The sequence below is a fragment of the Anomaloglossus baeobatrachus genome, chromosome 7 (assembly GCF_048569485.1).
Source record: "Anomaloglossus baeobatrachus isolate aAnoBae1 chromosome 7, aAnoBae1.hap1, whole genome shotgun sequence".
NCBI classification, from domain to species: domain Eukaryota; kingdom Metazoa; phylum Chordata; class Amphibia; order Anura; family Aromobatidae; genus Anomaloglossus; species Anomaloglossus baeobatrachus.
Genome location: NC_134359.1, coordinates 279156091 through 279300269, shown reverse-complemented (window position 1 = coordinate 279300269; position 144179 = coordinate 279156091). Strand labels below are relative to the sequence as shown.

Here is a 144179-nt window from a genome sequence, read left to right as displayed (position 1 = left end):
CAAAGGATTAATTCCTTGTTGGTTTTTTATCAGTTATTACTTACAAATATTAAACTTATGTCTAAAAACATTCATGTTTTTTATTTTTTCTCATTTATTATTATTTTATTTGTCTAATATTTGAAAAACCGTGCAGCCTCTTTTTATTACTCTCCCTCGTCCATGATTCTATTCTTATTTTATATACTGTATATAAGACAATTGTTTGGCATCTTTTTGGGACAGAGGCCACTGGGGCACAGAAAAAAACAGATTTTAAAAGAGTGGAATAATTATTTTCCGTAATTTATCATAAGTCGTAACAGTATTAATATTTCGTTATTATTCATATATATTCATATATCTACTGTTGCTGTAAACTGTGCTAATGTCTCATAATTTATAGCCTCGCTATCAAAAATGTGTCACATAACACCATCTGAGACCCAAAATGTCAAAGAAGTCTGTTATCTATATTTGAACTATAGGGAGGGAAGGAGAAACATCTTTTTCAGAAGAAAGGATAAATCAGAATCAGAAAGTCAAAAGGAAGAAATAACTTCTTATAATCAGGTGCGTCTTATAAAGCGAAAAATACGGTATATACATGCATACACATATACACACACATACATATATACACACACACACACACTCATATATACAGTATATACACATACACACATTAGGGGAGTTCTTAAGTATATACTGTATATATAAGTATATATATATATATATATAGAGTATTATATATATATATATAAATATATATAAAAACATACACATATACTAGAGGAGTTCTTACCTTCCCCGGCTGGTCTCCGGTCCGGCCTGCAGGCTCCATTGATGATCCTCTCCAGCGGGAAGCAGGAATCCAGGGGCACACCGTGACATCACACAATACGGACCCTCGGTGGTGGCCACCCAACTTTCCCAGAGTCCTGAGTAGCAATATGGGATTGTAACTGCTGTTTTGAAGCTCTGGAGCTTTGCTGTGACCTCCTAATCCCAGCCGGTTTAAGGGTTTACAAGCTAGACAGCAGGGGTGGTCGGCCTCCAAGGCAACAAGCTGTAAATAAAAGAAAATAGTTAATATCAGAAGAACGGTTGCAAATTTTAATAAACCGTAAAAGTGCTTGATTTAACCAGAATTATTTAATAAAAACATGAAGATGGGAATAACCCCTCACCACCTGTTTTTCGTTGTTTCTTCCGTTTCTTCCAAAAACCACAACATTTTTATGTTTCCGTCAATATAGCCATATAAGAACTTAACATAGGAGTTAACAGATGGCTTGAAGTCCCGGTCTGTTCTGGGATCTGCACCCCGTGCGTGCAAGGTACTGTGAACCCTGGATGTCCACCCCACAGGATCCCGCTGTACTTGGAGCTTGCTCTCTTGCTCTCCAGCTACTTTCTTCCCTGAGTGGCTGTTGTTTCTACCCAGGTTCTTGTGGTGTCTTTGTACCGCCCTGAGACGGGTCCGGCCGCTTCCTCCGCTTGCTCGGGCCGAGCCGCTCGAGGTCCGGGCTCAGGTTGTCAGTGGCACGAGCACCTCCGGACTAGGGGCCATGTCGCTCTGTTAGAGGGGAGAGGTAGCGGGGTGGTGGTGGTGTGGGATGAGGCGTGCAGCTGGGGAGGGCCGCGCTGTCGTCCAATGGGTCGTGACGCCAGCCACGGGTCGGGGTGACGGGATGCACCACCGCTGTGGCTGGAGTGAAGGCGGGCTCGTCCGGGATCGGTGTTGTGGCCGTAGCCTAGATGTTAGCCCCTCCGTGGATAGGGGTGGAGTGTCCCGGGGCCCCCGGTTGGGTGGAGGGGACTGAGCGCTGATGTTGTTGTCGAAGTGCAGGGTGCCGTGCCGCGGTGCAGTGTCGTGCCCGGATGGCACTGGTGTACTCACGATTGATTCACACTCAGAGTCACTGGTAAACCAAAGTTCGGATGTGGTCAGTTCCCGCGGCCGGCTGCTGATGCCCCCCTGTGGGGTTGATGGTGGCCCCTTTTCCCGTGCACCTCTGGATGTTGTGTTTTGGCTCCCCTGCCTGAGCAGTGGTAGCCCGCTCCCCGGTGTTGAGCTGCCGGAGGAACCCTCGGTTGCCCGCAGGCGCTGGCCCGTCGGGTGTTTGGCCCTTGGCGGTGGCGCTCACCCTGGGGAGATAAGGTATGCACACCAGTGACTATGGAAGGGGAATACATGTAATAGCAGAAACTGCTGTGTGAATACTGACATGAAAAATTCAATAGCTATATGTATAGAATGAAATGTGAAAAATGGAACCTGCATTACTGCCATGAATATATGAATAAAGAGAAATTTAGCTACTGAATTGATCAATGCAATAGAGCCCCAACACTACGCCAAAGTATTTCTCTACGTTGGGGTCCCTAGCTTGTGTGTGTCCTCTCATGCAGTTAAAAAACTTACCGTGTATGGGAAGCTGAGACCCAGGCTATATATACGATGTGGATTGGCAATAGGTGTGTATGGGGAGGGTTCACAAACGAAAAACTACTAACATTAAGGAATAACGTTTGGAACTCGGTGGGCTTTTGCCTTCTTTCGGGACTTTGGGTGTGGATGAACCCTTGAGGTCCAGCCAGCAATCAGTCAATTTGCCTATACTCAGTGGCTTCTAAGCTAGGATGGGGTCTGAGTACCCGGTTTCTGGTGCTCCGGTACACGGTTGACTCCCCGGTTCGGGACCGGCGGGCTCCAACCCAGGCCCGGTCCGTACGGTTGCGCCGGTCGCTGTACCGGTACTCCTGCAGACGGCCACCACCGTCTGCCTGCCTGACATTTACAAGGGGCCCAGGCTCCTACCCGGGTCCCTGACAGCTGCTCCACTACCACTCACTGTCAACTCAAAACTCATCTTTCGTCTGTTTGTACTTCCTGCCTCAGGACAGTAGTCTCCTCGGTGGGCGTGCCTTTCTGCCTGACTCCGCCCACCTGGTGTGCTCTACTCGCCCTGAGGGAGGCATCAGGTCTCCCTTTCGGGTGACATGTGTGTGACCTCACAGGGGATGGGGGGGTGTGTGTATACGGCTGATGTAACTACCTGTGACCCCTGGGGTCCAGGGCATCACATCTTTCTACTCCTCTTTCTCTGTGTCTCAAGATTCCTTTGTATGTCTTGACACCTTTCTTACAACTCTTTCCTTCTTACTTCACTCCTCAACTCCACTCCTCCATCGTCCTTCTTCCTTCACTTAACTCTCTGCTCCGCTGTCTACCCATACCTCCCAGGCCACTCGCTCCTCCCCCAGGTCTGATCTCTCCCTCCCCAGTTGGCTACCTGTTAGCTCCCAGTGCCCAGCCCTGTCACCTGGTTCTATGGGAGTCTCTCACCCTGGTTTTGGGGTGTATGTGTCCTGGTGTGCTGGTGTGTGTATTCACTGGCACAATTATGTAGGACCCGAGCTGTTGCTGTGGTGTTACCTTGTTTAGTGACACCTGGTTACCGCAGGGGCGTCACATGACCCTTAAACCTTTAATTATTTTTTTTTCATTAAAATTTGTATTTTTTATTATTTTTTTTAATTATTTACTTTTTTTATTTATCTTTTTATTTACATTTTTAGAAAAGAAGAATGGAAAGTATACAAATAACAGTCACATCACCGCACAGTATACAGTGTACGATAATGTAAGTATGGTACTGGACATTTATCAGGATAGGAGCCCTGGTCCAACCTAAAATGAAGATCACTGAGTCTCACGGATTGAAAAGAGACACATAGAATGATAAATTGAAAAAATCTGCACACTGCAGCAGAATATTAGGGTTTGAGTTTATATTGTGTTTATTCCGCACATTTTTAAGGGTAAAAAAGGCTGCGGTTTACAGCACCAGAAAATGAATGAGATTTCTTAAATAATTTTTTAAGATGAAAATGAGTAAAAAATGCACATTTTTTTACACACCCTTTTTCCTAACAACACTGGATTTTTAGTGTTGAAAAATTTGCTGCAAATAAGTCAACATTTATCAGCCAGAGAAGACTCACATCACCTCAGGTGCTGCCAGGAAAGCTTCCTCATAATACATTACAGTTATCACATCACGTGGTTTTGGCACAGCCTGTATAAAAGCCCAAGGCAGGGAATGCAGCAGCTATTTTTGTAGAGAATCTGGATAATGAGATGACATCAGCTCACAGCTTAGCTAAAGAGATTAGGAAAGACATAAAGCACTGAATACATAATACATAATACAAAATGTGTGTAACAGCACAGCAGCGACATTGTGTTTGAGGAAAAGAGAATAGTTTTATACACATTTTTTCCTGGGCAACTGGAATGTGATGCTAGTCACTACTAATGGGTAGTACAAACGATAGAGTAGTCAGGAAAGCCGGGGTCTGGTAACAGGAGGACACGTATGGACACAGGAAGCACACAGAGGAGTAGTCAGGTCCTGATCCGAGGGTCAGAATTCTGGGAAAGTACGTAATGGATTTAGGGAGAAAACTGAGATGTGGTCAGGTAACGGTCTGAGGTCAAAAGCCAGGAGGTCAAGAAAGGAACAGGGAGTGCCTGAGAGGAGTCAAACAGCAGTCCCCGGAGTCAGGAAACAAAGATCAGAAGACAGGCAGGAACACAGGCCAACAGTACAACAACAGAACCAGAAAGTACGACTGGCAAAGTTCTGGGAGAGCATGCTCACTAAAGAAGCAGATCAATTACCCAGAAGATGGAACACCTGAGCAATCAGCTAAGTTTTGGGAAAAATTTGGCAAAGCTGGCAAATGTGAATGTTAAAAGATTGATTTATGGTTTGATAGCAAAAGTGATAATGTGCCTAACTGTATGAAACCCTCTATCAACTCTGGAAAATTGGAATTCCTTCAGAGGTCCGATACAGTGAAACAAGAGGATAGTGACCGGTGTTTATTAAGATACGCTGACGACACTCAGATCTACCTCTCTGGACCGGATGTCACATCTCTGCTGTCCAGAATCCCGGAGTATCTATCTGCCATATCCTCCTTTTTCACCTCTCGCTTCCTAAAGCTCAATGTGGCCAAAACTGAACTGATCATCTTTCCTCCATCTAACCTATACTCTCTACCTGATTTATCTATTACAATAAATAACATCACGCTCTTCCCAGCACCCAAAGTTCGGTGCCTCGGAGTGACCTTCGACTCTGCCTTGTCCTTCATACCACACATCCAATCCCTCACCACCTCCTGCCGTCTTCAACTCAAAAATATTCCCAGAATCCATCCTTTCTTCAATTCTTAATCTACAAAAATGCTAGTGCATGCCCTCATAATCTCCCACCTGGATTACTGCAACATCCTCCTCTGTGGCCTCCCTGCTAACACGCTCGCCCCTCTCCAGTCCATCTTTAATTCTGCTGCCCGAATGATCCACCTCTCCTCAATACCACCCCGCTTCTCCTCTCTGCAAATCCCTCCATTGGCTCCTACTCTTCCACCGTATCCAATTCAAACTACTAGCACTGACCTACAAAGCCGTCCATAATCTGTCTCCTCCATATATCTCTGAACTAATCTCCCACTACACTCCAACACGTCACCTCCGGTCCTCCCAAGATCTCCTTCTCTCCTCCTCTCTCATTCGCTCCTCATGCAACCGCCTCCAAGACTTCTCCCACTTCTCCCGAGCATCCCCAGTCTCCTGGAACTCGCTGCCTCAACACGTCAGACTATCCGCTACACTTGCAAGCTTCAAACGGAACTTGAAAACTCATCTGTTCAGGAGTGCCTATAATCTTCAATGACCCCACTGGTTCACCACCGTGTGGAGCCGCCGCCGTCGCCTCACCACCGTGCGGAGCCGCCGCCCGACCACCGTGCGGAGCTCCAACCCAACCTACACCCCACCTACTGTCTCCTCCCCAAAATCCTATAGAATGTAAGCCCTCAAGGGTAAGGTCCTCTTCCCTCTGTACTAGTCTGTCTACTGTAACTTGTATATGTATTCTGTATGTGTCGCGGGCGGGGAGGAGGCTGCCGCCGCTGCGCTCTCGCTAACGCTCTGGTCCGGCGCTGCTGCTGCCTGCTGCTGGCTGCTCGGTGGCTCGAGCGGTGGGCCGGATCCGGGGACTCGAGCGGCGCTCCTCGCCCGTGAGTGAAAGAGGTGGTTTTGGGTTTGGGGAGTTGGTCCGTTACGCCACCCACGGTTTGTGGTGAGGTTGGGGCACCACCGCTGCTCTGGACGGGGATCCCGGGAGCGATGACAGGGAGCAGCCGAGATGTTTCTTTCCCTCCGTGGGTAGGGGGATTTGGTGGTCCCGGGGTCCGGGGAGGGAGACTGGGGAGGCAGGGTTGGCGAGGTTCAGGGTCGCGGGGGCAGCGCGGTGCCGGACGGCACGGAGGTACTCACTCAGCCAATAATGTATACGGAGTCTCCGGTAAAACAAACGGCTGGATGGACGGATCCCGCAGCTGGCTGCTGTGGTTACTTCCGGAAGGTTGGTGGTGGCTGCCTTTCCCTGCACCTGTTGTGTATCTTCGGTCCCGATGGCTTCCCACCGGTAACCCGCTCCCCAGCTTAGATATGGGCTGGAGGAGCCCCTTTTGCCCGCAGGCTCTGGCCCTGGGAATTTTAGCCTTGGCGGTAGCTGTATTTCCCTTCTCGGTTTGGACGGTTGCCTTCTATCGGGTCTTTGCTGCTAGGAAACCCCGGAGGTTCCCGTCGCTAAGGGATTTGACTGGTTTAACGGCGACTCCAAGCCTGGTCAGGGTCCGTAGGTCCTGCCGGTTTGTGCTGGCTTCTCTTCGCTCCCCGGTTCAGTACCGGCGGGCCACCGCCCGTCCCCGGTCCTACGGTTCCGCGTCGATCGGCCTCTCCTGCAGACGGCCACCACCGTCTGCCAACCTTGCTGTATGTGCCCGGGCCACGTACCCGGACACGGTCAGTTTGCTCCTCACTTGCCACTTCACTCCTCCACTTTTCACTCTCCCTAACCGACTGCTTTCTTTTCCTGCCTCCAGGACTGTGAACTCCTCAGTGGGTGGGGCCAACCGCCTGGCTCCACCCCACCTGGTGTGGACATCAGCCCCTGGAGGAAGGCAACAAGGATTTGTGTGTGACTGATGTGCCTATCTCGGGGTGTGGGGTGTGTTGTTGCAGTACCTGTGACGACCTGGCTTGTCCAGGGCGCCACAACTAGTATGGCTAACTGGGTGAGTTTGCTCTCAGGGTTCACGCTTGGGATTTTCTGGACAGTGTAGTGGGAAAGTCCTATCCCCCTCGTTGTGCTAGTACCCCGATTTTGGAGCGGATGGAGAACGGATCTTGAAGGCTCCGTCCTCGTCGGGTAAATTGTCAGGACGCCTGAAGCTCCTTCCTGACCTAGGGTCCACGTACCCCGTCGTGCTCTGGCCCCTGCCCGGTGATGGCACAAGGCCGCCGGCTGTCCTCCTCAACAGTCCGTACCCCTTGTCACGATCCCCTGCGCTGCGGTCCAGCTCCTACCAGGCCCAGACCAACATCTGCCACCTAGTAGTCTCAAGGAGCCCAGCTCCTGACTTCTCCTCTCGAGAGTCACCACTCAACTCCACTCAACTGACTCCTGACACTCTTGACCGTCCCTTAACAAACCCTCCAAGTGGCTAACCCTATTCCCTTCAGGCTAGCCACTGGTGTGTCTGGTGGTTGTGGTGCAGAGTGTTCCTAGGATTTTGATTAGCTTGTTCTTGGCAACACCAAAGGTCAGGGACCCGTAACCAAGGAGTAGGTGGATATTGTACAGAAGGGCAGATTGCACAATACCCTGTGACGACCTGATAGGCCAGTACAACACATCCAAACCCAGCGGGATTTGTCGGTATTAATGTCCTTAAATTTTACTTAGAAGGTAGGGATTGAACAGAAAACTAATTTTTCACCATCTTGGAGCTCTTCTTAAACATTTAGCCCTGCTGTGATGCAACAAATCCCCAAATATCTCATAGAATCTGACCCCATAGAAATCCTACCTTCTATGCACTATATATATATATATATATATATATATATATATATATATATATATATATATATATTAATCCATCACATTCCTGAATCCATCACCAATATTGATTTCTCTGCTGTTGACATTGCGTGGAATTTCCATGACGTCACATTTTCTGAAATTATTACCTAGAAAGTGAGTGTCTCCCCAGTGCGGTGACATGCCGGTGACAAGAGGGAGCTCCGGTCTCCGGTCCATAAACAGCGTCCTGATGGGTGAGAACTATAGGACCTTATTTATGCCATGTCTCAATGTCTTATAGCACTAGCACATTATAGCTCTGTGTTCTTTTAATTGGTAGGGGGTGTAGGGTCCCCTTGGAGTAGGGTAAATAGCCAACAGGGACCACTATATGACCAGCAGAAAGTATCCACGAGGTTTTGCAAAGCAGCATGGTCTACTAGGGAAAGATAGGGGGTATAGGATCAGGGTGTAGGGATGCTAGTAGGGGGTATAGGATCACCTTGGAGTAGGGGCCTAACAGCCATGAGAGACTTCTGTAAGACCAGCACAGAGTATCCAAGAGGTTTTGCATGGTCCTGATTTTGGGTACATAACTAAATACATCTAATAGGGGAAAGTAATGATGCTAGTAGGGGGTACGAGTGAAGGTAATGGGTCTGGTAGTGACTACTCAAGAGAGACATGAAAATGGAGGTAACACACAGGTTACAACTCAGTTTTACTCTCTCAGAGGCACAAAGAGGTTTTCCACTACTTTGACATAGTGTCATTCGGTGTTCAGGTCCAAAGTGACTCTCAGGTGGTGCGTCATTGCCTTCAGTATCTGACGCACTGGTGGCGTTATGGTCCTGAGGAGATAACTTAGGTGCCAGCATCAGATAACTATGCAGATCGCCTGGTCAAGGCCTTCCATCGCAGACATCTGGAGAGACCCAGGTCTGTGGGTCTTGACGGTCCAGAGGCCCTTCGTAGAGGGAGAGGTACTGTCATGCGGTGTTCAGGTCCAGACTTATTAGGTGTTACGGCGGCATCAGGCTGTGTTCACACTGCGGAGTTTGACAGGCAACCTGATGTGTCCTAGTTGTTCAGGCAGAGCTGGACGTCGGCTGTTTCATGGACTCTGTTCCTCAGTCCTGCAGGAGTTAACTCCTGCTGACCTAGGGAACTCTGCTAGGAGATCAGGTTGCTAAATACCAATCACAGTAATCTCCTCCCTATATAAGATTCTGGACCTTGCTACACAGCGCCGATTATTGCTTCAGCTTAGCGCCAGCAATTCCGGTCCTTTGCTGTGCTCCAGTTCATGGTGATCTGTAGTTCTGATTTTGAGTGGTGTCTACGTTCCCCTGTTGTGTGTTCACTCCCTTCCTTTTTCTTTATTCCCCTGTACACGTATAGTCTCTCCTTTGTGTTTTGAGTGCGGTGTGTACGAGTTTTCATTCTTCGTTGTCGTTTCTGTGGGGTTTTGTTACTGTATTTCCAGCCTGTCCAAGGGTGGGGGAGAGGGGGAATAAGATCAGGGCTCGAATAGGAGTTAGGGTCGCGCTGGGGGCTCAAACCTGGCTACCATCAAACCTACCTCTGAGTTAAGGGAAAGTGGAGGGATTCCAGTCTGAGAGCCAGCCTAGAGGCCCCTGTTCTGTCATTTCATACCTCGTGACACATAGAAAGCTTTTCCTAAAGTGGCTTTACTGGTGGCTTAACCATCGCTTATTGCTTCAACTATGCCACCGACATTTATTTTTTCTGTATTTTCTACTATAGTGGCGAGCAAGCAGAAGATGCCCGAAGAATGAGCTCAGTACTTTCTTTAACCGTTTCACAGTTTTTAAAACCTGAAGCCATTAAAAGAAGTAACAGAAAGTTGAACATGTGCACAATAATGTCGTTTTTGACATTGCTGTGCACTGTGTTTATTTTCTTGCGGTGCTTTTTATGTGGTTTTTCAGGCAGATGCCAGACAAAATCCGCCTGAAAAAAATGTCATTCTTTTCACTTCAGTAGTCCATCGCTATAGCACTGTTAACTTGGTGGTCTCTGCCAGGACAGGAAGAGATTATTTTACATCGATACAACCACCTGACCGTTAAGGCCACTGATTGGCTGCAAGGTAGCCAAAAGTGATGACGTTCCATCTATCAGTCACCTTTAGAGATTAGCGGATCCATGGAAGTTCGGGTTCGCCCAACTTTACTTAATAGTTCGTTTCGGAATCCAGACTTGGCTTGAACTAGTTCCCGGACCCCATATAAGTCAATGGGGACCCGAACGTCAAGTGTCAAGTCGAGTACTGAGTATAATGGAAGTCAATGATGGGGCAGTTCGGCTCTCCACCCACATACAGTCAGCCACAAACAGAGTTAATCAACAGGAAGTACACTGATTGCTCATTTGGTCCAAAGGTGGGGAGAGGGAAGTCGGCAGGGATTGGACAGAGGGCTCACATGACGTCAGGTGAGCCCTGGACCAAGATTAATGACAGCGCTGGATCGGCACCAGGCTACAGGGTCTGTTATTTTAACTGGGGGAAACAAGTGAAATCAAAAAGGGATGTTTTAGTAGTGGACAACCAGGGGAGTAACGATAGCGGTTGCAAAGATCGTGACTCCGGCACGGCCTGGCAGGGTTAGTGGCCCAGTGCCCACCCTGCAGAAAAGCAACCGGCTTCTCTCTGTGAGATATGAAGGACTATGTGGGCTGCATTCTAATATATGAAAGGTTATGTGGGGCTATTATACTATATGGTAGGCTATGTGGGGGCCATTAGGAGAGCTATATACAAGGGGGGACAAAGATAAAAGCATGGGATGGGAAAGTTTTGTGCTGAGGGAAAGAGGCTCTATTCCTCACCACCCAGCTTTCCCATGCTCTGCTATAAATATTTCCTTCTGCATTAAGCTTTCCCATGTTCTCATTTCATGGGAAAGCTGGGTGCTGGGGGAAAGATGTATATCAGAGCATGTGAAAGCTGCGTGCTAAGGGAAAGATGGATATCAGAGCATGGGAAAGCTGCGTGCTAAGGGAAAGATGTATATCAGAGCATGGGAAAGCTGCGTGCTAAGGGAAAGATGGATATCAGAACATAGGAAAGCTGGGTGCTGAGAGAAAGATGTATATCAGAGCATGGGAAAGCTGCGTGCTAAGGGAAAGATGGATATCAGAACATAGGAAAGCTGGGTGCTGAGGGAAAGATGGATATCAGAGCATGGGAAAGCTACGTGCTAAGGGAAAGATGGATAACAGAACATAGGAAAGCTGGGTGCTGAGGGAAAGATGGATATCAGAGCATGGGAAAGCTACGTGCTAAGGGAAAGATGGATATCAGAACATAGGAAAGCTGGGTGCTGAGGGAAAGATGGATATCAGAGCATGGGAAAGCTACGTGCTAAGGGAAAGATGGATATCAGAACATAGGAAAGCTGGGTGCTGAGGGAAAGATGGATATCAGAGCATGGGAAAGCTACGTGCTAAGGGAAAGATGGATATCAGAACATAGGAAAGCTGGGTGCTGAGGGAAAGATGGATATCAGAGCATGGGAAAGCTACGTGCTAAGGGAAAGATGGATATCAGAACATAGGAAAGCTGGGTGCTGATAGAAAGAGGGATTTCAGATCATGGGAAATATGAGGGCTGAGGAAAAGAGCCAAGTGACACCTGTACCCTGAGTGTTGGCATCATTATCCCGTACCCCGAGTGCCGGTATACAGTTGCGTGGGGGGCGCGGGGTAGGTCCAAACTTTGCACCGGGGCCCTTCAAACTCTAGTTACACCACTGTGGACAACCCCTACAAGACTAAATGTATAAAACTATAAAAACCCATTTTTGTTCATGTTTGTATGGACTGGATACTCCAATGTCCTCTCACTCTCCAAAAATAGTCAAATAAGACGTCCGACCTTTAATGAAATGGCCCTAATGGGCACCTTTTATGGCAATATCATTGTGAGGCTCAGTGGTGACTCAAACAGTAAAATTAAGTATTTATATGAACAGAATGGGGATTGTAAGATTGAGGGATTGAATATTATCGCCCTTGTCCTTTAATAATCCCAAGTGGTGTCATAACATTGGTTGTCACTGAATCTCCGGGCGTATTGAGCGGCGGTGGGACGATGCTGCCCGGATTCCAGCCATTATTAGGGCGGCAGTACTTGTCCTACTAGTAATATCTGTCAGCGAGCGCATTGTCCTACACAGGTGTGCCCCATACCACGGAGCTGCCTGGAGGGGGTGTACGGGGATAACGACACCAATCAACCGTGATTAATGGCCGAGGACTTTTGTTATGATGTGCCGGTGATTACCTAATCCTGTCAGGTGTATATATGACTGCGGCTCACAGGAATGATAAGTGCCAGGAAGTGTAACTGAGCGTCATGCTCACACGTAGAAGAATAACAGCAGCTTTCTAGGGTTTGTGTACATAGAGATCTCACTGCACGCTTGATAACCGTGATGAACACTTCTGCCATGTGATTAACCCTTTTATAACTGCAAACACGTTAGCCATTGCGATCTATTATACATAAAAGCAAATTATTATTATTATTATTAATTATTATAGCGCCATTTATTCCATGGCGCTTTACAAATAAAATAAAACAACCCCATCACAAAAAAGCCAATTGATTGTTAAAAGGGATTTTTCTCATCATCATAAATGTGTAAGATTACAAAGTGCATTAGATAGAAGTAACATTCTAATTTACCTGCTAATAAAAAGTCACTGTGTTCTAAAGGGATTCTTAATTTGAATAGTTTGCTGTTTGTTGCCTAGGATACGGCCACCTCTGCAATCTATCAGTGGTGGCTGAGTGCTTACAAGCTGTTCACTGTTCGGTCTTCCCGGGCTCCTCTGATGCTTTAGTGTTCGCTGGTAGTTAGAAGCAAAATAAGATTTTTATTTTCATGCTTTTGGTGTGTTTTAGGGGTCTTTATATTTCTTTTACCAAATGCAGTATGGTCTAGGTATTCTATGTGTCACTCATAGGATAAAACATTCATAAAATATGAAGCCCCAATCCGCACTTTGGCATTGGGACATCAGTGGGTTATACTGGTAAAGCAAATAAGGAATAGAAAATCCATCTCGGCTGCGGGTTCTCTCTTGAGCTTTCACACTTCCACCTCCTCCCTTTCCTTACGCTTCTGTTGATGTCATCCGGTGACATAAAAAGGTTTATGTGTCCTTCTGCTTTTATACACTCATATATTTTACGAGTTTCTACACTGTATAATTATCTCTTCAGTAGTGATGAGCGGGCACTACCATGCTCGGGTGCTCAGTACTCGTAACTAGTGATGAGCGGGCACTACCATGCTCGGGTGCTCAGTACTAGTAACTAGTGATGAGCGGGCACTACCATGCTCGGGTGCTCAGTACTCGTAACTAGTGATGAGTGAGCACTACCATGCTCGGGTGCTCAGTACTGGTAACTAGTGATGAGTGGGCACTACCATGCTCGGGTGCTCAGTACTGGTAACTAGTGATGAGCGGGCACTACCATGCTCGGGTGCTCAGTACTAGTAACTAGTGATGAGCGGGCACTACCATGCTCGGGTGCTCAGTACTCGTAACTAGTGATGAGCGGGCACTACCATGCTCGGGTGCTCAGTACTCGTAACTAGTGATGAGCGGGCACTACCATGCTCGGGTGCTCAGTACTCGTAACTAGTGATGAGCGGGCACTACCATGCTCGGGTGCTCAGTACTCGTAACTAGTGATGAGTGGGCACTACCATGCTCGGGTGCTCAGTACTCGTAACTAGTGATGAACAGGCTCTACCATGCTCGGGTGCTCAGTACTCGTAACTAGTGATGAACAGGCTCTACCATGCTCGGGTGCTCAGTACTCGTAACTAGTGATGAGCGGGCACTACCATGCTCGGGTGCTCAGTACTCGTAACTAGTGATCAGTGGGCACTACCATGCTCGGGTGCTCAGTACTCGTAACTAGTGATGAACAGGCTCTACCATGCTCGGGTGCTCAGTACTCGTAACTAGTGATGAGCGGGCACTACCATGCTCGGGTGCTCAGTACTCGTAACTAGTGATGAGTGGGCACTACCATGCTCGGGTGCTCAGTACTCGTAACTAGTGATGAACGGGCTCTACCATGCTCGGGTGCTCAGTACTCGTAACTAGTGATGAACAGGCTCTACCATGCTCGGGTGCTCAGTACTCGTAACTAGTGATGAGTGGGCACTACCATGCTCGGGTGCTCAGTACTCGTAACTAGTGATGAACGGGCTCTACCTTGCTCGGGTGCTCAGTACTCGTAACTAGTGATGAGTGAGCACTACCATGCTCGGGTGCTCAGTACTCGTAACTAGTGATGAGCGGGCACTACCATGCTCGGGTGCTCTGTAATGGTAATTAGTGATGAGCGGGCACTACCATGCTCAGGTGCTCGGTACTCGTAACTACTGATGAGCGGGCACTACCATGCTCAGGTGCTCGGTACTCGTAACTAGTGATGAGTGGGCACTACCATGCTCGGGTGCTCAGTACTCGTAACTAGTGATGAGTGAGCACTACCATGCTCAGGTGCTCAGTACTCGTAACTAGTGATGAGTGGGCACTACCATGCTCGGGTGCTCTGTACTGGTAACTAATGAGCGAGCACTACAATGCACAATGCTCGGACGCTCGGTGATTGAAATGGTAGTGCTTGCTCATCACTAGTTATGAGAACAGAGCACCCGAGCATGGTAGTGCCCGCTCATCACTAGTTACGAGTACTGAGCACCCGAGCCTAGTATTGCCCGCTCATCACTAGTTACGTGTACTGAGCACCCGAGCATGGTGTTGCCCGTTCATCACTAGTTACGAGTACTGAGCACCCGAGCATGGTAGTGCTCGCTCATCACTAGTTACCAGTACAGAGCACCCGAGCATGGTAGTGCCCGCTCATCACTAGTTAGGAGTACTGAGCACCCGAGCATGGTAGTGCCCGCTCATCACTAGTTACGAGTACTGAACACCTGAGCATGGTAGTGCCCGCTCATCACTAGTTACGAGTACTGAGCACCCGAGCATGGTAGTGCTCGCTCATCACTAGTTACGAGTACTGAGCACCCGAGCATGGTAGTGCCCGCTCATCACTAGTTATGAGTACCGAGCACCCGAGCATGGTAGTGCCCGCTCATCACTAGTTACGAGTACTGAGCACCGGAGCATGGTAGTGCCCGCTCATCACTAGTTACGAGTACTGAGCACCTGAGCATGGTAGTGCCCACTCATCACTAGTTACGAGTACTGAGCACCGGAGCATGGTAGTGCCCGCTCATCACTAGTTACGAGTACTGAGCACCGGAGCATGGTAGTGCCCGCTCATCACTAGTTACGAGTACTGAGCACCGGAGCATGGTAGTGCCCGCTCATCACTAGTTACGAGTACTGAGCACCCGAGCATGGTAGTGCCCGCTCATCACTAGTTACAAGTACAGAGCACCTGAGCATGGTAGTGCCCGCTCATCACTAGTTACGAGTACTGAGCACCCGAGCATGGTAGTGCCCGCTCATCACTAGTTACGAGTACAGAGCACCTGAGCATGGTAGTGCCCGCTCATCACTACACATCATCATTTATTTCCCAATGATCCTTATATCAGGCGAAGAATAAGACCAGCAAAACGATGGCCTGACACAATCAACATTATAGTGGAAAAGACCCTGGTGGAAATATCTAGGCTGCACAACATCGACCATTCTACAGAGCGTTCGTCCATCAAGTCACCATGGCTGAAGACCGACAAAAGAAAGAAGACCCTTATATCTTGATATTTAACAATTATTTAAAGGGTCTTTTTTAATAAAAAAAAAAAAAAAAAAAGATAATTAAAAGTGTCATAGTGATATGTTATAAGTTTTAATCAGGGACCCTCATTAATCACCGTCCAACTTTTGAATGGAGGGGTGACTCAGTATGCGCTTTGCGATGCCATTCATCTCTCCGGTACAGCGCTTATCATTCTGATAGTCCTATACTGCGGCGGTGTGCATCCCTGAATTCCAGAAATTGGTGTCTCAGCAGTTGGACTGCCACCAATCAGGTAGTTACCCCCTATCCTGAGGATAGCAGGTATCTCTTTACCAGAATTCCCAATTATGCACCATTTCCTTCTACATCCCCAATAATCCAGCTGAAAATTTGCTACATGTTTGCAGTCTTTGCAATTCTCTGTAGCATGAAAGGTTTGGTCCCTGGATTTGTAGCGGTGATGTATCCACTTGTGATACTTTGTAGCAAACTCTCCACCCTGAGTTGCACTAAGTGTGTAATATTGTCGGCCTCTGGATCGTTACCTGTAGAACTGCTAACAGCAAGCAGGAAGATGGTGACAGTAAAATATAATGGAAAGTTGCTGAACCTTTCATTATACAATGATTAAACCTATTTATATCAATGAGAAAAAAAAAACGGTCAGCAGGTTTTTACATATAGAAGTAGTGGAGCGGCTGTGCAGGTGCTTGATGCCAAGAAAAAAATGATACCTTTATTGTAAAAATCCAATGTACCAATTATGAGAAATAAAAAAAATATGCAAATCAGGCTGGAAGTGCACTGGGGTGTGTCAATGCACTTGTACTGCTTTCCAGTGCACAGACACACCCCCAGTGCACAGACACCCCCCCAGTGCACAGACACACCCCCAGTGCACAGACACCCCCCCAGTGCACAGACACACCCCCAGTGCACAGACACCCCCCCAGTGCACAGACACACCCCCAGTGCACAGACACCCCCCCAGTGCACAGACACACCCCCAGTGCACAGACACACCCCCAGTGCACAGACACCCCCCCAGTGCACTTTCAGTCTGATTTGCATATGGTTTCTGCACTGGATTTCTGATGCCTGCCTCATCGGATCTCTACAAAAAAGGTATAATATTTTTTGCGGTACAAGTGCCTGTACAGCCGTACCACTAAAATATGCTGACATGGCTGAAAAGCATCTAAATAATTATATTTAATCAACACCAAGAAAATAAAATAACCTTCAATGTATTATTAGTTATTAGATTTGCGTTTTTCTATCAATTCCAAAACTTCAAACATCAGAACATCCCCTTCCATACCAGCATCAGCTATGACTTTATGTGTCCATGCAGCTGTACTTTACCCAATATGTTACCAACTGGATCCCAATAAACTGTTCTGTCATTTGAGGTGACAGTCCAGAAAATGCTGTGGGTACATTAGGGATTCCTAGTCTTCTGTCTCTATGTAACATTTGCTCAGAAGCAACAGAATGGAGGACATTGCATAGCAGGACTGAGCAGTGTAGCTGTGAATCCAGCAGCATGGAGGACATTATACAGCAGTACTGAGCAGTGTAGCTGTGAATCCAGCAGCATGGAGGACATTATACAGCAGTACTGAGCAGTGTAGCTGTGAATCCAGCAGCATGGAGGACATTATACAGCAGTACTGAGCAGTGTAACTGTGAATCCAGCCTTGGTGAGAAATAAAAGAAGCAGCCGAATGGAAGATATTGTATGGCAGTACTGAGCAGAGTAGCTGTGAATCCAGCTCTTGTGTAAAATAAAACACTTACATCTGTGTGTTTCTGTGTCTGCTTTCCCTCTCCATAAACCTTAATAAGCAGCTTTAATCTGATACCTCAGTGAGAAGCAGCAGAATAGAGGACATTGTACAGCAGTACGGAGCAGTGTAGCTTTGAATCCATCTCTGGCATAAAATAAAACACTTACTAGAAACCACAGATCTGTGTTTCTCTCTGATCCTTTGCTTTCCCTCTCCATAGACCTTAATAGGCAACTTTAATCTGGTCCCTTGGTAAGAAGCAGCCAAATGGAAGATATTGTATGGCAGTACTGAGCAGTATAGCTGTGAATCCAGCTCTCGTGTAAAATAAAACACTCAGATCTGTGTTTCTCTCTGTCTGCTTTCCTTCTCCATAGACCTTAATATTCAACTTTAATCTGATCCCTCAGTCAGAAGCAGCAGAATGGGGGACATTGTACAGCAGTACTGAGCAGTGTAGCTGTGAATCCATCTGTGGCATAAAATAAAACACTTACTAGAAAGCATCGATCTGTGTTTCTCTCTGATCCTTTGCTTTCCCTTTCCATAGACCTTAATAGACAACTTTAATCTGATCCCTTGGTCAGAAGCAGCAGAATGAAAGATATTGTATAGCAGTACTGAGCAGTATAGCTGTGAATCCAGCTCTTGTGTAAAATAAAACACTTAGATCTGTGTGTCTCTCTGTCTGTTTTCTCTCTCCATAGACCTTAACAGACAGCTTTAATCTGATACCTCAATAAGAAGCAGCAGAATGGAGGACATTGTACAGCAGTACTGAGCAACATAGCTGTGAATCCAGCTCTGGCGTAAAATAAAACACTTATTAGAAAGTTCAGATCTGTGTTTCTCTCTGTCTGCTTTCCTTCTCCATAGACCTTAATAATCAGCTTTAATCTGATCCCTCAGTCAGAAGCAGCAGAATGGAGAACATTAACAGCAGCACTGAGCAATGTAACTGTGAAACCAGCTCTGGTGTAAAATAAAATACTTACTAGAAAGCACAGATTTGTGTGTCTCTGATCCTCTTCTTTCCTTCTCAACATACTTTAATAGGCAGCTTTATTCTGATCCCTTTGTCAGAAACAGCAGAATGGAGGACATTGTACAGCAATACTGAGCATTGTAACTGTGAATCCAGCTCTGGTGTAAAATAAAACAACTTACTAGAAAGCACAGATCTCTCTGTCTCTCTGATCGTCTGTTTTCCCTCTCCATAGACCTTAATAGGCAGCTTTAATCTGATCCCTCAGTCAGAAGCAGCAGAATAAAGGACATTGTACGGCAATACTGAGCAGTGTAGCTGTGAATCCAGCTATGGTGTAAAATAAAACAAGTTACTAGAAAATACAGATATGTGTGTCTCTCATCTGCTTTTCCTCTCCATAGACCTTAATAGGCAGCTTTAATCTGATCCCTGGCAGTCTTGATTTTTTGTTTTGAGCAAGACAAACTTTAGCGGTTTTTCAGAACAAATTATGAGTTCACGAAGCAGGGAAAGAAGTGGCTCATAAGTGGAGAAAGACGCAAATTTCTCCAATAAGATATATTACAAAGTTTCTTACATTTGTTTGTACTATTGATATATGCAAAGTTTGCAGGAGCGGCAGGTTTTGTATTATCAAGTAAGTTTGTTTCTATATTTTATGTCTGATATGTCAGTAACGGCTATTTCTTATGAAACAGTCTGCAGTGTATCAGCCAATATTTCTTATCAATCGATGACCAGTATTATACATGCTGGTGGTAATAAATCTTATTAGTACATGTATAAATGATGTCTCCGGGCACAACATGATCTTATCTCTGTGGACCTTGAGTTTACACAGTTCTCGAATGGGCAGGTGTGATACTCACTGCCTTTACTATCATCACAAACGAATTTTGGGAGGAGTTGCACGGCTTGCTGGGTCACCTGTCTGTGTGGGAGGATATATATACACTATATAACCTGCTGCTTAATAACTCCAATAATAAATCTCTGAGAAAACCTATCATCAGCTGCCAGGATCAGTAAGATACACCAAGACAGAAGAAGCACACGGTTCAGTGAGTATCCCATTCTAATGTGATCCTTTGATCACTCTTATCCTTCAATATCTCTATCTTTAAAAATATTACTATTACTCCAGTTTTTAAAGACAAACTTTACAATAACTGATATAGTTCATACTCAGGCTCGGACTGGCCCACTGGAGGGCAGGGGAATCCTCTGGTGGGCCCCCTTTGTAGTAGTATGTCATTTATCCCCAAACGTTGTCAGTAGTTGGTACACTTTTATCATTCAATATCTCTATCTTGAAAAATGTTACTATTACTCCAGTTCTTACAGACAAACTTTACAATGACTGATATAGTTCATATTCAGGCTCGGACCAGCCCACCGGAGAGCAGGGGAATCCTCCGGTGGGCCCCCTTTGTAGTAGTATGCCAGCCAATTACTATTACTATTTACTATTACTATTACTCCAGTTCTTAAAGATAAACTTTACAATGACTGATATAGTTCATACTCAGGCTCGAACTGGCCCACCGGAGAGCAGGAGAATCCTCCGGTGGGCCCCCTTGTCAGTAGTATGCCATTTATCCCCAAACGTGTTCTGTAGTTGGTCCACGCTTATCCTTCAATATTTCTATCTTGAAAAATCTTACTATTACTCCTTAAAGAAAAACTTTACAATAACTAATATAGTTCATACTCAGGCTCGGACTGGCCCACCGGAGAGCAGGGGAATCCTCTGGTGGGCCCACTTTGTAGTAGTAAGTCATTTATCCCCAAACGTTATCAATAGTTGGTACACTTTTATCCTTCAATATCTCTATCTTGAAAAATGGTACTATTACTCCAGTTCTTAAAGACGAACTCTACAATGGCTTATATAGTTCATACTCAGGCTCGGACTGGCCCACCGGAGAGCAGGAGAATCCTCCGGTGGGCCCCCTTTGCAGTAGTATGTCATTTATCCCCAAATGTTATCAGTAGTTGGTACACTTTTATCCTTTAATATCTCTATCTTGAAAAATGTTACTATTACTCCAGTTCTTACAGACAAACTTTACAATGACTGATATAGTTGATACTCAGGCTCGGACTGGCCCACCGGAGAGCAGGAGAATCCTCTGGTGGGCCCCTTTTGCAGTAGTATGTCATTTATCCCCAAATGTTATCAGTAGTTGGTACACTCTTATCCTTCAATATCTCTATCTTGAAAAATATTTCTATTACTCCAGTTCTTAAAGACGAACTCTACAATGACTGATATAGTTCATACTCAGGCGCCTACTGGCCCACAGGAGAATCCTCCGGTGGGCCCCCTTTGCAGTAGTATGCCAGCCATTTACCCCCAAATGTGATCAGTGGTTAGTACACTCTTATCCTTCAAAATTTCTATCTTAACAAATGTTACTGTTACTCCAGTTCTTAAAGATAAACTCTACAATGGCTTATATAGTTCATATTCAGGCTCGGACCGGCCCACTGGAGAGCAGGAGAATCCTCCGGTGGGCCCTCTTTGCAGTAATATACCATTTACCAGCCAAACGTGATCAATAGTTGATACAATACACTTGTGTCACTATGTACAGACAAAGGAAGCGTCTCATAATTCATTTTACAAGCTACCAGGTATATTAGTATATAGAAGCATAGCTAAATTTATGACTAATATTTGCATGTAGTTGATTTCTGGGCCCTGAAAGTCAGTTACTACTCGACCCCTGCTGACACTGTTCATACCCTTATCATATGACATCTCTACTTTTTCCATTAACCTCACAGAACAAGTAGGGTTTTGTCTTCTTTAGCTCTGTACTTCTTTCTAAACTCAACAAGGGTCTCGAATTCTTACACCAAACCTTAATCACCCTCCTTTTCTTCATCTCAGAGAGGGTCTACCTCTAATTTTTAACTACCTTCTGATTAGATATTTTTTTTTACCAAACTTTCCATTTATAGATTGAAATTAGGACAAAAATAAACTTAAGTAATCATCTCAATTTTTATTTCACAAATCAATACTACACATGAAAATAAGAAACTTTGTAATATGTCTTATCAGAGAAGTCTTCTTCTATCTCCGCAAGAACTGATCAGTCTCTTCTGCATAGAATCTTATCAGTAATGACGGCTGTCTCCTATCTCAGTGATGGGAAAGTCTTCACTGATCTCAGTAATGTAAAAATCTATCTTTGATAAACACAAATTTTACCCCTGAGAATTAACTGAGAAATTTGAAAAGCAAAAGATCAGTCCAGGAGGAGAAAAAGCAGAGTTCTCTGATAAGATATATTACAGTTTCTTATTTTCATGTGTACTATTGATTTATGTAATAAAACTTAAAATAGCACTTACTCTTTAATTTAACAATCCCTCAGAACTTGGCTGACTTTCTCTTCTTGTTAGTTCTTCTTGAACTTTCTTAGTATGATTGTCATGCTTACCTCTTTACCATCGCTACCTCCTTATCATCCTTAACTGCTTACCATCCTTATCATCCTTACCATCTTTACCTCCTTATCATCCTTACCTCCTTACCATCCTTACCTCCTTACCATCTTTACCTCCTTACCATCCTTACCTCCTTATCATCCTTACCTCCTTACCATCCTTACCTCCTTATCATCCTTACCTCCTTATCATCCTTACCTCCTTATCATCCTCACCTCCTTACCTCCTTACCATCCTTACCTCTTTACCATCCTTACCGCCTTACCATCCTTACCTCCTTACCATCCTTACCTCCTTACCTCTTTACCATCCTTACCTCCTTACCATCCTTACCTCCTTATCATCCTTACCTCCTTATCATCCTTACCTCCTTATCTCTTTACCATTCTTACCTCCTTACCATCCTTACCTCCTTACCATCCTTACCTCCTTATCATCCTTACCTCCTTACCATCCTTACTTCCTTATCATCCTTACCTCCTTATCATCCTTACCTCCTTATCATCCTTACCTCTTTACCATTCTTACCTCCTTACCATCCTTACCTCCTTATCATCCTTACCTCCTTATCATCCTTACCTCCTTACCTCTTTACCATTCTTACCTCCTTACCATCCTTACCTCCTTACCATCCTTACCTCCTTATCATCCTTACCTCCTTACCATCCTTACCTCCTTATCATCCTTACCTCCTTATCATCCTTACCTCCTTATCATCCTTACCTCTTTACCATTCTTACCTCCTTACCATCCTTACCGCCTTACCATCCTTACCTCCTTATCATCCTTACCTCCTTACCATCCTTACCTCCTTATCATCCTTACCTCCTTATCATCCTTACCTCCTTATCATCCTTACCTCCTTACCATCCTTACCTCCTTATCATCCTTACCTCCTTATCATCCTTACCTCCTTACCTCTTTACCATCCTTACCTCCTTACCATCCTTACCTCCTTATCATCTTTACCTCCTTACCATCCTTACCTCCTTATCATCCTTACCTCCTTATCATCCTTACCTCCTTACCATCCTTACCTCCTTATCATCCTACCTCCTGATCATCCTTACCTCCTTATCATCCTTACCTCCTTATCATTCTTACCTCCTTATCTCTTTACCATCCTTACCTCCTTACCATCCTTACCTCCTTATCATCCTTACCTCCTTATCATCCTTACCTCCCTACCATCCTTACCTCCCTACCATCCTTACCTCCTTATCATCCTTACCTCCTTACCATCCTTACCTCCTTACCATCCTTACCTCCTTATCATCCTTACCTCCCTACCATCCTTACCTCCCTACCATCCTTACCTCCTTATCATCCTTACCTCCTTACCATCCTTACCTCCTTATCATCCTTACCTCCCTACCATCCTTACCTCCTTACCATCCTTACCTCCTTATCATCCTTACCTCCTTATCATCCTTACCTCCTTACCATCCTTACCTCCTTATCATCCTTACCTCCTTATCATCCTTACCTCCTTACCATCCTTACCTCCTTATCATCCTTACCTCCTTATCATCCTTACCTCCTTACCATCCTTACCTCCTTATCATCCTTACCTCCTTACCATCCTTACCTCCTTATCATCCTTACCTCCTTATCATCCTTACCTCCTTATCATCCTCACCTCCTTACCTCCTTACCATCCTTACCTCTTTACCATCCTTACCGCCTTACCATCCTTACCTCCTTACCTCCTTATCATCCTTACCTCCTTATCATCCTTACCTCCTTACCATCCTTACCTCCTTACCACCCTTACCTCCTTACCATCCTTACCTCCTTATCATCCTTACCATCCTTACCTCTTTACCATCCTTACCATCCTTATCTTCATCCTTACCATACATTTTGCCCATTTTCCATGAATTTCAGAACGTTATTATCTTATTTGACAGTATTTAAGCTGGGTTTACACACTGCAACATCGCAAAGGACATCGCTGTAACGTCACCGGTTTTGTGACGTAATAGCGACCTCCCTAAGTCTCTGCTAAGTCTCTGGTGAGCAGTCAAACAGGCAAACCTGGCCAACAACGCAACAGCGATCCGGACCTGCAGAGCGACCTAGCAGGTTGTTGGGGACGTTGATAAGCAGCTTTTTGAAAGGGAAGTTGCTAACAAAGTCTCTGCAAAGTCTTTAACACACTGAAACTTTCCAGCGATGCATGCTGCACAGCGGGAAACAAAGGACCTAGGAATGGTCCTGAACGATTTGTAACGATTACAACTTCACAGCAGGGGCCGGGTCGCTGATAGGTTTCACACACTGCAACATCGCAAACAACATCGCTATTGCGTCACAAAACCGGTGACGTTACAGCGATGTCGTTTGAGATGTTGCAGTGTGTAAACCCAGCTTTAGTGACACACATATGTAAGCCCATTAATTATCTCATCTTGAGACAATTAAAAATACTAGATATGACAACTTAATATTATCTAAAAATGTCTTTAAAACTATAAATAGATCTTCATTAGAAAACAGCTCCCTAATACTTTATGCTTCTGGTGTTCTCCCACTTTATTTGATATCAGTGGTGCCCTACACTAGTAAATAATTGTGTATTATTACTATCAGCACTATTATTACTATTACTACCACTTCTACTACTACCGACTTTTCCCGATAATAAGACACTGTCTTATATTATTTTCTGCCCCAATAAATGTGATAGGGTTTATTTCCGGGGAAACAGGGGTTGGAAGTAAGTTTAAGCCTTACTCCAAAAAGGCCAAAAATTCCTGCAAGGGCTTATTTTCAGGGAAACATGGTACTTATATTACTTGAAATTCCCCTAATTAACTCTAGTGCTCCTTCTATAATATGGAAACATAAGAAAAAAGGTATATAAAGTGGGAGTAACAATTAATATAATTAGTACAAATAATCCATGTGCTAAAAAATGCTTTAAACAAAAAATAGCATAAAAAATATGCATTAAAAACCAGATCTACCAAAACACCATGAGTATCGGGGTCAAAAATGCCCCCCTATTACATTATATAAAAATTCAACCTACTAATATAGAAAATACAGCACATGACATACTGGAATAAAATGGCAAGTGCAAAGAAACCCTGTGCAATGTATAAAGGTCCAATATAATAAACCAAATAAAGTATATCAATTAATAATAATAAATCTATAAAGAATGATAAATATTATCAAAATAAATACTAGAAAAAAACACACCAAGGAGGCGAATAAAGGGGTATAAAGTAAGTATCCCTAATGTATAGGTCACGTCTCTACTATTGTTTTTTCTTTTTGTGTATACTCATTTGCAATGTTATCTTATATCATCAGAACCCTGTCTATAAATGGTTAATTAGATGATATCATATGCATGCACGTTTTATACTATGTACTGCTATGCAGATCCAGATTGCAGTCTTATCTTGCTGCTCAGCATTGCTGCAGTCCTATCTGCTGAGTTGGTATGATAATTGCAGCCCGCAGGGTGTCATTATGTAAATTCCCATGTGAATCTGTTATGAATCAGTGACATTATCTCCTGTATTCACATGTCTATATAGGAAGGAAGTCAGATATCACGTTATTTCAATTAGTATTGATCAATAAAATAATATTTTAGGAAGTCTAGTATGTTATTTATTTAAATGTATTGATAACTCGTCACCAAATGTTCAAATTCCAAACAGCGCCCCCGCAGGCAAAATAAAGTATTACACTTATCCTACTAATTTCCATGTCGGGTCCTCCAGTGTCACAGATGCTGTCTGCAAAGCTTCCCATACAGAGCAAGTTTTTTAACTGGAGGTGAGGTTACACATAGGTTAGGGACCCCCAAAAATAGAGATTACCTTGGCGTTTGGTTTTGGGGCTCCTTTGCATTGATCAATACAATGGCGAAACATCTCTCATTCCTATTATTCATAGCAGTTATGCACATTCCATTTTCATGTTTTTCACTTTTTTCAGATAGTCCATTGTATTTTTCAGTCTAGTATTCCCATAGCAGTTCTGCTTTTAATTATTCCCCTCTACATTGTGACTTGTGTGCAACTCTTTATCCTATTATTTAGTTATATATTTTTGAGTCTTGCACCTTGTTCACACCATGGTGTTCCAGACGTCCATTCTTTATTAGGGATCCTGTGCTGTCCTTTATCCCAGAGGTAGGCTTGATGGTAGCCAGGTCTGGACCACCAGTGTGAATGGAATTATATAGCAGTCACATGTTAACGTAAATTGTTAAAAAGTTGTCCTGTCATGGGAGCGTAGTGGTAACTGGAGCAGAAATCTGTAAATAGGCCCTCAGACTAGGGACCCTGTGCTGTCCTTTATCCCAGAGATAGGCTTGATGGTAGCCAGATCTGGACCACCAGCATGACCCTAACTTCTGTCCAAACCCTGATCTTACACCCCTCTCCCCCACCCCAAGAAAGGGTCGGGACCGGAGAAGAAAACCCAGCAAATATTACAGACAGGGGAAAAACCAAAACACAAACCCATTGCAATCAGACACAGGGGAGAGACAATAAGTGCCCAGGAGGAAATAAAGTATCAACAGGTATATTTCCACACCACACAGTTAAGCACTCAACAGATCACTAGGCTCTGGATCACTACAATGGGACCGGTATTTGCTGCAGCAATGCTGAACTCCTCATGACATGTCCGAAAAATTTTAAAAAATTGTTAAAAAGCTATTTCTGGCCAGCAGGTAAATCCCCCGATGCTCCAATGTAACCAGTCCTGTGGTCCCGTTGGGCCTTCTTAGTTGTCTTGCCGTGGTGCAGCAAAAACAGTGCAGCAAATCACTGGTCATTCATGGTATTATGGTCGGCACGTGACCACTAACAATTAACCAAAGTGGTATTCGAAGTGTTATCAAAGACCAAAGTCGAAAACAGTGGAAAGGTGAAACTAAGCGTTGGAGCGGCGGACAAGTCTTAGCTGTTTTCACATTTTAAGGCATTCTCTGATTTTTGAACCTTTTGCAAAATTCTTGGAAACCCCTTTAATTTAATAGAAAAAAATATTCTTCCTATCAGCATTATCCTTAACACTGGCGCTTTACCACATCCCATCGTCCACTTTGGCTGGCCGAAGCTGGCATGAAAACATTAAAAGTCACTTTTTGGTAAATTTGAAAATGTTTTATGACACATCTTGATGAATCGGGATTTTAGTACCTATACACTTCCTACATGTACATACTTAGGTGCCCTAGAGGTAGCAATCGGTATAAAATGCATCTTGAAAGTCCAAAAGAAAGTGTATGAAGCAGTGGCACTCACCGGTAGTGATAACTAAGTCTTTTATTCCTTCACATTGTGTAACGCTCGCCGCCGGGGGATGGTGAATCGACGAGCTGAAGTGAACCCACTGGACCACAGGGAGACCACGGGCCTACCCTGACATGGGGTAGAGGACCAGAACTGTGGCGGCTGACCCCCAGGACAGGGGCGGACACAAGAGCAGACAGGACTGAGTCTCATTTGTAGACAGGGACGATCAGGGTGGCTCAAGGCAGGTAGCACAGGCAGGACAGACAGGCAGCGTCTCTAGCACCAACAGGGCAGGATGGGCAGGCAGGGTCACTTGCAAGGCAGATGGCACGGCCAGGATGGACAGGCAGAGTCTCTAGCACCAATAGGGCAGGACGAGCAGGCAAGGTCACTAGCACCAACAAGGCAGGACGAACTGGTAGCAGGAACGGACAGGACAGACTGGACCGGAGTGCCAACAGGTAGGACGGGCTGGGGCTAGGTACAGGCAGGAACAGGACAGGTACAAGCAGGACAGGATGGGACCGGAAAGGGTGACCTGACAACTAACTAGACAGAACACAACTGACTAAACTAATGATGTTGAACAGGCACCTGCCCTAGTGGGAATGTGCCTTAAATACTCTGTGCCTCTCAGCGATACAGTGCTGATCCCTCTTGCACCTGATGAGATGCAACCTATCTACATACACTCTGCCCCAATGCTACCTACCCACCCTAATCATAGGACTTGTCATGTCCAGCTTTAGGCTTGTCCTTAAGAGCAGCAGAGAAGGACAGGTAATTGAATTGTGCAACACTGGTTTATCCTGGTGTTATTTAGTCAACTTTCTTCATAGGACGTTGATTCAAAACATTTTGGGGTTTTTTTTATGCTGATCATTGAACATTGTCTTGTACGTGTATGATTTTATTGGTTTACTTCTTGATATAATGTTTAATGTTGTGTATTTCGTTTTCATCAGAGATGCTGCGTTTGGTGATTGCTCTCATGGTCGCATCGTGCACCGTTTCGGCATTTAAAATTGGTGCATTTAACATTCAGGCTTTTGGGGACTCCAAAATGAATAAACCCGAGGTCTGCGCAATTATAATGAAGGTAAAGTGTTCTTTAACTATTTAAACAAAATCTTTAGGTTCTATTTATACTGGACCAGGGGCGGACATATCATTGGTGCAACCAGAGGCCCAAGACTTAAAGGGGCCCATTTCCACCTCCAAAGCAGGAGGAATTGGGCATTATGATGAGCTATTGGCCTGTAAAGGGCCCATATATTGTTCTTGCATTGGGGCCTCTTCTGTCTGTGTCCGCCAGTGCCCCGGACGATAGCGTGATCTAAGCAATCGCATGTTTAGATAGGTGGATAATTGAAAAACGAGCAACCCTACATACGGCTGGTCCTGATTTCTGGTTAGTATTAATGGACCCTTACTAATTAACCTAATTTAAAGGGGTTTTCCACTCTCAACACTTATATACCGTATAGGTGATAGTTGATTGTTAAGGGTCAATTAATCATGAAATCAAACATCCTGTGTCCCCATATTAGAGGAGAATCAGTCACGTATGTGGGTTGCTGTTCTCTGCAAAGTCTATGGGACTGATGAAAGAAGTCGAGTACTGTCCTCAATTGTTTCCTTCAGTCCCATAGACATTTAATTGATTTGCAGCTTGCTTCGGTGCCTTGTGTTTTATGGAGCCATAGCTGGATATACAGAGGTTCATGGTGCCTTAATGTACATTTGTATACCTTCATCATTCAAATAAATGGTGGCATGCTCCATTAAGGGGTACCTAATGTGCCAATTCATGGAAGTATCTGTCATATGGTGCCATAAAATAGGCCTAAAATAAAGACACAAGGTCATCTGATGTGGCTAAGTTCCAGAAACCTTTAAAGGGACGCTGTCAGAACAGACTGACTGTTCAAACCAAGCGCACGTGCTCGGTGCATCATGGCGAGGCTAATAATTTAAATACAACTTCTCACCTGCCTGTTTTCCCTCTATCTCTGCCCTTCTGTAGCTCTATGACGCCAGTCGATCAAAGACGAGGGGAGGGTGGAGATAAATGGAAAACAAGTAGGTCGGAAGGTGCACCTGAATGTTTGGCCCCGCCATGGTGCACCAATCACCTGTGCTTGGTTTGAGCAGTCATTCTGTGATAACAGAGGCCCTTTAAAAGAGCTTCCTGACATTCGGGATGGGTAACCTGTATCGGATCAGTGACGTCTGACACCTGACAACCCCAATGATCAGTTGATTAAAGGGGCTGCAGTGCATTGGAACTGGCACAGTTCTGTACATTGTGTCATGGCCCTAAATGGGAATGCAGCTCTCTCCCATTCACTAGGAAAATACAGTAGCACACAGGACTACTACAAAACATGGTCCTTCTTGTGACCACTGCAATACATAAAGCTACTGGTACTAGGCACACTGAGAAAGAAAGTCTATCAGCATAAAATCACTGTCCAAAATAAATGCAAGAACAATCGTGCCCTAGTAATTCAGTGCACCTTCCCATCTACTTCTCTTCCATCTTTCTTAGCCCCCTCCTCCTTGATTGACAGCTCTGAATTTGCAACAGAACTGATAAATGGTAAATAAGTACCATAGGTGGAAACATGCACTGAACTGTTTGGCCAGGGGTGCACCAAGCACCTCTGCTTGGTTTGAACAGTTAGCTTCTGCTGACAGATTCCCTTTAAGTTGTTTTCTTGGCAACATAAAATCAGTCTCAGTAGAATATACTGAAAAATTGCTTCAAAAAGTGAAATAAACTATTAAACTGTGTTCAGGGAGAAAGACTTTAATGTAAAAACAGGTTTCCATCCTTCAGTAGATCAAGAATTTGCCTAAAAGTGTTTGGTCCTGTGCCTATGCTTGGACCTGTGCCTATGCTTGGTCCTGTGCCTATGCTTGATCCTGTGCCTGTGCTTTGTCCTGTGCCTATGCTTGGTCATGTGCCTATGCTTGGTCCTGTGCCTATAATTGGTCCTCTACCTATGCTTGGTCCTGTGCCCATGCTTGGTCCTGTACCTTTATTGGTCCTGTACCTATACTTGGTCCTCTATCTATGCTTGGTCCTGTACCTATGCTTGGTCCTGTGCCTATGTTTGGTCCTCTACCTATTCTTGGTCCTGTGCCCATGCTTAGTCCTGTGGCCATGCTTGGTCCTGTGCCTATGCTTGGTAATGATTTCCAGTAACTTATAATTATGATTGCAGATATTGCTGCGTTACGATATCGTCCTGATCCAGGAAGTCCGGGATGCCGACCTCAGTGCAGTTGAAACAATGATGACAGAACTGAACAGGTTGGACATTTTTTACCACTTCTTACTCCTATTTATTGCACCACTAGTCCCCCATATGAGCCTGGCTACGAGACTCCTATGTCACTTATCTAATTCGTTCATTAAAGGGGAATAAATTCCTAATGTTAAAAGGAGCTTTATTGAATAATACTGGTGCGAGTGCAATCCGATTTTTTATATCATTGCACTTGTATTTATACGCAGATGTGAGCGAACCACTAGGCTGTGTGCACACGTTTCATTTTTGCCCCATTTTTTCGGAACAGATTTGTCAGAAAACCTGAAGGTTTTCATGATGCCAGCAAGGTGAATGTCAATCCTGAAGTCAGAGTATTTTCATCCTGCAGATATAAATTTGCAGCATGTCAATTCTTGCTGCGTTTTTTTTTGCTGCAGATTTTACCCTTTCTAATGAATAGAAAAAATCTGCACCAAAGATGTGTAGTTTTGCTGCTGAATTTTTACTGCCAGATTAGTGTCTACTAAAGTCAATGGTGTTCATGTCCTACTGAATGTGTGGACACCTTGGAAGCCAGAGGTGGATATATCATTGGTGCTGCCTGTGTAGTCCCACAGGGGCCCAAGAGGTTGGGGGTCCAGTTCTACTTCCACAGCAGGTGAAAATGAGCTTTTAGGCTGCAAATATATATATACTGTTCCTGCACAGGGGCCCTTTTCTGTCTGTGTCCGCCAGTGTAGGAAGCACAGTGGATGCTGTAGTAGGGCCTGTAAATTACAAATAGGACAAACGGTAATATAAAAACCGCTTTATATAGGACGATAATTGTACGAACTCTTTTACCCATTAATCCGTATAAACATGGCATTGACCACCATTCAGATTGTTCATTCTTGGTCTAAAATCCATCACTCCATATACCTAACTGTATGTCTCTGGAGTGTGGAAGGAAACCAGGGGAAATCCACGCACACACATACAAACTCCTTTCAGATGTTGACCTTGCTGGGATTTGAACCTAGGACGCCAGCGCTGCAAGACTGTAGTGCTAACCCCTGAGCCACCACAAGACTGCAGAGCTACCCCCTGAGCCACCATAAGACTGCAGTGCTAACCACTGAGCCACCACAAGACTGTAGTGCTAACCACTGAGCCACCACAAGACTGCAGAGCTACCCCCTGAGCCACCATAAGACTGCAGTGCTAACCACTGAGCCACCACAAGACTGCAGAGCCACCATAAGACTGCAGAGCTACCCCCTGAGCCACCACAAGACTGCAGAGCAACCATAAGACTGCAGAGCTACCCCTGAGCCACCACAAGACTGCAGAGCCACCATAAGACTGCAGAGCTACCCCCTGAGCCACAACAAGACTGCAGAGCAACCACAAGACTGCAGAGCTACCCCCTGAGCCACCACAAGACTGCAGAGCTACCACAAGACTGCAGAGCTACCCCCTGAGCCACCACAAGACTGCAGAGCTACCACAAGACTGCAGTGCTACCCCCTGAGCCACCACAAGACTGCAGAGCTACCCCCTGAGCCACCACAAGACTGCAGAGCTACCCCCTGAGCCACCACAAGACTGCAGAGCTACCACAAGACTGCAGTGCTACCCCCTGAGCCACCACAAGACTGCAGAGCTACCCCCTGAGCCACCACAAGACTGCAGAGCTACCCCCTGAGCCACCACAAGACTGCAGAGCTACCACAAGACTGCAGTGCTACCCCCTGAGCCACCACAAGACTGCAGAGCTACCCCCTGAGCCACCACAAGACTGCAGAGCTACCCCCTGAGCCACCACAAGACTGCAGAGCAACCATAAGACTGCAGAGCTACCCCTGAGCCACCACAAGACTGCAGAGCCACCATAAGACTGCAGAGCTACCCCCTGAGCCACAACAAGACTGCAGAGCAACCACAAGACTGCAGAGCTACCCCCTGAGCCACCACAAGACTGCAGAGCTACCACAAGACTGCAGTGCTACCCCCTGAGCCACCACAAGACTGCAGAGCTACCCCCTGAGCCACCACAAGACTGCAGAGCTACCCCCTGAGCCACCACAAGACTGCAGAGCTACCACAAGACTGCAGTGCTACCCCCTGAGCCACCACAAGACTGCAGTGCTACCCCCTGAGCCACCACAAGACTGCAGAGCTACCCCCTGAGCCACCACAAGACTGCAGAGCTACCACAAGACTGCAGTGCTACCCCCTGAGCCACCACAAGACTGCAGAGCTACCCCCTGAGCCACCACAAGACTGCAGAGCTACCACAAGACTGCAGTGCTACCCCCTGAGCCACCACAAGACTGCAGAGCTACCACAAGACTGCAGTGCTACCCCCTGAGCCACCACAAGACTGCAGAGCTACCACAAGACTGCAGAGCCACCACAAGACTGCAGAGCTACCACAAGACTGCAGTGCTACCCCCTGAGCCACCATAAGACTGCAGAGCTACCACAAGACTGCAGAGCCACCACAAGACTGCAGGGCTACCCCCTGAGCCACCATAAGACTGCAGAGCTACCACAAGACTGCAGAGCCACCACAAGACTGCAGGGCTACCCCCTGAGCCACCATAAGACTGCAGAGCTACCACAAGACTGCAGAGCCACCACAAGACTGCAGGGCTACCCCCTGAGCCACCATAAGACTGCAGAGCTACCACAAGACTGCAGAGCCACCACAAGACTGCAGGGCTACCCCCTGAGCCACCATAAGACTGCAGAGCCACCATAAGACTGCAGAGATACCCCCTGAGCCACCACAAGGCTGCAGAGCTACCCCCTGAGCCACCACAAGACTGCAGAGCTACCACAAGACTGCAGTGCTACCCCCTGAGCCACCACAAGACTGCAGAGCTACCCCCTGAGCCACCATAAGACTGCAGAGCTACCACAAGACTGCAGAGCCACCACAAGACTGCAGGGCTACCCCCTGAGCCACCATAAGACTGCAGAGCTACCACAAGACTGCAGAGCCACCACAAGACTGCAGGGCTACCCCCTGAGCCACCATAAGACTGCAGAGCTACCACAAGACTGCAGAGCCACCACAAGACTGCAGGGCTACCCCCTGAGCCACCATAAGACTGCAGAGCCACCATAAGACTGCAGAGATACCCCCTGAGCCACCACAAGGCTGCAGAGCTACCCCCTGAGCCACCACAAGACTGCAGAGCTACCACAAGACTGCAGAGCTAACCCTAAGCCACCACAAGACTGCAGAGCTACCACAAGACTGCAGAGCTACCACAAGACTGCAGAGCTAACCCTGAGCCACCACAAGACTGCAGAGCTACCACAAGACTGCAGAGCTAACCCTGAGCCACCACAAGACCGCAGAGCTACCACAGGACTGCAGAGCTATCCCCTGAGCCACCACAAGACTGCAGTGCTAACCCTGAGCCACCACAAGACTGCAGTGCTAACCCTGAGCCACCACAAGACTGCAGTGCTAACCCTGAGCCACCACAAGACTGCAGTGCTAACCACTGAGCCACCACAAGACTGCAGTGCTAACCCCTGAGCCACTGTGCCACCCATAGTACTAAGCAAAAACGAGCAAAACTAATTCATGATGTTGCAAGGATGTGCCCAGGGTGGCAGGTCAATGATGACAGCAATAGAAGTGAAGACTGAACTGGTTCGGCCGCCACAAAGACTGAATTGGTTGCGGAATTAGGACACCACAAATCTTTTTGCTCAACTCTATTTATTTTATAATATCTGATATTGTCCCTTTAGAATTGTAAAGTGTTGTGATTTATGTCGGCGCTATAGAAACAAAAAATCTCACTATCAATACTTACAAAACCTTTTCATTACTTTGCAGCCAGTTATCAGAACCGCTCTATTCCTATGTGGTCAGCGACACTCTCGGAAGAGACACTTATAAGGAGCGTTATCTGTTTGTCTATAGGTAAGATTCCTCAACTATAAATGACTTTATATGTAGCACAAATTCGGTCCTTCTATTCCCTGGACAGCCATTCATCAGAAGCACAGATAATACAACATTTTACCTGTGATATTTCAGTTTTTCTTGTTTAAAAAATTAGCAAAAATTTCTACATTTCAGGGTTTTTTTCTTACAAGATGGGGGATGAGGTGCAGAGTGTACATTAATGAGAAAAAAATGAACTTTTTTGAATTTACCAAATGACTGCAATGAAACAAAGAATGAAACATTTAAAGGGGTCTGAATACTTTCCGTACTCACTGTATTTTTCGAAAAACAATATCTTTTTGAAACTGGATGTCATTATCATTTTTACACCATTTGGCTTTTACAGGCGCTTTGTTTCATTGCACTTTGCAGAATGAGTCGATTGAGTTGTCAGTGAGTTCATTTTAATGGAGAGTTTGTCATTCTTTTTTTTTCTGATCTCCTCCCAGCTGATTTATGACCTCATCAAAGTTGAGCTTGACTTTGATGTGGTCCATGGTCATAAATGAGCAAAGGTGCTAGGAAAAAGACAGGTAAAAGAATTACAAAATCTTTATACCTTTTTGCTGTTGTCAATGGTCACCAATAATCTCAGAAAACAGATAAAGTGTTACAATGTCTCCATCAGAACTATCTCACTGACGGATTATCAGTTAAAGGGGTTGTCCACTACTCGGACAACCCCTTCTCCATCCCTATGTTTCCCCCTTTCTATGTTTCCCCTTAACAAAATAACAACACCTATACTCACCTCTAGTGCCAGTGCCATTCCAGCGGTGTCTGCACTGCTTCTCCCAGGGATTGCGTGACATTGTTATGTCATATGATCCCTGTGACTGAGCAGAGTTGGTTTCGCTCTCCTCTCCAATGGACATAATCAGACATTTGGAGGTAATAAGAGGACAGTCGCAACTCTTAGGGGTACTTTACACGTTGCGACATTGCATCCGAAATATCGTCGGGGTCACGTCGATAGGGATGCACATCCGGCGCTGGTAACGACATTGCAACGTGTAAATCCTAGATGCACCGATAAACGATCGCAAAAGCGTCGAAAATTGGTGATCTGTGTAGCGTCGGTCATTTTCATAATGTCGGGTCGACCGAAGGTACGATGTTGTTTGTCACTCCTGCAGCTCCACACATCGCTGTGTGTAAATCCGCAGGAACGACAAACATCTCCTTACCTGTGTCCCGACGGCAATGCGGAAGGGAGAAGGTGGGCGGGATGTTATGTCCCACTCATCTCCGCCCCTCCGCTCCTATTGGCCGGCCGATTAGTGACGTCGCGGTGACGTCACTGTGACGCCGAACGCACCTCCCCCTTGAAGGAGAGATAGTTCGGCAGTCACAGCGACGTCGCCGAGCAGGTATGTGCGTGTGACGCTGCCGTATAGATAATGTTCACTACGGCAGCAATCACCACATATCGCATGTGCAGCCGGGGCGGGTACTATCACGCTCGGCATCGCTAGCCGATGCTAGTGATGTCGCAACGTGCAAAGTACCCCTTACTTCCTCCAGATGTCTTGATTTCATGGAGAGCAGCAAGGATCACTTGACATAACAATGTCATGCAATCCCCAGGAGAGGCAGTGCCGAAACGGCACCGACACTGGAGATGATTATAGGCGCTGTTATTATGTTGAAGGGAAACATAGGGATGGAGAAGGTGTTGCCCGAGTAGTGGACAACCCCTTTAACTCATCCTGCAACTAGCAATGTGCATGAAAACAAGGATCCTGTGAAAGTCAAACCATGCAAAAGTATATTTATGGAAACCCAATTGCATAAATTAGCCTAAAATGTATGCATTTAATTAAAAAAAAAACCTTTAATAATAAGTTTTAACTTGGCACAGTAAAACAATGTCTGTACAGTGTTCTCTGGTGGCTGGTACTTTATAAGCAGAAGTAACGCGATCATCATCCATGTCATTGCTTTGGATCCCATCACTTGAAACCATTTGACACATTTGCAAAACGTTTATGACTCTCTAAATGCTGTTAGTGTAGAAACAATCTCCCTGCTGTAACTTTCCGAGTGTCGTTTTATTTTTATGACTGTGACACATTGAATTTCTGGTTTATATATTTGTATTAACTTTGTAACATTATTTATGTTATTGTTACAGTTCTATAAAACCTATCACAGTGTATGAGCTGGCACACAGCCCAGCCAGAGCACAATAGGATGGCACAGTCTGCCGAGCCTGGCACAGTGCCCATGGTACTGTATTTATCTGTACGTCTTTGGTAGGACGCATGACATGTAGCCATAAATATGTGTTCATACGGGTTTCTCTATGAAGTGAGACAGGGATATTGATAGGGATTGTCCTCTGTGAAAATTCCCTAAGTATTAGGAGGGTCACCTTTTGATAAACTAATTAAAGAATATCCAATTTGGACCCCCAGAAGTCAACTGTAGTCTATGAAGAAATTTTGCTCGAAATGTTCAGTTTCGTAAAGAAATTAAGCACTGCACATTGCCCATTGGAAACAATAGTCTACCTATTTGTTGCATAAACATGCCGAATCCCGCAAAGCAAGGGAGACTGTTTGTAATCTCTGTCTAAGGCTACTTTCACACTTGCGTTGAACGGTATCCGTTGCATTGCGTTGTGTAACGGATGCAACGGATGTGTTGCATATAGTGACACAACGGATGCAACGGATGCTGCAAAACAACGCAATTCGTTTTGATTTTTTTTTTTTTTTTCCCGGTTTTACCAGCGGCAGACTATAGTGAACGATCAGCTGATCGTTCCCTGCAGCCGGCCGCTGGGTGATCAGCTGATTGCTCCCAGTAGCCGGCCGCCGGGTGATCAGCTGATCGCTCCCGCCCGCCGGGTGATCAGCTGATCGCTCCCGCCCGCCGGGTGATCAGCTGATCGCTCCCGCCCGCCGGGTGATCAGCTGATCGCTCCCGGCTGCCGGGTGATCAGCTGATCGCTCCCTGCAGCCGGCTGCCGGGTGATCAGCTGATCGCTCCCGGCCGCCGGGTGATCAGCTGATCGCTCCCTGCAGCCGGCCGCCGGGTGATCAGCTGAGCGCTGTGACTTGCCGGCGGCCGGGCATGCTGGTGGCCGGTCATTCAGCTGAGCGCTGTCGCTTGCCGACGGCCGGGCGCTCAGCTGAACGTTCGGCCACCGCGAGCCAAAATAAAGTTTGATTTAAAAAAAAAAAAAAAAAAAAAAAAAAAAAAAAAGAGCATGCGCAGTGAAATCCAGAGGATTCCGCTGCTCAAAATAACGTTACATGCTGCGTTCCTCCCGCTGGGCGGAAGCAACGGAGCGTCGCCCAGCGGAAGCAACGCAGCTCCTTTTGGTACAATCCGTCAACCATACAAGTCTATGGGAAACAGCGGAATCCGTTAACGGATTCCGCTGTTTCCCAAAAGGGCGGATTGTAACGGAAGGAAAATAACGCAAGTGTGAAAGTACCCTAAAGTGTCTCTGTCACCAGATTTCACAATACAAACTGCACACAATATTAAATAGATCTCTTAGACCTAATGGGGCTGGTGTAGTTATTTTGAAAATCCATGTCAGAATGTGTCACAATGTGATTACAGGATAGTGAGAGACAGGGGGTTATACTGTCCTTCACACTAGGGGACCCTAGGCTATACTAACCTCCAGATTATCCCTGATGGCGGAGATGCCAGAGTCATGTGCCTTACTAACCCTAGGCTATCCCTAACCTCCAGATTACCCATGATAGTGGAGATCCTGAAGTCCTGTGCCTTACTAACCCTAGGCTATCCCTAACCTCCAGATTACCCCTGATGGTGGAGATACCGGAATCCTGTGCCTTACTAACCCTAGGCTATCCCTAACCTCCAGATTACCCCTGATGGTGGAGATGCCAGAATCCTGTGCCTTACTAACCCTAGACTATCCCTAACCTCCAGATTACCCCTGATGGTGGAGATACTGGAATCCTGTGCCTTACTAACCCTAGGCTATCCTTATCCTCCAGATTACCCCTGATAGTGGAGATGCTGGAGTCCTGTGCCTTACTAACCCTAGGCTATCCCTAACCTCCAGATTACCCCTGATGGTGGAGATGCCAGAATCCTGTGCCTTACTAACCCTAGACTATCCCTAACCTCCAGATTACCCCTGATGGTGGAGATACTGGAATCCTGTGCCTTACTAACCCTAGGCTATCCTTATCCTCCAGATTACCCCTGATAGTGGAGATCCTGGAGTCCTGTGCCTTACTAACCCTAGGCTATCCCTATCCTCCAGATTACCCCTGATAGTGGAGATCCTGGAGTCCTGTGCCTTACTAACCCTAGGCTATCCCTAATCTCCAGATTACCCCTGATAGTGGAGATGCTGGAGTCCCGTGCCTTACTAACCCTAGGCTATCCCTAATCTCCAGATTACCCCAGATGGTGGTGATGCCGGAGTCCTGTGCCTTACTAACACTTGGCTATCCCTAACCTCCAGATTACCCCTGATGGTGGTGATGCGGGAGTCCTTATCCTTACTAACCGTAGGCTATCCCTAATCTCCAGATTACCCCTGATAGTGGAGATCCTGGAGTCCTGTGACTTACTATTCTCCTGACCAAAACTAAACTATGCTCCCACCCCAGGGAAGGAAGGGACAGGAGTGTGATGGTAACACAGATTAAGTCAGAGAAGGAAAAACAAAACCAGGTACACTGTTAAGTCACAGAAACAAACAATAAGAAACTAAGGGGAAAAATAAGGAGATCTTATTTATATGTATAAATACATGTGTGGTCAATATAAAGGACTGGCACATGACTTATTTCTTCCAAAGACAAAACTAAGGACCAGGGGGCACTCACTGCGAGTGGAAGAAAAGCGATTCCGGCAGCTAAACAGAAAAGGGTTCTTTACAGTTAGAGCAGTCAGACTGTGGAATGCCGACCACAAGAGGTAGTAATGGCAGATAACTATAACTAATTTTAAAAAAGGCTGGATGATTTCCTCAGTGCACAAAACATTGTTAGTTATATATGACTTAGGGACAAAATATAGAACTGGTTGAGGAAGGGTGAACTAGATGGACCTAGGGCTTTTTTTCAACCTATGTAACTATGTAACTATGAAGGCAGCAACAAAAGGAGAACAAAGGTTAGCACCACAACCGCTCACAGCAATAAGGTGCTACATCCACCAGTAAGTCTGGATCATAACACCTCACCAGACCGGTATAGAGAAGCTATAGCTGGCATTAAAGGAAATGTCCAGCCAGCGTATATAGGAGGGGAGGGAATGTGATCAAAGGAGACTAACAAGAAGCCCAGCAGAGATTAACTCTTGCTAGTCTGCTTATGAACTACAAGTCTGTGTGTCAATGCCAGAATCTGCCTACACTGATCACAGACATCAGAGAAACTAGCAGGCAGAGTCCCAGAATCTGTAGACTCCACAGATCCTGATGCCGCCATGACAGTCAACGATGTCTGTAAAAACCTCTTTGTGACAGAATGGATATATAATCCTGATATTAATATGAGAACTTTATTAAACCAGCGAAAGCGTAAGACAGCCCATGAGTCCAAACATATTCTATGCCCATCCAGTCTGATTGAGAGCTGCAGCTTGTACTGATCAGTGTGAGATCTCAGCAGCAACAGGGAGGAGGGACACTGAGCTGTCCATTAGGCTAAGTGGGGGAGAGCATGCAAAATTTTCATAAAGGATTATACAGTCATTCGGATGTGGATTTTTACAGTATTTACACCAATTTCATCAGGTCTACGAAATCTATATAATGTATACAGTTTGTATTGTGAAATCTGGTGAAATGGATGTAAACTAAGTGCTACTTAACTTTTGACTTGAAGTGCAACTTATCTGTGTTTCTCCAAACTGAACCCCCACAGGAATGACAAAGTGAGTGTGCACGACAGCTACCATTACCATGATCACAACATGTACACTGGAGAAGACGCCTTCAGCAGGGAACCATTTGTGGTCACCTTCCATGCTCCCGAGACAGGTCAGAACAATATCATTATATTAATATTTTATACCAAATTTGTACCATGATTTCAACATCTAGATACAGATTAGGTGATCGCCAGGGGAGGTTCAACAACTGGAATTAGGACAAATTACAAGAACAGGGGTCCTGAGTCCCATGAATTCATAATGCTATTCTAATCAAAGTCCATGGCACTAATAGAGGTAGCTGAGCACTCTACTAAGGAGCGGCAATGCACGTGTCCAATCGCCTCCCCGCACCCCTGTTCTTGAGATCGGTGCAGGTCCCAGTAATGGGAATCCCAGCAATCAGCAACGTATCATTTATCTTGTGAATAGGTTGCAATCTTGATACACCCCCTGTGATGGTGGAATATGGGGGGTTGTGTATAATTTTGTGTAGGTTCGTATTTTAGGCGTGGTGCTCTGTCCATTTTGTGTACATTGTCTTCTTAAGGTAGGTTAATCACCCCTGCCAGGCTTTTGTACCTAAGTCTGGGGGAGGGGGGCCTGGGATTCACCTAAACTCACTGCTTACCTGGGGGATAATTCAGTCTGAGAACTACAAGAGAAAAGCAGGAAGATTCATCCTCTGGGGGAGAAGCTGCGGCTACTGGCAGCACCCCAGAGAGCCATTGAGAAACCCTGATTTGCCTGGAAAAGGACTGCTGTAGGATTGTGACTGATTGTGACATTTATTCCATTACTGGACTACTTTACCCTCCATGTGCTGGATTATTTTTATGGATCTTATGTTTGGCTTGGAAGAAATGTTCTTTGGATTGTTCAATCATCTCTTGCTCTGTTGATTGTGTGATATGGGAGAAGGACCCCGTGACACCCCCTTTAAGGAATAAGGTTAAGGTTAGTAGATTATGGTGGCATATTCTATAGTATAACACTGATGATTTATTTTCCAGTCATCAAGGATTTTGTTCTGGTTCCTCTGCACGCTGCACCTAAAGCTGCGGTTCAGGAGATAGATGCGTTATACGATGTCTATGTGGACGCTTGTCAGAAATGCCAAAGTGATGTAAGTATTGCGTGGTAGATGAGGGGCATGGTTAATATACAGTGCAAGTTTATATAACTGGAGATTTTACATGATATTTTCTTCATCTCACTCCTAAAAGTGCAACACAATTCCATAATACTACAGTGCGAATACAAAGATTTAGAGCAGAATAAACACTGAACAAAAGTATAAACACAACACTTTTTTGTTTTTGTTCCTATTTTTTCATGACGGAACTCAATGATCCAAGAGTTTTTCTACCGTGTTTCCCCGAAAGTAAGACAGTGTCTTACATTCTTTTTACCCCCGAAAGTGCCACTATGTCTTACTTTCGGGGTATGTCTTATATTGGAAAAAAATCCCACAGCAATCGCAGCAAGTCTCCATGCAATGTACCGTATGGGGACTTGCCGCGATTGCGCCGTAAGTGTACCGCAAGTTAAGGAAACTTAACCACCAGCGGCTGCACATGAGGGCACTGAGGCTGCGTGTTTTTGTATGTTGTCCATGGTCCTGATGGACCACGGACAACATTACTGCAACATTTCTCGGTGGCCGAACGCTCAGCTGAGCGCCCGACCGCCGGCATGTGACAGCTCTCAGCTGAGCGCTCGGCCGCTGGCATGTCAGGGCACTCAGCTGAGCTCTCGGCCGCCGGCATGTCAGGGCACTCAGCTGAGCGCTCGGCCGCCGGCATGTCAGGGCACTCAGCTGAGCGCTCGGTCGCCGGCATGTCAGGGCACTCAGCTGAGCGCTCGGCCGCCGGCATGTCAGGGCACTCAGCTGAGCGCTCGGCCGCCGGCATGTCAGGGCACTCAGCTGATCGCCCGGCCGCCGGCATGTTATAGTGCTCAGCTGAGTGCTCGGCTGACGGCATGTGAGAGCGCTCAGCCGCCGGCTATTAAGAGCGATCAGCTGATCGTTCACAATAGTCGGCTGCCGGTACTGTAAAGAAGAAAAAAAAAAAATAAAATTTTTTTTCCAACATACAGTTTACTATGGCTTACTTTCGGGGTACGTCTTACGTTAGTCGACCCCCCCAAAACCCCCACTACGTCTTACTATCGGGGGTGTCTTACTATCGGGGAAACACGGTATGTACACAAAAGTCCTTTTTCTCTGAAATATTGTTCACAGATTTGTCTAAATCTGTGAAAGTGAGCACTTCTCCTTTGCTCTAAAAGGGCGATTTGCACGCTGCGACATCGCTAGCGATCGCATCCGCCCCCGTCGTTTGTGCATCTCGTGCAAATCGCTGCCCGTGGCGCACAATATCGCTTGGACGCGTCACACTTACCTTCCTAGCGACGTCGCTGTGGGTGGCGAACAACCTCTTTTTTAAAGGGGGAAGTTCGTGCGGCGTCACAGCGACGTCACACAGCGGCCCGCCAATAGAAGCAGAGGGGCGGAGAGCAGCCGCATTAACGACACGCCCACGCAGGAGCGCTGTTGTTCGTCGTTCCTGGGGTGTCACACATAGCGATGTGTGCTGCCTCAGGAATGATGAACAACCTGCGTCCAGCACCAGCAACGATATTTGGAAAATGAGCGACGTGTCAACGATTGGGTATTTTTGATCGTTATCGGTCGCTCGTAGGTGTCACACGCAACGACGTCGCTAACGAGGCCGGATGTGTGTCACGAACTCCATGACCCCATTGATATCTCATTAGCGATGTCGTTGCGTGTAAAGCGGCCTTAACTGTAAAGAACCCTTTTATAAATATGAAAGGGTTCTTTACAGTTAGAGCAGTCAGACTGTGGAATGCCCTACCACAAGAGGTAGTAATGGCAGATACTATAACAGCTTTTATACAAGGGCTGGATGACTTCCTCAGTACGCATAACATTTTCGGTTATAAATGACTTAATGACAAAATGTATAATTGGTGGAGGAAGGGTGAATTAGATGAACCTAGGTCTTTTTTTTCAACCTATGTAACTATGTAACTAAGATAATCCATTCATCTCATACTTGTGGCATATCAAGATGCTGATTAGACACATGATTATTGCACAGGTGTGCCTTATTATTGCACAGGTGTGCCTTATTATTGCACAGGTGTGCCTTAGGCTGGCCATAATAAAAGGCCACTCTAAAATGTGCAATTTTATCACACAGCACAATGCCACAAATTTTGAGGTAACGTACAATTGTCATGCTGACTGCAGGAATATCACCAGAGCTGTTGCCCATGAATGTTCATTTCTCCATTGTAAGTTGTCTCCAAAGACATTTCAGAGAATTTGGAAAAACATCCAACCGGCCACACAACCGTAGTTGACATAACTGATGGGCAAAATGGTGCTTTTTCTGGGGGAAAAAAAAAATCTCTTTTTCTAATCTCAGAAGTTCTTTCAAACCCTTCCAGATCGAGCAATTTTTCATTTTTGCGCAACACTTTTTTTAGGGTTTTTTCGTCCACATAACTATACGAGGGCTTGCTTTTTTTGCGTGGTTTTTTGTAGTTTTGAATAACACTATTTATTTTTTCCAACACAATTTGCTGGAAAATAGGGAAAAAAAATACAAAAGCAGTAAAATGGTGAAGAAAAAAGAGAAACCGCGATCATTTTTGAGTTTTGCTTATACCTTGTTTATTGTGCAGTGATAATCGCCTGGCAATATAATTCTCTAGGTCAATATACAGATATATAAAATGTCAAAACCAAAGAATGAAAAAACTAAATTGAGCATATATATATACCCTATAGTAAGTAAATAAGTAAACAGTAAAAGTACGTGTAAATAATATAGGGTACTTGGTTTACGGCCATCTGCCGCGACAAGGTGTACCAAGTCGGGACCGTCGTAGTCTGTCACTAATATTAAACCTCAATGTCAACAAGGGCCGTGCAGGAATGTTCAGCCACCTGTCCATGGAAAGATATATAAATGCCAACCTCAAAAAGGTACCGTATGTACAAAGTACAAGAAATACATAAATATTAGAGAAAGGCTAGGACCATCCCGACTGGATACACCTCGTCGCGGTGGGATGGCTTTTATGCTTTTTTGATCAAAATAGTGTTAACCAAGTACCTTATATTATGGTATATACATACACTATTACTGTTTACTTACTATAGGGTAAATGTTCAATTAGTTATTTTTTATCTTTGGATTTGTCTGTGAAATGGCCACAGTCTGAATGTGTTCTTATGCACTACAAGTATACCAACTTATGCTCCGGCTACATTATTTGGTTTAGCCATATTAAATCTGTATATTTATTTATTTAAGAGGTGGGAAAAAAAATGAAGTATGTAAAAAAATAAAATACAAAATACAAATTTGATTTGTATCATCGTTAACAAAAAAGTGTGAAACAACTGAAAATATGTCTTATATTCTAGGTTCTTCAAAGTAGCCGCCTTTTGCTTTGATTACTGCTTTGCACACTCTTGGCATTCTCTTGATGAGCTTCAAGAGCGAGTCACCGGAAATGGTTTTCCAACAGTCTTGAAGGAGTTCCCAGAGATGCTTAGCACTTGTTGGCCCTTTTGCCTTCACTCTGCGGTCCAGCTCACCCCAAACCATCTCGATTGGGTTCAGGTCTGGTGACTGTGGAGGCCAGGTCATCTGGTGTAGCACTCCATCACTCTCCTTCTTAGTCAAATAGCCCTTACACAGCCTGGAGGTGTGTTTGGGGTCATTGTTCTGTTGAAAAATAAATTATGGTCCAACTAAACGAAAACCGGATGGAATAGCACGCCGCTGCAAGATGCTGTGGTAGCCATGCTGGTTCAGTATGCCTTCAATTTTGAATAAATCCCCAACAATGTCACCAGCAAAGCACCCCCACACCATCACACCTCCTCCTCCATGCTTCACGGTGGGAACCAGCCATGTAGAGTCCATCCGTTCACCTTTTCTGCATCGCACAAAGACACGGTGGTTGGATCCAAAGATCTAAAATTTGGACCAGAGCACAGATTTCCACTGGTCTAATGTCTATTCCTTGTGTTCTTTAGCCCAAAAAGTCTCTTCTGCTTGCTGCCTGTCCTTAGTAGTGGTTTCCTAGCAGCTATTTTACCATGAAAGCCTGCTGCACAATGTCTCCTCTTAACAGTTGTTCTAGAGATGTGTCTGCTGCTAGAACTCTGTGTGGCATTGACCTGGTCTCTAATCTGAGCTGCTGTTAACCTGCGATTTCTGAGGCTGGTGACTCAGCTAAACTTATCCTCCGCAGCAGAAGTGACTCTTGGTCTATCTTTCCTGGAGCGGTCCTGATGTGAACCAGTTTCTTTGTAGAGTTTGATGGTTTTTGCAACTGCACTTGGGGACACTCAAAGTTTTCTCAATTTTTCGGACTGACTGACCTTCATTTCTTAAAGTAATGATGGCCACTCGTTTTTCTTTACTTAGAATTTGTATTATGGCAAGAAAAAAACAGCTAACAGTCTATTCAGTAGGACTATCAGCTGTATATCCCCCAGACTTCTGCACTACACAACTGATGGTCCCAACCCCATTTATAAGGCAAGAAATACCACTTATTAAACCTGACAGGGCCACACCTGTGAAGTGAAAACCATTTCCGGTGACTACCTCTTGAAGCTCAACAAGAGAATGCCAAGAGTGTGCAAAGCAGTAATCAAAGCAAAAGGTGGCTACTCTGAAGAACCCAGAATATAAGACATATTTTCAGTTGTTTCACACTTTTTGTTAAGTATTTCATTGCACGTGTGTTAATTCATAGTTTTGATGCCTTCAATGTGAATCTACAATTTTCAGGGTCATGAAAATAAAGAAAACTCTTTGAATGGGAAGTGTGTCCAAACTTTTGGTCTGTGCTGTGTATGTGTATATGTATATATATATATATATATATATATATATATATACACATATATATACATATATATATACACACATACCGTATATATATATATATATATATATATATATATATATATATTTATTTTTTTTTACTTTCTTTTTTCAGTCAATAGTGCACTATGAGGGTTTGTTTTCTTGCAGGGCCAGCTGACTTTTTTTATTTATATAGTTTTGGTGTACATACAACATTTCAAGCACTTTTTGCTGCATATATTTAGGATAGCGCAGCCACTAAAAAAAAATAATAACAAAAAAACCCCCTGGCATTTAGCTTATTCCTTCTCTTTACATTTACCGCACGCATTAATTAACTATAGATTTTGATACATTGAATTTTTAAATCCATGTTGATACCTCGTATGCATTTTTTTAATTTCATTATTGAATTGTTAAAGGGATGATTCAAATTTTGTTTTTGTTTTTTTTACCTTCTTTCCATATTTTTAAAAACAATTATTTACCTTTTCATTTATTTAATACCTTTAGAGGACTTGAACCTCCTTCCATTACGGTAGAGAAAATAATGTTCTCCTATAAAGATAATAATAATAATAATAATAATCTAATATATAAAGCTGAATGTGTGTATGTATGTATGTGTGTGTATGTACAGTGCCTACAAGTAGTATTCAACCCCCTGCAGATTTAGCAGGTTTGATAAGATGCAAATAAGTTAGAGGCTGCAAACGTCAAACAAGAGCAGGATTTATTAACAGATGCATTAATCTTACAAACCAACAAGTTATGTTGCTCAGTTAAATTTTAATAAATTTTCAACATAAAAGTGTGGGTCACTTATTATTCAACCCCTAGGTTTAATATTTTGTGGATTATCCCTTGTTTGCAATTACAGCTAATAATCGTCTTTTATAAGACCTGATCAGGCCGGCACAGGTCTCTGGAGTTATCTTGGCCCACTCCTCCATGTGGATCTTCTCCACGTTATCTAGGTTCTTTGGGTGTCTCATGTGGACTTTAATCTTGAGCTCCTTCCACAAGTTTTCAATTGGGTTAAGGTCAGGAGACTGACTAGGCCACTGCAACACCTTGATTTTTTCCCTCTTGAACCAGGCCTTGGTTTTCTTGGCTATGTGCTTTGGGTCGTTGTCTTGTTGGAAGATGAAATGACGACCCATCTTAAGATCCTTGATAGAGGAGCGGAGGTTCTTGGCCAAAATCTCCAGGTAGGCCGTGCTATCCATCTTCCCATGGATGCGGACCAGATGGCCAGGCCCCTTGGCTGAGAAACAGCCCCACAGCATGATGCTGCCACCACCATGCTTGACTGTAGGGATGGTATTCTTGGGGTCGTATGCAGTGCCATCCAGTCTCCAAACGTCACGTGTGTGGTTGGCACCAAAGATCTCGATCTTGGTCTCATCAGACCAGAGAACCTTGAACCAGTCTGTCTCAGAGCCCTCCAAGTGATCATGAGCAAACTGTAGACGAGCCTTGACATGACGCTTTGAAAGTAAAGGTACCTTACGGGCTCGTCTGGAATGGAGACCATTGCGGTGGAGTACGTTACTTATAGTATTAACTGAAACCAATGTCCCCACTGCCATGAGATCTTCCCGGAGCTCCTTCCTTGTCGTCCTTGGGTTAGCCTTGACTCTTCGGACAAGCCTGGCCTCGGCACGGGTGGAAACTTTCAAAGGCTGTCCAGGCCGTGGAAGGCTAACAGTAGTTCCATAAGCCTTCCACTTCTGGATGATGCTCCCAACAGTGGAGACAGGTAGGCCCAACTCCTTGGAAAGGGTTTTGTACCCCTTGCCAGCCTTGTGACCCTCCACGATCTTGTCTCTGATGGCCTCGGAATGCTCCTTTGTCTTTCCCATGTTGACCAATTATGAGTGCTGTTCACAAGTTTGGGGAGGGTCTTAATTAGTCAGAAAAGGCTGGAAAAAGTAATAATTAATCCAAACATGTGAAGCTCATTGTTCTTTGTGCCTGAAATACTTCTTAATACTTTAGGGGAACCAAACAGAATTCTTGTGGTTTGAGGGGTTGAATAATAAATGACCCTCTGAATAAACTTTTCACAATTTAAAAAAAAAAGAAATAACATTCTTTTTTGCTGCATTTCACACTTCCAGGCTGATCTACAGTCCAAATGTCACAATGCCAAGTTATTCCGAATGTGTAAACCTGCTAAATCTGCAGGGGGTTGAATACTACTTGTAGGCACTGTATGTGTGTGTGTATGTCCGGGATTAGTATCTGCACCATCGCAGCTACAGCCACAAAATTTTGCACACTCACACGTCTGGACCCCGAGAGCGTCATAGGCTATATTGTGAGGCGAAATTTTAACCCCGCGCGTTCTAATTTAACAATCAATTTTGCCCCTATCTACATAATGGGGAAAAAGTGAAACGAAAAGTGAATCCGCACCGTCGCATTTACAATCACGACATTTTGCACAGACACTCCATGTGACCCAGGGAACGTCGTAGACTATGTTTTGACAGGAAAATGTAACCCCGCACTTTACTGTTACTTTCCAAAAACCATGCCTCCATTAAAGCAAATGGCGCCTGGAACTACAGGTTATTAGTAGGAGCTGTGATTGGTTGCTATAGGAACAAAAGACATTCATAGTATAAGAAGCTTATATGTGAGGTAATAAGATGTTGGTGGGGAGACGGAGAGAGAGAGATAGACAGAGACAGACATAGAGATAGAGACAGACAGGGTAAGCGACAGACAGAGACAAACGGTGAAAGAGACAGACAGAGACAGACGGTGAAAGAGAAAGACCTGGAAAGAGACAGACCTGGAAAGAGACAGACGAGGAAAGAGACAGACGAGGAAAGAGACAGACGAGGAAAGAGACAGACGGGGAAAGAGACAGACGGGGAAAGAGACAGACGGGGAAAGAGACAGACAGACATGCAGACAGGGACAGAGACAGGCAGACAGGGAAGGAGGAGACAGCCAGAGAGACAGACAAAGATAGATGGGGAAAGACATAGACCTTGATAGAGACAGACGGGGAAAGAGACAGAGAAATAGAGACAGACAAGGAAAGAGACAGACAGACAGGCAGACAGGGAAAGAGACAGACAGGAAAAGACATAGACAAAGAGACGGGGAGACAGACCTGGGAAAAAGACAGACCTAGAAAGAGACAGACCTAGAAAGAGACAGATAAGGAAAGAAACAGAGAGATAGAGACAGACAAAAAAAGAGACAGACAGAGACAGGCAGACGGGCAAAGAGACAGACCTGGAAGGAGACAGACGGAGCACATTACTTGGCCAATTTAGTTAAATCTGTGTGGAATATCTGTGATGTTTAAATATATGCTGTGAAATGCTTCTATTAGCTTAGTTTTTGCCTTTTAATAATTACATTTGTTTTGTGGTTTTTGTGTGCACAATACATTTTTGTTAATACATTCTATTTTGTTAACAACAGTTAGTAACCCGGGCGAAGCCGGGTAGTACAGCTAGTAATAATAATAATAAAAATATCCACTTACCGTATATAGCGCTATTAATTCCATAGCGCTTTACATACAATAGCAACACTGTCCCCATTGGGGCTCACAATCTAAATTCCCTATCACTATGTCTTTGGAGTGTGGGAGGAAACCCACGCAAACACGGGGAGAACATACATACTCCTTGCAGATGTTGTCCTTGGTGGAATTTGAACCCAGGACCCCAGCGCTGCAAGACTGAGTAATATTTGTTCTTCACGGGGGGACAAAAATTGTAGGCCCAAAACTGCATTGACATGGGCTGGTAATGGGAGCCAGTGCATGCATGCCCTAATGATTGCACTATTTAAAAGCCACTTTCAGCTATTGCCAGCAGCAATTAAATAGATAAACAGCAGCGATTAGATCTTGCTCCGGTCGCTGCTGTTACAAGAAGATGCCAGCTATGTAATACAGCCAGCATCTCCTGCACAAACACCATACACAGGGACCCATCATGAGCCATACCATTATGTCTTGTCAAGAAGCAATTAAACGGCTCATCGGACCATTTAATATATTTTTGCATAGATCATAACAAAATTTCAATGTTTGCCATTAACTTGCTATTAAAAAAGGATCAATTGAAGAGTTAAAGACATTTACTAAAAGGTATAGAGAAGGGTGTTACAGTGGCCATGTGCATCCAATGAGCTAAGCGCTGGTAAGTGCCTCTCCTCATAGCTAGGTCTCGGCACATTTATCCTCTGCAGGGCAGTCAATGGAAATACTATCCAGTACCGCTCCTCAGGACAGGAGCATTGTCTTTGCAGTACATGGCAGAAGTCTCCTCATGCAAGGGAAGAAGGGGCTATACTATTGGCTGCCAGAGAGGGAAGGAGACTCTTTCTGCACAAAAGCCACAAGAAGGGGTAGGGAGACACAAGGAGGCAAAAAAAAAAAAAAAGAGAAGCACTGCAGATAACTATTAATCAGCTATTCATGGCCTCTGAGTTTTGGACTGAAAATGATTTCCCTTTAATTCTTTATATTTTTATAGAATATAATCTTCTTGGGAGATTTCAATGCCGGCTGCAGCTATGTCTCACAATCCGACTGGGACAGCATCCGCATGTACACCAGCCAGGACTTCACATGGCTCATAGCGGATGATGTGGACACCACTGTGGGAAAATCAGACTGTGCGTATGACAGGTAAGTGCAAGGAGACGGTGGATAAATAAACCTGCATAATTAATGAAAAATGAAGGGGGCAATAAAGCTCCATTATATAGAATTACCGCAGATCAGTTGTTTGCTGCTATAGCACCTAATGAATTTAGTTGGCGCCCATTAGCTGTGCTCTTGCCCTACTCTTCTCCTGATTTGGCCTCATTGCATAGTATCGCATCTGGGGTAAGTTGTCCCTTCTCAAACCTTTACCAGTAGTTCAATACAAAGGACTGGCACATGACTTATTCCTTCCAAAGACAATACTAAGAGCCCAGGGGGCACTCACTGCAAGTGTAAAAGTGTAAGAAAGGCAATTCCAGCAGCTAAGTAGGAAAGGGTTCTTTACAGTTAGAGCAGTCAGACTGTGGAATGCCGCCCACAAGAGGTAGTAATGGCAGATACTATAACAGCTTTTATAATAGGGCTGGATGATTTCCTCAGTACACAGATTGTTGGTTATGATTCAATTGTAACGGGGTGCCAGGGGCGCCTCTGGGCTTGTAGTCGTGGCCCCTTCTGTCAGGCTTACCCCTGGCTCCGCCATCACTATCGGGACGGGAGATGTCTTGGTGGGGCAGAGTGTGGTGGTGCAGATGTCGTCCGACGTATAAACACTCTCCAGGCATGGTTCAATGCAAATAAAAGACATTCTTTATTTCACAACTCTTTCCAAAAACCGGCAGTTACAGATGACTTCATGTTCTTTTCTTAGCTGGGGAAAGCCTGCCCTGACGTCTCCTCCAGTGGGGATGTGCCCGGCTACTCTACTTCACCTGGCTCCCACTTATGGCTACCCACAGCCCGGACCCACACCGGGACTGCTTCACACTATGAGGTTCCGCCCGCTCCTTTTCTCTCCGGCTTCCCTGTTCTTCCAGCTCCCTTCTTTCTTTCTTTCTTTCTGCCCACTCAGCTCCACACTCTGCCCCTGGCTGTTTCTTCTCTCCCGTCCCGGGTCCCGGACACAACTCCCTTCAGCACACACTTCCTTTCCCCCTAAGCTGCCGGCTCCTCCTCCCTCCTGTACAGTTTCTATGGGGACAGCATTAACCACTTCAGAGAAAACCTGTGCTTCCTTGTAAGGGGTCTGCCCACCCCTTACATACCTCCCCTCTTTAAGCCTAAGCCTCCCGGCAAGGCACAAATCTAAAATCACATTTTAAAACTAAACAAAGTCATTTTAATGAAACTGCGAACATGTTCACCTGAGGGCACCCGCAAGGGCACACCAGTCCAGCGCCCGGAGTTCCTCCTGGAAGCTCCCGGTCTTAGTCGTGCCCGGAGGCCGTCGGCAGGCACTCCCGGTCTTAGTGGAGTTTCTGCCCGGAGGCTTTTGCAGCACTCCCGGTCTTAGACGTTAGCTGGCAGGAACACAACTCGGCAAAAATCTTCTTAACGACGCGGAGGGAGCCCCTGGCTCAGTCCAGCATCAGGCTCTCTTCCGGGCTCAGCAACTTGAACGGTTACAAACAACAGGCCCGCCATCTTCCGGTCTTGAGAAGTCACTCCGGATGATATGCACGTTGCCATTCGGCTCGTTGGGCCTGCACGTACTCCGACAGGGACTGTCTGGGCAACCGGCGCAGCCTCCGGAAGGGCTCGTAGTTGGCGGGTTGCTCCAACGTCTCGGGTGGGAGAGTTCAGCTAGCACCGGTCTTTGCTGCGACCGCCGCCGGTATTGGCATTCCTCCCACTCGATTTCCTGTTGCCACTGTGCGGCCTCTTGTGTAGTGGGCCGCTCCGGTCCTCCTGGCACAGCCGGTAGGTTAAGGGTGGGTCCTTCCGCAGCCGCAGTCTGCTTCGGGCGTCCTCTGCCCAGGCTAGTCGCTACTAGTGTGGCTACCGCAGCTTGCTGTCTTCCTGGAGTCTCCATCTTGCTCGGAGTCAGCGTTTCTGGTAATGGTGTCGGGGTCAGTGGAGATGCTGGAGGAAGTGGAGGCGGGCTTACTTTTCCCGCTCTTGGGTAAACTCCACCCCCAGTCTCACACATCAGGTCGACCCCTACGCGGCGGTTCTTCTTTTTCTCTGGAACACCGCCCACTTCACATATCTTCCTTCGTGCCCTGGGACCGGCACCTCCCCTCTTTGGGCGGAGTACTCCGAACTTCTTTTTCAGCACCGGCCAGCCCCAGGCTCTTTTGGCGCCAATTCTGCGCGCGCTTTCTGTGTCTTCACAGACAACGGCCATCTTGCCGCCATCTTGTGCCCGGTCCAACGCCTTAGGCACTTCTTCCTCTTTCCACCATGGGATCGGGACTCTTTTCCAATAATCTGGATCCAGTGTCCTCGGCATCACTTGATCTCCTTCTTCTTGGAGCGGGACCCCTTGCATATGATCCGGATCCTGCCGACTACGCCACATGTAACGGGGTGCCAGGGGCGCCTCTGGGCTTGTAGTCGTGGCCCCTTCTGTCAGGCTTACCCCTGGCCCCGCCGTCACTATCGGGACGGGAGATGTCTTGGTGGGGCAGAGTGTGGTGGTGCAGATGTCGTCCGACGTATAAACACTCTCCAGGCATGGTTCAATGCAAATAAAAGACATTCTTTATTTCACAACTCTTTCCAAAAACCGGCAGTTACAGATGACTTCATGTTCTTTTCTTAGCTGGGGAAAGCCTGCCCTGACGTCTCCTCCAGTGGGGATGTGCCCGGCTACTCTACTTCACCTGGCTCCCACTTATGGCTACCCACAGCCCGGACCCACACCGGGACTGCTTCACACTATGAGGTTCCGCCCGCTCCTTTTCTCTCCGGCTTCCCTGTTCTTCCAGCTCCCTTCTTTCTTTCTTTCTTTCTGCCCACTCAGCTCCACACTCTGCCCCTGGCTGTTTCTTCTCTCCCGTCCCGGGTCCCCTTCAGCACACACTTCCTTTCCCCCTAAGCTGCCGGCTCCTCCTCCCTCCTGTACAGTTTCTATGGGGACAGCATTAACCACTTCAGAGAAAACCTGTGCTTCCTTGTAAGGGGTCTGCCCACCCCTTACACAATGACAGCATAATTGTTGGAGGAAGGTTGAATTAGATGGACCTAGGTCTTTTTTCAACCTATATAACTAAGTACAAATTAAGATTAGGTGTAAACTTAAGGGGTCTCAAAGGATCAAAGGAGAAGTAGCCTGCCCCCTAAATGGGAATACTATGGAAGACTGTGCTAAGTATACACAGAACACATTCATGAAATGTGTCCTACAGTCTTATACAGTGTGTCCACCCATATCCTGTCCACCGCCATTTAACTTGAGAACAACGACAGCTATAGGAATAGAAGTGGTGTCTAGGTATAGTAAAGTAGCCATGTGCTGCGTAATGAAACCACCTATAGCGCCACCTGGTGGAAAACAACGGAGTTAGCATTTTTATCTTGAAAACGGAACAAGATAGAGAAAAAAGTGAATTACAAAGTTGTAGGGCATCATCAATTCAATACGAATCGACATCTTGCATACAGAAATGCTATGATATGAAACCCATGACCCCCCAAAACATTGAATGCTGGTTACGCATATGGCGCTCATTTAACTTTGATGCTCAAAGTGGCCCCCGTCAGCTGCAATGCACATCTAGACTCTGCACAGCATACTGTATCTTGCTGTACGTTGTGCAATATGGTAGGTGACACGTTTGCACAAGCATCTGTGATACGTTTTCACAGGTCCTGCAATGTTGGTGGAGGGGTCGCATACACCTGCTGTTTGATGTGACCTCATAGAAAGAAGTCCAATGGGGTCAGGTCAGGTGAGCGTGGAGGTCACTCCACACAGCCACCATACCCAATGACTTGTAGGAAGGTCTCCATGAGGTATCGCTTCACGTCCGCAGCCTTGTGAGCTTTACATGTTCTAATCATAGCATTTCTGTATGCAAGGTGTCGATTCGTATTGAATTGATGATGCCCTACAACTTTGTAATTCACTTTTTTTCTCTATCTCGTTCCGTTTTCGAGATAAAAATGCTAACTCCGTTGTTTTCCACCAGGTGGCGCTATAGGTAGTTTCATTGCGTAGCGCATGGATGCTTTACTATACCTAGACACCACTTCTATGCCTATAGCTGCCGCCGTTCTCAAGTTAATGGCGGTGGACAGGATATGGGTGGACACATTGTATTTATTGAGCAGTTTCCAAATGTCTGATGTTACCTATCCGAGTAGGGATCACCCCGTTACAGATTGACTTCTTCAGGTAAAAAACAAATATGAGTCGGTTTAATTCAAGCCATGAGATCTGTGGACAGTCCAGCCATCTGAGTCCATACTCGAACCATGAACATCTTACATGATAGAAACCTAAGAAATTAAGGTTGAGTTTTAATTCATCAGTACAGGGCAAGACGGCAAATGTTTCCGATCAATTTGGATAAATGACAAAAAGTAACAGTATTCATTCCTCAAAACCTTCGTGTGTCGAAAATATATGCATTTTTTTTTTCAGAATTGTCATCAGCGGTGCAGACCTCCATAACGCCATAGTGCCGGACTCAGCCAAGGTTTTCAACTTTCCAGAACATTATGAACTGACGCCAGAGCAGGTAATAAAATGTTTAACATTAAAAAAATCAAAAACAAGATAAAGAATAGTAGATAATATTGTAATATAACTGTATATAATAAACTATACATTTTATATTTGTACCTTTTTACAGGCCTTAGCAGTGAGCGACCACTACCCCGTGGAGCTGGAACTGATGTGTGCATAAACCGGCCCTCGGTGTCTAAAGGAACATGACTCCCTCCATGAGGACTCAATTGACCTGCTGGATTGTGTTGTACCTTCATTACATTTTAAAAAGCATAAGACGGACGCCCTTATGCCATGACTGTGAGACAAGATGTTTATTACATTGACAATTCATAGAGTATGACTTTTCGGACTGGGACAGTATTGTATATAGCATAGATGCCTATGGAAACCTGTTGGAAAAAAAAAAATAAAAAGCAAAAAAAAAAATAAAAAATATATAAATATATACATACACACACACACACAAAAATGGTTCTGTACGGTGTCGTCTAGAGTCCTGCAGCCCCAACAGCATCCGACACATGCACAATGAAGCGAGACCTCATGTCCTCAGCTTCGATTGTCCGCACGCTGGCTTGTAATTCTAGGACTACATGACTCGAAATGACTGGGACCCCCCCTTGACTCTTTAAATTTAAGACACACTAAAGATTTAGGACACACTAAAGTTTTTTTTTGAGAGAGGGATATCTTTAGTAAACTATTAATTTAGAAGTAGTATATTTGATGACCGGGTTCACTATGTAAGTGTGGTGTCACAGCTCTACATACGTCAGTATGTACCCCAATACATTACCTTCGTGTAGCGTATTTTACTGTAATATAGCCGCACAGTTAACATTTGCCATTACCAAAGCATAACTTAAAGGGAATCTGGCAGGTGATTTTCTAGTACAATACTAATATCTTTAAATAGGGCTTAAGGAGACCTTTCAGGATCAGTAAGTTTTATTGCTCTACTTTATCCTGTTATCTTGTTGAAACTCCATAGAATTTAGTGTCACCTAGTCAAGCTATGTAAATACAAACTGCATATTCACTGCTCCCACCTCTAAGGGTACCTTCACACTTAGCGATGCAGCAGCGATCCGACCAGCGATCTGACCTGGTCAGGATCGCTGCTGCATCGCTACATGGTCGCTGGTGAGCTGTCAAACAGGCAGATCTCACCAGCGACCAGTGAACAGCCCCCAGCCAGCAGCGACGTGCAAGCGACGCTGCGCTTGCACGGAGCCGCCGTCTGGAAGCTGCGGAGACTGGTAACTAAGGTAAACATCGGGTATGGTTACCCGATGTTTACATTAGTTACCAGTGTGAGCAGGGAGCAGGGAGCCGCGCACACTGAGCGCTGGCTCCTTGCTCTCCTAGCTACAGTACACATCGGGTTAATTAACCCGATGTGTAATGCAGCTGCATGTGCAGAGAGCAGGGAGCCGCGCACACTGCTTAGCGCTGGCTCCTTGCTCTCCTAGCTGCTGTACACATCGGGTTAATTAACCCGATGTGTACAGCAGCTACATGTGCAGAGAGCCGGAGCCGGCAGCACAGGCAGCGTGAGAGCTGCAGAGGCTGGTAACTAAGGTAAATATCGGGTAACCACCTTGGTTACCCGATGTTTATCTTGGATACAGCTTACCTCAGCTGTCAGACGCCGGCTCCTGCTCCCTGCTCGGTTCATTTGTCGCTCTCTTGCTGTCACACACAGCGATCTGTGTGTCACAGCAGGAGAGCGGCTTTGAAGAAAACGAACCAGGGCTGTGTGTAACGAGCAGCGATCTCGCAGCAGGGGCCAGATCGCTGCTCATTGTCACACACAGCGAGATCGCTAATGAGGTCACTGCTGCGTCACAAAAACCGTGACTCAGCAGCGATCTCGGCAGTGAGCTCGCTGTGTGTGAAGCACCCCTTAGTGCTGGTATCGGTGATAGTAAATCTGAACTGAATTTGCACTGCTGCCCCCACCCATACTCCCTCACAGCTCTCAATAGTGATAGTGACTGAAATGTAAGGTGGATGAGAGGAGCAGTGATTATTTACATACACTTGACTAATGTGCACAAGACACTGAATTCTACTGAGCTTACAGCAAGATAACAGGATAACGTAGAGCAACAAAACTTACCGATTCTGAACGTTCTCCTTAAGCGATATTTCAAGATAAAATTAGTATTGTACTACAAAATCACCTGACAGATTCCCTTTAAAAGAAAAAATAAATAAAATTACAAAATGATTGATCAGGCGCTCTGTTAACTAACTTTTCCTTTTTTTCCTTGGGATATTCAATTACATTTTTATCAGCAAATTGTAATTATGCACGCAATTCTATACATTGCTCTTTATTTTTATCTCCAAACTTTTTTTTTTCCATGAAAAGTCCCATTCCTCTAAAATGTCAAAGAATTTGTACAAAAATTACAGATGTGCTTAAAATTACTATAAAAGGGGTGGGACCAGAGAACATTTGAACACAAGTTTTGCACCTTAAGGCTATGTGCGCACACTGCAGTTTTGTTTCTTCAGCAAAAAAACACACCTTCTGACAAAAAAAATGCATACATATTTTACGTGTTTTAGGTGCGTTTTTGATGCATTTTGGTGTGTTTTGCCCATATGTTTTTTCACTATATTCAATGGAAAAACGCAGGGAAAAAAAAAACAAAAACTAAAAAAGGTGACATGCTGCTTCTTTTTTTCTGCACCCAAAACTGCAGGCAAAAAAGCAGCAACATGTGCACAGCACTTCAGGATTCTCAGACTTTGCTGGGGAAGGAAATGCAGGCAGTTTAGGGCAACAAACTGCACCCCAAACTGCACCAAACACTGCAATATGCGCATTGGGCCTTAGAAGAAAAAAAAATAAATCACAATTAAACATTAAAAAAAAAATTAAAAAAAAATAGGCAAACACATGAACTAGAATTTTGGAAATAGTGCAAAGCAATTTTGGATAAAAAAAAAAAGGAAAATTAAAAACAGATGCAATCATGAAGCAAGACCATAAAGCCATGTCCTACATTTTCTTAATTACACAACGAAAATTATATTCCTGTACAAGATTACACAAATATACTGTATATATGAGGGATGGAATAGGAAGGGAGGTTTGAGGATTTATGCAAGAGACCAAAATGCTAAATAATTATAGAAAAAAAAAAAAAATAGGTGGGGATATCGGGTATTTGGATCGTTCTTAGAAGTCAGCAGGTCACAGAGAAAAGCAAACACGATAAAAGGAGTATGGATTGCAGCATGTTTGTTAAACATTCTAATATATAAAGTGTAACTATGTAAGTAACTATGTATATAATCATGTACAACCTGTAAATATTGTCTTCTCAGTATTTCTAATTAATTATTGATTACTTACTGTCATATCACTATAAAAATCTGTACTGTGTAATGAGTGGTTTCATCATTTCTACCATGTGTCGGTATTACTACATACCTGGGGTGATTGCTTACCTGTGTAGTTCATATCAGTAGGTAGCCAGACTACTGCTGTGGAACAGTGGATATGTTATATCTGCATACTCTAAAAAAACCTTAAGTATATATAGTAAGGTCTGTTTCACAAGTCAGTGAAAAACACAGACGTTTTTCATTGATGTGTTAAACACGCATATGTCCCTCCATGTGCCGTGATTCACGGAACACGTGTGTTCTCCATGTGCTATCCGTGATAGCACATGGAGATAAACTCACCTCTCCCGCTCCTGCTGTCTGTGGTGCTGAAGTCTCCCAGATGCTGTCTCCGGCCGCTGTCTCTCTCACCGATGCAGCTACTTCCGGGTCAGCTGTGCGGGGCATAACTGCATATTCATGAGAATAATGAGCTGGCCTGGAAGCAGTAGATAGCAGCGGCCGGAGACAGGGTTGCTGGAGACAGGGGAGTTTAAAAAGCTTTTTATTTTCAATGTATGTGTTTTTCTGGTACGTGTTTCACAGATCACACCATAGTGTGGTCCGTGGGACATCAGTGATGCCAGAAAAAAACGGACATGTCTCCGTGCAGAAACACGGACACGCGTGTACGCCACACGGAGACACAGTCAGTGAAAATTCACTAATGCGTGTGCAGACCCATTGATTTTAATGGGTCTGCGTATGTCCGTGATTTTGGTACGTATAAAAACTGTAAATCACTGACGTGTGAAAGAGGCCTAAAGCAGATTGACGCGGTGTTCTCCAGTAATTTGCAAAAAGCTGATCAGAAATAAGATTATACCAGTAGGGAACACCTGCAATGACCAAACCATTATAGGTGCAGGAATACGGACAATACATCACATATATTAGGTGTAAAATTAGAAATGACATAAAATAACACTTTATATTGTCTGTCTCGAGCAATCCCCTTTAACACTAGAAATCCCAGGAATTTCGAGCTCCATAGGGTTCCAATGGTAGAAATCTTAAATGACCCCTCTCTGGGACTTCTAGTATTAAAATGGTAAATGATTAATGAAAAGAGCCAAATTCCATAATAAAAAAAAATAAAAAATACAACATTGTAAATTTCTGAATCTTGCAACGACATGAAGAACTGAATTGCTCTGCATTTTTAAACTTGGTAATAATTATATCTTTTAACCTAAAAAACAAAGACGTTTCTTGTTACTCGGGCAATTAAATTGGAAAGAGAATTCTGAATTAAACGTGACTGTGATCCCACCGGATTAAACTCTTGTCTAGTGCTGGAAATACAAAAGGCAGAGTGAACCCAAGTCATCTAAGGACAAGCCGGCCGCATTGTGATAATTAGGAGGTGAGGATGTGGGACGCTCGCTCGGCTGAATGTAATTCTTGATAGCAGGCTGATGAGAGATAAAAGCATTTTCCAAACCTGTGGATTTCATTAGGAATAGAGCGACAGGGGAAAACGTTTCAAGCAATAATAATTTATTCAATTCGTAAATACCACCAAAGAAGAGAGACTATTAGAGATAAGTGAACCCAAACTTTACATCCCCCCAAAACAGCGTTTGGGTACTTTATGTATGCAAACCACTCGAGCGAGCATTGCTATGTTCGGGTATGATCGGTCCAGTGCGAGCCGCTTGCAGTGTTTGGCTGGAGTCACACTTGCGAGAGACTCGCACGAGTCTCACATCGCATCACCCGGCATGGCCACACACTCTCCTGACAGGAGCGGGTCGGCTGCATGTATTTCTATGCAGCTGAGATGCTCCTGTCAGGAGAGCTGCAGCCCATGTCGGGTGATGTGATGCGAGACTTGCACGAGTCTCTCACAAGTGTGACTCTGGCCTTTAAATGACACACTGGGGGTAAAAATCAGCATGATCGGATGTAGTGTGTACAAAAAAAAAAAATCCCTAGCTAATTCTCTCCATTACCTATCAATGGAGATATAACTTACGTTACACGCACCCTAAAGGTAAATTGGTGCCCCCATACCTCGGCGGCTATCCCTTGGTACCTGTCCCTATATCTCCCTTATTTGATCAAGGGTAGATGGGATAAGAGTATATAATACCAATGAATTATATAAAGGTACTTATCTCAGACATTTTCAAGGGAACACCCTTAGGCTATGTGCCCACGGAGACATTGTCCTGCAGTTATATCCGCAGGACATTCCGCAGGTGCTCCCAAAAATCCGCAACAGAACTTTCTCTGTTTCCATGCAGCAGATGCACAGCGGAATGTCCTGCGGATATGATGCGGGCATTCTGCATTGAGGATACAGTACCATGGCTTCGGCACTGCATCCTCAATGCAGAACAAGTGCTGCAGTGATCGGGGTGCTGATACTTACCTCCGTCATGCAGCACCTCGCTTTCCGGCGGCCGGGTCACTGTCAGCGTCTGGTGCACTGTGCTGGAGGTGGGCGGGCCTGAACTAGCTCCGGCTGTCACATGACCGGAGCTCGTGCAGGCCCCGCCCACCTCTTCCTTCCTGTACCTGGCTGGATCCACCGCGCTGCTGCCGCTGCCGCTACACCGGACGGAGAAAGTGACTCCGGTGTCTATCAAGGCAGGTAAGCATATGGGACCGTGCGGAGAAATCCGCAACAATAATTGACATGCTGCAGATTTTTCCACACGAAAATCCGCACGATTTCCGCTGCGGAAAAATCCGCAGCGTGGGCACAGCATTTCCCAAATGCCATAGAAATGGCTGGGGAGTAGCTGTGCTGCAGATTTTTGGAAAATCCGCGGCTTTTCCGCGAGAAATCCGGGGCAAAATCCACACATTTTCCGCAGCGTGGGCACATAGCCTTATGCTACTATTTCTCTGGTATCCAGTAATTCCCAGGATCTCCATAGTCCTTATTCACATGAATAGTAAATATCAAAGTCTCGAGACCCTTGAAAACGTCTGAGATAAGTACCTTTATATAATTCATTGGTATTATATACTATTATCCTATCTACCCTTGATCAAATAAGAAGGGAGATATAGGGACAGGTACCAAGGGATAGCCGCCAAGGAATGGGGGCACCAATTTACCTTTAGGGTGCGTGTAACGTAAGTTATATCTCCACTGATAGGTAGTGGAGAGAATTAGCTAGGGTCTATCTAGAATCCAATCCTCCATCTCTATTCATCAGCTAATGTTGATTTATTATCTCAATTGAATATCTGTATTTAATTAATTGGTAACGGCTCTTTATGGTCCTGTTCCTATTATTGTGTTATGTGTTCACGGTGTGGGATTGTATATGACCTTTTAATGAATTTAGAAATAAAGATGTGTTTTTAGATATATTAATTGAGGTAGTCTCTGGATAAAAAAAATTGAATTAACTGCCTTATATTGATCTTTTTCCTGGTTGAAGGGCCAATAGAAGTCTATGGGTCTCTGAAAAACACATACAGCACCTTGATGACATCCATGTGACATCCGTGTGACACAGAGCATAATTAAATGGAACCTTGCACTGCGTCGTTGGTTTCCTTCGCCGTTGAGCCTCCACATGGTCAATCCCTGTCCAGGTGCTGAGTGTCTTATACCTTTGTTTGTTTACTTTTGGTTTGAGGTCAGCAGTTTTTTTAATTTGCTCATTTACTCTGTCCGATCACCTTTCGGGTGGGGCTATTTATACCTTCCTGATGCCGGCCTTCTCTGCTGGCTATATTCCTGCATGAATACTACTATGAATTTCAAGCCCCACTGTTAAGAATATTGCCTGCGAGACAAAGACCAGCTGGGTATTTTCGCTTTGCTGTCTCACTTATCTTGTCTACTCCTTTCTCCGGTTGGTACTTAGGTTGTACAATCCCTGGCAAAAATTATGGACTCACCTGGCTCTGAGGATGTTCATTCAGTTGTTTACTTTTGTGTAAAAAAAAGCAGATCACAGACATAGCACAAAACTTAAGTCATTTCAAGTGACAACTTTCTGGCTTTAAGAAACACAAAAAAAAATAAATCATGAAATCATAATGTGCAGCCAGTAACTGTTACTTTTCAAGACCAAACAGGGGGGGAAAAATGGAATCACTCACTCAATTATGAGGAAAAAATTATGGAATCATGAAAAAACAAACAAAAGAACACTCCAATACACCACTAGTATTTTATTGCACCACCTCTGGCTTTTATAACAGCTTATAGTCTCTGAGGCATGGACTTAATGAGTGACAAACAGTACTCTTCATCAATCTGGCTCCAACTTTCTTTGATTGCTGTTGCCAAATCAGCTTTGCAGGTTGGAGCCTTGTCATGGACCATTTTTTTCAACTTCCACCAAAGATTTTCAATTGCATTGAGATCCGGACTATTTGCAGGCCATGACATGGACTGTTCTGAATGTTAGTTATGTTTTGGCTGCTGGGAGGCTCCCTCTGGTGGCCAGGAAGGGTTTGGACTTGGACCAGGTGTGTTGTGCAGTGGGTGTTTCCTTTGCTAACTCTCTGCTTATTTAAATCCTGGTCTGATTGCAGGCTGTTGCCAGATGTCAGTTGTTCTTTGTATCTCCAGCCTGCTTAATCCTGCTCTACAACACATCTTCCCCAGATAAGTGCTTGCTCTTTATTTATTGTCTGGTTCTTTTGTTTATCTGGGTTTGTCATTTGCTATGGTTGGTTTCAGTTTATTTTCTTGCAGGGATTTTCCCCCTCAGTGGATTGTTGAGGAACTCCCTGCAGTTCTGTGTGGAATATAGCTCCTTTGGGTCAATGTGTTTGTGGCTTGTTGACTTTGTTATGATTCTTGTTTTCTGTTCATTGGTATGACAAGGGCACCTGGTATAGGACGGAGTTCAGATCGTGCGATCTGAGGGCCTTTTTTTGTACTATCAGGAAGTTGGTATTTTGCAGGGTTTTTCTCTGGCCACCATCAGTCCCTTTTCTGTCCTTTCCTATTTTAGTCAGCGGTGGCCTCACCTTTTGCTAATCCTGTCATCTACCTGTGTATTGTGTTTTTCCTATATCACCGCAGTCTTTGAATGTGGGGGGCTTGCTATTCTTGTCTATTTTCTGAGACAGAGAGTTATTCATCTTTCCTACCTTTAGGATAGCTAGTTCTCCGGCAGGGTTCACGGTGCACAGGATGTTAGTTCACCCCTCGGCTACTTCTAGTTGTGATGGTTAGTAAGGGGATGGCGGCCAGATTAGTTGCCAATGCTCTTGTCACCTTTTGCCAATGATTTGTGGTGGTCTTCCATGGTTCCGGATCATAACAATTGACCTTATGTGTCTTCTTTCAAGGAACGTTTTCATAGTTTTTGCTCTATTGCAGGATGCATTATCATTTTGATAAATTATTTCATCATCCCCAGACATCCTTTCAATTGATAAGAAAAGTGTCCAAAATTTCAATGTAAACTTGGGCATTTATTGAAGATGTAATGACAGCCATCTCCCCAGTGCCTTTACCTGACATGCAATCCCATATCCTCAATGACTGTGGAAATTTACATTTTCTCTTCAGGCAGTCATCTTTTTATTGTTTAGCTTTTCTGTATGTAAATCCCACTTCCTTTAGGTGATTTCTTACAGTTTGGTCACAGACTGACTCCAGTTTCCTCCCATTCGTTCCTCATTTTTTTGTTGTGCATTTCCTGTTTTGGAGACCTATTTCTTTAAGTGTCCCGTCTTGACACTTTGAGGTCTTCCTTGGTCTACCAGTATGTTTGCCTTTAATAACCTTCCCATGTTGTTTGTATGTGATCCAATTTTATACACAGCTGACTGTGAACAACCAACATCTTTTGCAACATTGCATGATGATTTAACCTCTTAAGGGTATGTGCCCACGTTGCGTTTTTACATGCTTTTCAGCAGCGTTTTCAACTGCACCTTGTTAATGCCAAAATGCATGCGTTTTGATTTCCAAGCAAAGTCAATGCGAAATAGGGATTTTTGTGCACACCATGCTGTTTAAAACGCTGCATTTAATTAGCATAATTTTGGGCAAAAACTCAGAGTTCAAAGAAGCAGCATGTCAATTGTTTTTAACATTTGGGCTACGTTTTGCTAACATTGAAGTCAATGAGAAGTAGGAAAAAGCAAGAAACATCAAAATTCCTGTGTTTTACATGCTTTTTAGGTGCAGAAAACATGCGTTTTGGACTACATAAACACATCCATTTATGACATCAGAATAATGGAATAGTCCCTTTACACACACACATAGTCCGACAATTAAAATAATTAAAAATATTAATTTAATGTTATTTTAGCCATAAATAGTATAAAACCGGTATAATTATATTGAATGTAACCATTTTCAATTTGATATAAATTATATTTGTTTTCTTTTTTTTTCCTTTTTTCAAAGTGTTTTTACAGTATGTATAAAACTTTATTTAGCAATGTCTTTATGTTCAAAACGCATCTAAGTTTAAGCAATGAAAAAGCATGTAAATCGCGGTAAAAGTATTTATCGCGTTTTTATGATCAAAGACCAACTTTGGCAAAAACCAAGATCTTATTTGATGCAGGCGTTAGTTGTGGGAATGAAAATTTACAGGGCGATTCCATAATTTTCTCCTCATTGAGTGATTCCATAATTTTTCCCCCAGTTTGGTCTTGAAAAGTAACAGTTATTGGCTAGCACATTATATTTTCATGATTTTTTTTTAGTGTTTCTTAAAGCCAGAAAGTTGCCATTTGAAATTACTTTAGTTTTGTGCCATGTCTGTGATCTGCTTTTATTAAACAAAAGTAAAACAACCGAATGAACATCCTCAGAGCCAGGTGATTCCATAAATTTTGCCTGGGGTTGTACTACGCTCTCTTTACTTGAATTTACTACTTTACCTTTTCCACTTGTGCATGTGTTATACATTTCCACATTGTGGGTACTTGCTCATCTCTGCATCCTTTCCCTATCCTGGGAGATCGTGTACAGCTGTCTTCCCTCCGCTTTCTAAGGCGGTACGAGGAACATCTCAGTGGCCTTTCAGGCAGCCAGATCCAAATTGTGGGTCAATAGTATTGCAGTTAGGGATATTCCCGCTTGAGCAGGAACCGCTAGGGATTGTGCAGATAGGGATGGTAGGCTGTATAGGAACCAGTTTGCAAGCAAGTGCACTTGCTTGCAGACAGGCTTTATATCTACTTTTGCTCTTGGTGGAATTTGTATGTCTATAACACCAGAAAAGGTAAAGCAGACAGCGGACAGCTGATATTGTCAGGCTGGGAAGGTCCAAGGTTATTGGGCCTTCTCAGCCTAAAACTACCAGCCTTCAGCCTCCCCAGAAATGGTGCATCACATTAGATGCGTCTGGCGCTTCACCTTGGCTCTTCCCATTTTGGCCTGGTGTGGTGACAATTGGGGGTAATGGTTTTTGGGGTGGATATCAGCTGTGTAGTGTTAACTGGATCAATCCTGGTGTTAGTAATAGAAAAATGGTCAGAGTTTTATCAGATATCTTTTGATCAGAAAGTCAGATTTTACCATCAGCACCTTAGCAGTTATTCTCATATGAACCCCCCCTCCCCCCCCCACAAAAAAAAATAAAAATAAATTATGAATGTCTCTCAATCTTCTACCAAACAATCCTTGAAAAAAACAGACACGGCTGATCCATAGACTTGCAATTACATCAATATCAGACAAGTTTCATGCTTTTTTTGTGCAGACCACTCATTTCAAAATGAAGAAAAAAAAAAATAATAATAAATCAGGCCTTTTTTTAACAACCCCATAGACTATCATATGTATGAGTGCTACCTATGAAGGAGCCCTTTGTTGGTTGCATTAATGTAGAGACAGATCTGTACATATCAATAGTTTGCCAACAAACAGAAATAAAAGTGATCTGGACTTGCAAAATGTTTCATCATTGTATTGGCCCCAAAACATTTCAGAACTTGATTCTTCAGAAAATATTAATTTTTATTATTTAGTAAAAAGGTCAGTAAGTCAATAAACATGAAGATGCTAAATTGCTGCAAAATTAAAATGTACGTTTTCTTGGACAGTGGATGGCAAAGAAGACAGTGCACCTGTACAGAAAAGTTGTGAGTCTTACAAATCTTCTCTTCTGATGACCTAGAACAACTTCCATATGACTACCGGAGGCTTACGGTAAAACATACAAAACAGGCACGCAAGGTTGGCCCGGTTTACAAAAGAATTAGACCAAACCTTTCAGCCCCATTAGACACTTTAACCATTAAACACAAGTGAACGGACCCCTCAACCTTTTCATTGCAAGATTCCATTTCGACATATGGCTTCCTAAATTCTAAGCATCGACTTGTCATGCAATTATTTCTTCTTTTTCAGTCTGTCCATGTAGACCTGCAGAGACTTCTGGATGGAGTCTTTTGTGATAAAACTGACAAAATTGTTAATGTCAGCTTCGCGGTGTTTCACTAGATTGTCGATCGTGGGTTTGCGCATGATGGATTTGGTGAGCTGACGGGCATGAGCTGTACATGAGAAAAAAAAATATAAAAAGCACATCACATGGACAGTTTCATGGTAAAAGACTGACATTCACACTAATAAAATATGAAAAGGTAAAAAAAAAAAAAAAAGTGCACCCCCATCATGGCATCACCATAATCCTCCGAATGAAGGTGCTGCAGTTCTAGTTAAGCCAGTAACGCACCTAAGAAACAGTTCCTACTTCCCGCCGTCACGGCTCCTCTTGATCAGCCGGCCTGGTGCGGCCGTGTTGCACCCTTAACATTGCGCCAGGCCCACTTATCAAAAGCAGAGCCGCAGATGTTGGGAGGCAGAGGACTGTTTTCAGGGGTCCCGTCTACCGACCCCAGTATACTGATCTGGCTCATGGACCAACTCTACTCAGAACCTTTAGTTTTTGCGATCGGTGAGAGTTCCAGAAGTCATACCAAAAATCAAAACTTATGGCATATCCTAGCAATTTGCCATGACATTTATACAGGGGTTATTTTAATGTTCTAAAACAACACTGATACAGGGTAACCTTTTCCAAATTTTGTTGCTTTATACTTTGATTCATTTGTATATTTTATGGGTTGAAAGCCCCTTTAAAAAAGTGTTTATTCTCTTGAACATGTAGAACATAAAAATAATGTTTTTACTGGTTGCAAAAAAATATAAAAAAAAAAATGCAAAGAATGGAAATCTGCAGTAAAATGCACATGTCCAAGTGATTACCGTATTTTTCGTTTTATAAGACGCACCGGATTATAAGACGCACTCCAAATTTAGAGATAAAGATTACAAATAAAAAAAATGGGGTCCATCTTATGTTCCAGTGTTGTCTTACCAGAAGGGTGTGGCAGCGGTGGTGAAGTGGGGTCACAGGAAACAGAGGCTGTGTGCTGGCAGCGGGTTAGCACTGGCAGCAGGTCAGTGCTGGCAGCGGCGGCAGGTCAGCGCTGGCAGTGGAAGCTGCGGTGGTTGTGTGGTGAAGAAGGCCAATGCGGCGAGTGTCACAGTCTGTCCGCGGTCCGGGCTTCAAAGAAATGGTGCCCGGAGCAGTGCGTGCACAGATAGAGCGCTCATCCAAGAGCTCTATCTGCGAACCCGCTGACTCGAGGCGCCACCATTTGAAGTCCGGACCGCGGACAGACTGGGACACCTGCTGCACAGCCACCGCAGTCCGCACAGCCACCCGGCCTCCCGCCCACACAGAATGGCAGCCAGCAGGCCACCCGCAGCCAGCATAGAGAGGCAGCCGGACGCATGCACAGGCAGGCATCTGGTCGCCCGCACACAGAGCCGCAGACAGCACCCTGCCAATTCACCACCTACCGGTAAGCTATATTCTTATTTTAAGACGCACCACTCATTTTCCTCCCAAATCTTTGGGAAGAAAATTGAGTATTATAATCCAAAAAATACAGTATGTTAAATTATATAGCATAGTGGACACTGCATGTGAAGTCCTTACCTGGAACAGCAAACCACTGGCTCATGGCGGCCGCTGCTGTGCTCTGTACCTTGTCCTCAGGGACTAGCTTATCCACAAGGCCAATTTTAAGTGCATCGGGGGCTGGATACATTTGGCCCAACTGGAGAGATTGCTCGGTTGCACGATTACCTATGGTATTAACCATGGTTTCCTTGAACCTGAGATAAATATAGGAATTTGTGTGTATATGGTTAAAGTTCATGTCGAAGGAAAAGAAGGGAATTTTGTTTACTTACCGTAAATTCCTTTTCTTCTAGCTCCAATTGGGAGACCCAGACAATTGGGGTGTATAGCTTCTGCCTCCGGAGGCCACACAAAGTATTACACTTAAAAGTGTAAAGCCCCTCCCCTTCTGCCTATACACCCCCCCGTGCATCACGGGCTCCTCAGTTTTGGTGCAAAAGCAGGAAGGAGGAAACTTATAAATTGGTCTAAAGTAAATTCAATCCGAAGGAAGTTCGGAAAACTGAAAACCATTCAACATGAACAACATGTGTACACAAAGAACAGCCCGAAGGGAACAGGGGCGGGTGCTGGGTCTCCCAATTGGAGCTAGAAGAAGAAGGGAATTTTGTTACTTACCGTAAATTCCTTTTCTTCTAGCTCCAATTGGGAGACCCAGACGATTGGGTGTATAGCACTGCCTCCGGAGGCCACACAAAGCATTACACTAAAAAGTGTAAGGCCCCTCCCCTTCTGGCTATACACCCCCAGTGGGATCACTGGCTCACCAGTTTTAGTGCAAAAGCAAGAAGGAGGAAAGCCAATAACTGGTTTAAACAAATTCACTCCGAAGTAACATCGGAGAACTGAAAACCATTCAACATGAACAACATGTGTACCCGAAAAACAACCAAAAATCCCGAAGGACAACAGGGCGGGTGCTGGGTCTCCCAATAGGAGCTAGAAGAAAAGGAATTTACGGTAAGTAACAAAATTCCCTTCTTCTTCGGCGCTCCATTGGGAGACCCAGACGATTGGGACGTCCAAAAGCTGTCCCTGGGTGGGTAAAGAAATACCTCATGTTAGAGCTGCAAAGACAGCCCTCCCCTACGGGGAAGCAACCGCCGCCTGCAGGACTCTTCTACCTAGGCTGGCGTCCGCCGAAGCATAGGTATGCACCTGATAATGTTTGGTGAAAGTGTGCAGACTCGACCAGGTAGCTGCCTGGCACACCTGTTGAGCCGTAGCCTGGTGTCGTAATGCCCAGGACGCACCCACGGCTCTGGTAGAATGGGCCTTCAGCCCTGATGGAACCGGAAGCCCAGCAGAACGGTAGGCTTCAAGAATTGGTTCTTTGATCCATCGAGCCAGGGTGGCTTTGGAAGCCTGCGACCCTTTGCGCTTACCAGCGACAAGGACAAAGAGTGCATCCGAGCGGCGCAGGGGCGCCGTGCGGGAAGAAGGGAATTTTGTTTACTTACCGTAAATTCCTTTTCTTCTAGCTCCAATTGGGAGACCCAGACAATTGGGTGTATAGCTATTGCCTCTGGAGGCCACACAAAGTATTACACTTAAAAGTGTAAGGCCCCTCCCCTTCTGGCTATACACCCCCAGTGGGATCACTGGCTCACCAGTTTTAGTGCCAAAGCAAGAAGGAGGAAAGCCAATAACTGGTTTAAAGACCAATTCAATCCGAGGGAACATCGGAGAACTGAACCATACCACATGAACAACATGTGTACCCGAAAAAACAGAAAAACCCCGAGAAAACAGGGCGGGTGCTGGGTCTCCCAATTGGAGCTAGAAGAAAAGGAATTTACGGTAAGTAAACAAAATTCCCTTCTTCTTTGTCGCTCCATTGGGAGACCCAGACAATTGGGATGTCCAAAAGCAATCCCTGGGTGGGTAAAAGAATACCTCATGATAGGGCCGCAAACGGCCCTCTCCTACAGGTGGCCAACCGCCGCCTGAATGACTTATCTATCTAGGCTGGCGTCTGCCGAAGCGTAGGTATGCATCTGATAATGCTTGGTAAAAGTAAGTAGACTCGACCAGGTGGGTGCCTGACACACCTGCTGAGCCGTAGCCTGGTGCCGTAATGCCCAGGATGCCCCCACGGCTCTGGTAGAATGGGCCTTCGGCCTTGAGAGAACCAGAAGCCCAGTAGAACTGTAGGTTTCAAGAATTGGTTCCTCGATCCCCCGAGCAAGGGTGGATCTGGAAGCTTGCGACTGTTTACGCCGACCAGCGACAAGGACAAAGAGTGCATCCGGGTGGCGCAGGAGCGCCATGCGGGAAGTAGAACCTGAGTGCTCTCACCAGAACCAACAGATGCAAATCTTTCTGAAATTGATGGACTGGACGAGGACACAAAGAAGGTGAGGTGATATCCTGATTGATATGAAAATGGGATACCACCTTAGGGAGAAATTCCGGAACCGGACGCAGAACTACCCTGTCCTGGTGAAGGACCAGGAAGGGAGTTTGTATGAGAGCGTTGCTAGCTCGGAAACTCTCCTAAGAGACGAGACCGTTACTAGAAGGCCACTTCCCGTGAAAAACGGGAAGGGAGACATCCTTCAAAGGCTCGAAAGGCGGCATCTGGAGAGCAATTAGAACCTTGTTCAGATCTCAGGGCTCTAACGGCCGCTTGTACGGAGTGCTGAGAAGACAAACTCCCCGTAGGAACGTGCGTACCTGAGGAAGTCGTCGTTTCTGAAAAAATACAGATAGCGCTGAGACTTGTCCCTAAAGGGAACTGAGCGACAACCCATTTTCCTACCTAGATTGCAGGAAGGAAGGAAACATAGACGATGCAACCGGCCAGGGAGAAACACCCTGCGCCGAGCACCGAGATAAGAACATCTTCCACGTCCTGTGGTCAATCTTGGCGGACGTTGGTATGCTAGCCTGTCTCATGGTGGCAACCACGTCCTGAGGTAATCCTGACGACACTAGGTTCCAGGACTCAATGCCACACCATCCGGTGAGGGCCGTAGAATTCAAATGGAAGAATGGCCCTTGAGACAGCCAGTCTGATTGGTCTGGTAGTGCCCCCGGTTAGCCTACCGTGAGGCACCACAGAACCGAGTACCACAACATCCTCGGCCAATTTGTACCGACGAGGATGGCGCGGCCGCAGTCGGTCTTGATCTAGCGCAGTACTCTGGGCAACAATGCCAGAGGTGGCACCTAAGGTAGCTGGAACTGCGACCAATGCTGAACTAAGGCGTTCGCCGCCAGAGCTCGATGATTGTGAAACCGTGCCATGAAGCTGGCACATTGTTGTTGTGCCGTGACGCCATTAGATCGACGTCCGGCCTCTGTCAGCGGCGCCAGATCTCCTGAAACCCGTCCGGGTGAGGAGACCATACTCTTTCGGCCACACCTCAGCGACTTAGGAAGTCAGCTTCCTAGTTTCCACACTTGGGATGTGAATTGTGGATATGGTGGATGCCGTGTCTTCCACCCACATCAGAACCTGCCGGACTTCCTGGAAGGCTCGCCGGTTGCGCGTTCTTCCTTGGTGGTTGATGTATGCCACCGCTGTGGAGCTGTCCGACTGAAGTCGGATATGCTTGCTTTCCAATTGCTGTTGGAAGGTTGGTAGGGCAAGATACACTGCTCTGTGTTCAAGAACATTGATCTGAAGAGTGGACTCTTGCTGAGTCCACGTACCCTGAGCGCTGTAGTGGAGAAAAACTGCTCCCCACCCTGATAGACTCGCGTCTGTCGTAACTATCGCCCAGGACGGGGATAGGAAGGACCTTCTTTTTGACCAAGAGGTGAGAAGAAGCCACCACCGTAGAGATTCCTTGGCCGCCTGAGAAAGAACGACGACTCTGTTGAGGGACGTCGACTCCTCGTCCCATTGGCGGAGAATGTCCCATTGTAGTGGACGCAGTAAAACTGCGCGAAAGGAACTGCCTCCATTGCTACCCTCTTACGTAGGAAGTGCATGAGGCGTCTCAATGTGTGCGACTGGTTCTTAAAGAAGAGCTTGCAGCCCGTAGTGAATGCTGTTTGTCTAGCGGCAGCTTCACTATCGCTGAGAGAGTAAGAAACTCTATGCCTAGATATGTTATCGATAGGGTCGGGGTCGGATCTGACTTTAAAAAGTTGATGATCCACCCAAAACTCTAGAGAGTCTCCAGCGCAACGTTCGGGCAGTGTTGGCATGTTTCCTAAGAGAGTGCCTTGACAAGTAGATCGTCTAAATACGGGACCACAGAGTGACCCTGAGAGTGCAGGACTGTGACTACTGCTGCCCTGACCTTGGCGAAGACCAGTTGGACTGTCGCTAGCCGGAAGGTAGAGCTACGAACAGAAGATGTTCGTCTCCTATAACGAAGCGTAGAAACGCTAGTGCTCTGGATCAATCGGCACGTGTGGATAAGCATCCTTGATGCCTAATGATTCTAGGAAATATCCTTGGGACCTTGAGGCGATGACATGGCGGAGGGATTCCATCCGGAACCGCCTGGTGTCCACGAGCTTGCTGAGCATTTTTAGATCCAGAACGGGACGGAACGGCCCGTTGTTATAGGTACCGCAAAGAATTTGGGGTAAAAACCGTGACCTTGTTCCTGAAGAGGAACGGGGGTCATCACTCTTTCTGCCTATAGAGTGCACTCTGTTTGCAGAAGAGCAGCGGCCCGGCCGGGAGGTGGAGAAATTCTGAAGAATCGAGTTGGAGGACGAGAAGTGAGCTCTATCCTGTACCCGTGAGACAGAATGTCTCACACTCAATGGTCATTGACCTATGGCAGCTAAATATCGCCAAGGCGGGAGAGCCTGCTACCGACCGAGGCCGCAAGTCATGAGGAAGCCGCCTTGGAAGCGGGTTTTCAGACTGTCGCTTTTGTGGGCGAGATTGAGCCCGCTAAGAATCTTAGCTCCTCTGATCCTTTTGAGTCCACATTGGACGAGGAAAAATGGGACCTGCCCGAGCCTCGAAAAGGCCGAAAACCCCGACTGCCTCTTGCTTTGTTGGGGTTTGTTGTGTCCGGGCTGAGGAAAAGGATGAATCCTTACCCCTGGACTGTTTAATGGTTACATCCAACGCTCACCAAACAGTCGGTCAGCAGGAAAAGGCAACTGGTTAGGCAACCTTTTTTGGAAGCAGAATCTGCCTTCCATTCACTTAACGAGCCGACCAGGCTCTGCTTAAAAACACGGAGTAGCGGAGGCTACCGCCGCACGGTTCGCAGAGTCCAGGACAACCTGAATCGCGTAAGAAGCAAATGCAGACATTTGAGAGGTTAAGGATGCCACCTGCGGCACAGATGTACGTGTAACCGTGTCAATCTGTGTAAGACAAGCTGAAATAGCTTGGAGTGCCCCAAGGGAGAGAATGCCGGAGCCAACGGTGCGCCGACAGCCTCATAGATGGCTTTCAACCAGAGATCCATCTGTCTGTCAGTGGCATCTTTGAGTTTGCAGTTCCATCTCCCACTGCAACTATGGATCTAGCTACAAGCCTGGAGATTGGAGGATGCCGCTCGGGACATTGGGTCCAGTCCTTGACCAAGTCAGGGGACAGAGATAACGTGTATCCTAAGCCGTTTGGAGAAGCGCATATCTGGATAAGCGTAGTGTTCCTGGACTGCCACTCTGAAGGCAGAGTGGTCCAGAAAAATACGTGAAGCTGACTCCTCCACTGGAGGAGCTGTGAGAAATAACCCACATTCTATAGATGGACGCTATAAGATTATTTACTATGGCGTCACAATCAGGTGTATCCAGATTGAGAGCGGTCTCAGGATCAGAATCCTGAGCCGCTACTTCCGCCTCATTACACAGCGAGTCCTTCTGTTAGGACCCTGATGAAACCGAGGCCGCTCATAGCGAGCCCACTTAGGCTGTCTGGGACTGACGTCCGTGCAGAGCCGTGACTCTGGGATGCGTGTGACATTCCCGGAGCTGTTAGTTATTCACACTGAGGGGGGCTATGGATCAACGATTCAACAGTGCCCATATTGTGAGAGACATGTCCGGACTGCTAGGCTTCTAGTATCATAGCCATAGTCTCAGAAAAACTGTCAGTAAATACTGCAGACACCGTCCTCATCCCCTGGCCATTAGTGCATACAATGGGAGTCTATGTAACCTGCCGGCCGTATAGCCGTACATGCTGTACCAGCTGTATAGAAAAACATGTGGTTCTGCACCTTTGTTTTACACAGAGAATATGCTGATAACTCCTCCGCATAATCCAGGAGGGTATATACAACGTGCGACCAAACAGTGCAATGTATATAGTACAAGCATATCTATAAGTGCACTTCTGCACTAGTGGGGTTAGCACCACAGGTGCTGCTTAACGCCTGTTGCAGCGATTGTGTGACTATCAGAATGCCAGGGTCTTCCACACTTGTCTCTGTATCGTACAGAAACTGACACTAATGGCTGCCGGTGTCCTTGTAGAGAAGGAAGCCGTGGGCGTGCCTGAGAAAGTGCGGGAATCCGGATTCACAGTGCACACAGTGAGAGGGGTGGAGTATGCAAAACATACTCCAGCTCTCAGCTCTGCTCTATGCAGCGTCACGCCCCTACCCTGACTGTCAGGGCTGTGGGCGGTAACGAAGGGAGCTAGGCCCAGAAGCCGGGGACTCGAGTTAACAGCGCGGCCGCCGTAAAAGCGCGGGTCGCGCTGAAGTCCCCGGCGCACCACAAGTGCCAGCCGCGCCGCAGTTCCAGTGGCCGGCGCGACCGATTCATAGAAGTGGCCAGCGTCCCGCCCCTCTCCTGACTGGCAGGTCTGGGGGCGGGAACGAACGGAAGCAGGCCGCAAAAGCCGGGGACTCTAGTTATCAGCGCGGCCGCCGTAAAAGCGCAGGCCGCGCTGAAGTCCCCGGCGCACTACAAGTGCCAGCCGCGCCGCAGTCCCAGCGGCCGGCGCGACCAATTCCCATAAGTGAGCCTGCTTCAGCGAAGCTGAATGAGGCCATGGCACAGGCGCCGCAGCGCTGATGTCCCCCGGCGCACTACAACACCCAGCATGCTGCGGTGTGAGCGCCAAATGCACGGGGACACAGAGTACCTTGAGGAAGCAGGGCCATGTCCCTGATGTACTCCGCTCCATCCAGCATCTTCTCCAGGGGCTGTAGATGGAGCCCGGTCTCAGTGCCTGGAGACCGGTAAATCCCACTTCACCCAGAGCCCTGTAAAAAGGGATGGGGAAGGAATCAGCATGTGGGCTCCTGCCGCCGTACCCGCAATGGGTACCTCAACCTTACAAACACCTCCGACATACAGTGGGGTGAGAAGGGAGCATGCTGGGGACACTATATGTGTCCTCTTTTCTTCCATCCGACATAGTCAGCAGCTGCTGCTGACTAAAAAGTGGAGCTATGCGTGGATGTGTTGCCTCCTTCGCACAAAGCACAAAACTGGTGAGCCAGTGATCCCACTGGGGGTGTATAGCCAGAAGGGGAGGGGCCTTACACTTTTAAGTGTAATACTTTGTGTGGCCTCCAGAGGCAATAGCTATACACCCAATTGTCTGGGTCTCCCAATGGAGCGACAAAGAAATGTAGATTCTGAGTGCTCTCACCAGATCCAACAAATGTAAATCCTTTTCATACCGATGAACTGCATGCGGATAAAAGGAAGGCAAGGAGATATCCTGATTAAGATGAAAAGAGGATACCACCTTAGGGAGAAACTCCTGAATGGGGCGCAGCACTACCTTGTCCTGGTGGAACACCAGGAAAGGAGCTTTGGATAACAGCGCTGCTAGTTCAGACACTCTCCGAAGAGACGTGACCGCTACCAGAAAGGCCACTTTCTGTGAGAGTCGCGAAAGTGACACATCCCTCAGAGGCTCGAAGGGCGGCTTCTGGAGAGCAACAAGGACCTTGTTTAGATCCCACGGATCTAACGGCCGCCTGTACGGAGGTACGATATGACACACCCCCTGCAGGAACGTGCGCACCTGAGAAAGTCGTGCTAGACGCTTCTGAAAAGAAGGGAATTTTGTTACTTACCGTAAATTCCTTTTCTTCTAGCTCCTATTGGGAGACCCAGACGATTGGGTGTATAGCACTGCCTCCGGAGGCCACACAAAGCACTACACTAAAAAGTGCAAGGCCCCTCCCCTTCTGGCTATACACCCCCAGTGGGATCACTGGCTCACCAGTTTTAGTGCAAAAGCAAGAAGGAGGAAAGCCAATAACTGGTTTAAACAAATTCACTCCGAAGTAACTTCGGAGAACTGAAAAACGTTCAACATGAACAACATGTGTACCCGAAAAACAACCAAAAATCCCGAAGGACAACAGGGCGGGTGCTGGGTCTCCCAATAGGAGCTAGAAGAAAAGGAATTTACGGTAAGTAACAAAATTCCCTTCTTCTTCGGCGCTCCATTGGGAGACCCAGACGATTGGGACGTCCAAAAGCTGTCCCTGGGTGGGTAAAGAAATACCTCATGTTAGAGCTGCAAGACAGCCCTCCCCTACGGGGAAGCAACTGCCGCCTGCAGGACTCTTCTACCTAGGCTGGCGTCCGCCGAAGCATAGGTATGCACCTGATAATGTTTGGTGAAAGTGTGCAGACTCGACCAGGTAGCTGCCTGGCACACCTGTTGAGCCGTAGCCTGGTGTCGTAATGCCCAGGACGCACCGACAGCTCTGGTAGAATGGGCCTTCAGCCCTGATGGAACCGGAAGCCCAGCAGAACGGTAGGCTTCAAGAATTGGTTCTTTGATCCATCGAGCCAGGGTGGCTTTTGAAGCCTGCGACCCTTTGCGCTTACCAGCGACAAGGACAAAGAGTGCATCCGAGCGGCGCAGGGGCGCCGTGCGGGAAATGTAGATTCTGAGTGCTCTCACCAGATCCAACAAATGTAGTTCCTTTTCATACCGATGAACTGCATGCGGATAAAAGGAAGGCAAGGAGATATCCTGATTAAGGTGAAAAGAGGATACCACCTTAGGGAGAAACTCCTGAATGGGGCGCAGCACTACCTTGTCCTGGTGGAACACCAGGAAAGGAGCTTTGGATGACAGCGCTGCTAGTTCAGACACTCTCCGAAGAGACGTGACCGCTACCAGAAAGGCCACTTTCTGTGAGAGTCGAGAAAGTGACACATCCCTCAGGGGCTCGAAAGGCGGCTTCTGGAGAGCAACAAGGACCTTGTTTAGATCCCACGGATCTAACGGCCTCCTGTACGGAGGTACGATATGACACACCCCCTGCAGGAACGTGCGCACCTTAGAAAGTCGCGCTAGACGCTTCTGAAAAAAGACGGATAGTGCCGAGACTTGCCCTTTAAGGGAGCCGAGCGACAAGCCCTTTTCCAACCCAGATTGCAGGAAGGAAAGAAAGACAGGTAACGCGAATGGCCAGGGGGATACTCCTTGTGCAGAGCACCAGGATAAGAATATCTTCCACGTTCTGTGGTAGATCTTAGCAGACGTGGGCTTCCTAGCCTGTCTCATGGTGGCAACGACCCCTTGGGATAATCCTGAAGACGCTAGGATCCAGGACTCAATGGCCACACAGTCAGGTTCAGGGCCGCAGAATTCCGATGGAAAAACGGCCCTTGGGACAGTAAGTCTGGACGGTCTGGTAGTGCCCACGGTTGGCCGACCGTGAGATGCCACAGATCCGGGTACCACGACCTCCTCGGCCAGTCTGGGGCGACGAGTATGACGCGGCCGCAATCGGATCTGATCTTGCGTAACACTCTGGGCAAGAGTGCCAGAGGTGGAAACACATAAGGGAGCCGGAACTGCGACCAATCTTGCACTAAGGCGTCTGCCGCTAGAGCTCTGTGATCGCGAGACCGCGCTATGAAGGTCGGGACCTTGTTGTTGTGCCGAGACGCCATTAGGTCGACGTCCGGCACCCCCCAGCAGCGGCAGATTTCCTGAAACACGTCCGGGTGAAGGGACCATTCCCCTGCGTCCATGCCCTGGCGACTGAGGAAGTCTGCTTCCCAGTTTTCTACGCCCGGGATGTGAACTGCGGATATGGTGGATGCTCTTTCCTCCACCCACATCAGAATCCGCCTGACTTCCTGGAAGGCTTGCCGACTGCGTGTCCCTCCTTGGTGGTTGATGTATGCCACCGCTGTGGAGTTGTCCGACTGAATTCGGATCTGCTTTCCTTCCAGCCACTGCTGGAAGGCTAATAGGGCAAGATACACTGCCCTGATTTCCAGAACATTGATCTGAAGGGTGGACTCCTGCTGAGTCCACGTCCCTTGAGCCCTGTGGTGGAGAAAAACTGCTCCCCACCCTGACAGACTCGCGTCTGTCGTGACCACTGCCCAGGATGGGGGCAGGAAAGATCTTCCCTGTGATAATGAGGTGGGAAGAAGCCACCATTGCAGAGAGTCCTTGGTCATCTGAGAAAGGGAGACTGTCCTGTCTAGGGAAGTTGTCTTCCCGTCCCATTGGCGGAGAATGTCCCATTGAAGTGGGCGCAGATGAAACTGCGCGAACGGGACTGCCTCCATTGCTGCCACCATCTTCCCTAGGAAGTGCATGAGGCGCCTTAAGGAGTGCGACTGACCCTGAAGGAGAGACTGCACCCCTGTCTGTAGTGACCGCTGCTTGTCCAGCGGAAGCTTCACTATCGCTGAGAGAGTATGAAACTCCATGCCAAGATACGTTAGTGATTGAGTCGGTGCTAGGTTTGACTTTGAAAAGTTGATGATCCACCCGAAAGTCTGGAGAGTCTCCAGCGCAACATTCAGGCTGTGTTGGCATGCCTCTTGAGAGGGTGCTTTGACAAGTAGATCGTCTAAGTAAGGAATCACCGAATGTCCCTGAGAATGCAGGACTGCTACCACTGCCATGACCTTGGTGAAAACCCGTGGGGCTGTCGCCAGACCAAATGGCAGAGCTACGAACTGGAGATGGTCGTCTCCTATCACGAAACGTAAAAAACGTTGGTGCTCTGTAGCAATCGGCTTGCGGAGATAAGCATCTTTGATGTCTATTGATGCAAGGAAATCTCCTTGAGACATTGAGGCAATGACGGAGCGGAGGGATTCCATCCGGAACCGCCTGGCGTTCACATGCTTGTTGAGCAGCTTTAGGTCCAGAACAGGACGGAACGAGCAGTCCTTTTTTGGAACCACGAAGAGATTGGAGTAAAAACCTTGTCCTTGTTCCTGCAGAGGAACAGGGATCACCACTCCTTCTGCTCTTAGTGAGCACACCGCCTGCAGAAGGGCATTTGCTCGGTCGGGATGTGGGGAGGTTCTGAAGAACCGAGGCGGAGGATGAGAACTGAATTCTATCCTGTACCCGTGAGACAAAATGTCTGCTACCCACCGGTCTTTGACCTGTGGCAGCCAAATGTCGCAAAAGCGGGAGAGCCTGCCACCGACCGAGGATGCGGAGGGATGAGGCCGAAAGTCATGAGGCAGCCGCCTTGGAAGCGGTTCCTCCGGTTGCTTTCTTGGGGCGTGAATGAGCCCTCCAGGAATCTGAGCTCCTTTGCTCCTTCTGAGTCCCTTTGGACGAGGAGAATTGGGTCTTGCTGGAGCCTCGAAAGGACCGAAACCTCGACTGCCACTTCCTCTGTTGAGGTTTGCTCGATCTGGGCTGGGGTAAGGAGGAGTCCTTACCCTTGGACTGTTTAATGATCTCAGCCAATTGCTCACCAAACAGTCTGTCTCCAGATAGTGGCAAGCTGGTTAAACATTTCTTGGACGCAGAATCTGCTTTCCATTCCTTTAACCACAAGGCTCTGCGCAAAACCACAGAGTTGGCAGAAGCCATTGAGGTACGGCTCGTAGAGTCCAGGACAGCGTTGATAGCGTAAGTCGCAAACGCAGACATTTGCGAGGTTAGGGACGCTACTTGCGGCACTGCTGGACGTATGATAGAGTCCACCTGTGCCAGGCCAGCTGAAATAGCTTGGAGTGCCCACACGGCCGCGAATGCTGGAGCAAACGACGCGCCGATAGCTTCATAGACAGACTTTAACCAAAGGTCCATCTGTCTGTCATTGGCATCCTTAAGTGAAGCCCCATCTTCCACTGCAACTATGGATCTAGCCGCAAGCCTGGAGATTGGGGGGTCCACCTTTGGACACTGGGTCCAGCGTTTGACCACGTCAGGGGGAAAGGGATAACGTGTATCCTTAAGACGTTTGGAGAAACGCTTATCTGGATAAGCATGATGTTTCTGGACTGATTCTCTGAAGTCAGAGTGGTCCAGAAAGAAGGGAATTTTGTATACTTACCGTAAATTCCTTTTCTTCTAGCTCCAATTGGGAGACCCAGACAATTGGGTGTATAGCTACTGCCTCCGGAGGCCACACAAAGCAATTACACTAAAAAGTGTAAGGCCCCTCCCCTTCTGGCTATACACCCCCAGTGGGATCACTGGCTCACCAGTTTAGTGCAAAAGCAAGAAGGAGGAAAGCCAATAACTGGTTTAAAGACCAACTCAATCCGAAGAAACATCGGAGAACTGCAACCATTCACATGAACAACATGTGTACCGAAAAAAACCCTAAGAAAACAGGGCGGGCGCTGGGTCTCCCAATTGGAGCTAGAAGAAAAGGAATTTACGGTAAGTATACAAAATTCCCTTCTTCTTTGTCGCTCCATTGGGAGACCCAGACAATTGGGATGTCCAAAAGCAGTCCCTGGGTGGGTAAAAGAATACCTCGTGGTAGGGCTGTCAAACAGCCCTTTCGTACAGGTGGGCAACCGCCGCCTGAAGGACTTGTCTACCTAGGCTGGCGTCTGCCGAAGCGTAGGTATGCACCTGATAATGCTTGGTAAAAGTGTGCAGACTCGACCAGGTAGGTGCCTGGCACACCTGCTGAGCCGTAGCCTGGTGCCGTAATGCCCAGGACTCACCCACGGCTCTGGTAGAATGGGCATTCAGCCCTGAGGGAACCAGGAGCCTAGCAGAACGGTAGGTTTCAAGAATTGGTTCCTTGAGCCACCGAGTCAGGGTGGATCTGGAAGCTTGCGACCCCTTACGCTGACCAGCGACAAGGACAAAGAGTGCATCCGGGCGGCACAGGAGCGCCGTGCGGGAATGTAGATCCTGAGTGCTCTCACCAGATCCAACAGATGCAAATCCTTTTCAAATTGATGGACTGGATGAGGACACAAAGAAGGTAAGGTGATATCTTGATTGAGATGAAAGTGGGATACCACCTTAGGGAGAAAGTCCGGAATCGGACGCCGAACCCCCTTGTCCTGGTGAAGACCAGGAATGGAGATTTGCATGACAGCGCTGCTAGCTCGGACACTCTCTGAAGAGACGTGACCGCTACTAGAAAGGCCACTTTCTGTGAAATACGGAAAGGGAAACAACTTTCAAAAGCTCGAAAGGCGGCTTCAAGAGAGTCATTAGAACCTTGTTCAGACTCCAGAGCTCTAATGGCCGCTTGTACGGAGTGATGAGAAGACAAACTCCCTGCAGGAACGTGCATACCTGCGGAAGTCGGCTAGGCGTTTCTGAAAAAATACAGATAGCGCTGAGACTTGCCCTTTAAGGGAGCTGAGCGACCAGCTATTTTCCAACCAAGATTGTAGGAAGGAAGGAAAAAATAGGCGATGCAAATGGCCAGGGAGAAACTCCTTGAGCAGAGCACCAAGATAAGAATATCTTCCACGATCTGTGGTAGATCTTGGCGGACGTTGGCTTCTTGGCCTGCGTCATGGTGACAACCACTCCTGAGATAATCCTGAAGACGCTAGGATCCAGGACTCAATGGCTACACCGTCATGTTCAGGGCCGCAGAGTTCAGATGGAAAAAAGGGCCCTTGAAACAGCAAGTCTGGTCGGTCTGGTAGTGGCCACGGTTGGCCTACCGTGAGGTACCACAGATCCGGGAACCCCGACCTCCTCGGCCAATCTGCGACCAATGTTGAACTGAGGCGTCCGCCGCCAGAGCTCGATGATCGTGAGACTGTGCTATGAAGCCGGAACAAAGTTGTTGTGCCGTGACGCCATTATGTCGACGTCCGGCATCCCGCAGCGGCGACAGATCTCCTGAAATCCGTCCGGGTGAAGAAACCAGTCCCCTGCGTCCATACCCTGGCGACTGAGGAAGTCTGCTTCCTAGTTTACCACGCCTGGGATGTGAACTGCGGATATGGTGGATGCCGTGTCTTCTACCCCCGTTAGAATCCGCCGGACTTCCTGGAAGGCTTGCCGGCTGCGTGTTCTTCCGTGGTGGTTGATGTATGCCACCGCTGTGGAGATATCCGACTGAATTCGGATGTGCTTGCTTTTCAGCCACTGCTGGAAGGCTTGTAGGCCAAGATACACTGCTCTGATTTCCAGAACATTGAGCTGAAGGGTGGACTCTTGCTGAATCCACGTACCTTGAGCCCTGTGGCGGAGAAAAAACTGCTCCCCACTCTGATAGACTCGTGCCTGTCGTAACTACCGCCCAGGATGGGGGTAGGAAGGACCTTTTTTCTGACCATGAGGTGGGAAGAAGCCACCACCGTAGAGATTCTTTGGCCGCCTGAGAAAGGGAGACGTCTCTGTCGATGGGCGTCGACTTCCCGTCTCATTGGCGGGGAATGTCCCATTGTAGTGGACGCAGATGAAACTGCGCGAAAGGGACTGCCGCCATTGCTACCATCTTACGTGAGAAGTGCATGAGGCGTCTCAATGTGTGCGACTGATCCTAAGGAGAGATTGCAGCCTTGTCTGTAGTGAACGCTGTTTGTCTAGCGGAAGCTTCACTATCGCTGAGAGAGTATGAAACTCCATGCCTAGATATGTTAGCGATTGGCCCGGGGTCGGATCTGACTTTGAAAAGTCGATGATCCACCCGAAACTCTGGAGAGTCTCCAGCGCAACGTTCGGCTGTGTTGGCATGTTCCTTAAGAGGGTGCCTTGACAAGTAGATCTCCCAAACACGGGATCACAGAGTGACCTTGAGATTGCAGGACTGGTACTACTGCTGGCATGACCTTAGCGAAGACCCGTGGGGCTATCGCCAGCCAGAAGGCAAGGTTACGAACTGAAGGTGTTCGCGTCTTATAACAAAGCGTAGAAACGCTGGAGCTCTGGATCAATCGGCACGTGGGGATAAGCATCCTTGACGTCTATCGATGTTAGGAAATTTCCTTGAAACATTGAGGCGATGACGGAGCGGGGGATTACATCCGGAACCGCCTGGTGTTCACGAGCTGGTTGAGCCGTGTTAGATCCAGAACGGGACGGAAATACTCGTCCTTTCTTGGCATCGCAAATAATTCGGAGTAAAAACCGTGACCTTGTTCCTGAAGAGGAACGGGGGTCACCACTCGTTGTGCCTTTAGAGTGCCCACCGCCTGCAGAAGAGCGTCGGCTCGGTCGGAAGGTGGAGAAGTTCTGAAGAATTGAGTTGGAGGACGAGAACTGAACTCTATCCTGTACCCGTGAGACAGAATGTCTCTCACCCAACGGTCTTTGACCTGTGACCTAAATATCGCCAAGGCGGGAGAGCCTGCTACCGACCGAGGATGCGGAGAGAGGAGGCCGCAAGTCATGAGGAAGCCTCTTGGAAGTGGGTTTTCAGGCTGTCTTTTTTGGGCGTGACTGAGCCCGCCAAGAAACTGAGCTCCTCTGATCCTTTTGAGTCCTCTTTGGACGAGGAGAAATGGGACCTGCCCGAGCCTTGAAAAAAACCGAAAACCCCGACTGTCCCTTGGTATGTTGGGGTTTGTTTTGTCTGGGCTGAGGTAAGGAAGAATCCTTACTCTTGAACTGTTTAATGATTACATCTCACGCACACTAAACAGTCGGTCAGCAGAACAAGGCAAACTGGTTAAGTCCTTTTTTGGAAGCAGAATCTGCCTTCCATTCAGTTAACACCCAGGCCCTGCGTAAAACCACGGAGTTAGCGGACGCCACTGCCGTACGGGTCGTAGAGTCCAGGACAGCATTAATCGCCTAAGACGCAAATGCAGACATTTGAGTGGTTAAGGATGACACTTGCGGAACAGATGTACGTGTGACCGTGTCCATCTGTGTAAGACAAGCTGAAGTAGCTTGGGGTGCCTCTACGGCTGCTGGAGCTAGCAGCGCGCCGATAGCCTCATAGATGGATTTCGACCAGAGATCCCTCTGTCAGTCAGTGGCATCTTTAAGTGCAGCCCCATCTTCCACTGCAACTATGGATCTAGCTGCAAGCTGGAGATTGGAGGATGCCCCTTGGGACACTGGGTCCAGCCATTGCCCACGTCAGGGGGTAGGGATAACGTGTATCCTCAGCCGTTTGGGGAAGCGCTTAACTGGATAAGCGTGGTGTTCCTGGACTGCCTGTGTAAAGTCAGGGTGGTCAAGGAAAGTATTTAATTTACGCTTGGGATACGTGAATGGAATTTCTCCTGCTATGAAGCTGACTCTTCCACTGGAGGAGCTGGGGGAGAAATAACTAACATTCTATTGATGGACGCTATGAGATTATTGGCGTCACCATCAGGTGTATCCAGATTGAGAGCGGTCTCAGGATTAGATCTTGAGCAGCTATCTCCGCCACATCACACAGAGAGTCCGCTTGCTGGGACCCTGACTAGTGTGATGAAGTCGATGGCCGCTCATAGTGAGCCTCTCAGACTGTCTGGGACTGTCGTCCGTGTCAGAGCCGTCACTCTGGGAAGCACATGACCCCTCGGAGCTCAAAGTTGTTCCCACTGAGGGGGACCATGGATAATGTGAACAGTGGCCATGGATTTGAGAGACTTGTCTGGACTGCAAGGCTTCTAGTATCATAGCCATAGTCTCAGAAAATCTGTCAGTAAATACTGCAGGCTCCGTCCCCATGTCCTGACGATTAGCAGAGACTCCGTAGTATACAATGGGGGTCTCTGTACACTGCCGGCCATATAGCCGTACATGCTGTACCGGCTGCATAGAAAACATGTGCTTCTGCACCTCTGTTTTACACAGACAATATGCTGTTATGTCCTCCGCACAATCAAGGAGGGTAAATACAAAAATGCAGCTAAACAGTGCAATGCCTAGTGAATAAGCATATATGTATATGTGCACTTCGGCACTAGTGGAGTCAGCCCCACAGGTGCTGCTTAACGCCTGGTCACAGCGGTTGTGTGACTATCCGAATCCCTGCCAGGGATTCCTAAACTTGTCTCTTCTGTCGCTACAGAAAACACTGACAAGAATGGCTGCCGGCGTCCTGTGCAGAGGAAGAAGCCGTGGGCGTGCCTGAGAAAGTGCGGGAATCCGGCTTCACAGTGTACACAGTGAGAGGGGTGGAGTATGCAAAGCATACTCCAGCTCTCAGCGCTGCCGGATTCACAGTGCACACAGTGAGAGGGGTGGAGTATGCAAAGCATACTCCAGCTCTCAGCGCTGCCGTGCTGTGCAGCGTTACGCCCCTACCCTGACTGGCAGGTCTGTGGGCGGAAACGAAGTGAGACTAGGCCGCGCAAGCCGGGGACTCGAGTGATAAGCGCGGCCGGCATATAAGCCTTGGTCGGCACGGAAGTCCCCGGCGCACCACAAGTCCCAGCCGCGCCCGAAATAAAAATGGCAACGGCGGTTAGCGCGGTAGTCCCCTAATACACTAACACACCCAGCAAGCTGTAGTGTGGGATGGCACTAGTGCGGGCAGCGCCGCCGTCCCTGGCGCACTAACACACCCAGCAATGCTGCCGTGTGTCCGTGCGCGGTCCCCACAGGGACACAGAGTACCTTAACGTAGCAGGGCCATGTCCCTGAGGATACTCCGCTCCATGTCCAGCAGATTCCCAGGAGCTGTGGATGGAGCACGGCCTCAGTGCCTGGAGACCGATAGGATCCCACTTCACCAGAGCCCTCAGGGGGATGGGGAAGGAAAACAGCATGTGGGCTCCAGCCTCCGTACCCGCAATGGGTACCTCAACCTTAACAAACACCCGACAAGAGTGGGGTGAGAAGGGAGCATGCTGGGGGCCCCATATGGGCCCTCTTTTCTTCCATCCGATATAGTCAGCAGCTACTGCTGACTAAACAGTGGAGCTATGCGTGGATGTCTGGCCTCCTTCGCACAAAGCACAAAACTGGTGAGCCAGTGATCCCACTGGGGGTGTATAGCCAGAAGGGGAGGGGCCTTACACTTTTGAGTGTAATACTTTGTGTGGCCTCCGGAGGCAGTAGCTATACACCCAATTGTCTGGGTCTCCCAATGGAGCGACAAAGAAAGTACTCAATTTACGCTTAGGATACCGGAAATGGAACTTCTCCTGCTGTGCAGCTGCCTCCTCTACTGAAGGGGCTGGGGGAGAAATATCCAACAGTCTATTGATGGCCGCTATAAGGTCATTTACCATAGCGTCACCCTCAGGGGTATCTAGATTGAGAGCGGTGTCAGGATTAGATTCCTGATCACCCACCTCTGTCTCCTCATACAGAGCCTCGTCTCGCTGAGACCCTGACCAGTGTGATGACGGCGAGGGTCTTTCCCAGCGAGCCCGCTTAGGCTGCCTGGGACTGTCATCCGAGTCAGAGTCTTCAGCCTGTGATGCCTGGGACCCCCTTGAAGTACGGATTAGCTCCAACTGAGGGGGACCGGGGAGCATAGACACAGCAGTGTCCATGGTCTGAGAAACTGGCCTGGACTGCAAGGTTTCCAGGATTTTTGTCATAGTCACAGACATCTTATCAGCAAAAACTGCAAATTCTGTCCCCGTCACCGGGGCAGGGATCACAGGCGTCTTGTCTCCTCAGAGAAATGTAGGGTATAAGCCAAGAAGCGACTGTACAGTGCAATATAAATATATATGGTACAGGGAAAAAATGCACCAAATAACACTGTGGCACTAGTGGGGCCAGCACTTATGTGCAGCTTACCGCCCGCATAAACGCGGGTGTGTGGTCGCCAGAGTCCCTTGTCTGAGTCCCCCAGAGCCTGTGTCCGTTCTCCAGCCAGACTGCATGCAGGAATGGCTGCCGGCGTCCTGTGGAGAGGGGCGGGCCCTGGGCGTGTTGAGACCAAGAGCGGGAAACTTGCGTCCCCACTGTGCCCAGTGAGAGGGCTGGAGTATGTAAATAAGACTCCAGCCCTCGGCGCTGACTATAGAACAGCGTCTCTCCCTTTCCCTGATTGACAGGGTGGGGGCGGGAACGAAGCAGAGCTATGCCGCAAAAGCCGGGGACTAGATTTATGAGCGCTGCCGCCGTAAAAGCGCGGGCAGCGCGAGTCCCCGGCGCACTACAAGTCCCAGCCGCGCCGCCGCTCCCGGAGCGGCCGGCGCGGTAGTTCCCAAGGCATAAAATCACTCAGCTAAGCTGCAGTGACTCTAACCCGAGCGCGCAGCGCTAGTGCCCCCGGCGCACTAGCACACCCAGCAAGCCTGGAGTGTGCGTGGCCTGTCTGTGCGGGGACACGGAGTACCTGAACGTTGCAGGGCCTTGTCCCTGACTGTACTCAGCTCCTCCAGCAGGGTCTCTGGGTCTGTGGATGGAGCTCGGCCTCAGGGTCTGGGGGCCGGTAAGATCCCACTTCCACAGAGCCCCTCAGGGGGATGGGGAAGGAAAACAGCATGTGGGCTCCAGCCTCCGTACCCGCAATGGGTACCTCAACCTTACAAACCGCAAGTGGGGTGAGAAGGGAGCATGCTGGGGGCCCTATATGGGCCCTCTTTTCTTCCATCCGATAGAGTCAGCAGCTACTGCTGACTAAACAGTGGAGCTATGCGTGGATGTCTGACCTCCTTCGCACAAAGCAGAAAACTGGTGAGCCAGTGATCCCACTGGGGGTGTATAGCCAGAAGGGGAGGGGCCTTGCACTTTTTAGTGTAGTGCTTTGTGTGGCCTCCGGAGGCAGTGCTATACACCCAATCGTCTGGGTCTCCCAATGGAGCGCCGAAGAAAACACGGATAGTGCCGAGACTTGCCCTTTAAGGGAGCCGAGCGACAAGCCCTTTTCCAACCCAGATTGCAGGAAGGAAAGAACGACAGGTAACGCGAATGGCCAGGGGGATACTCCTTGTGCAGAGCACCAGGATAAGAAAATCTTCCACGTTCTGTGGTAGATCTTAGCAGACGTGGGCTTCCTAGCCTGTCTCATGGTGGCCACGACCCCTTGAGGTAATCCTGAAGACGCTAGGATCCAGGACTCAATGGCCACACAGTCAGGTTCAGGGCCGCAGAATTCCGATGGAAAAACGGCCCTTGGGACAGTAAGTCTGGACGGTCTGGTAGTGCCCACGGTTGGCCGACCGTGAGATGCCACAGATCCGGGTACCACGACCTCCTCGGCCAGTCTGGGGCGACGAGTATGACGCGGCCGCAATCGGATCTGATCTTGCGTAACACTCTGGGCAAGAGTGCCAGAGGTGGAAACACATAAGGGAGCCGGAACTGCGACCAATCTTGCACTAAGGCGTCTGCCGCCAGAGCTCTTTGATCGCGAGACCGCGCTATGAAGGTCGGGACCTTGTTGTTGTGTCGAGACGCCATTAGGTCGACGTCCGGCACCCCCCAGCGGCGGCAGATTTCCTGAAACACGTCCGGGTGAAGGGACCATTCCCCTGCGTCCATGCCCTGGCGACTGAGGAAGTCTGCTTCCCAGTTTTCTACGCCCGGGATGTGAACTGCTGATATGGTGGATGCTCTTTCCTCCACCCACATCAGAATCCGCCTGACTTCCTGGAAGGCTTGCCGACTGCGTGTCCCTCCTTGGTGGTTGATGTATGCCACCGCTGTGGAGTTGTCCGACTGAATTCGGATCTGCTTTCCTTCCAGCCACTGCTGGAAGGCTAATAGGGCAAGATACACTGCCCTGATTTCCAGGACATTGATCTGAAGGGTGGACTCCTGCTGAGTCCACGTCCCTTGAGCCCTGTGGTGGAGAAAAACTGCTCCCCACCCTGACAGACTCGCGTCTGTCGTGACCACTGCCCAGGATGGGGGCAGGAATGATCTTCCCTGTGATAATAAGGTGGGAAGAAGCCACCATTGCAGAGAGTCCTTGGCCGTCTGAGAAAGGGAGACTTTCCTGTCTAGGGAAGTTGTCTTCCCGTCCCATTGGCGGAGAATGTCCCATTGAAGTGGGCGCAGATGAAACTGCGCGAACGGGACTGCCTCCATTGCTGCCACCATCTTCCCTAGGAAGTGCATGAGGCGCCTTAAGGGGTGCGACTGACCCTGAAGGAGAGACTGCACCCCTGTCTGTAGTGACCGCTGCTTGTTCAGCGGAAGCTTCACTATCGCTGAGAGAGTATGAAACTCCATGCCAAGATACGTTAGTGATTGAGTCGGTGCCAGGTTTGACTTTGAAAAGTTGATGATCCACCCGAAAGTCTGGAGAGTCTCCAGCGCAACATTCAGGCTGTGTTGGCATGCCTCTTGAGAGGGTGCTTTGACAAGTAGATCGTCTAAGTAAGGGATCACCGAATGTCCCTGAGAATGCAAGACTGCTACCACTGCCGCCATGACCTTGGTGAAAACCCGTGGGGCTGTCGCCAGACCAAATGGCAGAGCTACGAACTGGAGATGGTCGTCTCCTATCACGAAACGTAGAAAACGTTGGTGCTCTGTAGCAATCGGCACGTGGAGATAAGCATCTTTGATGTCTATTGATGCAAGGAAATCTCCTTGAGACATTGAAGCAATGACGGAGCGGAGGGATTCCATCCGGAACCGCCTGGCGTTCACATGCTTGTTGAGCAGCTTTAGGTCCAGAACAGGACGGAAGGAGCCGTCCTTTTTTGGAACCACAAAGAGATTGGAGTAAAAACCTTGCCCTTGTTCCTGCTGAGGAACAGGGATCACCACTCCTTCTGCTTTTAGTGAGCACACCGCCTGCAGAAGGGCATCTGCTCGGTCGGGATGTGGGGAGGTTCTGAAGAACCGAGGCGGAGGACGAGAACTGAACTCTATCCTGTACCCGTGAGACAAAATGTCTGTTACCCACCGGTCTTTGACCTGTGGCAGCCAAATGTCGCAAAAGCGGGAGAGCCTGCCACCGACCGAGGATGCGTAGGGATGAGGCCGAAAGTCATGAGGCAGCCGCCTTGGAAGCGGTTCCTCCGGTTGCTTTCTTGGGGCGTGAGTGAGCCCGCCAGGAATCTGAGCTCCTTTGCTCCTTCTGAGTCCCTTTGGACGAGGAGAATTGGGTCTTGCCGGAGCCTCGAAAGGACCGAAACCTCGACTGCCACTTCCTCTGTTGAGGTTTGCTTGATCTGGGCTGGGGTAAGGAGGAGTCTTTACCCTTGGATTGTTTAATGATTTCAGCCAATTGTTCACCAAACAGTCTATCTACAGATAGTGGCAAGCTGGTTAAACATTTTTTGGAAGCAGAATCCGCTTTCCATTCCTTTAACCACAAGGCTCTGCGCAAAACCACAGAGTTGGCAGACGCTATTGAGGTACGGCTTGTAGAGTCCAGGACAGCGTTGATAGCGTAAGTCGCAAACGCAGACATTTGCGAGGTTAGGGACGCTACTCGCGGCACTGCTGGACGTATGATAGAGTCCACCTGTGCCAGACCAGCTGAAATAGCTTGGAGTGCCCACACGGCCGCGAATGCTGGAGCAAACGACGCGCCGATAGCTTCATAGACAGACTTTAACCAAAGGTCCATCTGTCTGTCATTGGCATCTTTAAGTGAAGCCCCATCCTCCACTGCAACTATGGATCTAGCCGCAAGCCTGGAGATTGGGGGGTCCACCTTTGGACACTGGGTCCAGCGTTTGACCACGTCAGGGGGAAAGGGATAACGTGTATCCTTAATACGTTTGGAGAAACGCTTGTCTGGGTAAGCATGGTGTTTCTGGACTGATTCTCTGAAGTCAGCGTGGTCCAGAAAAGTACTCAGTTTACGCTTGGGATACCTGAAATGGAACTTCTCCTGCTGTGCAGCTGCCTCCTCTGCAGAAGGGGCAGGGGGAGAAATTTCCAATAGACTATTGATGGCCGCTATAAGGTCATTTACCACGGCGTCACCATCAGGAGTATCCAGATTGAGAGCGGTTTCAGGATTAGACTCCTGATCACCCTCCTCTGTCTCATCATGTAGAGACTCTTCTCGCTGAGACCCTGATCCGCGTGATGACGTGGAGGGTCTCTCCCAGCGAGCACGCTTAGGCTGCCTGGGACTGTCATCTGAATCAGAGCCGTCAGGCTGAGATGCCTGGGACCCCCTTGAATCACGGATTAACTCCAAATGAGGGGGACCGGGGAACGTTGCCGCAGCAGTGTCCATGGTCTGAGTAACTGGCCTGGCCTGCAAGGTCTCTAGTATCTTTGTCATAGTGACAGACATTTTGTCAGCAAAAACTGCAAACTCTGTCCCCGTCACCGGGACAGGGTTCACCGGCGACTCTGCCTGGGCCACTACCACCATAGACTCCGGCTGACGAAGTGGCACAGGGACCGAACATTGCACACAATGGGGGTCATTGTAACCTGCCGGTAGATCAGCCCCACAAGCGGCGCAAGCAGCGCTTACAGCCTGTGTCTTGGCACCCTTGCGTTTTGCGGATGACATGTTGTCGTCTCCTCAGAGCAAGATAGGGTATACAGCCAAGAAGCGACCTTACAGTGCAATATATATATACATATATATATGGTATAGAGAAAAAAGGGTACACCAAAATAATACTGTGGCACTAGTGGGGCCAGCACTAAAGTGCTGCTTACCGCCCGCTTAACGCGGGTGTGTGGTCGCCAGAAATCCCTTGTCTGGGTCTCCCAGAGCCTGTGTCCGTTCTCCAGCCAGACTGCATGTAGGAATGGCTGCCGGCGTCCTATGGAGAGGGGCGGGCCCTGGGCGTGTGCAGACAAAGAGCGGGAAACCTGCGTCCCCCTGTGCTCAGTGAGAGGGCTGGAGCATGTAAATAAGGCTCCAGCCCTCGGCGCTGATTAATCGTACAGCGTCTCTCCCTTGCCCTGATTGATAGGGTGGGGGCGGGAACGAAGCGGGGCTAGGCCGCAGAAGCCGGGGACTAAATTTATAAGCGACGCCGTCGTAAAAGCACGGTCGGCGCTAAGTCCCCGGCGCACTACAAGTCGCAGCCGCCCCGGCCGCTCCAGGGGCGGCCGGCGCGGCAGTCCCCAACACATAAAGTCACTCAGACAAACTGTAGTGACTGTAACCCCAGAGCGCAGCGCTACTGTCCCCGGCGCACTAGCACACCCAGCAAGTCTGGAATGTGCGCGGCCTGTTTGGGACACAGAGTACCTGAATGTCGCAGGGCCTTGTCCCTGAACGGTACCCAGCTCCGTATCCAGCAGGTTCCATGGGTCTGTAGATGGAGCCCGGCCTCAGGGCTTGGGGGCCGGTAAGATCCCACTTCCTCAGAGCCCCTCAGGGGGATGGGGAAGGAAAACAGCATGTGGGCTCCAGCCTCCGTACCCACAATGGGTACCTCAACCTTAACAAACACCGCCGACAAAGTGGGGTGAGAAGGGAGCATGCTGGGGGCCCTAGTATGGGCCCTCTTTTCTTCCATCCGACATAGTCAGCAGCTGCTGCTGACTAAACAGTGGAGCTATGCGTGGATGTCTGACCTCCTTCGCACAAAGCAGAAAAACTGGTGAGCCAGTGATCCCACTGGGGGTGTATAGCCAGAAGGGGAGGGGCCTTACACTTTTTAGTGTAATGCTGTGTGTGGCCTCCGGAGGCAGTACTATACACCCCAATCGTCTGGGTCTCCCAATGGAGCGCCGAAGAAGAAGGGAATTTTGTTTACTTACCGTAAATTCCTTTTCTTCTAGCTCCAATTGGGAGACCCAGACAAGTGGGTGTAAAGCTACTGCCTCCGGAGGCCGCACAAAGTACTACACTTAAAAGTGTAAGGCCCCTCCCCTTCTGGCTATACACCCTCCCGTAGGAGTACGGATTCCTCAGTTTTAGTACCAAAGCAAGAAGGAGGAAAGCCAATAACAGTTTCAAAAAACAAATTCAATCCGATAACAAGATCGGAGAACTTAAGAAACAACATGAACAACATGTGCACCCGAAAAACGAAACCCTAAGAACAATAGGGCGGGTGCTGGGTCTCCCAATTGGAGCTAGAAGAAAAGGAATTTACGGTAAGTAAACAAAATTCCCTTCTTCTTTTTCGCTCCTAATTGGGAGACCCAGACAAGTGGGACGTCCAAAAGCAGTCCCTGGGTGGGTAAAAAGATACCTCGTGATCGGGCTGTCAGGCAGCCCTTTCCTACAGGTGGGCCACCGCCGCCTGAAGGACCTGTCTACCTAGGCTGGCATCTGCGAAACGTAGGTATGCACTTGATAGTGTTTGGTAAACGTGTGCAGACTCGACCAGGTAGCCGCCTGGCACACCTGCTGAGCCGTAGCCTGATGCCGCAATGCCCAGGACGCACCTACGGCTCTGGTAGAATGGGCCTTCAGTCCAGATGGAATCGGAAGCCCAGCAGAACGGTATGTGTGAAGAATTGGTTCCTTGATCCACCGCGCCAGGGTGGATTTGGAAGCTTGCGATCCCTTATGCTGACCAGCGACTAGGACAAAGAGCGCATCAGAACGGCGCATAGGCGCCGTGCGAGAAATGTAAATCCTGAGTGCTCTCACCAGGTCCAACAGATGTAAACCTTTTTCAAATTGGTGAACTGGATGCGGACACAAAGATGGCAAAGTGATATCCTGATTGAGATGAAAGGAAGAAACCACCTTGGGAGAAAACTCTGGAATTGGACGCAGTACTACCTTGTCTTGGTGAAACACCAGGAAGGGAGATTTGCAAGATAACGCCGCTAGCTCGGACACTCTACGAAGAGACGTGACCGCCACAAGAAAAACCACTTTTTGTGAAAGTCGAGAAAGGGAAACCTCTTTCAAAGGCTCGAAAGGCGGCTTCTGGAGAGCAATGAGAACCTTGTTTAGATCCCAGGGTTCCAATGGCCGTCTGTAAGGAGGAACGATATGACAAACTCCTTGGAGAAACGTGCGTACTTTAGAAAGCCGTGCCAAGCGCTTCTGAAAGAATACGGATAGCGCGGAGACTTGACCCTTAAGAGAGCTAAGCGACAAACCTTTTTCCAACCCAGACTGCAGGAAGGAAAGAAAAATTGGCAATGCAAATGGCCAGGGAGAAACCCTCTGAGCCGAGCACCAAGCTAAGAATATCTTCCACGTCCTGTGATAGATCTTAGCTGAGGATGGTTTTCTAGCCTGTCTCATTGTGGCAACTACTTCATGAGATAAACCTGAGGCCGCTAGGATCCAGGACTCAATGGCCACACAGTCAGGTTCAGGGCCGCAGAATTCAGATGGAAAAACGGCCCTTGAGACAGCAAATCTGGACGGTCTGGTAGTGCCCATGGTTGGCCTACCGTGAGATGCCACAGATCCGGGTACCACGACCTTCTTGGCCAGTCTGGAGCGACGAGAATGGCTCGATGGCAGTCGGACCTGATTTTCCGGAGAACTCTGGGCAACAATGCTAGAGGTGGGAACACATAGGGTAGTCGGAATTGCGACCAATCCTGAACCAAGGCGTCTGCCGCCAGCGCTCGGTGATCGTGAGACCGTGCCATGAAAACTGGGACCTTGTTGTTGTGCCGTGACGCCATCAGATCGACGTCCGGCGTCCCCCAGCGGCAACAGATCTGCTGAAACACGTCCGGGTGAAGGGACCATTCCCCTGCGTCCATGCCCTGGCGACTGAGAAAGTCTGCTTCCCAGTTTTCCACGCCTGGGATGTGAACTGCGGATATGGTGGACGCTTTGCTTTCCACCCACGTCAAAATCCGCCGGACTTCTTGAAAGGCTTGGCGACTGCGTGTTCCCCCTTGGTGGTTGATGTACGCCACCGCCGTGGAATTGTCCGACTGAATCCGAATCTGTTTGCCTTCCAGCCATTGTTGGAAGGCTCGCAGAGCAAGATAGACTGCTCTGATTTCCAGAACATTGATCTGCAGGGTGGACTCTTCCTGAGTCCACGTCCCCTGAGCCCTGTGGTGGAGAAACACCGCTCCCCACCCTGATAGGCTCGCATCCGTCGTGACCACTGCCCAGGATGGGGGTAGGAACGACTTTCCCTGTGACAATGAGGTGGGGAGAAGCCACCAACGCAGAGAGTCCTTGGCAGTCTGAGAGAGGGAGACAGTCCTGTCGAGGGACGTCGACTTCCCATCCCATTGGCGTAGAATGTCCCATTGTAGAGGACGCAGATGGAACTGCGCGAACGGGACCGCCTCCATTGCTGCTACCATCTTTCCTAGGAAATGCATGAGGCGCCTCAGTGAGTGCGACTGGCTCTGAAGGAGAGATTGCACTCCTGTCCGCAGCGAACACTGCTTGTCCAGTGGAAGCTTCACTATCGCTGAGAGAGTATGAAACTCCATGCCAAGATAAGTCAGTGATTGGGTCGGGGTTAGATGAGACTTTGGAAAGTTGATAATCCACCCGAAACTCTGGAGAGTGTCTAGTGCCACTTTCAGACTGTGTTGGCATGCCTCTTGAGAGGGTGCCTTTATAAGCAGGTCGTCTAGATACGGGATGACCGAGTGACCTTGCGAGTGCAGGACAGCTACTACTGCTGCCATGACCTTGGTGAAGACCCGGGGGGCTGTTGCCAGACCGAAAGGTAACGCTACGAACTGCAGGTGTTCGTCGTGTATGACGAAGCGTAGGAAACGCTGATGCTCTGGCGCAATCGGCACGTGGAGATACGCATCTTTGATGTCTATTGATGCTAGAAAATCTCCTTGAGACATTGAGGCTATGACGGAGCGTAGGGATTCCATCCGGAACCTCCTGACTTTTACGTGTCTGTTGAGCAACTTTAGATCCAGGACGGGTCGATACGATCCGTCCTTTTTTGGGACCACAAACAGATTGGAGTAAAAACCGTGACCTTGTTCCTGAAGAGGGACGGAGGTCACCACTCCTTCCGCCTTTAGAGCGGCCACCGCCTGCAACAGAGCATCGGCTCGGTCTGGTGGTGGAGAAGTTCTGAAGAAACGAGTTGGCGGACGACAACTGAACTCTATCCTGTACCCGTGAGACAGAATATCCCTCACCCAACGGTCTTTGACGCGTGACAGCCAAATGTCGCCAAAGTGGGAAAGCCTCCCACCGACCGAGGGCGTGGGAATCGGAGACTGCAAGTCATGAGGACGCCGTCTTGGCAACGGTTCCTCCGGCTGTCTTTTTTGGGCGTGACTGAGACCTCCAAGAATCTGAGCGTCTCTGATCCTTTTGAGTCTTTTTTGACGAGGAAAATTGGGACCTGCCCGGTCCTCGAAAGGACCGATAACCAGACTGACCCCTCCTCTGTTGGGGCTTGTTTTGTCTGTGTTGCGGTAAGGATGAGTCCTTACCCTTGGAGTGTTTGATGATTTCATCCAAACGCTCTCCAAACAATCGGTCACGAGAAAAAGGCAAATTGGTTAAGCACTTCTTGGAATGAGAATCTGCCTTCCAATGTCTCAACCACAGGGCCCTACGCAAAACAACGGAGTTGGCTGACGCCACTGCCGTGCGGCTTGTAGCGTCAAGAACAGCATTAATCGCGTACGACGCGAATGCCGCCATTTGCGAGGTCAATGGTGCTACCTGCGGGGCAAAAGCTCGTGTGACTGAGTCGACTTGCACAAGCCCGGCTGAGATAGCTTGGAGTGCCCATACGGCAGCAAAAGATGGCGCTAACGACGCTCCAATAGCTTCATAGATGGATTTCAGCCAGAGCTCCATCTGCCTGTCAGTGGCATCTTTAAGTGCCGCTCCATCTTCAACTGCAACCAAGGATCTAGCTGCAAGCCTGGAAATTGGAGGATCCACTTTTGGACACTGGGTCCAACCCTTGACCACCTCAGGGGGAAAAGGATAGCGTGTATCTTTAAGCCGTTTAGAAAAACGCCTTTCCGGATAAGCGTGGGGTTTCTGGATTGCGTCTCTAAAGTCAGCGTGGTCCAGAAAAGTGCTTAATGTACGCTTGGGATATCTGAAATGGATTCTCTCGTGCTGCGAAGCTGACTCCTCTACAAGAGGAGCTGGTGGAGAAATATTTAACATCTTATTGATGGATGCTATAAGATCATTAACTATGGCGTCACCATCTGGTGTATCTAGATTGAGAGTGGTCCCAGGATCAGAATCCTGATCAGTTACATCCGCCTCATCACCCATAGATTCATCTCGCTGGGATCCTGACCATTGAGATGAATGTGAAGGCCTCTCATAGCGAGCCCGCTTAGGTTGCCTGGGACCATCGTCCGAGTCAGAGTCTTCACCCTGAGGTGTATGTGCCCGTCCCGGAGCTTGGATGTAATTCAGCTGAGGGGGACCAGGGGGCAATGATTGCACAGCGTCCGTGGCCTGAAGTACAGGCCTAGCCCGCAATGTGTCAAGAATTTGTGACATAGTGAGAGACATTCTGTCAGCAAAAGCTGTAAACTCAGTTCCTGTCACTTGGACAGCATTCACAGGTGGTACACCCTGGGTCACGTCCAGCAGAGGTCCCGGCTGTGCAAGTGCCACAGGGGCCGAGCACTGCACACAATGGGGGTCATTGGAGCCTGCCGGTAGAAAAGTCCCACATGCGGTACAGGAAGCATATAATGTCTGTGCCTTGGCACCCTTGCGTTTTGTGGACGACATGCTGTTGGCTCTCTGCAATGTGAGAGAGTCTATAGCCAAAAGGCGACCAGCGCTATGCAGTACAAAGTATTTGCAGGAACAAAATACTAAGATGACTACTGGCACAAGAGGGGGTGAGCCCTGAAGGCTGCTTACCGCCCGCTGAATAGCGGGTAAGAGGCGCAGAATTCCTTGTCTGGGTCTCCCCGGCTCCCCTCTGCAGCTCAGCGTGTCAGCAGGAATGGCTGCCGGCGTCTGTGGAGAGGGGCGGCCCGTGGGAGTTCCCAAACAAAAGTGCGGGAAACAGCGTCCCCTCTGTGCCTATTGTGAGGGCTGGAGTATGTAAAAACGACTCCAGCCCTCAGCGCTGATGCACTGACCAGCGTCCCGCCCCTCTCCTGACTGGCAGGTCTGGGGGCGGGAACGAACGGAACCAGGCCGCAAAAGCCGGGGACTCGAGTTATCAGCGCGGCCGCCGTAAAAGCGCGGCCCGCGCTGAAGTCCCCGGCGCACCACAAGTGCCAGCCGCGCCGCAGTCCCCGCGGCCGGCGCGACCGTTCCCCAAAAGTGTGCCCGCTTCAGCGAAGCTGAAATGAGGCCATGGCACAAGCGCCGCAGCGCTGATGTCCCCGGCGCACTACAACACCCAGCATGCTGCGGTGTGAGCAGGGCCATGTCCCTGATGTACTCCGCTCCAATCCAGCATCTTCTCCAGGGGCTGTAGATGGAGCACGGTCTCAGTGCCTGGAGACCAGTAAATCCCACTTCACCCAGAGCCCTGTAAAAAGGGATGGGGAAGGAATCAGCATGTAGGCTCCAGCCTCCGTACCCGCAATGGGTACCTCAACCTTACAAACACCTCCGACATACAGTGGGGTGAGAAGGGAGCATGCTGGGGGCCCTGTATGGGCCCTCTTTTCTTCCATCCGACATAGTCAGCAGCTGCTGCTGACTAAAAACAATGGAGCTATGCGTGCGTGTCTGACCTCCTTCGCACAAAGCTAAAACTGAGGAATCCGTACTCCTACGGGAGGGTGTATAGCCAGAAGGGGAGGGGCCTTACACTTTTAAGTGTAGTACTTTGTGCGGCCTCCGGAGGCAGTAGCTATACACCCACTTGTCTGGGTCTCCCAATTAGGAGCGAAAAAGAAAAGGAATTTACGGTAAGTAAACAAAATTCCCTTCTTCTTTGTCGCTCCATTGGGAGACCCAGACAATTGGGACGTCCAAAAGCAGTCCCTGGGTGGGTAAAATAATACCTCGTAATAGAGCCGTAAAACGGCCCCTTCCTACAGGTGGGCAACCGCCGCCTGAAGGACTCGCCTACCTAGGCTGGCATCTGCCGAAGCATAGGTATGCACCTGATAGTGTTTCGTGAAAGTGTGCAGGCTCGACCAGGTAGCCGCCTGACACACCTGCTGAGCCGTAGCCTGGTGCCGCAAAGCCCAGGACACACCCACGGCTCTGGTAGAATGGGCCTTCAGCCCTGAGGGAACCGGAAGCCCAGAAGAACGGTAGGCTTCGAGAATTGGTTCCTTGATCCACCGAGCCAGGGTTGATTTGGAAGCCTGTGACCCTTTACGCTGGCCAGCGACAAGGACAAAGAGTGCATCCGAACGGCGCAGGGGCGCCGTACGAGAAATGTAGAGTCTGAGTGCTCTCACCAGATCTAACAAGTGCAAATCCTTTTCACATTGGTGAACTGGACGTGGACAAAAAGAAGGTAAGGAGATATCCTGATTGAGATGAAAGGGGGATACCACCTTAGGGAGAAATTCCGGAATCGGACGCAGAACCACCTTGTCCTGGTGAAACACCAGGAAAGGAGCTTTGCATGACAGCGCTGCTAGCTCAGACACTCTCCGAAGTGATGTGACTGCTACTAGGAAGACCACTTTCTGCGAAAGGCGTGAAAGAGAAATATCTCTCATTGGCTCGAAGGGTGGTTTCTGAAGAGCCATCAGCACCCTGTTCAGATCCCAGGGTTCTAACGGACGCTTGTAAGGGGGGACTATGTGACAAACCCCCTGCAGGAACGTGCGTACCTGTGGAAGTCTGGCCAGGCGCTTCTGAAAAAACACAGAGCGCTGAGACTTGTCCCTTAAGGGAGCCGAACGACAAACCCTTTTCCAATCCGGATTGAAGGAAGGAAAGAAAAGTGGGCAAGGCAAATGGCCAGGGAGTAAAACCCTGATCAGAGCACCAGGATAAGAATATCCTCCAGGTCCTGTGGTAGATCTTGGCGGACGTTGGTTTCCTGGCCTGTCTCATAGTGGCAATGACCTCTTGAGATAACCCTGAAGACGCTAGGATCCAGGACTCAATGGCCACACAGTCAGGTTGAGGGCCGCAGAATTCAGATGGAAAAGAAGGGAATTTTGTTACTTACCGTAAATTCCTTTTCTTCTAGCTCTTATTGGGAGACCCAGACGATTGGGGTATAGCTACTGCCCTCTGGAGGCCACACAAAGCACTACATCAAAAGTGCAAGGCCCCTCCCCCTCTGGCTATACCCCCCCCGTGGTATCACGGGTTCTCCAGTTTTAGTGCCAAAGCAAGAAGGAGGAAGCCAATAACTGGTTTAAACAAATTAACTCCGAATAACATCGGAGAACTGAAAAACCGTTCAACATGAACAACATGTGTACCCGCAAACAACAAAAAAACATCCCGAAGGACAACAGGGCGGGTGCTGGGTCTCCCAATAAGAGCTAGAAGAAAAGGAATTTACGGTAAGTAACAAAATTCCCTTCTTCTTCAGCGCTCTATTGGGAGACCCAGACGATTGGGACGTCCAAAAGCTGTCCCTGGGTGGGTAAAGAAATACCTCATGTTAGAGCTGCAAAACAGCCCTCCCCTACGGGGGTGTCACTGCCGCCTGCAGGACTCTTCTACCTAAGCTGGCATCCGCCGAAGCATAGGTATGCACCTGATAATGCTTGGTGAAAGTGTGCAGACTGGACCAGGTAGCTGCCTGGCACACCTGTTGAGCCGAAGCCTGGTGACGTAATGCCCAGGACGCACCCACGGCTCTGGTTGAGTGGGCTTTTAGCCCTGAAGGAACCGGAAGCCCCGCAGAACGGTAGGCCTCTAGAATTGGTTCTTTGATCCATCGAGCCAGGGTGGCTTTAGAAGCCTGCAACCCCTTGCGCGGACCAGCGACAAGGACAAAAAGTGCATCGGCACGGCGCATGGGCGCCGTGCGGGAAATGTAGATTCTGAGTGCTCTCACCAGATCTAGCAAACGTAAGTCCTTTTCATACCGGTGAACCGGATGAGGACAAAAAGAAGGCAAGGATATATCCTGATTAAGATGAAAAGAGGATACGACCTTAGGGAGAAACTCCGGAATAGGGCGCAGCACTACCTTGTCCTGGTGGAACACCAGGAAGGGAGCCTTGGATGACAGAGCTGCCAGCTCAGACACTCGCCGAAGCGATGTGATCGCAACAAGAAACGCCACTTTCTGTGACAGCCGAGAAAAAGAAACTTCCTTCAGAGGCTCGAAGGGCGGCTTCTGGAGAGCAACTAGTACCCTGTTCAGATCCCATGGATCTAACGGCCGCTTGTACGGGGGCACAATATGACAGACCCCCTGCAGGAACGTGCGCACCTTAGAAAGACGTGCTAGACGCTTCTGAAAAAACACGGATAGTGCCGAAACTTGCCCTTTAAGGGAGCTGAGCGACAAGCCCTTTTCTAACCCCGATTGCAGGAAGGAAAGAAACTTGGGCAATGCAAATGGCCAGGGAGACACTCCCTGCGCAGAGCACCAGGATAAGAAAATCTTCCACGTTCTGTGGTAGATCTTAGCCGAATTCGACTTTCTAGCTTGTCTCATTGTGGCAACGACTCCTTGAGATAATCCTGCAGACGCTAGGATCCAGGACTCAATGGCCACACAGTCAGGTTCAGGGCCGCAGAATTCTGATGGAAAAACGGCCCTTGGGACAGTAAGTCTGGTCGGTCTGGCAGTGACCACGGTCGACCGATCGTGAGATGCCACAGATCCGGATACCACGACCTCCTCGGCCAGTCTGGAGCGACGAGTATGATGCGGCTGCACTCGGATCTGATCTTGCGTAGCACTCTGGGCAAGAGCGCCAGAGGCGGAAACACGTATGGGAGCTGAAACTGCGACCAATCTTGAACCAAGGCGTCTGCCGCCAGAGCTCTTTGATCGCGCGACCTCGCCATGAATGCCGGGACCTTGTTGTTGTGCCGGGATGCCATTAGGTCGACGTCCGGCACTCCCCAGCGGCGACAGATTTCCTGAAACACGTCCGGGTGAAGGGACCATTCCCCTGCGTCCATGCCCTGGCGACTGAGGAAGTCTGCTTCCCAGTTTTCTACGCCTGGGATGTGAACCGCGGATATGGTGGATGCTCTGTCCTCCACCCACGTTAGAATGCGCCGGACTTCTTGGAAGGCTTGCCGACTGCGCGTCCCTCCTTGGTGGTTGATGTATGCCACCGCTGTGGAGTTGTCCGATTGGATTCGGATCTGCTTTCCTTCCAGCCACTGTTGGAAGGCCAGTAGAGCAAGATACACTGCCCTGATCTCCAGAACATTGATCTGAAGGGTGGACTCCTGCGGAGTCCACGTCCCCTGAGCCCTGTGGTGGAGAAATACTGCTCCCCACCCTGACAGACTCGCATCTGTCGTGACTACTGCCCAGGATGAGGGCAGGAAGGATCTTCCCTGAGACAATGAGGTGGGAAGGAGCCACCATTGTAGGGAGTCCTTGGCCGTCTGGGAAAGCGAGACTTTCCTGTCCAGGGACGTTGACTTCCCGTCCCATTGGCGGAGAATGTCCCATTGAAGTGGGCGCAGATGAAACTGCGCAAAGGGAACTGCTTCCATGGCTGCCACCATCTTCCCTAGGAAATGCATGAGGCGCCGCAAGGGATGCAACTGGCCCTGCAGGAGAGATTGCACCCCTGTCTGTAGTGACCGCTGCTTGTTCAGCGGAAGCTTCACTATCGCTGCTAGAGTATGAAACTCCATGCCAAGATACGTTAGTGATTGAGTCGGTGATAGGATCGACTTTGGAAAGTTGATGATCCATCCGAAAGACTGTAGGGTCTCCAGCGTAGCATTCAGGCTGTGCTGACATGCCTCTTGAGAGGGAGCTTTGACCAATAAATCGTCTAGGTAAGGGATCACCGAGTGTCCCTGAGAGTGCAAGACTGCTACCACCGCCGCCATGACCTTGGTGAAGACCCGTGGGGCTGTCGCCAGACCAAATGGCAGAGCTACGAACTGAAAATGGTCGTCTCCTATCACAAAACGTAGAAAACGTTGATGTTCTGTAGCAATTGGCACGTGGAGATAAGCATCTTTGATGTCTATTGAGGCAAGGAAGTCTCCTCTGGACATTGAGGCAATGACAGAACGCAGGGTTTCCATCCGGAACTTCCTGGCGTGCACATGTTTGTTGAGCCGTTTTAGGTCCAGAACAGGACGGAACGAGCCGTCCTTTTTTGGAACCACAAAGAGATTGGAGTAAAACCCTTGCCCTTGTTCCTGAGGAGGGACTGGGATCACCACTCCTTCCGCTCTTAGGGAGTCCACCGCCTGCAGCAGAGCATCTGCTCGGTCTGCATGTGGGGAGGTTCTGAAGAACCGAGCTGGAGGACGAGAATTGAACTCGATTCTGTACCCGCGAGACAAAATGTCCGTCACCCACCGGTCTTTGACCTGTGACATCCAAATGCCGGAAAAGCGGGAGAGCCTGCCCCCGACCGGCGATGCGGAGGGAGGGGGCTGGAAGTCATGAGGTAGCCGCTTTGGAAGCGGTACCTCCATTTGCTTTCTTGGGGCGCGTGTGAGCCCGCCACGAATCTGAGTTTCTTTGCGTCCTCTGAGTCCCTTTGGACGAGGTAAATGGTGTCTTGCCCGAACCTCGAAAGGACTGAAACCTCTGCTGCCACTTTTTTTGCTGAGGTTTGGTTGTTCTGGGTTGTGGTAAAGAGGAGTCTTTACCCTTGGACTGCTTAATGATATCAGCCAATGGCTCGCCAAACAGTCTATCTCTAGATAAAGGCAAACTGGTTAAACATTTTTTGGAACCAGCATCTGCTTTCCAGTCCTTTAACCACAAGGCTCTGCGCAAAACTACCGAATTGGCGGACGCCATTGAGGTGCGACTGGTAGATTCTAGGACCGCATTGATAGCGTAAGACGCAAACGCCGACATCTGCGTGGTAAGGTGTGCCACTTGCGGCACTGCTGGATGTATGATAGCATCCACTTTTGCTAAGCCAGCTGAAATAGCCTGGAGTGCCCATACGGCTGCGAATGCCGGAGCAAACGACGCGCCGATAGCTTCATAGACAGATTTTAACCAAAGGTCCATCTGTCTGTCATTGGCATCTTTAAGTGAAGCGCCATCCTCCACTGCAACTATGGACCTAGCTGCGAGTTTGGAAATCGGGGGGTCTACCTTTGGACACTGTGTCCAGCGCTTGACCACCTCAGGGGGGAAAGGGAAACGCGTATCTTTAGATCGTTTAGAGAAACGCCTTTCTGGGTGAGCGTCGTGCTTCTGGATTGATTCTCTGAAGTCAGCGTGATCCAACAAAGCACTCAATTTACGCTTGGGATAAAGGAAACGAAACTTCTCCTGCTCCGCAGCCGCCTCTTCTGCTGAAGGGGCTGGGGGAGAAATATCCAACAGCCTATTGATGGCTGAGATAAGGTCGTTTACCATGGCATCCCCATCAGGAGTATCCAGGTTGAGAGGGGTTCCAGGAATGGATTCCTGATCACTCTCATCAGACGCATCACAGGGAGACTGATTGCGCTGAGACCCTGAGCAGTGTGATGACGTCGAGGGTCTTTCCCAGCGAGCTCGCTTAGGGTGGCTGGGGCTATCATCTGAGTCATAATCCTCGGCCTGTGAAGCCGGGGACCCCCCTGTGGGCTGGATTAATTCCAAGTGAGGGGGACCTGAGGACAGAGGCCTCGCCGTGCCCAAAGACTGAGCCCCATGCATAGATTGCAAGGTTTCAAGGATTTTTGCCATAGACACAGACATATTATCAGCAAAAACTGCAAAGTCTGTCCCTGTCACCGGGGCAGAACTTACAAGCGTCTCAGCCTGGGTCACTACCTCTCCTGACTCCGGCTGGCGAAGCAGCACCGGGTCGGAGCATTGCACACAATGGGGGTCATCGGAGCCTGCTGGTAGATTAGCCCCACATGCATCACACGCAGTATACACAGCCCTAGCCTTGGCAGCCTTGCGTTTTGAGGATGGCATGTTGTTGCTTCCACAGAGGGATCTGGGAGATGCAGCCAGAAGCGACCTCACAGTGCAAGAAATACAATATCTCTATATCCTACACAGTACACCGATACACCGTGAGGCACTAGAGGGACCAGCACAGAAAAATCGCTTACCGCCCGCTTAAAAAGCGGGTGTGTGGTCGCCAGATAGCCCCTAGTCCAGGTCTCCCAGAGCCTTGCGTCCTTCCTCCAGCCAGACTGCATGTAATGGCTGCCGGCGTCCTGAGAGAGAAGGGGGGCGGGCCCTGGGCGTTCCTGGCTAAGAGCGGGAAGCCTGCTTCCCTCTGTGCCTAGTGTGAGGGCTGGAGCATGTAAATCAGGCTCCAGCCCTCGTCGCTGCTAGCGAACAGCGTCTCTCCCCTACCCTGAATGACAGGGTGGGGGCGGGAACGAATCGGAGCTGCCGGCGTCCTAGGCCCAAAAAGCCGGGGACTCAATTTATAACCGCCGCCGCCGTAAAAGCGCGGACGGCGGATCCCCGGCGCACCACAAGTCACAGCAGCGCCGCCCGGTCCAGAGGGGGTCGGCGCTGCGTTCCCATACACAAAAAATCCCCCAGTAATCTGTAGGGACACTAACTCCAACGTAGCCAGCCCGGAGTGTGTCTGTGCCTGCCGGGGACACAGAGTACCTGTATGATGCAGGGCCTGTCCCTGATCGTACTCCTGCTCCGTCTCCATCAGGTTCTAATGGGTCTGTGGATGGAGCCCGGCGTCAGAGCTGAGAGGCCGGCAGGATCCCACTTCCACAGAGCCCTACCAGGGGATGTGGAAGGAAAACAGCATGTCAGGCTCCAGCCCTGTACCAGCAATAGGTACCTCAACCTTACAACACCATCCAGGGGTGAGAAGGGAGCATGCTGGGGACACTATATGTGTCCTCTTTTCTTCCATCCGAAATAGTCAGCAGCTACTGCTGACTAAAATCTGTGGAGCTATGCATGGAATGTCTGACCTCCTTCGCACACAAAGCTAAAACTGGAGAACCCGTGATACCACGGGGGGGGTATAGCCAGAGGGGGAGGGGCCTTGCACTTTTGATGTAGTGCTTTGTGTGGCCTCCAGAGGGCAGTAGCTATACCCCAATCGTCTGGGTCTCCCAATAGAGCGCTGAAGAAACGGCCCTTGAGACAGCAAGTCTGGTCGGTCTGGTAGTGCCCACGGTTGGCCCACCGTGAGATGCCACAGATCCGGGTACAATGACCTCCTCGGCCAGTCTGGAGCGACGAGGATGGTGCGGCGGCAGTCGGACCTGATCTTGCGTAACACTCTGGGCAACAGTGCCAGAGGAGGAAACACATAAGGCAGTTGAAACTGCGACCAATCCTGAACTAATGCGTCTGCCGCCAGAGCTCTGATCTTGAGACCGTGCCATGAATGCCGGGACCTTGTTGTTGTGCCGGGACGCCATTAGGTCGACGTCCGGCATCCCCCAGCGGCAACAGATCTCTTGAAACACGTCCGGGTGAAGGGACCATTCTCCTGCGTCCATGCCCTGTCAACTGAGAAAGTCTGCTTCCCAGTTTTCTACGCCCGGGATGTGAACTGCGGATATGGTGGATGCTGTGGCTTCCACCCACAGCATAATCCGCCGGACTTCCTGGAAGGCTTGCTGACTGCGTGTTCCGCCTTGGTGGTTGATGTATGCCACCGCTGTGGAGTTGTCCGACTGAATTCGGATCTGTTTGCCTTCCAGCCACGGCTGGAACGCCTTTAGGGCTAGATACACTGCCCTTATCTCCAGAACATTGATCTGAAGGGAGGACTCTGTTCATCAATTTCCTCCTTCGCACAAAGCATAAAACTGAGGAGCCCGTGATGCACGGGGGGGTGTATAGGCAGAAGGGGAGGGGCTTTACACTTTTAAGTGTAATACTTTGTGTGGCCTCCGGAGGCAGAAGCTATACACCCAATTGTCTGGGTCTCCCAATGGAGCGACAAAGAAAGAAAAACATGAAGGACCTTATAGGAAATCTGTCTGATGGGTGATGCAAGATTAAACCATGTGCCAGGTATACATGAGCTTTCAGAAATGGCATCAATTATGCCGGTACTGGTAAGGCAGGGATTATATGTGGGGGCAGTGTCGACACCTAGTGCACTTGTCAGGTTATTAACATCACTGAACAAACAATACAATCATACAACGCTGCACTTGTAATTATATAAACAATGGAAGAGATCAGATTCCAGGCGCACCCTCAGTATTGTGTGAGGTCAGAAGAAACAAACAATTAAGTTCACAAATTACCAGAATGGAGCGACAATGCCAAGTTGGGTCTCGTTCAAGCCAATGCCAAATTTAGGATCGTCAGCCATGATTCTGTAATCACAGCACAAGGCCATGAGGCAGCCGCCGGCCGGGCTGGAACCCTGTGTAATAAAAAAAAGTGTGATTAGCTCCTTATATTGAAGTCATATTGTTACAGGTTTCTACAAGGAACACCAAAAAACTGAGCTGTAACAAACAAAACAAAAAAAAAACAAAACAAAAAACAAACACAGTAAGGCTGTGTGTGCACGCTGCGTTTTTTTTAACGCTGCGTTTGTGCGTTTTCTGGCCGCTAAAAACGCACAAAAACAAAACGCATCGGTAAAACACATGCGTTTTTACCGCGTTTTGATGAGTTTTTGATCTCTGCGTTTTTCCAATACATTGCATGGGGGGGAAAAACGCAGAAAAACGCAGGAAAGAATTGACATGTTCGTTCTTTTTTAAGCTCAAAAACGCAGCTTAAAAAAAAGTTGTGTGTGGACAGCAAAAATGAAAACTCAGACTTTGCTGGGGAAGCAAAGTCATGCAGTTTTGGAGGCCAAAACCGCCCCCGAAAAACGCACTGTGTGCACATAGCCTAAACATGAAACGTTCCAAGCATGTAAATGGCAGCCTCTAGACAAAAAAAAACAAAACAGAAAAATTGCTATAGAGAACTAAACACTTACATTGATGGCTGCGATCGTAACCATATTGGACCCGTATAACTTCAGCCACATCTCCTGCACAGCTCTCCAGAACGCAGCATAGTGCTCTGCACTTTTCCCACACATCTCTGTGATGTCCAACCCAGCAGAGAAAACTTTAGGAAATGCCTGGGAGAAAAAAAAAAAAATTATTATAGGTATATGAGCACGATGGGGGCATATAGCAGGATGGGAGTATATGAGCAGGATGGATGGGGGGGGGGGGGGAGGGTATATGAGCAGGATGGATGGGGGAATATGAGCAGGATGGATGGTGGGTATATCAATAGGATGGGGGTATATGAACAGGATGGGAGTATATGAGCAGGATCGGGGTATATGAGTAGGATGGGGGTATATGAGCAGGATCATATACAAGGCAGGAGGATCATTACCAGGATGGGGTACCTTAGTAGAGAATTTGGGGACATTACCCCCATAACAGTGTAAGCAGCAGATCCTTGCCCCATAACAGTGTGTCATGACCACATTTTTTTTGCTTAAAGTTTTATTTTCCTCCTCTAAAACCAGGGTGCGTCTTATATTCCGAAAAATAAGATAGATAGATTATATATAAATATAAATAAGAGAGAGAGACACAGAGAGAGACACAGAGAGAGACACAGAGAGAGAAAGAGATCTAATACAGGTCCATGTCCATATCCATATACTGTATATGTGTATTTATGTATTTCTTTGTGTTTCACTTTGAGACCTGTAAATCTTCAATTTTTCCATTGGTGAACACGTGTGAGCTTTTTTTTTTGCATTGCTCATATATGTAATAGTTCCATTTTGAAGGTATACATGCATTGATCACTTTGTCTTTATTTATTTTGGCAGGTGAGGGGGCTGCGAGTGTCTAATGACCACAGTATTACAGCATATAATTCAAATGATGGTAACTATTGTTAGGGTGAACTCTTAATCAGAGATCACTAGTTGCCTACTGCCTGGCCTAATTGGTATAGACCAAGTGCATGCGTAAAGAATTCACACCAGACAGTCGGATATGAAATCTCTTCTTGGTCACAGTAAAAAATGGCACCGAACAGAACAAGAGAACCCGTGCGGTCTCTGATATAGGCAAGGGGCATACACAAGTTCAGATATGCCCATTTAGTGGGACAGTTCATGGGCTAGCCAATGGGAAGATCTTTGTTACTGTTGATGGGCGGGTCTGACTTCATTGGATCAGTCCTTGGTGATAGTGATGGGAGGGACGTCATCTGGTGGATCCATGCTGATGGTAGGGTCTGTGATTTCATCGGGGGCCATCTTTGCTTCCTCTGAAGAGTGACTGGCTTATGTATAGAGAATTGATTTAATTGAACACACTTCTCACAGTGCCATGGCAGTCCATTGGCACCCATTGATCATATTGCAGGGGACCGATGGGTGCACAAAATGGCACGCTACTCAATTTGCATACCTTCAATTCCTCTATCAGTGTCATTTAAGCATTAATAGCAGATGATACTGATAGAGGTGAATGCACGTGAAAACAGCTTTTGAGGGGTGTGTGTGTGTGTGTGTGTGTGTGTGTGTGTGTGTGTGTGTGTGTGTGTGTGTGTGTGTGTAACCATGCACATCTGTGCCATTGAGGTGCTGGTGATTAGACTATCCCCATCGATATCGATGTGATATCCTAAGAGCAGTTTATCAATATTAAAGTCCCGGAAAAGCCCATTAAAAAGGGGCTTCACTGTATTAAATCATACATTACATTAGTGTAGGTACAAGTTGTAGCACCTACAGAAGTTAGGATAACCCCCCGGCAGCCGCGGTCGATTTCCAGCTTCTCCAGGCTAATAGAGAATTCTGTTAGGACGTCCAGGCTCAGGCTGTTCACTGGAGGGTTCTTCATTTTCATCACTGCCACCCCTGAGAAACAAACAAAGACACATTATTTCTTCATTATTAGAAACATGAGACTCCAGCAGTGACCTTTGATCAAAAAGCAAAATCACCCCCAGCGGTAACCTGACCAGGATATAGCAGCAAGCTAATCCGGAGATAAGGATGGAGGGGAGCACATCTATAGCACGGCATCAATATGGAAGCAGCCTCATAAAAACAATTGTGGCAAAACAGCAACCACTGTTTAAAGACCATTGAAATTGAATAATATAATATATATATATATTTTTTTTTTTTTTTAATTTATATAGCGCCAACATATTCCGCAGCACTTTATAATTCAAATACTAAATATTATTACATTTCTTTAATTTAATTTTGACTGTTGTTGCAAGGTATTTGATTACCTTTACTGCTAATATGAGCAATGCTGAACATTCATGCTATGGAATCGTAATGTATGCATTTTTATAAGAGTGCTTTCCTCTCCCCATTCAGTTGTCCCGTTGGAACATCCCTCAAGACGGGATTCGGACGCATGTGCCGACGGGGCCATTGACTATAATGATGCAGACGGACTCCCCGTGTGCTCGGTCGTGCACCAATTTTGGGAGTATACCCCTATTGAAGGAGGACACCCAGACGTAGTAGACTGCCTCCAATAGGTGTGTACCCCTGAAAATGGTGCACAACACAGCACACTGACTGTCTGCACCATTATAGTCAGCGGGCCCGTCAGCGCATACATCAGAATCCCATTTTGAGGGGATTCGGACGAAAGCCCCAATAGGAGCACTGAATGGGGAGAGGAATTAAGTTTAAAAACACCCTAAGGAATTTTACAAAGGTGTAACTTTAATTACAAAATATATGTTTCCCATAGATAAAAAGCTGAACCCATAATATTCAGAGGGATACTGAAAATATGTTATGTCAGAAATAAAAAAAATATATATAAATTGGGGCACATGGATCCCCAACAAAAGTATTTGGTTCTGGTTTCAGTTTTATTTAGATGGGCTGCATAAAATATTTAGTCACTTCATGGACAAAATAACTGGGGCACCTACAGGAGCTTTTATGACATTATGGGAAATAGAAAAGGGCCTTCTCCAAACTGTTTCCTAAAAATCTGGAAATTTCTCCAGTGTCTTTTATTACAGGACACCCTAGTATTGGTGAGATCTGCACCGCCAGCTGTTCTGTCACATTAGTAAAGGAAGATGGAATGGTGGGGAACCAGAGGTGACAACCGACGCGGGCGAGGGGGGCCCAAGGTGACACCAACCAACGCGGGCGAGGGGGGCCCAAGGTGACAACCAACCAACGTGGGCGAGGGGGGCCCAAGGTGACAACCAACCAACGCGGGCAAGGGGGGGCCCAATGTGACAACCAACGCGGGCAAGGGGGGGCCCAATGTGACAACCAACGCGGGCAAGGGGAGGCCCAATGTGACAACCAACGCGGGCGAGGGGGCCAGAGTTATACTCCCAGGGGCGACAGGATATAAGCCAGGTAGACTGGAACCGAATGAAAAATCTGAATTCAATGGTTAAGAGGGTGTCTGAATACGTTTATCCATATAGTATATATATTCCTGTAACTGTATTTGGCTGCCATACCTGTTGATTCATCCAATTCTACCAAAATCTTCTCATTACTGAATGCTCTCCGACTCTGGTAGTGTTGCCATGATGCCAGCCCACCTTTGTGGATGTAGAACGAGCCTGTAAAATAAGTAAATACATATTAATAAAGACCTTACCCACAGTCACAACCTAATACGCCAAAAGCTTATTACACCCATACCCATGGGGAGGGGAGGGGGGGGGGGGGGGTAATAAGAAAAAAAAAAAAAAAAGAGGAAAAAAAAAAAAGACATAAAAAAAAACACACTTTATCCAACAATGTGGACTTAGAAAAGGTTAGGCGAAGATTCCCCTAGCAGTGGAAACCCTTAATAGAAGCGCCTCAACCTCCAGATTATTCCCATTTCTTCGTATAACTGCCCGATATACCTCCTTGAGAGGAAAAAAACGTGCAAACTTTACAAGCGTGTCCGAATATTCAGCGTTATCTATATCAATTGCTATCGCACAGTGACCTCCAACAGTATGACCTGTGCTGTGCCAAAAGGAGCGGTCGCTCTGCAGACACTATTCGTCCTGGAAATTCGATTACAGAATTCAGAGACGTCATTTTTCTGTAGCTCATTTTAACATCTTGTTTTTTTATGGCATAAAAGAAAAATTCTGCTTTGTGTCATTTAATAAGTCAATCGTAGGAAAAGTGCTGTGCGGGGTTTGTATACACCCAAAAAGACGTGAGACTTGATTGGATTTCACTAAATATATTTCTGACCCAATATGTCCAGGACATGAACATCAGGTACGGGTGCACGGAGGCGGGGTTTGCATCTTTCAGCAGCAGCGATCGGAGCCAACTCTGATCGCTGCAGGTTTTAGGCAATGTGGCCACATTGCGTTCTTATGTGCAGAAAATCTGCACATAAAAACGCACGTTTTGGCAGGAAAAAAAAAAAAAAACAAGCATTTTTCATTGCATTTACATGTTTTTTCACATGTGTTTTCTAGTCATAGCAACCACGGGGATTAAGGCGCTTTATTCCCCGCGGTCGACACCGGGTCACCGGTTGATCTTACTGCCGGTACCACAGCAGTTTAACCCCCTAAATGCTCCAATCAAAGCATGCAGGAGGTAGGGAGAGGAATCGCTTACCTCTCTCTAATCACAGGGACCCGATTGCTGCAATGGTAACCCCGAGTCGTCAACATAACGACCCCGGGTTACTGAGGTATGGATCTGTGCCGAACCCGTGTCAGCAGCCGGGCTCGAGGGGTCTCCGGACCCGGGGGGGCGTGCAGCCACTCAAATGAAGGGGGTATTTACAGAGGATTGTATTAGAGTTCGTGACGCCACCAGTGGTATGTGGTAATGTGGAGTACCACCGCTGCAGTTGGGAGTACCCGGGGGTGATGGAATGGGTCAGCCAGGTGTTGTGATCCTCCACGGGTAGGGGGAATGCCCTGGGACTCTGTGATGGTGTTCGGGGAATGCCGTGGGGAGTGAAGGGGTCACTTACAGACTCACTCAGTCCAGTAAGCCGACACAGACAACTGGATAAACCAAAGGTCTGGATACCGCTGCCGCTGAGGAGAGCTAGTTCGGGTCCCGTCCCCAATGGTGCTGCCTGGTGATCCGTGACCTGCCTCCTGGCACTAAGTTTACTTCTATGTTGGTCCCGGTAGTATGGAACTTGCCAGGTCCTGCTCCCCACTATGGCTAAGTTTGGGAGCTTTCTCTCAGGGTTCACGCTTGGGATTTTCTATACCGTTTTAGTGGAAAGTCCTATCCCCCTCATTGCGCTAGTATCCCGATTCTGGAGCGGGTGGAGAGCAGATCTTGAAGGCTTCGTTCTCGTTGGGTAAATTGTTAGGTTGCCTGAAGCTACTCCCTGACCTAGGGTCCACGTACCCCGTTGTGCCATGGTCCCAGCCCGGTGATAGTGCAAGGCCACCGGCTGTCCTCCTCGACAGGTCCATGCCCCTTCCCACAAACCCCTGCGACCGGGGGTCCAACTCCTACCAGGCCCAAACCACAGTCTCCTAGCTAGATAACTTCTTAGGAGCCCTGCTACTGACCTCCTCTCTCCTTCACTTCCAACACACTTTTCTCTACTCCTGACCTCCCCTAACCAACCCCCCAAGTGTGTGACCCTATTCCACTCAGGCCGTCCACTGGTGAGTCTGGTGCAGAGTTTACCTAGGATTTAATTAGCTGATGTAGGCAACACCATGTAGTTGGGGACCCATAACCAAGGAGGTGGATATTGCACGGGAGGGCAGATCGTGCAATAACCTGTGACTACCTGATAGTCCAGGGGCGTCACAGATCACCTCACAGACCAGGTTACCTACGGCACCGGAGTTCCCTGGGGCAAAGTCCAGCGGTAAAGATCGTGAAGCCTAGGTGCAGGGAACCCCGGTGACATCACAAGGTGAACCGAGCTTATGGATATGCAGGAAACCCTCAATTCACTTTGTGAAATCACCAGCGTTCCCCGCAGTAAGGTCCCCGTGGCAAAGACTGCAAGATGAAGAAATGGCTGCAGGGAACCCCAGTGATGTTAAAGCACATAAAAACGCACACAAAAAAGTAACATGGGCATTACAGATGCGTTTTTCACTGACTCCATTGAAGTCAATTGGTGAAAAAAGCAGGAAAAAAAAAAACAAAAAACAAAAAAAAAAAAACACAGAAACAATTGACATGCTGCTTTTCTTCAGCAACAAAAAACTGCAAGGAAAAAAGAAGCAACATGTGCACAGCGAGTAAGGATTCTCATGGACTTTGCTGGTATGTTTTTATTGATTAAAAGAAGCAAGGGAAAAAAAAGCAACGTGGGCACAAAGCCATACCGTTTAGAAGCTGCCGTCCATCTAGGACAGAGGCATTCAATTGGTACGGCTGAGTGTGCAACAAAATCACAGGCTGCCAATGGGGAACCAACAGCCATTATGTTTTCTTATTATTTTGAACAATGCCAGTCCAAGAGATATATATATATATATATATATAATCTCTATGATTCTTACAGGAAGAGGATATAGACAAACGTTCAGGTATTTTTATGTAAGTGCAATCACTTTTTTTTTCTAAGATGGCAGATTTACAACTAGGTCACCACAATACATGAGGTCTTTACTACATATCTCCTCCAGTATTACTGGTGTCTGTCATTTGGAGTCACTTCTCTATGGTGGTGCCCTCTAATGACAGACGTGAGGGTAATTGTCAGGCCAGGGAGCCCGCCTTCCTCAATGTCACACTGACTGGTTTAGCCGCTTATGGCTGCTCACAGCGCGCAAAAAACGGCGGGGATGAGGGCGCTGAGGTAATTTTGGCGCCACCAGAGCAGGCACTGAGCGCTCGGAAAGTGGCGGTTGATTTGGGCGGGAAACACACGCACCTGATAGAAGCCGAGCGGGAGCCGAGCTCCTCAGCACAGCCAGCGCCGCCATCTTGTGTGACCTTTCCAACAGGCAGCAGCACTCTGTGTATTCAGCCAGTGCTGAGTAGTACGAGCAAATCCTTATAAAACGAGAAGGGTGACACCTGGTGGAGACAGAGGGACAAACACCGAATCCTTTATGAAATGTAAAAAAAAAAATAATACATATTTCTTATGCTTTTTCTTGGTTGTACACATATTAATAGTGTGGTGGTACTGCCATAATCTGCCAATAAATAATGTGGCTCAATCACTGTTAAAGAACAGTATCTGGGCCCTTTTCAGTCCAAAAACGTATCAATATGCACTGTTCCATTTGCTTTGCAGGTAAAAAAAAAAAAAATGGGCCCCCTGACCTCTTGGGCCCCTGTGCGGCTGCACAGGTTACACCAATAACATGGCTCCAGATCATTTACAATATCTGGTCTGATGTCCGCCTGATGTAAACCACTCTGCGATGGCAGCATTCATCTCTACAAAAGCTCTGAAAAATGGCGGCCATGCTTCCTTGTAATTTTCCTTGCTCCCATGGAAATAAAATGTATATGCGTGGCCAGTAGAGATTGGCGAGTACTACCATGCTCAGGTGCTCTGTACTCGTAACTAGTGATGAGCGGGCACTACCATGCTCAGGTGCTCTGTACTCGTAACTAGTGATGAGCGGGCACTACCATGCTCGGGTGCTCAGTACTCGTAACTAGTGATGAGCGAGCACTACCATGCTCGGGTGCTCAGTACTCGTAACTAGTGATGAGCGAGCACTACCATGCTCGGGTGCTCTGTACTGGTAACTAGTGATGAGCGGGCACTACCATGCTCAGGTGCTCTGTACTGGTAACTAGTGATGAGTGAGCACTACCATGCTCGGGTGCTCTGTACTGGTAACTAGTGATGAGCGAGCACTACCATGCTCGGGTGCTCTGTACTGGTAACTAGTGATGAGCGGGCACTACCATGCTCAGGTGCTCAGTACTGGTAACTAGTGATGAGCGAGCACTACCATGCTCAGGTGCTCTGTACTAGTAACTAGTGATGAGCGAGCACTACCATGCTCAGGTGCTCAGTACTTGTAACTTACAAGTACTGAGCACCTGAGCATGGTAGTGCTCGCTCATCACTAGTTACTAGTACAGAGCACCTGAGCATGGTAGTGCTCGCTCATCACTAGTTACCAGTACTGAGCACCTGAGCATGGTTGTAACTAGTGATGAGCGGGCACTACCATGCTCGGGTGCTCAGTACTGGTAACTAGTGATGAGCGAGCACTACCATGCTCAGGTGCTCTGTACTAGTAACTAGTGATGAGCGAGCACTACCATGCTCAGGTGCTCGGTACTCGTAACTAGTGATGAGCGGGCACTACCATGCTCAGGTGCTCAGTACTGGTAACTAGTGATGAGCGAGCACTACCATGCTCAGGTGCTCTGTACTAGTAACTAGTGATGAGCGGGCACTACCATGCTCAGGTGCTCTGTACTAGTAACTAGTGATGAGCGAGCACTACCATGCTCAGGTGCTCGGTACTCGTAACTAGTGATGAGCGGGCACTACCATGCTCAGGTGCTCTGTACTCGTAACTAGTGATGAGCGGGCACTACCATGCTCAGGTGCTCAGTACTGGTAACTAGTGATGAGCGAGCACTACCATGCTCAGGTGCTCTGTACTAGTAACTAGTGATGAGCGAGCACTACCATGCTCAGGTGCTCAGTACTTGTAACTTACAAGTACTGAGCACCTGAGCATGGTAGTGCTCGCTCATCACTAGTTACTAGTACAGAGCACCTGAGCATGGTAGTGCTCGCTCATCACTAGTTACCAGTACTGAGCACCTGAGCATGGTTGTAACTAGTGATGAGCGGGCACTACCATGCTCGGGTGCTCAGTACTGGTAACTAGTGATGAGCGAGCACTACCATGCTCAGGTGCTCTGTACTAGTAACTAGTGATGAGCGAGCACTACCATGCTCAGGTGCTCGGTACTCGTAACTAGTGATGAGCGGGCACTACCATGCTCAGGTGCTCAGTACTGGTAACTAGTGATGAGCGAGCACTACCATGCTCAGGTGCTCTGTACTAGTAACTAGTGATGAGCGGGCACTACCATGCTCAGGTGCTCTGTACTAGTAACTAGTGATGAGCGAGCACTACCATGCTCAGGTGCTCGGTACTCGTAACTAGTGATGAGCGGGCACTACCATGCTCAGGTGCTCTGTACTCGTAACTAGTGATGAGCGGGCACTACCATGCTCAGGTGCTCAGTACTGGTAACTAGTGATGAGCGAGCACTACCATGCTCAGGTGCTCTGTACTAGTAACTAGTGATGAGCGAGCACTACCATGCTCAGGTGCTCGGTACTCGTAACTAGTGATGAGCGGGCACTACCATGCTCAGGTGCTCAGTACTTGTAACTAGTGATGAGCGGGCACTACCATGCTCGGGTGCTCAGTACTGGTAACTAGTGATGAGCGGGCACTACCATGCTCAGGTGCTCTGTACTCGTAACTAGTGATGAGCGGGCACTACCGTGCTCGGGTGCTCAGTACTGGTAACTAGTGGTGAGCAGGCACTACCATGCTCGGCTGCTCAGTACTCGTAACTAGTGATGAGCGGGCACTACTATGCTCGGGTGCTCGGTACTTGTAACTAATGATGAGCGGGCACTACTATGCTCGGGTGCTCAGTATTCGTAACTAGTGATGAGCGGGCACTACCATGCTCGGGTGCTCAGTACTCGTAACTAGTGATGAGCGGGCACTACCATGCTCGGGTGCTCAGTATTCGTAACTAGTGATGAGCGAGCACTACCATGCTCAGGTGCTCAGTACTTGTAACTAGTGATGAGCGAGCACTACCATGCTCAGGTGCTCAGTACTTGTAACTAGTGATGAGCGAGCACTACCATGCTCAGTACTCATAACGAGCAGTTGAATGCTCGGATATTTACAATGTTCACTATATGGTGAATCTGACCTGGCAGTGTGATTTCCCAGGTCAGTACGAGTACGTAGATACCAAACATGTGTAATATATATATATATATATATATATATATATATATATATTATATATATATGTATATATGTATATATATATATATATATATATATATATATGTATATATATATATATAAATATAAATATACACACACAGTACAGACCAAACGTTTGGACACACCTTCTCATTCAGAGTTTTCTTTATTTTCATGCCTCTGGAAATTGTAGATTCACATTGAATGCATCAAAACTATGAATTAACACATGTGGAATTAAATAATTAATTTGCACACTCTTGGCATTCTCTTTTTTCGTTACGCTGTTTACCGATTGGATTTATTTTATATTTTGATAGATTGGATGTTTCGGAATGTGACGATACTAAATATGTGTATTTTTTTTGTTTGTTGTATTTTCAATGGGAGGCTAATTTGAACTTTTGTGGGGGGTGGGGTTTTCATATATATATATATATATATATATTTTTATTTTTTTTTATTTAGTTTAGTTTTTTTATCGTATTTACTAGTCCCCTTAGGGGACTTGAAGCTGCGATCATCTGATTGCTTGTGCTATACCTAGCGGTGCATTAGCACTGCTCTGTACAGCAAAAATCAAGATCTCCTATGAATGTCGGCGTTCACGAGGATCGTGATGACAGTCACAGGGTTCATCAGATGACCTGTGGCTGTCATGACGACCCATCAGCGCCCCACAAACACTTGATGGGTATGCCGAGGGGAGCATGGAATGGCGCGCTCCCTCTGGAGCATGTTAAATCCTGCTGTCAAATATTGACTGCCTGATTTAACAGGTCAATAGACGCGGGCAGATCGCGATCCGGCCCAAAATCGGGAGACCTTGGTGGCCATTCAACTGGCCCACGATGACCAATCCACTTTCCAGGACACTATTCATGCAGGAATGCTCGGACCTGAAACCCATAATGTGATGGTGCATCACCACCAGGTCCAAGCATTCCTACATGACCAGTGTCCTGGAAAGTGGGTTGGTCATCAAGTGTCAGTTGAATGGCCACCAAGGTCTCCCGATCTGACCCCCTTAGACTTTTATCTTTGGGTCATCTGAAGGCAATTGTCTATGCTGTGAAGATAGAAGATGTCCAGCATCTGAAACAATGTATACAGGAGGCCTGTGCTAGCATTTCTTCTGTAGTGTTGCTATCAGTGTGTCAAGAGTGGGAGAAGAGGGCTGCATTGACAATCCAACACAATGGGCAGCACTTTAAACACATTTTATAAGTGGTCGTAAATTTGTAAAGAACTAATGAACAAATAAAGTTATATTAAAACCAAGCACACCATGGTTTTTCTTGTGAAATTCTCAATAAGTTTGATGTTACATGACCCTCTTTCCATTAGATAAAATAACATTGGATCCAAAATGGCTGACTTCAAAATGGCCACCATGGTCACCACCCATCTTGAAAAGTTTCTCCCCTCCCGTATACTAATGAGCCACAAACAGGAAGTTAATATCACCAACCATTCCCATTTTATTTAGGTGTATCCATATAAATGGCCCACCCTGTAGATTGTATCTCTATGTACCGGTATACTCAGCTTGTGAAGTCAGAGCCTGCACTGGAGCTTCAAGTATACAGAATTTTCCCTGTGACATCACCAGAGATTGTGGCTAAGGCTCTGTGCGCACAAGTGCGTTTTACCCGCAGATTTACCCGCGGATTTGCAGCGGAAATTTCTTGAGAAATGTCTGCAATCTTTGTGCAGACATTTCCCAGCAAATTCTATGAGAAAAAAAAATAGCTGTGCGCACTGTGCGGATTTTTCTCAAGAAATTTCCTTAAGAAGAATTTCTCGAGAAAATTTCTTGAGAAAATGAGCATGTCAATTCTTTTCCGCAGGTACCCTGCGGATTTCGGCAGTACAGCCTGCAAAATCCGCAGGGAACCACCCGCGGGAAAATCGCGGCTAATCCGCGACAAATCCGCATGCGGATTTGGTGCGGATTTTTTCCGGAGGTCCGGAAATCTTTCACTCCCAGAAGTTTCTCAAGAAATTTTCTTGAGAAACTTCACATTTCTAGTGCGCACATAGCCTTAAAGCTTTAGGTGCTGTATGCAACTGCAGAGTTTGTTGCTTTAAAAAAAAAAAAAAAAAAAAAAGAGAAAATTTATTTTTTTTGCAATTAGAAATAGATATTTTTGCACATTTATTTGTGTGTAATTTTATAGCCACAAAACAATGATAATTTTTTGACCTCTAGACTACAGGTACATAGAAATACACTGCTGTGTCCAGATGTATCTCTATGTACCTGTATAATCTGCTTCTGGGTTCTTTGCCTGCACTACAGGTCACATATACTTCAATCTCTCAGTGTAGGCAGTGGCTCATTGGGAAAGCTGCTGCCTCTCAAGGAGACCAGAGAAGAGAATAGTACATTTAGGCTGTGTGCCCACGGGACAATGTGCCCACGGACTTTGCAACAGGTATGTCCGCGGGTTTACTACAGCAGCTCCCCAGAATCCGCAGGTATCCATTGCTGCGGGATTCAAGCATTTTTGTTGCGGTAAACCTGTGGGACAAGTGCAGAAATACCTGCGGAAGTCCGCCCGGTATCTCCATAGTGGAAAGGTGGGACATCCGTAGATATTTCCGCGTGAATAATTGACATGCAGTTACGTGCGGCTGCGGGACATCTGCAGCATATTCTGCACATACCGCAGCATTGATACAGCACTCCTCAAATCCCATAGGATAACATGGGGAGTGTCTGTACTTGCATTAACCTGCGGATTTATCTGGAAAATCCAGATAAATACGCGTTTTTTCCGCGGCTACGTTGTCCCGTGGGGACATAGCCTTAAAGAATGTGCAGAGAGATGCCAACCCTGCCACAGAAGAGGCGCTATAGAGCCGAAGAAAGGAGAGATTAAGTAGACCGTTGGGACAGGGGGATTGAGACCTCAAATCGGGACAGTCCCGCTGAATTCGGGATGGTTAGGAGCTTTGCTTAAAGCCATGTGCACACGTTGAGTAATTGGCAAATTTTTTTACCTGTATTTGTTATCCAAAAAAAATGCAGAAGTAATGCAGTGTTTCCATATCTTCAGGTTCAGGTTTAGAAACCCATGGTCGAGAGTGTGAACAGACCCTTATAAATTCTGTAAGAAAGGCGCCCATCTTGACTTTACAAGATGTTTCAGTAGTACAAGACAGCTGATCCATTTTATGTTTACAACCAGTAATAATGTCCACCGTGGCAGGGAGATATCATATCAGACGACTGTTATTCACATGCAATACCCAGATCTGCACTTCTACAGAAATGTATGTCACCCATAAGGTCCTGTAGTGGGTCCTAAAGCCGTGTTCACATTGAGCAGAGATCCCGCCATCTTGTGGTTTTCAATACATACAATAAGCTTTTATATGCAAGAAAAAAATGTTTGTATATATATATATATATATATATATATACCCATACATACATACACACACATATATATATATATATATATATATATATATACACATACATATACATACACATACATACATATATATATATATATATATATGTATGTATGTATAACATTTCTTTGTCGCTCCATTGGGAGACCCAGACAATTGGGTGTATAGCTTCTGCCTCCGGAGGCCACACAAAGTATTACACTTAAAAGTGTAAAGCCCCTCCCCTTCTGCCTATACACCCCCCCGTGCATCACGGGCTCCTCAGTTTTTATGCTTTGTGCGAAGGAGGCACACATGCACGCATAGCTCCACAATTTAGTCAGCAGCAGCTGCTGACTATATCGGATGGAAGAAAAGAGGGCCCATAACAGGGCCCCCGGCATGCTCCCTTCTCACCCCACTCTGGTCGGCGGTGCTGTTAAGGTTGAGGTACCCATTGCGGGTACATAGGCAGGAGCCACATGCCGTTTTCCTTCCCCATCCCTTGGGGGCTCTGGGTGAAGTGGGATCCTAGTCGGTCACCATGCACTGGGACCGTGCTCCCTCCGCAGCCCCTGGGGAATCTGCTGGACAGGAGCTGGGTATCGTCAGCGACAAGGCCCTGCTACTGTGAGGTACTCTGTGTCCCCTTGGGGACAGCGCATGGAGCGCTTGTGTCATACACGCTGCAGCACTGCTGGGTGTGTTAGTGCGCCGGGACTACCGCGCTGACCGCGCTTGTTTGCCGGCCGCGCTTATAACTTTAGTCCCCGGCTTCTGCGGCCTAGTACCGCATATTCCCGCCCCCGGGCCTGCCAGTCAGGGGAAGGGAGGGACGCTGCACTGGACGTCAGCGCTGAGGGCTGGAGCATACTTTGTATCCTCCTCCCCCCTCACTGAGCACCGTGGGGCACCAGATTCCCGCACTTTCTAGGGCACGCCCACGGCCCCCTCCTCCTCACAGAACGCCGGCAGCCATTCCTGTCAGCACTTCTGAAGCTGGAGAGGAGAGACAACACGGCTCTGGGAGGCCCAGGCAGGGAATCTGGTGGTCACACAACCGCTTTGGGTGGTCGGTAAGCCGCACCTGTTTCTAGGTGCTGGCCCCCCTGGGTGCCGAAGTGTATATATATATATATATATATGCTTATATGCTATACAGTTACTCTGTACGGTCGCACTGTTGGTTTTTGGCTATATACCCTCCCGGATTGTACTCAGAGGAGACAACAGCATGTCGTCCGCAAAAAGCAAGGGTGCCAAAGCACAGGCTTACTTTGCAACCTGTACCTCATGTGCGGCTATACTACCGGCAGGTTTCACCTACCCTCATTGTGTGCAATGCTCGGCCCCTGTGGCACTTACTCAGCCGGAGCCTCTGCCACTGGTGGCCCAAGTGGAACCACCTGCTACCACTGTCCAGGTGACAGGGACGGAGTTTGCAGTATTCGCTGACAAACTTTCTGAGACTATGGATAAATGGTCTGCTAAGATACTAGAAGCCTTGCAGTCCAGGCCGGTGACACAGGCCCCGGGCACTGTTGAATCATTGACCCCAGGCCCCCCTCGGTTGGAGTAGCAAAGTGCTCCTGGGGTGACTCATAGGTCCCAAGGTGAGGTCTCTGACACGGACCGCAGTCCCAGACCGCCTAAGCGAGCTCGCTGGGAGCTTCCCTCGACTTCATCACACTGCTCAGGGTCGCAGCAGGAGGACTCTCTAGAGGATGAAGCGGAGGTGGCAGATCAGGATTCCGATCCTGAAGCCGCTCTCAACCTAGATACACCAGAAGGAGACGCCATAGTGAATGACCTTATAGCGTCCATCAATCAGGTGTTGGATCTTTCTCCCCCAGCTCCTCCAATTGAGGAGTCAGCTTCTCAGCAGGAGAAATTCCGTTTTAGGTTTCCCAAGCGTACAATGAGTACGTTTCTGGATCACTCCGACTTCAGAGAGGCAGTCCAGAAACACCGAGCTTGTCCAGATAAGCGCTTTTCTAAGCGCCTTAAGGACACACGTTATCCCTTCCCCCCTGACGTTGTCAAGGGTTGGGCTCAGTGTCCCAAGGTGGATCCTCCAGTCTCCAGAGTGGCGGCTAGATCCATAGTTGCAGTGGAAGATGGGGCTTCACTCAAAGATGCCGCTGACAGACAGATGGAGCTCTGGTTGAAATCCATCTATGAGGCTATCGGCGCGTCCTTTGCTCCGGCATTCGCAGCCGTATGAGCACTCCAAGCTATCTCAGCTTGTCACTCGCAGATTAATGCAGTCACACGTGCCTCTGCTCCGCAGGTGGTGTCCTTAACCTCTCAGGCGTCGGCGTTTGCGTCCTACGCCATTAATGCTGTCCTGGACTCTGCGAGCCGTACGGCGGTAGCATCCGCCAATTCGGTGGCAGTCCGCAGGGCCATGTGGCTACGTGAATGGAAGGCAGACTCTGCTTCCAAAAAGTTCTTAACCGGTTTGCCATTTTCTGGCGACCGCCTGTTTGGTGAGCGATTGGATGAAATCATTAAACAATCCAAGGGAAAGGACTCATCCTTACCCCAGTCCAAACCAAATAGACCTCAACAACGGAAGGTACAATCGAGGTTTCGGTCCTTTCGGCCCGCGGGCAGGTCTCAATTCTCCTCGTCCAACAGGCCACAGAAGGGTCAGACGAACTCCGATTCATGGCGGTCTAAGTCACGTCCTAAAAAGACCGCCGGAGGAACCGCTCCCAAAGCGGCCTCCTCATGACTTTCGGCCTCTTCACACCGCATCCTCGGTCGGTGGCAGGCTCTCCCGCTTTTGCGACGCCTGGCTGCCACAGGTACAAGACCGTTGGGTGAGAGACATTCTGTCTCACGGTTACAGGATAGAGTTCAGCTCTCGTCCTATGACTCGATTCTTCAGAACATCTCCGCCCCCCGAGCGAGCCGATGCTCTTCTTCAGGCGGTGTGCACTCTGAAGGCAGAAGGAGTGGTGATCCCTGTTCCTCTTCAGCAACAGGGTCACGGTTTTTACTCCAACTTGTTTGTGGTGCCAAAAAAGGACGGAACTTTCCGTCCTGTTCTGGACCTAAAACTGCTCAACAAACACGTAAAAACCAGGCGGTTCCGGATGGAATCGCTCCGCTCCGTCATCGCCTCAATGTCCCAAGGAGATTTCCTAGCATCAATCGACATCAAAGATGCTTATCTCCACGTACCGATTGCACCAGAGCATCAGCGCTTCCTGCGTTTCGCCATAGGGGACGAACACCTTCAGTTCGTGGCACTGCCTTTCGGCCTGGCGACAGCACCACGGGTCTTCACCAAGGTCATGGCAACAGTGGTAGCAGTCCTACACTCTCAGGGACACTCGGTGATCCCTTACTTAGACGATCTGCTTGTCAAGGCACCCTCTCGAGTGGCATGCCAACACAGCCTGGACATTGCTCTGGAGACTCTCCAGAGATTCGGGTGGATCATCAATTTCCCAAAGTCAAATCTGACACCGGCCCAATCACTGACATATCTCGGCATGGAGTTTCATACTCTCTCAGCGATAGTGAAGCTTCCGCTGGACAAACAGCGTTCACTATTATTATTATTATTATTATTATTGTTTATTTATAGAGCACCATTGATTCCATGGTGCTGTACATGAGGGGGTTACATACAGAATACATATACAAGTTACAATAGACAGACTGGTACAGAGGGAAGAGGGCCCTGCCCTTGCGGGCTTACATCCTAAAGGATTTTGGGGAGGAGACAGTAGGTGGGGTGTAGGTGGGGCGGCAGCTCCGCACGGTGGTGGGGCGGCAGCTCCGCACGGTGGTGGGGCGGCAGCTCCGCACGGTGGTGGGGCGGCAGCTCCGCACGGTGGTGGGGCGGCAGCTCCGCACGGTGGTGGGGCAGTGGCGTCATTGTAGATTATAGGCATTTCACTACAGACAGGGGTGCAATCTCTCCTTCAAGGCCAGTCACACCCCTTGAGGCGCCTCATGCACTTCCTAGGGAAGATGGTGGCAGCAATGGAGGCAGTTCCTTTTGCGCAGTTTCATCTGCGTCCACTTCAATGGGACATTCTCCGCAAGTGGGACAGGAAGTCGACGTCCCTCGACAGGAACGTCTCCCTTTCTCAGGCAGCCAAAGCCTCCCTTCGGTGGTGGCTTCTTCCCACTTCATTGTCGAAGGGGAAATCCTTCCTACCCCCATCCTGGGCGGTGGTCACGACGGACGCGAGTCTGTCAGGGTGGGGAGCGGTCTTTCTCCACCACAGAGCCCAGGGTACCTGGACTCAGCCAGAGTCCTCCCTTCAGATCAATGTTCTGGAGATAAGGGCAGTGTATCTTGCCCTAAAGGCGTTCCAGCCATGGCTGGAAGGCAAGCAGATCCGAATTCAGTCGGACAACTCCACAGCGGTGGCATACATCAACCACCAAGGCGGAACACGCAGTCGGCAAGCCTTCCAGGAAGTCCGGCGGATTCTGCTGTGGGTGGAAGCCACAGCCTCCACCATCTCCGCAGTACACATCCCGGGCGTAGAAAACTGGGAAGCAGACTTTCTCAGTCGCCAGGGCATGGATGCAGGGGAATGGTCCCTTCACTTGGACGTGTTTCAAGAGATCTGTTGCCGCTGGGGGATGCCGGACGTCGACCTAATGGCGTCCCGGCACAACCACAAGGTCCCGGCATTCATGGCACGGTCTCAAGATCCCAGAGCTCTGGCGGCAGACGCATTAGTTCAGGATTGGTCGCAGTTTCAACTGCCTTATGTGTTTCCTCCTCTGGCACTGTTGCCCAGAGTGTTACGCAAGATCAGGTCCGACTGCCGCCGCGCCATCCTCGTCGCTCCAGACTGGCCGAGGAGGTCGTGGTACCCGGATCTGTGGCATCTCACGGTGGGCCAACCGTGGGCACTACCAGACCGACCAGACTTGCTGTCTCAAGGGCCGTTTTTCCATCTGAATTCTACGGCCCTCAACCTGACTGTGTGGCCATTGAGTCCTGTATCCTAGCCTCTTCAGGGTTATCTCAAGAGGTCATTGCCACTATGAGACAGGCCAGGAAACCAACGTCCGCCAAGATCTACCACAGGACGTGGAGGATATTCTTATCCTGGTGCTCTGATCAGGGTTTTACTCCCTGGCCATTTGCCTTGCCCACATTTCTTTCCTTCCTTCAATCCGGATTGGAAAAGGGTTTGTCGCTCGGCTCCCTTAAGGGACAAGTCTCAGCGCTCTCTGTGTTTTTTCAGAAGCGCCTAGCCAGACTTCCAAAGGTACGCACGTTCCTGCAGGGGGTTTGTCACATAGTCCCTCCTTACAAGCGTCCGTTAGAACCCTGGGATCTGAACAGGGTGCTGATGGCTCTTCAGAAACCACCCTTCGAGCCAATGAAGGATATTTCTCTTTCACGCCTTTCGCAGAAAGTGGTCTTCTTAGTAGCAGTCACATCACTTCGGAGAGTGTCTGAGCTAGCAGCGCTGTCATGCAAAGCTCCTTTCCTGGTGTTTCACCAGGACAAGGTGGTTCTGCGTCCGGTTCCGGAATTTCTCCCTAAGGTGGTATCCCCCTTTCATCTCAATCAGGATATCTCCTTACCTTCTTTTTGTCCACATCCAGTTCACCAATGTGAAAAGGATTTGCACTTGTTAGATCTGGTGAGAGCACTCAGACTCTACATTTCTCGTACGGCGCCCCTGCGCCGCTCGGATGCACTCTTTGTCCTTGTCGCTGGCCAGCGTAAAGGGTCACAGGCTTCCAAATCAACCCTGGCTCGGTGGATCAAGGAACCAATTCTCGAAGCCTACCGTTCTTCTGGGCTTCCGGTTCCCTCAGGGCTGAAGGCCCATTCTACCAGAGCCGTGGGTGCGTCCTGGGCTTTGCGGCACCAGGCTACGGCTCAGCAGGTGTGTCAGGCGGCTACCTGGTCGAGCCTGCACACTTTCACGAAACACTATCAGGTGCATACCTATGCCTCGGCAGATGCCAGCCTAGGTAGGCGAGTCCTTCAGGCGGCGGTTGCCCACCTGTAGGAAGGGGCCGTTTTACGGCTCTATTACGAGGTATTATTTTACCCACCCAGGGACTGCTTTTGGACGTCCCAATTGTCTGGGTCTCCCAATGGAGCGACAAAGAAGAAGGGAATTTTGTTTACTTACCGTAAATTCCTTTTCTTCTAGCTCCAATTGGGAGACCCAGCACCCGCCCCTGTTCCCTTCGGGCTGTTGTTCTTTGTGTACACATGTTGTTCATGTTGAATGGTTTTCAGTTTTCCGAACTTCCTTCGGATTGAATTTACTTTAGACCAATTTTTAAGTTTCCTCCTTCCTGCTTTTGCACCAAAACTGAGGAGCCCGTGATGCACGGGGGGGTGTATAGGCAGAAGGGGAGGGGCTTTACACTTTTAAGTGTAATACTTTGTGTGGCCTCCGGAGGCAGAAGCTATACACCCAATTGTCTGTGTCTCCCAATTGGAGCTAGAAGAAAAGGAATTTACGGTAAGTAAACAAAATTCCCTTCTTTTTTCACACATACACATACATACATACATATATACACATATATATATAAAAAAAACAACCCGCAATTGATCCTGGATGGCAGAAGATTTTAATACAGTTTTGAGCAAACTAAAGCAGAACATTAACAAAAACGAGGCCTGCAGTACACAATATGCTGGAGGCACAGTCATCATTTCTCCGACTACCCCCGAAATCTGATCGGTCCCTCTGATCAGTCTCTTCCCGCGAGAGCAATATGATACTGTGCAGTTTTTAGCTTCCGTAATAACATGACCGTATAACAGCCATTTATATATCGTAACAGAAGGTTAAAGAGGTATCCTGGTTGGAAAAATTATCTACTATCCATCAACTACTGCTTCGAACATGTCTGGGAAAAAATACTTTCTGTAAGAAATAGTAATTTGGGAGCAGCTTTTCTTGGATGTCAGTGTTATACTTTTCCACATAGAAATGTAGGAATAAGGTAATAATTAATTGTTAACCCTTTCCAAACTGGTATTTCTCTACAATACTAAGGACCAGGGGGCATACACTACGAGTGGAAGAAAAGCAATTCCGACAGCTAGAGCAGTCAGACTGTGGAATGCCGACCACAAGAGGTAGTAATGGCAGATACTATAACAGCTTTTATACCAGGGCTGGATGATTTCCTCACTACACACAACATTGTTGGTTATAAATGACAAAATGTAGAATTGGTGGAGGAAGGGTGAACTAGATGGACCAAGGGCTTTTTTTCAACCTATGTAACACACTGACACTGTTGAATCAATGAGGATAGTGCCTTTCACCTTTCACCAGAGGAAATGACAATACCTAGCTGTTAATTTAATCTTCAGTATAAGAGAAAAAGGGGTTAAACCCGCGCAATCCGCCAAATAAGATGTAGAGATGTTGATAGATCACTCTTATTTCATAGGTCTACGCGTTTCAATGTACAGAGACCTCTTCCTCAGGACAAGAAAATCAACAATCAAGTTGTTGATTTTCTGGTCCTGAGGAAGAGGTCTCTGTACATTGAAACGCGTAGACCTATGGAATAAAAGAGTGATTAATCTATCAACATCTCTACATCTTATTTGGCGGATTGCGCGGGTTTAACCCCTTTTTCTCCTCTTATACTGAAGACTTCTGCACATGGGGCCGCGGCAGCCGCCATTATCCTATGCTATCTATGGTGGTCGTGACTCTTCACAACCATTTTGGGTGAGTGTATTAATTTACATTACGAACCTGTTATTTATCGGGTAAAACCCTATCAGCGCTTCTATTTTCTAGCACTATAGCTGTCAATTTAGTAATACATTTCCAAGAGGAATAACCAAAGAAAAAAAAAAAACGGTGTTATAACTAGAGCTGCATAGAATTACACAAGTACATACAATTTTGTGCATGTGCAAAAATTATACAATTTTATTTTTATATTAGAGTGTTTTTTTTTACGGTTTTAGGAAATACCTTTACCCTAATCCGCAGTTAAAAAAATAAAATAAAAATCAAACAAATGTATGCCTTGCTTACTCTCACCAGGTCCAGCATCAACTCTCTGTCCCTGTTCCTGGTGTTGGCTGCAATGCTATTGATCGACTTCAGAAGTGCAGCAAATAACTGTGGTCAGCAGCACCGAGCGGCATGTGCTGTCATCTTGGCCAAAGCCACTGACCTGTTATAGACAATAACAGTGTCTGGGAGACTCAGAGCTGGACCAGGGGAGGACGAGTAAAGCACGCACACACAAATATTATATATATATATATATATATATTTTATATATAATTTTTTTTTGTACAAATTAAAGCCGGGGATAGTAGTTTTTCGAAACTGGAAATCCACTATTAATTTGCAGAAATTTTTTCGGATTATAAAACGCACTTTTCCTCCCAAAAATTTGGGAGGAAAATGAGGGGTGCATCTTATAATGCGAATGTGGCTTACTGGGAGGTGGAGATTGAGCACTGTGCTGTCTGTGTGGAGCAGGGCAGTGCGGCGGGTGACATCCTCTGTTGGCGGGATGGGCTTCAAATAATGGCACCGGAGTCAGCTTGTGCACAGATGGGGCTCTCAGCTCAAGATCTCATCTGCGCATGCGCCGCCTCCAGCCCACTGATCTCCTAGCAGCGGACATGGGGAAAATGGCACCTGGAGGTGGCGCGTGCGCAGATAAGATCTCGACTTGTCATTGACCCGAGAGCTCAATATGCACAAGTGACGACTCTGGATGCCATTTCTTTGAAGCCCGCACTGCCGGCAGCATCTGCGACACCCGCCGCACCGCCCTGCTCCACACAGCCAGCACAGCTTCCAAAGCCAGCACGGCCCCCACCGACGCCATATTTTTAATTTTTTTAACCTAAATTTGGGGTGCGTCTTATAAAACAAAAAATACGATATATGATTTTGCATGCTGTTAAATAATGGGTTTGCGGCGACAACTGCATAGCCAGTATATAATGATTGGAGCGAAGATAGGTCAAAAACATATTATGGATTTATTCAGATAAGAATTGGAGGGTTACAGTCATTAGAGAAAAATAACTGTCTTGGCTTGAGTTAATAGATGGAGACAGATAGAAAAAATAACAGTTCATATATCTTACATCGTTGTGTGTGTAAGCCGTCTCGGGATGGTCTGTAGATGGTCTGGTCGGATGGGTCCGTCTTTCTCCTGTCACCTTCTGCCTCTCCCTCCTTCTCCCAAACCTTTGAAGTGTGGGCTTCTTTTATAACCCAAAACCCCTCCTCTGGATTGTCCTTATCTCTTTACATGGTAACACAAAAACTAACTATCCTTAATTTAGGTTTAGCATTACATCATGTCACGTGGTACATTTTACCCGCGAAATAAGTGTACTTGCGCACTAGAGACCTGTAACAAAACCTACTTCAATCTATATATATATATATAGAAACCCTTTGAGGCTCGCTGAGCTTTGACCTCAGTGTAACAGTAACTTACAGTAAAACGTTTCTCATAGCTATTTCAGCTCATAGCCCAACATTCTAAACAATATATAGCACTACTTTGACAACTTTGACAAACAACGTCAGATGGCTTTGATGGACGACTAACAGATGAGTTTGGTTCTTACCATCTCAAACTCTTGGTTTAGCATTTTCCAACACACAGGCATCCTTAAAGGGATGGGCGATAATATACATATATTTATGAATATATGTACTCCAGTCTATGAATCAATCTCCATAAACTCACTATTTTACAGTCCCCCCTTATATGGACGTTTGATGAACCCCGGGAAACCCTAACTCAATCGTGTCATCATTCGTATCACATACATTCTTGTTGGAAATTCTAGACCAATATTTGACTTGATAAACCAATCTGCAACTTTCTGTCAAAAAGTCATCTTGCGATTTAACATTCCTCTAAGAATGTTATCTTCCTTTTTCATTTCTATTTTTATGTTCCTATATATCTTCTGAATTCTACACATCACAAAAACTTGATATATAATACACATCAAAACTAATAAAAATATGATTATGATGGGATTAAATAAAACATTACCAACCGCTGACTGAAAAGATGACTTAGACCAGGAATGTACAGATTTACTAAAACTCTTCCACCAAGTTCTACCTGACATTCCATTCCATTCGTGTTCAATATCACTTAATTCACCTTGTTCATGTCTGAATATAATTTCTGCTTCCTTTAACTGTTTCGTTAATAAATCTAACAAACCCTTGTCTTTCTTTATTTCACTTGTCCACATAACCCAAGGAAAATCATTTATCTGTGATAAATTGAATTGTATCGGAAATGCCGTTAAGTTTCTCTTCCCTATAGAAGTGATATTAAAACTTCCTTCCTTCTTTGAAAAAGATCTCACATCTCCTTCTATACAATACAAACCCATAGGTAGGTTTTCCTTATGTACACAAGCAGAATAGATAGCAGAAACCTTCTCTTTCTCAGACATGACCTGAAAACATATCTTAGTTGGACTTACTGGAGTCACCAGATCATGTAGTGTCTGTACAGTCTCTACTCTCGCATGACAAGAAGAATGATTATGAAAACATGAATGATAAATCACCTTATCCTGTCCAGGTAAACACATCACCTTAGAAACAAAATGCAAACATGAAGAAATGTCTACTTGTTCAGTGTTCACTCCATCAAATGCAAAATCTGTGTACTGCAGTTGATAGAACACTTGTTGTGTGTTGCTCACAGGTATACCCAAAACTGTAACAGGAGCAATAGTTCCTTCTCTTCCAATCACCGGGATTAGCGATGTGCCAACACAAATGTTTCGTTCACATCCTAACCACTTATTTACCCACAAATCCGTATGATTCAATGCAAAATCATACTCTACAGGTAAATTTCGCAGTATTCCCAGTGGAGTAATTCCACTCTGTAAAGCTTGTGCAATCAACTTCAAATTAGAAGAGTACTCTACCTGTATCTCCAGGCACGCTTTAGCTACTTGTGTTTCGTGTGTGCTTTCCACGAGAGCTAATGTAGCATCCTGTAGATGTGACACGGAAGAGCCTAGTACAGCAGCTGTATTCATTACCATCTTTTCCAGAAGTTGATTCAGACTCTTCTGAACCTTTACACCTTTTCCTCCAATAAAACCAATATTATCCAAATCTGACTTAAGCGTCTGTATATCTATGGCATTAGTCAGACTTCCCACTGTCCCAATTCCTCCCAGAATTCCTTCTAACACTCCTCTCTTACTCCTAGTCTGAGTAGTTCTTTTCCCAAACCATTGTTCTATCCCCATCTCCATGTTTATGAGATGTGATTGACACTGAGGAAACCTGGTAGAGATCTTCCAATGAGACATATTGAAAGTCCACACCATTGTCATAAATTCTCCATCCCTTAATAAGGACTTGGACTGAAATTGATTAATTTGGAAAGGAGAAGACGGCATGAACCTCGTGTCTGTGCATGCACTATCTGCTGCTGACCAAATATTCACACTAACGTCTTTACAATGTCTGTAATGTGTCTTTGTTTCAACGCAACACTGGTAAATTCCAGAGTCCCTGGAAGATGGATTCTCTATGGAAAAAATGAACGTATCATCCATCCACCTGATATTACCAATCTGACCTCTGTGAATGACATTAGTTGGACTGTTTAAAAAACTTCCCAAAAATGATGAATTTTTGGTCCATGTCAACAAAGACTCAGAAGGCAATTTCAACCTTGTGTTACATTTTAACATTATGGGTAATGTATTTACTTTATTATGTACTGTCTGTGGTGAAACCCTTATTTCCGGAACTATAGTGTTAGTAGCGGTAAACACTACAGATACCTGAACTTGCACAGGTTCCCGTGTTATCTGGAAATTCCATGTTTTGACCCAATCTTTATCTCCTTCTGTGATGGAGAGTAAAGAAGGATCCAGAATTTTCCCAAAAACCTGAGTTTTTAACAAAATTTCTGTTTTGGATCTTCCAAACTTTCCCTTTGCAATCATGTCATTTGTAATATCACCGGACCATACAGCAGGTTCATCACCTCTGATCTCTATGTTCCAGTATAGTACATCTGTAGGAGAACATTCCCATGTACCAGTTTTATTATTGTGTACATATTCTCCTTGTAATTGTGTGAATCTAGTTTTAGGTCCTGCAATCGCATGTAATATTATGTCTGTGTCGTGTATGAAATGTAATTCAATGCAACATTTTGTTCCATATCCCATGCAGATATTTCCTGTTATCTCCACAGAATTGTCCGTGATGTTCTCTGTCAGTAAGTTCCGTGTATCTGATCCTCTTGGTCTTCGAGAATGTTGAATCTCTCTAGTCTGTTCATTCACATCATTGGCGATTGTTCCTTGATGTAACATGTAAACAATGACGAAAATAAAGCAAAGCAGCAGGAACGTAGATCCCATCACGTAGAAGCTTGTCTTGAGCTTGGGAAGATGTTCTTTCTCCAGAAGGCTTGATGTCATCTTTCCTTCACAGTCTTTAGGTTCTTTATTCCAGTTCGTATAGGAAACCATTTCTTCCTGGAAAGAAATGCAGTATCATTATTTTGTCACAAATATTTTGCACTGGTCAACGTGAACCCACACTTTTTGTGTTTTCAAGGTCTTTTTTACCACATTTGACACTCGGTGCACAAGAATCATGACTTGTCCCATAGTCTCAAGGACTTCAAAAGGACCTTCCCAATTACACTCCCATGGTCCACTCTTGCGAAAGGTTTTGATCATCACTAGAGCACCTTTCTTGAATTTGGACTCATAGGGTGGCTCCATTTTCTGCATTCTCGATGCCGCATATGGCAGAATCGCTTTCAGGTTCTCCTGTAGCGATCTCAACCATTGGGACCTTGAGATAGCATCTTTTTGTGGAGTGGATAAAAATGGCTCATGTGGAAACCACAATGGCATTTTTCTTCCCGTCATCAACTCAAACGGAGTGAATTGAGTTGTAGAAGAGATTGAACCTCTTATACTCATCAGTATGAAAGGTACCTTGTCAACCCAAGTGTTACCTTTGTCCAAAAGCATCTTTGCAATTCTGGACTTGATTGTCCTATTCATTCTTTCCACAATTCCCGCAGATTGTGGATGATAGGGGACATGAAACTGCTGTCGCGCCCCTAGAATAGCACAAGCAGTTTGCATGATTTTACCTGTGAAGTGGCTACCTCGATCGGAGGTAATCATCCTTGAGATCCCCCAAGTACAAAAGACATGTTGTACCAATTCCCTTGCTGTGGACAAAGCATCATCTTTCCTAACAGGTAATATTTCTACCCATTTTGAGAACACATCTACCACAATCAATGCATACCTGAGACCATGTTTACCTGAGGGTAAAGGACCAATATAGTCTATCTGCAGTGTAGACCATGGACCATCTGCAGGTGCGATCCGTAGAAGTGGTGGCTTCTGTCCTTTAGGTCTTGGATTTATTTGGGCACAAATGAGACATGATAGTACAACACTTTGAACTGTTTCGTCCATTTTTTCCCAATAAAATTTCTCCTTGAGAATGACTAACAATTTCTGTTGTCCCAAGTGACCTAAACTCTCATGGTTGTATCGAGTGAATTCTACCTGTAGATGTTTTGGTACAACTGGACGCAATTCTTCATTTGAACTGTGACACAAAACCCCATTTTCACAGATGAAAGGAGGTTTTGGATCATCCAGAAAAATAACAAGAGAAGGATCTTTTCTCTGTTCTTCTGCAAATGAAGGTATGTACGTGTCTGCTCTCTGAACCGCTGAATTCTCAGAAGGTTCAGAGTCAAACACTTCCTCTCCTGTCAGGGCAGCTTCTTTGGCTAGAGCATCTGCGGTTGCATTTCCTACAGATAACTCATCATCAGATCTTTGATGTGCAGCGACTTTCACTATAGCAAATCTATTTGGGGCCCTAGATGCCATCTCAAAAATTGATTCTAGAGTTTCGCGGTGCAGCAAGGCTTTGTTGGACGAGTCCACATAGCCTCTCCTTTCCCAAACAGGCAGGTAATCGGTTAGGGATCTGACAACATAGGAGCTATCACTGTAGATTACCATTGGAGTTTGATCATCAGCTTCATTCAGCTGTAGGACCATTCTCACCGCTTCTATCTCTGCCCTTTGAGCTGAGAAATGACTCGGTAACTTGTGTTTTACCACTTGTCCTCGCTTGGAATAGAAAATTCCATATCCTGTGTGATAGTGTCCTTCCAGAAAAAATCTAGAACCGTCTACAAACACAGGTTCATCTGCGTCTTCCGACTGTCGTCTGAAGAGAGATGGACTTGGTTCATGGAACGTTTCTATGCAATCATGGGTTTGTCCTTCATACTGCATCAATTGAGGAAGAACATACTTGGCCTTATAATCTACCTCAATTTGATTTGGAGACAATGAGAGCAACCAATGGGCAAATCTCTGATTTGACACACCTGGGATGTTTTTCTCAAAGAGAAGTTTCAGTGTGGAATGTGGCGTTTGGAGAATAACCTTTTGGAACCCGATGATGTGTTGAGTGATTTTTATCGCAAAATACACTCCCACCAGGTGTCTTGCGCACACCTCAAACCCCCTCTCAACAGGTGAGAGAAGCTTAGAGAAGTACCCCAAGATTCTCCATTCCCCCCCTTGCAGCTGCAGCAAAACCACAGAGATACTTGTCTCTGAAGTGTGTGCTTGAAGCGCAAAAGGTGCGTTCTTTTCCACCATACTTAACGCAGGTGCGTGTTGTAGATCATGTTTCAATTGTGTGAAGGCTTTTTCCTGTTCAACACTCCAGGGACCAAAATAATCATCATTGTCACCTTTTAAAAGATCATACAAAGGTCTGGCTTTGTCAGCAAAATTTTCAATGAAATCCCTTGAGTAATTTACAAGTCCTAAAAAATGTCTTAGTGCCTTGTGTGATGTTGGAATTGGAAGAGATGCAATTGCCTCTATTCTGTCCTGTAGGGGTCGCCGTGTACCTGGACTTAGCAGAACTCCTAAAAACCTGACCTCAGTCTGCATCAGCTTGACCTTTTTGGTATTCAGTTTTAAACCTGCATCATGCAGCAGCTCAAACAATTCTGCCAGTAGAGAAATAGAAGGATTTTTGTGTACTCACCGTAAAATCTCTTTCTCTGAGTCTTCATTGGGGGACACAGGACCATGGGTTATGCTGCTGTCACTAGGAGGCTGACACTAAGTAAACAGAAAAAGTTAGCTCCTCCCCAGCAGTATAACCCCTGAGCCAGAGGCGGGCTCAATCAGTTTAGTGCACAAGCAGTAGGAGGAGAACCAAACAATACTGGATAAAACAAGGTAACAAAAAAACTATGACGAACAGTCGTGAGACCAGTGACCTGGGAATATGGGCACTGGGGTAACATGCATGTCAAACATAACAATAAACACAAGCAGGGTGGGTGCTGTGTCCCCCAATGAAGACTCAGAGAAAGAGATTTTACGGTGAGTACACAAAAATCCTTCTTTCTCCATCGTTTCATTGGGGGACACAGGACCATGGGACGTCCAAAAGCAGTCCCTGGGTGGGAAGAAAACCATCACCGGAGATAGGAAGGAAGTCACTTCCCGTTGCCGGGCTTGACCCGGACCTACAAGCACCTACGGTGTTACAGGTGAGCCACTGCCACCCGCAAACCTTACGCCAAGACTGGCCTCTGCCGAAGCTCGAGTGAGAACCTGGTAGAAACTAGGAAAGGTACGCCGACTAGATCGGGTGGCGGACCAGAGGACCTGGTCGATCGACGTCTGGAGTCCGACCGTTCAGGGGTGCCCCTTGCTCGGTAGACCGCGGCGGAAGACCGTCCCTCATGTGATAGTCTTCACATATGGAGGAAGGGATCCATGTGATATTCAGGCCCTTGGCGCCGGCATACGCTTCTTGGGCCAGGGTGGAAGGATGGACTGACAGTCGGTGAAACCGAAAAATGGTGTCCTGCAGACACGAAAGACTGAGGGCTCGTACCAGCCCTAGAACGAACTATGCCCCTTTCAGGCTGAGAGGGGAGCCTAGAACCGAAGAACCGAGACCTAAAGTCCTCTTCTGGAAGGAAAGGCGAGGTGACCCAGACAGAAAAGAAGGGTTCTGGCTGGAGCCCCCCCCTTATCCTGCTGGCGGAGCCGGAAAAGTGGTGGAAAAGACTACAAGAAGGCTGTCCGCCCCGATGCCGTCCGTAACCACCGGATGGCCACGAAGAGCCCACCTCTCAAATCAGGAGGGAGCAGGGAAAAGGGGAGCCTTGAGGAAACCCATCACTGGATTAGGGACTCACATTTCCAGTGAACTATGAAAGCGCCGAGCCCGATGGGCGTTTCTCTGAGCGAAAGCCATGAATGAAGGACGGGAAGTGAACGGGCTCCGAAGATGCGGTCCTGACACCACCGGGGGAGGTCTTTCCGAGTGGAAACAAAACCTCGAGGAGACTGGATTCCCGGCCCTCCTCATTGTCTGCCATCATTGTGTCCCAGACCTGACCGAGCCAGCACCCGGGAACCACAGGTGAGGCCGTTGAACTTGGGGCTTCTGAGTCCTAGTAGAAGTAGAGGGGCCCCGACACGGAAGAATGTGGCGGTCTGGAAGAAGCCACGGCGCATCTGCGAGGAGATGAGTAATTTGTGCGAACTATGCTCGCCTGTGCCACCCTCGAGCTATCGTCTGCCTTGATCCATCTTGAGAACCCTCGAGGTCATGGGAAGCCGCGGGAAGATGCGCGAGAGTCTGACCAGGCTACACGACCAGTCGAGGGCGTCGTCATCTAGTCCAGAGCAGGTGGCACCCTTGAAGCACCAATGACTTGAAAGTTGGATCGGGAGCTCAAAAGGTCCACGAGTGGAGGTCTTCCTTCATCAGAGGTCTGGCTGGTGACTTTCCTATTGAGGAGCCCTCTACCTAAGCGGGGTCCATCCTACCGAGAAAATCGGTCGTCCAAACGTCCACGCTAGGGATGTGCTGCCGCGATTAGCGAGTGAAGGGCCCCGTCCCAGAGCAAAATCTTCTTGGCCTCTTCCTTGCCGTGACGCTCTCTGCGTCATCCTGGTGGATGATGCACGTCACCGTTGTGGAATGGACCGATTGGAACCTGACTGGGCAACCCCGACTCAGAGAGGAAACTGTAACCGGGTAACCGGATGGCTATGAAATCGGAATGTTGAAGGAAAGACAACACACTAGGGGTGTCCCTCGGGACCGTGCTGAGGAATGTCGGGGTAGCCTACCCTAGCACGGGAGGCTGGAGACGGTTGACACTAAACCCCAGAGGAGGGGGGGAAGCTTCCCAAGGGACGGAAGCGGAGACCGGTCCGCTAGGAGGAGATTGGCGGTTCACCCGCGAAGACGGAACCTTCCTGTCTCCTCCTTGAGTGGTTCGTTGGAGAGTCAGGGACGAAAAATGGTAAGTGCACCGTCGCTATCCCGCCACAGACTGCCGAGGATTCGCATAGCAACAAAACGAAGGAAAAAGTGGCGCGGGAGGCGCACTCTGTGCCCGGAATGAAACTACTCCTGCGCGAGGAGTACCCACTCTAGAAACGGCGCGAATACCGTGCCTGATGGACGATGGACCGGGACGGGGTCAAGGAGGACTCCTTCCGGTAGCACCGCTACCTTGGTAATGAAAACGTTATGATGACGGACTACAAACTCAAGGGAGGGTCCTTGATAAGAGAACTCAGGGCCTCCCGGTCGCTTCTGGGAGAAGAGGGCCTAGCAGCTCTGTAGAGTAGGATGCGCAGGGACAGTGATCCCTGCAAGCACTTCTAGAAAAAAACTGGAACGGTCCACTGCCCCGGAAGGCGGAGAAGCTGTTGGAGGGATAGAGGCTCCCTGAAGTGGCGCGGCGTGGACGGCTGGGACCTAGCGTGAGGGGACGATCCTGGCACCTCTGGTCCGATGTAGGAAAAAGGGATGTACCCTTCCGTTATGGAGCCTTGGGGAGGGATGTACACTATCCTGACGTAACCTGGCGGATCAACTGGACTTGCCTATCTCCTAGTGGGCGATTCCTAGATCGGGAAGAGAAGTCAGCGACTTCCTAGATGCCGAATCTGCGTTCCTGATCCCGAGTCAGAGGTCTCAATCGGTAGGCACACTGATGTCAGAGGCTCAGGCCGAGTGGCAGGCAGACACCAGATTTGTGAAGAGAGGGTACTCACTGAAGCTGATAACCAGCGTTGGGTCGGCATAGGTGGCGCGAGGACCGCTGCGTAGAGTGTCCGTGGAGTCCCTGCGGGGCGTCGCGATAAGGACGAGAAGCTTGGAGGAACCCGGGCGGGTTGAGTACAGGGAAGCGTGCTCCTTTATCACGGAGCCCTCTTCGAGAAGGGGTAAGACAAATAAAGGACTTACCGCTGGTAAAAATTGCGACCGGGGAATATACGTGATCACGCAGTCATACGGCGAACTGGATGTCCACTGAAAACCGCAGGGACCTCCACCTTCCTGTCCTTCCTGCAAGGCGGCATGCCCCCCTCTCTCCAGAGCCCTCTGGGGGAATGATAAAGACAATAACACGACTTACCGCAGGTAAACGCCGTGTCTGGCTGTTGTCTGTGATCAGCCAGCGACTCCAGTGTGGCATGCCCATTCTCTCCGGGACCCCTTTTGGAGAAGGGAATAATGACGATGACAAGACTTACCGCTGGTAAACGTCGTGTCTGATAGTTGACTGTGAGCACGCGGTAACTCAGCGAGCTCTGGATGTCGTCTGAGCACATCACGGGTCCGCTCCAAATGACTTAAGGGGGACCTGCGTGCACGGAGATAAGAGGGCTGTCCGTAGCCTTACGGCCTGACTCACCAATTCCGGCAGGCTTTTCGTCATGTGGCAAAACATCCAGGTCCTGCTTGAAGTCCAACAGAGGTGGAAGGCCTGGGCCATCACCCGAGAGGTCGGGAGACTGCCGGAGGAAGGGCAGTCTGGACCTGGGGAATAAGGTGGAAACACAGGGGGGCCACAAAAGACGAGACCTGGCGGGTCCGCTTCTAGCATAGGTAAAGGTCCCTGGAACGGGACTCAAGACCCTGGGCGGATTGCGCTAGACCTATGGATGGAATAACAGAGAATTGGCCGGGGACGCAGCGCGTGCGCGCGAAGCCGAGGGATGACGGCGAGGGGATTTATGGCCTGAGACAGGGCATTAACCCGCCCAGGGGACTAAAAACTAAAATCTCGAGCTGGGAGCGCGATATACAAAAGGTGAAGCCAACGAAGTGCCCGAAAGTACTGCAAGAGTTAAGGTATAAAAAACTCATGTACGGAAAACTTTAATGAAAATTGACCAAAATACAAAATAAAGAAGAGTGTGTTCTAATTTTCCCCTAAGAAAGTGTTGCTGCGGCCTCAGTAAGCCCAGACTAGGAGTCTGGTATAAACTCCCTTTTACTTTTTTTTTTTTTTTTTAAAAATGGGACGCTGTGTGAGCGGGAAAAAATATCCCCCACCCCCCAGTGATGCCTGGAGCAGGGCGGAGGGCGGGAACGGAGAGGCCGGCGGCCAATAACGCTGTGCGGGAGGCGGGGCTGGGGACGCCGAGGACAGGGCCGAAGCCGGGGGCTAAATTTTGAAGGTGCCGGGGCGGCAGAGGCAGCGCCGGCGGACCCGGCCGCAGGCGGCGGCGGAGAGGATCCTTGGCGCGCTGTGCGGGAGGTGGCCTGGGGACGCCGAGGACCGGGCTGGAGCAGAGGTACCGTCGCGGGCAAGGTAGCTCCGGGGGACCCGACCGCAGGTAGCGGCGAGGATCCTCGGCACGCTGTGCGGAGGCGGCCTGGGTACGCCGAGGACAGCGGCCGAAGCAGAGGTGCCGTCGCGGGGAGAGGCAGCGCCGGCGGACCCGACCGCAGGCGGCGGCGGCGGCGAGGAACCTCGGCGCGCTGATGGGGACGCCGGGGAGTAAATTTTGGAGCGGGCCGAGGAGGAGGGTAGGGGAAAACGGTCCTACCTGAACTCGGCGGCGGAGGCCCAGCGACGGAGGCGGTGCAGGCAGGGCACCCTGCCCCTGCCTGTGAACGGTGCCCTCGCCCTGGGAGACTATAGACTCCGGGAGAGAACGTGTAGAAGGCAGGGAAGTGGACCTCATGATGGGGGAAGGAGCCCCCAGCAGCAGAAAGCAGCGGTGAGGGCCCGTCAGATCACAGCACGCTGCAAAGGATCCATCCCTGCTGAATGTCCCTGTAGGCCCATTGGTGTGATACCGCAGGGCGAATCAGGGGTGCCCACGACAACCTGCCCACACGAACACCCCCGGGAGTGGTACCAGCGGGGGCGGACGGGGGAGAGGGCCCAAAATCTCAAAACTCCTGCGACCCTGTGGAGTGGTACCGACAGGGCTGCGGATGGAAGAGTGAAGGGAATACCTGCATAGAGAAAAAAGACAGGTATAAGAGCGATGAGCGGCGCCGATATAAGAGAAAAAAGCGCAATAAAAAAGCAAATGGCTGAGGGGGGCCGAGACAGCCCACATCAGCCTCCTACGACACTAAGCTAAAAACTGATTGAGCCCGCCTCTGGCTCAGGGGTTATACTGCTGGGGAGGAGCTAACTTTTTCTGTTTACTTAGTGTCAGCCTCCTAGTGACAGCAGCATAACCCATGGTCCTGTGTCCCCCAATGAAACGATGGAGAAATGCAAATTCTCATCCTCCGTACTCAACAAGATATCGTCCACATATTGCAATAAACATTCCGGACGAGAAAATTTCGACAAAACGTTCGCCAGCGCCTGATGAAAAATGCTTGGCGACATACTAGCCCCCTGAGGAAGCCTACAGCATACATATTGCTGATCGAGGTGGTTGAATGCAAATCGATATTGGCAACTTTGCTCAATCGGTATACTGAAAAAACCATTACTGATATCCAATACTGAGAAATACCTTGCCTTAGCATCCAATCTCGACATCATGTCGTGTGTATCAGCTACAATCGGTGCTACATTGGGAGTACACTTAATGAACATCCTTAAGTCCAACAACATCCTATAGCTACCATCGCTTTTCAGAACACACCACAATGGATTGTTACAAACAGAATTTGCCTTACGTATTACACCTTGAGCCAACAATTCCTGTATAATCTTCGACATCGGAGCAACTGACTCCGGAGGCAACTTATACTGACGCTGTGGAGGTGGGTCTCGGCCTTCAATTTTGACAATTACATCCTTCATTGTTCCAACCTCATTCCTGTACTGAGCCCATAAAGAAGGAAACCGCTGTACTAACTCAGTCAATACTTCGTCACCACCAGTTTCAGGCCACAAATGATCTGCTGACACTACATCGGTCAAACAAATGGTCCCGACATGACTATATTCATCTGGATCAATAACTACCGCCTTACAACCGTTAGAATCTTTCCATACTGTTTTGTTACCCAAATCAATAATCCAGCCATGCTTTTCCATAAAATCAGTGCCAATTATATTCTCAGTATCCTGACAACACCAAATATCCATTTTCGTTTTCAAAAAACCAGGTATTTCCAAAGAAACATCCTGCGCTAAAGTCACCTTTGTTCCATTTTTACCACTGAAACCAACAATTGTGCATACAGGGGAATCTGGCTTTAAATGTAAATCAACATTTGTGACACTCAATTGCGCACCTGTATCAAGGAGAAATGTTACTTCCTGACCTTCAAGATTTACCTTTAAAAATGGTCGACCACAGCTATCCATTGAAACTCGAGTGACAAATTCCAGTGGATGGAGCCTGGGGACCGGCTTTGCCAGTCAGGATGATGGAGAAGGGAGAAGAGCAGCAGGTGTCTTGCCCCTTCCATCCAATCCCTGTATGGACATTTCCCTTATCTGTCTGGTCAGAGGTGCATATGGTGATTGGTTATTTCTGTTGTCAGTATGAGTGGGCGTATATGGTGATTGGTTATTTCTGTTGTCAGTACGAGTGGGCGTGTATGAAGGTGGAGGTGCTGAAGATGGGGGAGGGGCACTGGATGTGTTTGGCATCAGTCCATTCTCCTTACCCAGCCTTTCCTCAACTCCCGCCCTCAGGAATTTCTTGCATTCCCACTTCAGGTGTCCGGGTAGGCCGCAAAAAAAGCAATGAATTGTGCTTTTCCTGTTACCCCCCCCTGAATTCTTGTTTTTAGAATTCAACACCGGTCTTTTGTTGTTTTTGATCTGTTTTTCCTGGGATACTAATGTGTCAGTGTTCCTTTCTATCATGGCTATTTTTGATTTTACCTGATTTTGCTTCATTCGTCTACGTATTCTATCAATAAATGACGTGGCCTCTTGTAAACTTTCCATCCTAGAAGCTATTTCGAATGAAGCAGGGTCCAAATATTTAAACTTTTTAACAAAGGCCTTGATCATGGAAGGCGGTTCTTGATCAGATCCGATTTCCATTATCATTTTGTAGGCCTGTTCAAATTTAACGACAAAGACAAATGGATCCTCCTGTATGTGTGTCTTAAGGTTTTCTAACAA

At 47.7% G+C, this 144179-nt stretch overlaps 2 protein-coding genes across 3 annotated transcripts; one reads left to right on the top strand and one right to left on the bottom strand.

Annotated features, from left to right (window-relative positions):
- Positions 1–3614: 3614 nt before the first annotated feature.
- On the top strand, positions 3615–56498 carry LOC142246353 (deoxyribonuclease-1-like). Of its 2 annotated transcripts, none has more exons than XM_075319391.1 (9): positions 3615–3629; positions 28172–28305; positions 30437–30525; positions 34326–34412; positions 40310–40425; positions 41330–41442; positions 50752–50906; positions 55354–55450; positions 55565–56498. In XM_075319391.1, exons 2-9 carry the CDS (start codon positions 28174–28176, stop codon positions 55616–55618), a joined length of 843 nt encoding a protein of 280 aa, XP_075175506.1. In that variant the 5' UTR covers positions 3615–3629; positions 28172–28173; the 3' UTR covers positions 55619–56498. The 2 variants fall into 2 exon arrangements, with proteins under 2 accessions (XP_075175506.1, XP_075175507.1); XM_075319392.1 differs by lacking the exon at positions 3615–3629 and adding an exon at positions 19475–19538.
- Positions 56499–66733: 10235 nt separating this feature from the next.
- ECI1 (enoyl-CoA delta isomerase 1) lies at positions 66734–115395 on the bottom strand. Its single transcript, XM_075319390.1, has 7 exons — positions 115286–115395; positions 111918–112022; positions 110192–110319; positions 108418–108564; positions 107726–107847; positions 68748–68926; positions 66734–67293 (listed from the first exon to the last, which is right to left on the bottom strand). The coding sequence occupies exons 1-7, from the start codon at positions 115335–115337 to the stop codon at positions 67130–67132; spliced, it is 897 nt and encodes a 298-aa protein (XP_075175505.1). The 5' UTR covers positions 115338–115395; the 3' UTR covers positions 66734–67129.
- Positions 115396–144179: the final 28784 nt, after the last annotated feature.

Bases quoted from the DNA above. Each gene is read 5' to 3' on its own strand.
- ECI1 (XM_075319390.1), bottom strand. From the start codon at position 115,337: ATGGCGGCGCTGGCTGTGCTGAGGAGCTCGGCTCCCGCTCGGCTTCTA. The intron at 110,320-111,917 runs GTATGGCAGCCA...TTTGTTTCTCAG, and splicing joins AGAATTGGATGAATCAACAG to GGGTGGCAGTGATGAAAATG. The intron at 68,927-107,725 runs GTAATTTGTGAA...TATTTATCTCAG, and splicing joins GGCATTGTCGCTCCATTCTG to GTTCAAGGAAACCATGGTTA.
- LOC142246353 (XM_075319391.1), top strand. From the start codon at position 28,174: ATGCTGCGTTTGGTGATTGCTCTCATGGTCGCATCGTGCACCGTTTCG. The intron at 28,306-30,436 runs GTAAAGTGTTCT...TTATGATTGCAG, and splicing joins TCTGCGCAATTATAATGAAG to ATATTGCTGCGTTACGATAT. The intron at 50,907-55,353 runs GTAAGTGCAAGG...TTTTTTTTTCAG, and splicing joins TCAGACTGTGCGTATGACAG to AATTGTCATCAGCGGTGCAG.